This window comes from Polypterus senegalus, chromosome 10 (assembly GCF_016835505.1).
Source record: "Polypterus senegalus isolate Bchr_013 chromosome 10, ASM1683550v1, whole genome shotgun sequence".
Classification (NCBI taxonomy): domain Eukaryota; kingdom Metazoa; phylum Chordata; class Cladistia; order Polypteriformes; family Polypteridae; genus Polypterus; species Polypterus senegalus.
In genome coordinates, this window is record NC_053163.1 from 33,186,371 (window position 1) to 33,330,549 (window position 144,179).

Below are 144,179 nucleotides of genomic sequence, written 5' to 3' on the forward strand. Positions count from 1 at the left end.
ATATCATTATAAAATGTAACAGTCAACACTTTATTATACACAATCCTTGAGCCCCTTTAATGTCCCTTATGCAACTTGATTTCTTGGCCCCTTTTGTTATGGCGTTCAGATGTAAGCTAAGGGAAAACGTGATAAGGCAGACTCATGTGTGGAATGCTCAGACCTTGAGTCTTTTGCACAAATATTTTTCTGTTTGCTAAAGCAAAGCATGCTATTACATGGTTTTGTAAAGCTTACTTCTCAGACATGAATTAGTACAAGGGAACGAAGAGAACATTCGTCTTTCACAGGCTCAATGTGTGTGCTTCAACGTTTGATGAATAGTTCAATGGGGTGAAGCAAATCAAACTTAAATGCTGACATACAAATGTATTCATCGTGTTTTTTTCATCCATTTCTCATATAGGCAATGCAAGCGTTGCATATTCACCATGGTAATAACTGGTGTGATAATAATACGATAAAGACATCTTCAAGATTTGGGACAGCCACCCATATATTGTTTTTCCCAGCTGCAAAAGTTTAAGTTTTCTAAGCGCTATGTACATAGAACAGAGTCCACAACAGAACTGATTACAATAGCCCAAGATGGAGGCCTGTAGAGGAAGTGATGTCATCAAAAGGGCTGGAACCTGAAGTGACGTCAGTAAAGGGGCCGGCTTCGGAAGTGATGTCAGCAAAGGGGCTGGCTACAGAAGTGACATCATCAAAGGGGCCGGGTTTGGAAGTTGAAGTCAGCAAAGGGGCCGGGTCCAAAAGTGACATCAGCAAAGGGGACGGCTCCAGAAATTATGTCTTCTGATGCGCCAGAACCTTGCAGGAAAGGTCTGTAGGGAACTGAAAAAGACAGTAAGCGCAATCCGCTGCCCCCTGGTTGGATGTTTTATTATAATTACTCAGACCCTTTAGCTGCCTCCTACTTGCACGTGTGTGACCCTGGATACATTTAAACTTCTCACATACCATCATCTGTGTCACTCTTTGTTACTTTTTCTTTTTTTTTGCACCTCCGCAACAGCATCAGAATGCAAAGTATTTTTATCTTTAAAATCTTTCTTCCCACAACTCAAAACACAGCAAAAAATGCTGCCTGGCATGATGTCACCTGATGGAATCCTCCAGATTTACTTGAAGTACATCCTCAAGTAGCAGCAGTGTCCTCAAGCACACACGTCACGTAGTGTTAAGCATATGGGTATGCCAACCCTTACAGGTCTTTATGAAGCTCTATGAATTTAACAATAGTTAGGACACTTACAGAAAGTTCTCAAAGTAAGTTACAAGGTAACAGCTAGTCATATATCTACAGACATGTGGTGTCCCCTTTGAATCTTAGGTCAAGAACTCCTAATAGGTGGAATTCCGTTCATGACACCCATTACAATAACATCCATTAACCATACCCACAATCATCTACTATCTTGACTGATGTCGGATTACAGGCACTAGGCTATCAACACAGATAAGTTCTGCTTGTCCATGTGGACAGATAACCGCTATATTCACACATGAAGACAACCTGGACATTACTGTAAAATCTATTCAGCCACGTGTTTGATCCAATTTGTGGTCATATGTAGTTGGAGCCAAGTGTGGCAACATCATATTCAGGGCAATAAACAACACCGCATGGGGGGCATCCATTCATTACTGGGCACACTCACTTATAGTAATGACTTTTAAATGTGCATTATGTTGGGATAACAGATGACATTAAAAAAAAGACACTTTATTAAAGTGACCAACAAATTCTAATCTCTAGATATGGAAAAGGAGCCTAGGTAGACCCTTTATGCCGTGCCCATGTCTGTGCCAGTTTTGGTACTGTTACTTTAGTTCCCTGTCAGTATCTCAAAGGCATATTTTAAATTGATTTGCCTGGTGTCAGTGTGGATGTGCATGTGAGCATAAGTATGTCGTATGTTGGACTGGTGTCCAATCTATGAACTGGACTGCACAGTAAAAAAAAATCCAGTAAAAAAATATTATGTCAGCCATATAGTTCCACAGTAATTAAGCTGTAATACAATAAACATTTCTAAATAAGGATATTAAAAATATAACATTTCTATTTAATTAGTGTGTATGAATAATTGTAGCATTGGTGCAAGCTCACAATGGTACAGAATTCCAAATTTGCATACAGTTTGAATATTTGCATAAGGTAACGCCCCCTTTATAGCAAAGCCGCAAAGTCTTCCATATTAGCCCCATATATTTACACTGTGAAAGACTAACATTTAGTAAGTTAGCAAAATAATCTTTCAGTGTGTTCTGAATGGTTTTTGTGTGGTTATGGAAGCTTATTTATGCCGAGTTATTCTTAAAATACTGTCAAAACTGAAGTGCACCCTATATCAGAAAAGCAACATTTCCTTCACCTGTGGATAACATGCATTGTCTTCTCTAAATATGCAATTACAATCAAATGACTGAAGTTGCTTTGTGGGTTGTAATTTGTACTTTTAGTTTAAAACAAAGAAACCGTCCATTGACTTTTTTTTATATTTTAATATTGCTGTTAAACTTATACAGATACAAGAAATGTGTATTATACGTATACTATAATCTAAAAATGGCATTGTTGAACTATTTAACAACATTTATTTATATAGCACATTTTCATACAAAAAGTTGCTCAAAGTGCTTTACATAATGAAGAATAGAAAAATAAAAGACACAGTAAGAAAATAAAATAAGTCAACATTAATTAACATAGAATAAGAGTAAGGTCCAATGGCCTTTATTTATTTAGCATGAGTTGTTTCGATTCGACACAATTGTAATTGTAAGATGGAATTTAAAAACAGTTTAAGTTAACATTAATGATTATAATTGTTGACTCCATTATGTTTACTGAGACAAACTGTTGTGACCTGATGGGGGCGCTCCAGCTGCCGAAACTTGTCACAAGCAGAAACCAGGCACAACTTTAGTACACAGCGCACGTGTTATTTCATGGGGAAGCTCTTATGTTTGGCTCCCCACAGCAGCACAGTACAAAGCAAAAATGCAGCACAATCAAGCACAGTACTTTGTCTTCTTTCTCCCTCTTTCTCTCTCCTCTTCACCTCTACTCCTCCTCCCAACTTTGGCTCCCAGGGATGTAACACCTGGCTCCTTTTATTTAAGTACCTGTGAGTACTTCTGGTGTCCTGACATTATAGTCCGGAAGCACTAGTGGGTAAGGTGGAAGCCCAACGAAGTATGGCTCTGCAGCCTTTGGAGGCTCCCCCAGAACCCAACAGGGCTGTCCCAAATTCCAACTCCCATGAATTCCTGCAGCAATCTGTGTCACCGCAACAACCCACAGGGAAAGCTACACTTTTTCCCCTGGTTCTTCCACAATAAATGCATCCTGGCAGGACAAGTATCCACGACAGTCAGGGACGTGCAGGCAGGGGAGGCAGGGAAGGCAGAGCCTCACCTGTCATCGTGAAGAGTAAAAAAACTAATATCAAAGCTAATATAAATGATAACATAAAATAAACTTGTCCACTGGTCTGTACTATAAATTTGTTTTCTATATGGTTCCAATAATTTTGATAATTTTAATAGTCATAATCACTGAATTTGTGCATTTCCTGTTCAAATAGCGAAGAGAAATGCAAGGTGTGGTAGCGACGAGCCTCACCTCACCTCGGACTGCGCTCTCCCTCACACACTGGGTTGATGCCTGCAATTGGCGCGTGCCTGTTGCCGTCTCTGTATGTCGCCAATATAAGGTTTGCAGACACATTTATTATACACCCTGACTTTCCACAGTCTGGCTAATATCTTTAATGAATGTGTGTGACATATTCAGTGTTGCTGATTGGACATAAAACCGCAGTGAAAAGACACAAGGTAAGGCAGACAGTACTGTGCCGCACTGAAGGGGGCGCATGTGAGCATAACAGGTGCTTGTTGCTGTTTTCTTCTACGCACAGGCGCCAATAAGTTAGCAATATCAGAAAGTCAAGTGCACTGTTTTGTTCTGACTGACTGCCAAAATGGAAGAATAAGACAAACTAAAGGAAACTGATGAGGACTTTTAAAAGAAAGTGATGGAGATTTTCGTGTAGAAGGATAAGTGCATGGACATCATTTAGAAATAAAGGTAAGACCATAAATGGTTTTCAATAAAAAAAAAAAAAAGGATCGGATTAAGAAAAAAAAATCCAATATTTAAAAACAAAATTTGTCCTTAAATAAAATATTCTTTTGTTTTTCTTGTTATAATGTTGTTGAACAGTCGCTATTAAAATTGCTTAAAGCATCAGAAAAAAAAACAGAATATTTCAATTAAGGCCAAATTGAAATCTTTTTTTCTCATACACCTCTCTATACTTTCATTTGTATTGAATGAGTATGAATTGTGGAACTGCAACGGCAAATTTAGAACACATGGAGGGTGAGGAGCAAATGCGCTGTCTCCGCACTTTCTCGCCACTATGAATGTAATGTTCTTTCTAAGCCAAATATGTACCTTACCTATGTGTGTGTAAAGAACGCTGATGAGATATGAAACATAACCAGTAGTCAATGTGCCAGTTGAGTAATGAATGAGCTACTCTTTAGGGTTCATATATTTGTAAACCTGACTCGTGCCTCACTAGCTATGAACCTCATCACACATCACTGACGACAGTGTACACTGGTCTAGGCTCCTGAAATTTGTTTGATGGTTAAGTGATTGGAAGCTCAGCAGTTATATGACAGCCAGATTTATTTTATTTATTTTTTTTTTACAGTGTGGCTTAGTAATGGTGGGATGGATGGAAATACAAGAAAGAAGCCAAACATTGGCAGTGGAAATATCTCTGCTGTATTGCATGGTCTAATGGCACCTCATGTTTATTTATAAATACATTTTTAAAACACACACACAATAAAACACATTACATGAAGTTATACATATATATGTAAGTATGGGGCAGTATGATGGTACAATAATTAGTGCTGCTTCCTTATGGCTCCAAAGTAGGGGGTACAAACTCCAGAATGCTCATTGAAATAGGCTGACACTGTCCACGTGTCCCAGGACACTGAAATGAATTAAAAAAAAAAAAAATCAGATGTATATGTACACATTTGTAACTGTGATCTTGTCCACTTTTAGTACCTGACACAGTTTGTTGCCAACTTAAATGAAACTCAGGCCCAATGTTGGAACCTGCTAGCTCTGAAATGCAATCAGCCATAACTTCATAGCAGACATGCCAGCCAAAAGCAGACAGAGATGAACAAGCAGCCAAATGGTACATAAAGAAGTACACCCTGAGCTATCTATAATCAGGGGGCTCCATTTCTATTAGTGAAACCAATTTGAATAGGGGTCAGGCTTTTATAGAATGGAAGCTGAGAATGGTACTGTCTGTGTGAACGGTAACAGACATTGTAAAGGCTGATTTAGGCCCAATCTTTTGTGAATAAACATTTTAGAAGGGTTGTATGATTCCAGCTCATGAAACAGGATGGGTGCAGGATTCCTGCCAGAGTCTGGAAATAATCGAGGACAAGGTGTCCTGTAGTTTGTACTGTTATTGAGCAAAGTGGGGGTGCAGGCTAAATCACTATGCCTGTGTTCATTTAAACTTCAGATGCATGTGGAGAAAGTGGCATGGCTTTTAAAATTTGTTGCACAGGTCTCAAGCAGTACAGCACATTATGACTGTATATGATAAGAGTGTGAGGCAATGCCTTGCTGTATATGCATCCAGTTATCAATCACACGGGACAATAAAGATTTTTGCTTAATGAATGATTTTGACCGTATCTTGTGCATTTTGGCCTATTGATCAAAAAAAAAAAGAAGAAAAACAAAACTTGCATTACCATTTTACAACAATCACCTAATCTTGTGATTTCCTCTCATATTGTAAGTACACATACTGTACACTGTACAGGAGCTACAACTAAAGGGTCTGTGCTGAACTAAAAGCAGTTGAGTGGCACCACTACTAGGAATTCAGCTAAGATATATCCAGTGATTTGCGAATGAGATGGTCGTGCTAAAGAGTCTTATTAAATAAAAAAAACAACTGTCAGCTCTGTTTCTCTGGGCAGAAACGTGTTCACATAAGCCACTCATCGACCCAGCACAGATGTATTTGCCTCCTCTTGATATAAAACTTAAACTGATGACACATTTTGTGAAAGCAATTGTTGTGGGGTACAAAATCTATGCATTTTGGTTTATATTTCCATTATATTTTGTTCAAGACAAGACAACAGATGAACTACATTCAGGACAAATCAAAGCATGCCTTCTTCCCAGTTATATCTCACTTTTAAAACAGCTGTTCCAACAAAGAAAAGAAGACATGCTGGTGGCTCAATTACTTTATAACCTGAGAAGGATGGACATCTAATTATTTTACAGCCTGGGAAAGGAAGATCTGCCGATACCTCAGAGAACAAAAAAGTTTTATTGTTTGGGAAAATGGACAGTGAATTCATCCATCATATTGACAGGCAGCCAATCAGGTGCATGCAACAATTATGTATTGTGAAACCACGGCATGAAATTTTATAATAAATATGTCTCATTTGAAAGCAACGTCAGAAGAGAAATAGCGACGACGGAAAACCGACATCAGAGAAGAAAACAAAGACACATATGACCAGTTTTCATCCGATCGTCAGTTAACAGCATTTTCATGAACATCAATTGCTAAATCATATGCTTCCCTGGGACATTCATCCTTGTCATTTCTAATTTTTTCATAAGCTTTTCATAAAGACTATAGATAGATAGATAGATAGATAGATAGATAGATAGATAGATAGATAGATAGATAGATATCCAAACTTTTCTATCAGTCTTATTGTCTATTATTCTTTGTTCCAGTGGTATTATTATTATTCCTGTAATAAATACCATACTGCTTTTAACTTTCTATGTTTTGTCTTAATGTCTTGAGTGATTGAAGTAATAACTGGTGCAGCCAGAGATTTGCCATTACCTCTGTGCTACGAGGTTTATTAAGGCTGCGAGTGAGAGCTCCACTCAATACTATGTAGCAGTATGTAAAGTAAGGTATGCTTGGCTGATAAATGGCCTATAGTCAAGAGTGCTGAGCCTTTGCATGTTTAAATGTATTCTTGTAGACCAAAAGTAACATTTAGGTCAGGTATCATTAAAACATCATATGTTGTTCGTGCAGATAATAAGTAAGTCTCTTGAAGTGCTGAGAGAGTGAAAGGCTGTGTTATTCCTAAGATACTTGTGTGGTTTAAAGTGCTAAATGTTAATCAGCGTGTGTGTGTCATTCATGGGGCACTGTTGTGGTTAGGGTCTGTGTATATGCGTATAGCTATGTATGTGTGTGTTCATCATAAAGTGCAACAATAGACCAACCCGATAACGAACTTGACAAGTACACTTACCCTTGAGAAAACAGGTAAAGGGTAAGTAGAGGGAAAGACAACGCTAATACAGCGATGAACAAGAACAGTAAAGGGTATATTTGAGACAGATTCCACTAATAACTGATGCCAAGGTCAAGGAAAGCATTTTTGCTGGTCCATAATTGGGACCCATCAATCAATGACAAGCGATCAGAGGATTTGCCAGAGGAGCCTGGAGATACCATACATCTTCTTTCGGCTGCTGCCATCAGGGGTTGCCACAGCAGATCATCTTCTTCCATATCTTTCTGTCCTCGTCATCTTGCTCTGTCACACCCATCACCTGCATATCCTCTCTCTCTACATCCATAAACCTTCTCTTAGGCTTTCCTCTTTCCCTCTTCCCTGGCAGCTCTATCTTTAGCATCTTTCTTCCAATATACTCAGCATCTCTCCTCTGCACATGTCCAAACCAACACAATCTCGCCTCTCTGACTTTGTCTCTCAACCGTACAACATGACCCGACCCTGTAATGTACTCATTTCTAATTGTATCCATCCTTGTCACACCCAGTGCAAATCTTAGCATCTTTAACTCTGCTACCTCCAGCTCTGTCTCCTGCTTTCTGGTCAGTGCCACCGTCTCCAGACCATATAGCATAACTGGTCTCACTACTGTCCTGTAGACCTTCCCTTTCACTCTTGCTGATACCTGCTTGTCACAAATTACTCCTGACACTCTTCTCCACCCATTCTACCCTGCCTGCACTCTTTTCTTCACCTCTCTTCCACAATCCCATTACTCTGTACTGTTGATCCCAAGTATCACCACCTCTACTCCCTGCATCCTCACCATTCCACTGACCTCCCTCTAATTTCACACACATGTATTCTGTCTTGTTCCTCATTCCTCTCCTCTCCAGATCAATTCTCCACCTCTCCAGGGTCTCTTCAACTCACTCCCTACTATCACTACAAATCACAATGTCATCAGCAAACATCATAGTCCAATGGACTCCTGTCTAATCTCATCTGTCAACCTGTCCATCACCATTGCAAATAAGAAGAGAAGGGTCTGGCTGCAGACCGTGCACTCTCAGCCACATGCACACTCAGCCACTACGGAAAGTGCAACTGGGAAGTCGTTTCCTGATTGCTAAGTTGGTACGTTTGCTAGTTATAGTCTTACCATTTATGAACAATATGGAATATTCTTAATCATGTTAACATGTGCATATTCACGTTGTTTGGCTAGCCTGTGTTGGTTTATTAACATGTTTATCATTTTAACAGATCAAGTTAACCAAGGTAAATGCTTGCCTGTTATTGTAATTACTAGCATCATGGCCATGGTAGCATAGCGAGAGCACTGATGTTTAGAGCGTGCTAGTTTAGTGTTCCTGCTGTTATCCCAAGGAAAAAAATAATTATGCAACCATCATAACTTGCTAACATTATTTACATTTAATGTATACAGCATTTACGTGGTAGAGTAATGGTGTGCTCCACCTGGTAGGCCTCTTAATACCAAATAAGCATTATTTATAATAATAATAATAATAATAATACATTTTATTTGTATTGCACTTTATATTTTAGCAATCAGGTAATGAGGGTGGGCATTCCAAAGCTTTGGCGCCACAAATGAAAAAGCCCTATCACCCATGCTGCTGAGTTTAGTTCTGGAGACTTGAAAGGTGTTTATGTGTACAGAGCGGAGGATATGTGAGGAAGTATAAGGAGTGAGAAGTTCCTGTAGGTAAAGAGGGGCATGTACATAAATGCACTGATGGGTGAGAAGGGTGACATTGTAGTCTATTCTGAGCTGGACAGGGAGCCAATGAAGAGTTTTCAGGATGGGGGTGATGTGATCGTGCTTTCGCACCCTCATCAGGATCCTTGCAGCTCTTTTCTGAATATACTGAAGTCTCTGGATACTCTTACCGGGAATCCCGATGAGGAGCACATTACAGTAATCCAGCCTGGAAGAGACAAAGGCATGGACGAGCTTCTCTGCATCTACCAGGGTGAGTGTTGGGCGTAGTTTGGTGATGTTCTTGAGGTGGTAAAAAGATGACTTACAGAGGTGTTTGATGTGGGTGTCAAAGGTGAGTTGTGAGTCCATTTTAGCACCCAAACTGGTAACAGATGTGTAAAAAGGGATATTTTGACCAGAGAAAGTAATACTGGTGATAGTAGAAGAACGAAGATGGTGCGGTGTACCAACTAAGATGGCTTCTGTTTTTGATCTGTTCAGTTGAAGGAAGCTGAGCCTCATCCAAGCCTCTATCTCCTCCAGACAGGTAGTCAGTGTAGATATTGGTGGAGGAGCAATAGAGGAGTTTGAGCGACATGACTTGCCAAAACATTGTCACATATGTAATATGGCCCCAGTTGACCCTTTATACCTGTAAAAGGGATACTTCCAGAAGCAAACAATGCATCATCTCAAAGTATTTTCACAAACAGGACAGGATCGTCAGTTAAGTCTAAAGCCCAGAGTGCTGAACTGAAGACATCATCTTTGGGATGAAGTCGATTCAGTGATTTTCAGCATGAATGTACAGTTTGAGGGGGAAAAAAAATATCGGGAAGTGTGTGATGGTGTCAAGTAACCATGGACATACTGTAAATCTGGAAAGAATGTTCCCAACAACTTGTTGAGTCCATGCCTTGAAAATTTTAGACTAATCTGAAGGGAAAAGCAAATCATCCATGTATTTGATAGATGGACCTAAGTGAGTATCCACTGAGCTTAAATATGTACAGTATGTACTAAAAATAAATTTCTTACAAACATTAAAGGTTCCACATACACAAGAAATAAACTGGCCTGTCGTGTGGTAGAGAGGAGGACCTTAGGGACTTTCAAAACCCAACCTAAAAGTTATTTTGGAAAAACTGGGTCAAAAGAACTGGTCAGCTTTGTTGGGTTGAATGGCCTCCTCTTGTCAATTTGTCTAGTATTACATACATATAATTCCCCCATACACTATATTTACTTAGAGCCACATGGCACAGATGTAAACACGTTTATTTCAAGTACATATATAAATTGCCTGAGGTGTAGAAGAACAGTAATGCATAAAATAAAGTCCAATGTTCTGTAGGCAGGTTTGGCAACAGCGGCCCACCGAATGACCTACATTCTCCAACTCAAATGCTGTCTTCAGGACTATTTTTAACACTGTGAATTATGGGTATTATTTCTCTTGGTTTATTATCAACAATGATATCAGCATACCAAAATGACAAGCAATAATACAGTAAGATAGTTACACACAACAAACCACAAGCATACCCAAGATCTCCATCGTTGATCTCTGTGTGTCTTGAGACAGGCTGCTTAACAATTTGAGCCTCTGGACCTCTTCAGTATTGTTTAAGCAGGACATGACCACCGATTTCTTGTAGCTTGAGTGCTTGGTTGTAATTTAATTGTCTTAGGTAGATCGTCAAGCTAATCGTTCTTAGAACTCCTCGTGCCTTGCCCCTGTCAGCTACTAGTTTGCTCTAGAGTTCAGCTCTGCTGTGTTTGAAGTGTTTCCAGTTTACTGTCTTCAAAGTATCCTCACTCATTTGTTTAAGGGGTTAGTACTTCAGTGTTTGTCTCAATTTAGCAGAACAAAACTTTGACCAACTTTGTTCTACTTCATCCATACATGTCACATGCAGTATGCCATTGGCAAAGTGGGCTTCACACGTCTTGCTAGGCTTTAAAAGGTCACACAAGGCCTGTAAGACAGGGATACAGAAATTCAGCCGTACCTGCCGCTGCATTCCAGAGTGAACATTTAAAGTGAAGGGCTGAACTGCAGCCCACGATTTACACCTTTATTATTAGATGAAGTACAGAGCTGACCAGAGTTCTCTCTGCCGAGACTCCTTCATTCAAAAAGGCAGACAAAAGTAAAGTAATTTTAGTCTTGTAACCGCCAACAAAACTTTGGCTGAATGCGATTAACAAAGTAACGCACCTATCCACCGGTACTGGATCTGGAAGTGGAAAGGACCTCAATCCAAGCACCAGAGGTTACACCTTCTTTCAAAATGAAATGCATTCATCTCTTCTGGCTCAGTTGAGGAGCTCTTTGTTATTTGTAAGCTGATAATCCATTCTTTGGAGCGACAAACCACCTGAGGTCTGTGGAACATTAAGCTCGCCAGACTTTCTTTGGCCTGGGAGTTGGATGCCCTGAATTAGCTCCATTCTGTCAAGCCATGCGGTGTGCCAGTGACTGAGCCCACCATTACTTCAAGGAGTGCCTACACATCTATTCCAAACAGGGTAACATTTTCTTTATGAAGTGACATAGAGTAAATCATGGAGCAAGGGAACATCAGACCACATCACGAACAAAGGACAAAGTAGCAAAAACCAAGAGCACACTTCATCTTAAGAAGAGTCCTCCACCTGAATCCAAAGAAACAAAAAAAGCAGCCCCATACATCAGACATCATCCTTGAAGGATTGGTATCGTAAAAGTGTTTCTGTGCCATGATAAATTACAGCTCCGAGTAGCCATTACAGAGCCAGCCTCTTCGCGGTCATGCTTGCCTCATCTGTCTTGCATGCTGTCTTCTATGATGATATATGCAGTGTGAACTGGGACCCGGACACAGGCAGACGGACATCGTAAGTTCCACCACACACTATTTATTTACAATATTTACAATTAGAACATGCACAAACCCCAGTGCCTCTTTCACGCTTCCCCAAAGTCCAGGCCACACTCTCAGTCACTGTGCCTCTCTCTCGACCGCCTCCCGTCCTCTCTCCAGCTCTGTCCTCTTCCACCCGAACTCCACTAATGACTGGAGGGAGGCGGCCCTTATATGGGAACCGGATGGGCTCCAGCTGCTTCCTGGCACTCCCTCTTGGACACACCCTGTGTGGCGGAAGTGCCGGCTGTGCACCCGGAAGCCGTCCGGGTGTCTCCTGTCTTCTTCCCCCCAGCACTTCCTGGTGTGGCGGAAGTGCTGGGCTCCAGGGTTCCTCAGGCACCTGGGCGCCGCCTGGCGGTGGCCACGGGCCCCTACAGGGTTGGGCTTCCAAGCCCTGTACCCGAGGCCCCCACATAACCAGGACGGACGCCCCCTCGCGGTCTGTAGGAGGCACAAGCCTTCCTCTGGTCCTCCTGGGCATCCCAGCCGGGCTCCAGCCCGGCCGGGACCACACGGGATATTCCGGCATTGGGGCGCGCCACGGTCGCTACAGGGCTGGGCTTCCAAGCCCTGTACCCGAGGCCCCAACATAACCAGGACGGATGCCCCTCGCGGTCTGGAGGAAGCACGAGCCCGGCCGGGACCACAGCAGTTACCATATGACTGTAATCCTAGTGTCTTATTCTTTAGTAAAACTAGGGGGCTTGCTAGCCACTTCGTGTCTCTGCCGCTCGCCTATGTGGATTTCACTTTCACAAAAAAACAAATATTTTAATTCTCGTGGGTAGGTCTCTTCATTGGGGAAAAAAAACACTACTTTTCCCTGATGGCAAACACGAATTAAATGATCTACAAGTCTCCGACTTAAAGTTTAAATCTGCATACTTTCTGTCATATCACCTAAAGTACGTCCATATATTCAATCTCTTTTCACTGTGCAGTTATTTTACCGAGTAATAATTTCCATTTCTTTGTGCAAATGCAATCTTTACTATCAGTTTTTTGAGATTTTCCAAGTTTAGTACTCTCACTATCTCTAACCTGCTCTGCATGTGTATCGAGCCAACATTTTTGAACCTCTTTACGAAGTTCCCCTTTGTCTTCTACTCTTTATCTTTTATTTCCAATGCTGCTTGGAACTGAGAGTGCACACATTGTGTCAACACACAAATGAGAAGTGATTGGACCATGGGCGTAGTTGTAAATGTTTGAGAGGAGGGCGGGACTTGTCAAAATCTCTTGGCAAAAAGTCTTGTCTCGCGAGACCTGAAATTATCTCTCGCAGGAGTTGAAATTATCTCAGAGAACGTCTCGTCTCAGGATTTCCTTTTATAATAGAGTGATGAGTGGGCTTTAGTTACTCTGATATAACCCTGACTACTGGAAACCCCCTCCTAGAGAAAAGGACAAGGAAAATAAAAATGGGAACCTTACCAAATTATTTAATTACTGACACTGCCAAAGGTAAAACTGAAACGCCATTCAGTTCCTCTCACCTCATACACATTTCCTTCATTGTATTCTTTCAGTGGTAGCGCTGCTGCCTCGCAGTTAGGAGACCTGGGTTCGCTCCCGCTCCTCCTGCATGGAGTTTGCATGTTCTCCCCGTTTCTGCGTGGGTTTTCTCCCACAGTCCAAAAACATGCAGGTTAGGTGCATTGGCGATACTAAATTGTCCCTAGTTTGTGCTTGGTGTGTGTGTGTGTGTGTGTACCCTGTGGTGGGCTGGCACCCTGCCTGGGATTAGTTCCTGCCTTACGCCCTGTGTTGGCTGGGATTGGCTCCAGCAGGCTCCTGTGACCCTGTGTTAGGATATATAGCGCGTTGGGGAATGACTGACTGACTGGCTATTCTTTCAGAACTACATAGGAGAGTGCAGTCATTCGCTGCTTCCCTCTGTGAAGTCTTGAGAGAGAGCTAGAGTGCGGAGTTCTAAATTAAAGATTTTTCCATGACTTGTATTTTATCATTTTCATTACATTAACCTAAACTTATTTGGTCTTTAATTGTTTCTAAACATTATTTCTGCTTGTAGGCCAAAGTCACTGTGTCAACATAAACACGTAAATCCCTGCCAAAATTCACTTCACTGTACTCTCTATATACAAAACCTCCTTTCCCACTACAGGTTAAGTAGCACTAATGTGAAATTGCAAAATCCAGAATTTTGAAGGCCGACATGATCCTAGATGTAGAAAATTGTCCACCAGTGCTCTCTTTTATAAAGCTTTACTTGGACTCAAGCATGGAAATGTGTACACCAAAAGGTGGATGTGAAGAATAAACTATGTGCAGATTCAAAATGGATTTATTCTTTCAGACTTAGGGGGAGTCCCCCCCACCCCAACTCCATGAAGTCATTTCACCACATTGACCACTGTGAGGAAACAACACATGATCATTATTTTTTTTGGGGGGGAAATACCCCATGAATAATCAAGCACTGCTGCACAACAAAACAGTCAACCCTGCATAGCAGTTCAAAAGTGCAGCACGGCACCATTAAAACGGCAGATGACTTGTGTATTAATGCACTATCACTGCTTACAGTTAACAAAATCAGCTTCTTTCTCACAAGGTGCCCTTATTGTAAGAGAAGTGCAGTAAATTGTTCCAATTATGCTACAAAAAGCAAAAAGACACAGCTGGAAATTGCCTTTGTATGCCAGCAAAAACAAGTTATGTTTTATGTATGTACAACCACGCCATACAAAAACTGAATGGAGCACCTTGGTCGGTTAATGACTTCCAGCACAACGAGCACGAAGGAGTAGATAGATAGATACTTTATTAATCCCAAGGGGAAATTCACATATTCCAGCAGCAGTATACTGATAAAGAACAATATTAAATTAAAGAATGATAACAATGAAGGCATAACAGACAGACAATAACTTTGTATAATATTAACGTTTACCCCTCCGGGTGGAACTGAAGAGTCGCATAGTGTGGAGGAGGAACAATCTCCTCAGTCTGTCAGTGGAGCAGGACAGTGACAGCAGTCTGTCTCTGAAGCTGCTCCTCTGTCTGGAGATGATGCTGTTCAGTGGATTTTCCATGATTGGCAGGAGCCTGCTCAGTGCCCGTCGCTCTGCCACAGATGTCAAACTGTCCAGCTCCATGTCTACAATAGAGCCTGCCTTCCTTACCAATTTGTCCAGGCGTGAGACATCCTCTTCTTTATGCTGCCTCCCCAGCACACCACCGCATAGAAGAGGGCACTCATCACAACCGTCTGATAGAACATCTGCAGCATCTTGTTGCAGATGTTGAAGGACGCCATCCTTCTAAGGAAGTATAGTTGGCTCTGTCCATCAGTATTGGCAGTCCAGTCCAATTTATCATCTAGCTGCACTCCCAGGTATCTATAAGTCTGCACTCTCTGCACACAGTCACCTTTGATGATCACGGGGTCCATGAGGGGCCTGGGCCTCCTAAAATCCACCACCAGCTTCTTGGTTTTTCTGGTGTTCAGTTGTAGGTGGTTTGAGTCGCACCATTTAACAAAGTCCATGATTAGGTTCCTATACTCCTCCTCCTGCCCACTCCTGATGCAGCCCACGATAGCAGTGTCATCTGCAAACTTTTGCACGTGGTAGGACTCCGAGTTGTATTGGAAGTCTGATGTATATAGGCTGAACAGGACCGTAGAAAGTGCAGACCCCTGCGGCGCTCCTGTGTTGCTGACCACAATGTCAGACCTGCAGCTCCCGAGACGCACATACTGAGGTCTGTCTGTAAGATAGTCCACGATCCATGCCACCAGGTATAAATCTACTCCAATCTCTGTCAGCTTGTCCCCAAGGAGCAGAGGTTGGATGGTGTTGAAGGCACTAGAGAAGTCCAGAAACATAATTCTTACAGCACCACTGCCTCTGTCCAAGTGGGAGAGGGATTGGTGTAGCATGTAGATGATGGCATCCTCCGCTCCCACCTTCTCCTGGTATGCGAACTGCAGAGGGTCGAGGGCGTGGTGGACCTATGGCCTCAGGTGGTGAAGCAGCAGCTGCTCCATGGTCTTCATCACATGCGACGTCAGAGCAACAGGCCGCAAGTCGTTTAGCTCACTAGGACATGATACCTTTGAGACTGGGGTGATGCAAGATGTTTTCCAAAGCCTCGGGACTCTCCCCTGTTCCAGGCTCAGGTTGAAGTTGCACTGTAGAGGACTCCCCAGCTCCAATGCACAGGCCTTCAACAGTCGTGGCAATACTCCATCTGGACCCACTGCTTTGCTGGCACAAAGTCTCCTCAATTCTCTGCTCACCTGGGCTGCTGTAATTGTGGGTGGGGATGTCTCTCCTATGCTGGTATCAGCAGAAGGATGGGTGAAGGGTACAGTACTCCGAGGTGAGAGTGGTTTAGGGTGGTCAAACCTGTTGAAGAAGTTGTTCATCTGGTTTGCTCTCTCCACGTCTCTTTCAATGGTGGTACCCCGCTTTGGGCTGCAGCTAGTGATGATCTTCATCCCATCCCACACTTCCTTCATGCTGTTTTCTTTCTCCTGTACTGCTCTTCAAAACTCTCTGGCCAAGTAATAGGGACGCAAACGCAGCCAACAGTTCGATGTCCTTGAAGCAAGTGGCGATTTTAACGTTTACATGTCCTGAGTTGCTCCACTTTGTATTGACATAGAGAGAGACTCCCCCTCATTTCTGCTTCCCGCAGGTACTTGCGTCTCTGTCTGCTTTAACTGTGCTAAACCCGGGTAGCTCCACGTTAGCATCTGGGATGTTAGTTTTTAGCCACATTTCACTAAAATACAGCAAACTGCATTCTCTGCAAGTCCTGACATTTTTCACCAGCGCAGCCAGTTTGTCGTTCTTATTTGGTAGTGAGTTCACATTTCCCAGGATCACAGAAGGCACCGAAGGTTTGTAGCGCCACTTTCTCGCTAGATGCTTGGCTTTTATCTTAGTGCCGGCTCTACTGTCCCGATACCGCCTTCTTACCTCGTCAGGTAAATAGGGAACCCCACCGGCACGGCCATTTGTTCTCAGTGCTTGAAGTTGACTACATGAATAGATGAGTCTCGGCGTGTAAAATCCATGTCCAAGTAGTAAAAGTAGTAAAAAGTGTCCAGGGAAAGAGTCCACATAAAGAAAGTGGTAGGAGTGATCAGTGAAATAGAGAAAAATAGAGAAAAAAGGTAAAAAGATAGTCATACACGGAACTGCTGGAATGGCTGCCACTCATGGTGGCTCCAGATATGATATGGCTGGCCGAGATATTCCTCACCTGTTAGCCAGTTTCCTCAGAAGTGATAACTGCTACAAACTAACAAAAAACTGAGTGCAAATATGCAGCACTGACCCTCTTAAAAGTGAACCAAAACAGTTTGTACATCATATTCATCATTTTGAGAGATTATGTTTGTCACATCACTACACCTAAGAACTCAGTCTTCTTTTTCTTTCGGCTGCTCCCCACAGCGGATCATCTTCTTCCAGATCTTTCTGTCCTCTGCATCTTGTTCTGTTACACCCATCACCTGCATGTCCTCTCTCACCACATCCATAAACCTTCTTTTAGGCCTTCCTCTTTTCCTCTTCCCTGGCAGCTCTATCCTTAAGAGCTCAGTAATATGAATTATTTTATGCATGAGTCGTCGTTTACTTGATCTGGGGTGTCCCCAAGATCTCTCATGTAAATGTAAATATTTCAAAATCTGAAATACTTCTGGTCCCAGGCAGTTTAGATTAAGGATACTCAATCTGTCTTGTGTGGTTTTGATCAGCATATGCAAAAAAGATTTTTCTGTCCTGTACAGGCACCAATATTGACCTAATCATTAGAATGGGCAGCAGCCCTAACACTGAAACTAAAAAAGACTCCACAGTATCCCATATCTGAATTCTATTTATGAACACATTTTCCTGCCGCTTGAGCATCATTCTCTGCAATTTTACACAGTAGGGTCTAAGGGTCCTTGAGCATATGATGCCACTCAGAAGTAGCCACAATTTACACCCACAACTTATAACTCATGGGAAATGTGGCACCATCAGGGGCTGGTAGCATTTAAGAAGCTAGTCAATCTGTATGAGAATGAGGCAGAGCCAGCTAGCATTCATCATGTATGCCTCATCATACTTACTATATAGACCATATATACAGGGGTGGGCAAAAGTAGGTTTATACTTGTTCATAAGGAGAAAGACATGCAGGTTATGATTCCTGCAATATCTTTATTAACTCCAAAGAATGTCACAATGGCACAGTGCTCTTAGGTACAATCTCATAAGTGCTCAAATTACCTAAAAGATAAACATTTCTCGTACACACAGCTGTAAATCTACTGTATATATACACTCACCGGCCACTTTATTAGATACACCTGTTCAACTGCTTGTTAACACAAATATTTAATGAGCCAATCACATGGCAGCAGCTCAATGCATTTCAGACATTGTCATGATGACCCACTGCAGTTCAAGCTGAGCATCAGAATGGGAAAGAAAAGTGATTTAAGTGACTTTGAATGTGGCATAGTTATGGGTGCCAGACGGGCTGGTCTGAGTATTTCAGAAACTGCTGATCAGCTGGGACTTCCATGGACAGCCATCTCTAGGGTTTACAGAGAATGGTCTAAAAAGGGAAGATATCCAGTGAGTAGCAGTTCTCTGGACAAAAATGCCTTGTTGATGACAAAGGTCAGAGCAGAATGACCAGACTGGTTCAAGTCTATAGAAAGGAAGCAGTAACTCAAATAACCACTCGTTACAACAGAGGAATGCAGAAGTGCATCTGTGAACACACAACACGTTGAACCTTGAAGCAGATGGGCTACAGCAGCAGGAAACAACACAGAATGCCACTCCTGCCAGCTAAAAACGGGCAAATGAGACTACAATTCACCAAAATTGGACAGTTGAATATTGGACAAATGTGGCCTGGTCTGCTGAGTCTCAATTTCTGCTGTGCTATTCAGAGGGCAGGGTCAGAATTTCACATCCACATCATGAAAAGCATGGATCCATCCTGCCTTGTATCAACAGTTTCAGGCTGATGGTGGTGGTGTAATGGTGTGGGGGATATTTTCTTGTCACTCTTTGTGCCCCTTAGTATCAACTGAGCACCATTTAAATGACTCAGCCCACCTGAGTATTGTTGCTGACCATGTCCATCTCTTTATAACCACAGTGTACTCATCTTCTGATGGCTCCTTCCAGCAGGATAACGCGCCACGTCACAAAGCTCAGATCATCTCAAACTGGTTTCTTTTCACAGTCAGCAGATTTCAATCCACCTTTAGGATGTTGTGGAACGGGAGATTCGCATCATGGATGTGCAGCTGACAAATCTGCAGCAACTGTGTGATGTCATCATGTCAATATGAATCAAAATCCCAGTGGAATGTTTCTAGCACCTTGTTAAATCTACACCATGTAGAATTACAACAGTTGTGAAGGCAAAGGGGGTCAAACTGCATACTCAAAAGGTGTACCCAATAAAGTGGCCAGAGAGTGTATACATATACATTTTTTTAATCCAAACCTTGACATTGTTAAACCTCCATAATGCACTCTTGGGTTCACATGGAGCCAGTATTGTTCAGCAGCAAAGCACAAACCCATCACAAGGCACCTTCACACACACAAAACTGGAAAGGTGCATCATGTTGGGGTTATTGGTAGAACATTTAATAAAACACTGTTTCAGTAATCAAAGTGTCCCACTAGCTATAATCCTTTAACATGAAAGGGCCTGAGTGAAGTCAACACAAACACACACTCACTTAGGGACAATTTAGAGTCTTTGGGTGGGAGACGAACTGTCATCTGAAGCATCATTGCTAACTGCTGCACCACCATGACACTCCTAGAAGAGCTTACAAACACTTTCATCTTTTCATGCAATTTCTTGCAGCTCAACACCTTTAAGCTTTTATTTATACAACATTCTTGTCACCATTCCCTTGCGTCACACTGCACTTTTCTGTACGACTCACTGAAATATCTGCCTTATCCTTACGGGACATTATGCTTAAGCACTAAGGGATGGCATTTTATTTGTATGCACTCTGAGATCCATTTGTATTGAGCAAATTCTGGAATCACAGTCATGGCACTATGCAGCACATGCCAGTTGACTGGTTCATAGCCGCAGACTGCACACTCCACCTTGCAGTTCCCATTTTTCTGGTTAAGGGTATATAAAAGTATCACTACAGATTCATAGGTCTTTTATATGTATGTACAGACACCAGCAAAGCACAAGGGGCCATGTATATTCCATTTAATCTTATCTGATTGCCGGAAGTGGGAACACCACAGGTCCTTGTCTGTCCCATGCCAAACATTCCAGGTGTAAAGGCTCAGTGTTTTTGCTTTTCTCTTGATGTAGATTACCAGGTTTTTCAATAAAGGTACTCTGAAACTACACTTGTGTCTACAACTTAAAAGCTGTGATTTGGAACCACTAAAGCTATTTTATTTCCCAAATACTCACAGATGTGAATGACAGGCAGACCCATGCCTGTGTGCAACCAGACCAGACAACATTCTAGTCCAACTACGGCCAGTGCCTGCTTTGCACCTGATAGCAAGAAAATTAGTGCCCCCTCAACCTCTTATTCAAAACTAGCCGTTCCCAGCCCTGCCCACGTAGTTTGGAACTTATGCTCCAAAACGTGGCCAGAGGTAGACCGACTCCCCATTCCCGATGTCACGATTCCTCCTCTCCTTGGCCCTCAGCATCTGTCTCGGATTAGCGCAAATATAATTGTTCCTGCAAGCGAACTATGACTGTTAGCACGATAACAGATGTCACGGGATCAACGGAATATACAAGCAAATTCTAGAAGAAAAAAACCCTGATCTAAATCCCTTAAGTAGTTATCTTGTTCGCTAGCTAAGCGGATGTAAGATATGCCCCAAGGCCCCGCCGCTCTCCCCTTGGCCTGCTGCGCTCTCTCAGATTCACGCAAATGAATCGGTACAAGCGAACTATGATACTTAGAGAGGTTACAAAATCAACGAATGATCAAGCAAACTTATAGAAAAAACCTGATCTAGCTCTGTTAAGTAGTTCTCTTGTGAAAAGCGGACAGACAGACAGGCTTCGGATTTTCTATATATCAGGGGTGTCGAAATCCAGGTCTAGAGGGCGCAGTGGCTGCAGGTTTTCATTCCAACCCTTTTCCTAATCAGTGAGTAATTTTCACTGCTAATTAACTTCTTTACCCTTCATTGTATTAGCCCTGTTTTTAAGGATTTAGTCCTTTGAATTGATTCTTTTCTTTATTAAAAGGACAGCCAAACAGAAATGAGGAGTGAAATGAGTCAATAGCTGACCAGTTAAATTGAGTTTCATACTACAGCCAATCACTATCTTAATGAGAAGCCGATTCTTGCTGTTCATTAATTTTGCGGCTTGTTGTGTGCTGTGGCAGAATGAGAGCAGCATTTCCAAAACTGTTGCTTTTCTGTTTTCTAAGATCACTAATTAAAATATTTTGGTGACCTGAGAGATCCGAGACCACCTTCACCTTTCTTTAATTTTCAGATATATGACATTGGAGATCAAGAAGAGGAAGAGAGTGAAGGCAGAGCCAAGGATCAAATGGTGGAAGTTGAAAAAAAAAGACTGCAAGGTTGGGTTTAGGGAGGAGGTGAAACAGGCACTGGGTGGCAGTGAAGAGTTACCAGACAGCTGGGAAAATAGAACAGATATAGTAAGGGTGACAGCAAGAAGGGTGTTTGGCGTGACATCTGGAAAGAGGAAACCTGGTGGTGGAATGGGGAAGTACAGGAGAGAATACAGAGGAAGAGGATGGCAAAGAAGAAGTGTGATAGTCAGAGAGATGCAAAAGTGGACAAGAGTACAAGGAGGTAAGGCAAGGTGAAGGGAGAGGTGGCGAAGGCTAAAGAAAAGTAGTATGATGAGTTGTATGAGAGGCTGGACACTAAGGAGGGAGAAAAGGACCTGTACCGATTGGCTAGACAAAGGGACCGACTGGGAAAGATGTGCAGCAGGTTAGGGTGATAAAGGATAAAGATGGAAACGTACTCACAAGCGAGTGTGTTGAGCAGATGGAAAGAGTATTTTGAGAGGCTGATGAATGAAGAGAACGAGAGAGAGAGAGGTTGGATGATGTGGAGATAGTGAATCAGGAAATGCAACGGATTAGCAATGAGGAAGTAAGGACAGCTATGAAGAGGATGGAAATGGAAAGGCTTTTGGTCCAGATGACATACCTATGGAAGCATGGAGGTGTTTAGGAGAGATGGTAGTGGAGTTTAACCAGATTGTTTAATGGAAAGTGAGAGGATGCCTGAGGTGTGGAGAAGAAGTTTACTGGTGCTGATATTTAAGAATAAGGGGATATGCAGGACTGCAGTAACTACAGGGGATAAAATTGATGAGCCACAGCATGAAGTTATGGGAAAGAGTAGTGGAAGCTCGGTTAAGAAGTGAGGTGATGATTAGTGAGCAGCAGTATGGTTTCATGCCAAGAAAGAGCACCACAGATGCAATGTTTGCTCTGAGGATGTTGATGGAGAAGTTTAAGAAGGCCAGAAGGAGTTGCATTGTGTCTTTGTGGACCTGGAGAAAGCATATGACAGGGTGCCTTGAGAGGAGTTGTGGTATTGTATGAGGAATTCGGGAGTGGCAGAGAAGTATGTAAGAGAATACAGGATATGTACGAGGGAAGTGTGACGTGGTGAGGTCTGTGGTAGGAGCAATGGATGCATTCAACGTGGAGGGGGATTACATCAGGGATCGGCCCTGAGCCCTTTTTATTTGCAATGGTGATGGACAGGTTGACAGACGAGATTAGACAGGAGTCCCTGTGGACTATGATGTTTGCTGATGACATTGTGATCTGTTGCATAGTAGGGAGCAGGTTGAGGAGACCCTGCAGAGGTGGAGATATGCTCTAGAGTGGAGAGGAATGAAGGTCAGTAACAAGACAGAATACATGTATGTAAATGAGAGGGAGGTCAGTGGAATGGTGAGGATGCAGGGAGTAGAGTTGGTGAAGGTGGATGAGTTTAAATACTTGGGATCAACAGTACAGAGTAACAGGGATTGTGGAAGAGAGGTGAAAAAGAGAGTGCAGGCAGGGTGGAATGGGTGGAGAAGAGTGTCAGGAGTGATTTGTGACAGATGGCTATCAGCAAGAGTGAAAGGGAAGGTCTACAGGACGGTAGTGAGACCAGCTATGTTATATGGGTTGGAGACGGTGGCACTGACCAGAAAGCAGGAGACAGAGCTGGAGGTAGCAGAGTTAAAGATGCTAAGATATGCTTTGGTGTGACAAGGATGACAGGATTAGAAATGAGTACATTAGAGGGTCAGCTCAAGTTGGACAGTTGGGAGACAAAGTCAGAGAGGCGAGATTGCGTTGGTTTGGACATATGCAGAGGAGAGATGCTGGGTATATTGGGAGAAGGATGCTAAGGATAGAGCTGCCAGGGAAGAGGAAAAGAGGAAGGCCTAAGAGAAGGTTTATGGATGTGGTGAGAGAGGACATGCAGGTGATGAGTGTAACAGAACAAGATGCAGAGGACAGGAAAGATATGGAAGAAGATGATCCACTGTGGTGACCCCTAACGGGAGCAGCCAAAGAAGGAGAAGAAGATGACATGTGGTAGGCACAGGTGAGGTGGTCATGTGGTGGTTTGTTTTGTGTCTCATTATTATATGGATGCTAATTAAGGAAAAAGAAACAACAAAGGGGCCCGAGTCTAGTTAGTTAAAATTAAGGCAAAGGAAGTTAATTAGCAGCAAAAATTGGTCACTAATTATGAAGATGGTTACAATGAAAACCTGCAGCCACTGCGGCCCTCCATCACCAGAGTTCGACACCCGTGCTATATATATAGAGAGGTTTAAGGACATTTATATAAAATCCAAATGGCAGGGTGGGTGTCCTCCAGATTAGGTGTCACCAACTCCGGTCCTGGAGGTCCACCATGGCTGCAGGTTTTCATTTTAACCCTTTTTCTAAGGAGTGCCCTGTTTGTGCTGCTAATTAACTTCTTGTAAATTCATTTTAATTGAGTTGCTTTTTTAAGATTTGTTCCCCTGAATTTTTTCATCATTTCTCTAAATTGCTTCATTTCTTTCCTTAAATGGCACCCAAAGAGAAATGAAATGTGAAGTGAGGGAGCCAATAGAAGACCAACAACAAGTCAGGGCCTCAAACCCCAACCAATTTCACTCTAACCAGTTGCTTAATGAGGCGCCGATTCTTGTCGTTAATTAAACCTTCTTTAATTCTCATTGTGCAATAGCAGACATTTCTGCAATTGTTGATTTTCTCTGTTCTGTTCAAATGTTTTGTGGACCTGAGCAGATGAGTATTCCTGAGATGTTCATCTTTCTTTATTTTCAGATATTGTATGATACACACCAGTTGTTTTGGCTCATTTTGTATCTCATTATTGTTCGGCTGCTAATTAAGGACAAAAGAAACAACTGAGGGGTCTGAGTCCATCCATCCATTATCGAACCTGCTATATCCTAACTATGGGGTAATGGGGGTCTGCTGGAGCCAATCCCAGCCAACACCGGGTGCAAGGCAGGAAACAAACCCCAGGCAGGGCGCCAAGCCACCGCAGGGCAGGGTCTTCAAGAGTAAATCAATGAAAATTTGTTCAAAAGAAGTTAATTAGCATCACAAATAGGTCACTCATTAACAAAACGGTTAGGATGAAAACCTGCAGCCATGGTGGTCCTCCAAGACCAGAGCTGGTGACCCCTGCTCCAGATGCTTTGATTTCATTCCATACTCCCATGTCATGGAGGTTAGATGAACTGGTGTTACTTAACTGGTCCTAATTTGCGTGTTTGTTTATTCAAGTTGGATATGCTTGAATATATTTCAGCTACCTCTGGACCCTACCCAGGCTAGGAGGGTTAGAAAGAGAGATGGTGTTCGATCGAGACCCCTACCCTACTACTCTTCAAATCAGCACTTATTTTACCCACTCTCAGTTTTTAGAGGACTGTAAGCAAGATGTTTTTAGGGTAGCATTTCTTTCATACAACTACTAATTCCAGTGTAGCTCATCCCTGTGCTGGAGCCCCTCAGGTGAGTGGCCTCTTACATAAAGCCACAATCACGCATGTGGGAGTTTTGTTGAGTGAAGGCTTTGTGTACATGCCTTTTTTCCTCTGCATAAATTGAAGCAAATTGCCTCTCTTTTCTTGCTCGTCATTCCAGTTAAAAAGGAGCATCTTACCATCAGAATTTGAAAAATGGGGGGCATTGTGGGCTAGGAGCTACCGTTTTGGTTTTTACATTTTGTGTAAAAAAATCTGATCAATGCTCTAACCTTGAGGTCATGTTTTAAGGGGAGAACAGGAGGATCATGCATGACCTCCTTCCAATAAAAAAAATACAGATGCAGTTTTCTTTCTCTGGTGCAATGCAGCACTTTTTGTCCTTGGAGACAAAATGAAGAAATGCAGTAGGAATCCCAGGATATTCAATTTGTAGATATTATATATATATATAATATATATATATAAGGGAGAGTTTGGATCCGAGAGACTGTTTGTGGAGGAATTGAGAGTTAAGGCGGGTGGGGGAATCACGTGATCATCTCCCCTTCCATTCACATCATTTCATTTACTTCTTTTCGCTCTGAGCTGAGCTCCGCGGCTGACGCGGACTTGCCGTTCTTTTTCCTTAGGGTTTAGTCCTTTCTCCTTTACTAATTTACTGTTTAGTACACGCGGTACTTACACAGTCACTCATAAAAGGGGAGAAGACTCCGTGCAAGAAATGGGTATTGAAACTACCTTGCAATCAACGAGGTCATTAAACGGATCTCAAGAGAGGTCTTCTAGGTTGGAAAAAAACCGCTTGGCTGCCAAAACCAGGCGATTAAACGAATCTCAACAAGAAACGACTTCTACGTTAGAAAAAAAAAGCGATTCGCTGCCAAAATCAGGCGATTAAACGAATCTAAAGACGACAGGATTTCTAGATTTGGAAAAGGACGATTGGCTGCCAAAACCAGGCAGTTAAAAGAATCTGAAAAACACAGGACGTCTAGATTGGAAAAGCCACGATCCGCTGCCAAAACTAAACGGTTAAACGCGCAGCGAAGCGCGTCAGGTCTGCTAGTAGTAAATACAATAATCCCTTGTACTATACAGACATAGCAGAGAGCAGAGGACTAGAGCTGTCCGTTTCAGTTGAGAACTCTTTAAGAGGCCCCATAACATAAGGCACAATGTGCAAAATAAAATCCTAAAACCTGCTTCCTCAAATTCGGAGTACAAGAGCGAAACCAACCCGAGCTAGTGCACCACTCCATGGCAGGTACCACTCCCAAATGCACACATATATACACACACACATGCCCAAAGCAAATTTGGGGAAAAAAATCACCAGTTACCTTCACTTACATGATTTTTGATCTCTGAAATCCTAGAACAATTGAACAAGGGCCAAGAAAGGATTAGAGGTTAGGAGCACACGCTGATACAGCACATTGTCACACCCACCACATGACAAACCAACCCAGGATCCCAGATAAGGACCCAAGTGCAGCCATGCAACGGGTGACACCTCAGCACCACACTAGTTCAGATGGAATGGAACCAATGTGAGGATTTTTTATGGTGGCTGGAGTGCCAATTCTGCCACCAACCCCCAGTACGGCAGATCTACAGCCTACAAGTGAATTCTCGCGTAACAAACTAGAGATTCAAAACAGGAGATGAACACCAAAAAATGAGTTAGGAGCTAGAGCTCATGTTCGAGATCCGCCACCTAAAAACTACTACTGGGCATGGCCTAACATCACCAGCACCGATGATGAGACCTTGCATTGAGCACATGCATGTGACAGGTGGCTGAATAACTTCCGTATAAAAGAAAAATTGAGCAAGACGAGACTGTAGCAAGAAAACAAAGTCTGGAATTTGAGGAGCTGCCACTGTAAAAGTGGTTAGGAGCACACACTGATACAGCACATTGCCGTACCCACCACATGACAAGTCAACTCAGGATATCAAATTAGGACCCTAGTGCAGCCATGCAACGGGTAACACCTCAGCACCACACTAGTTCAGATGGAATGGAACCAATGTGAGGATTTTTTATGGTGGCTGGAGTGCCAATTCTGCCACCAACCACCAGGATGTTGGAGGGCCTACATCAGAGGTCCCCAACTCCAGTTCTGGAAGGCCCCAGCGGCTGCAGATTTTCATTCGAGCCCTTTTCTTAATGGGTGGCCTGTTTTTGCTGCTAATTAATGTCTTTTGAATTGACTTGTTTAAGATTTCTTTCCCTGAATGTCTTCATCGTTCCTCTGAATAGCTTCATTTCTTTCCTTAAAATTGCACCCACACAGAAATAAATTGTGAAGTGTGTGAGCCAACAGAAGATCAACTAAGTCAGGGCAGTAAAATCCAACCAATTTCACTCCAGCCAAGTGTTTAATTAGGTGCAGATTCTTGTCATTAATTAAACCCGCTCTTTAATTCCATGGCTTGTTGCTACTCTCATTGTGTAGACATTTCCGAATTGTCGATTTTCGCTTTTCTAAGCGAGCTGTTAAAATGGTTTGGGGACCTGAGCAGATCAGCATTCCTGAGACCTTCACCTTTACTTTATTTTCAGATATTGTATGATGGTCATAGTTTGCTGGTCACATGTTGGCTTATTTTGTATTTCATCATTGTTTGACTGCTAATTAAGGAAAAGAAACAAGGGGTCCGAGTCTTCAAAAGCGAGTCAATTAAAATTAATTCAAAACAAGTTAATTAACAGAAAAAACAGGGCACTAATTAAGAAAAAGGTAAGAATGAAAACCTGCAGCCACTGGGGTCCTCCAGGGCCGGAAGTTGGGGACCCCTGGCCTACATGCAGGGCTGGATGCAGATTAACGTCATATGCAGGACGGAGCAATTTCAGGTTAACAGAGTAGAGCCACTGCGGGCATTTAAGGGATTCGAACCGGAAACCTTGTGATTGCCATTGCAAATCCATAGCCTCAGAGCCACCACTCCACCCAGCATTAGAACCATTTATTTTTTTTTAATTGTTGATTTTTATTGAAATCATACAAATAGATCAATTTTACAAAAAATAGGATTGAACACAAATCAACCCCCACCCCAAGAACCATTTTTAAAACCTGTCACTCATGCTTCTCTTCTATTGAGCCCAAATTCTTTATGTTCTGCAGGTACCTTCCCTAAACTTTGATGCCACTGGACCTTTCTTGGTCCACAATCTTAAAAACACAGCAGCCCCACACTACCACATCAAACTTGAACAGGGAGGCTGAACCAAGAATACAAAGCTCAACCTGTCCAGTTGTACTTTTACAGTACTACTGCTGTTTTAGAAAGCTGCAGGTATATGGCTGGTACAACAAATCCTCCATCTACAATTCGAACAAGCACTTCGTCTTCCCTTCTGCTTCCATGTTATTCAGAGAAGTAATTTAAAAATGCAAAGAGTTATCCTTAGGCCACTGCATGGAGAAGAGTGACAGGAGTGATTTATGATAAAAGAGTAACTGCACGAGTTGAAGGGAAGGTCTATTAAACAGTAGTGAGACCTATGATGTTGTATGGCTTGAAGACGGTCACACTGATGAAAAGATAGGAGGCAGAGTTGAAGATGCTACAGTTTTCACTGGAGTAATGGGTGGGTGTAGACAGGATAACAAATAAGTATATTAGTGGGACAACACCCATACGAGAGTTTGGTGACCAAGTGAGAGAGGAGAGATGAGGGGAAAAGAATGTCGAGAATGGAGCCGCACCAGAGGAAGGCCAAAGAGGAGGTTTATGGATGTGGCGATGGAGTACATGAATGCATCTGGTGTGGCAAAAAACAATTTGAAAGAAAGGGTTAGATGGAGACAGATCTGCTCTGGCGACCCCTAAATGGGAGAAGATAGATTTATCCTTTGGCCAGACAAAATGGGAGCCAGTCATAGTTTTTGTTGCCAGATTGGACAACTGCATTCGCTAATTTTAGAACAGATGTTCTAAAAAGTAGGCAACCATTTACCACCCTAAGCCAAAGTGGATCTTAACCAGGGCTTGAAGTATCCCATTTGTCAATGAGGAGTACCAGCTTCTTCCACATGGGCCGATCCAATGTATATATACTGTATCAAGCTGGCTGAAAGTCAGAGGGGTAGCCCTCAAGTATGAAAGCGGGCAAAAACTGAAATTCATCAGGACCACCACCAAGAAGCCACCAAAAGTTTTGGTACGTGTGTGCTTCTTCAGGCACTGACCATGTCAAGAGGAAGAGAAGCCCGTTAAGTTTTTTCAACATTTTTGTTTCTTGAAAATTTTTGGCAGTTCTTGTCCAATAGACACCTTCAGGCCAAAACATTTCAGTTCAGCTATATCACAAAGGAACTGGGAAATGTGAAAGGAACCTTTTGAATTTAGTATGTTCAATTGCTTAATTAATAATATTTTCTTGTACTCCACCTCTGATACTGCACATGTCAGCGTCCAACACTAGTCTGTCACCATCAATGAATTCCACTTGCCCACATACCACTTTCACAGTGAGTGAGTGAAACCTCGCACCAATTTAGTCACAGATGAGCAAGATTAAGAGGAAGTCCAAATGTGAATGGAATAAAAAAAAAAAATTAATCTTTAGCAACATGTTGCATTTCATGATTTTGTTGAAGCATACTGCCTACCAGCTGGACAGAGTTTGGTGAGCTGTAGTTGCCAAGATCATTCAACAACCTTGAGTGCCTTCCATACAATTTCAGCAGGCCCCACCACTAGCAGACCTTCAGAAGCTCTCCATCCTTGGCACTGTCCCCTGTTTTTTCCTTTTGGACAGACATATTTCATCTACCGTCCAAGTATTCCTTTGTTACCTCAAATCTTTCTTCTTTAAGACATTTCTAGGCTTCTACTTAAACTCTCTGAATGCAAGTTATTCTATCCGAGTAACCTGGCAGCCAAACTAATTATTGACTGTGACTGGAAGATACCAGAATGTGTCACTCTCAACAGCTGGCAGTCCACCTTCTACAACTTAATACATTTAGAGTTATCCGCAGCGGGCTTAATGGTGCTTCCAGTAATGCAATTGAACCCTGGTCTGCTGCAGCTCAATTGTGTAAATCTCTGCTTATCTATATATATAAAATTCACTAAGGCAAGACGACCATGGAAAGCACGCCGGAAGGGGCGTGGATTCACTAAGCCGCCGACAAGTTAGACACCTATGGCGCACGCAGGAAGGAGCCACGCCCACCAACTCCAAGACCATTGGATATGACGACAACTTGCAGAGCCACGCCCACCAACTCAGAAAAAATGGCATCATTTATATTCGTCTGTCGTAGAGGCAACATGCAGCTCCGACCCACGCTGACTGTTAATAGAGGCATGTTTCTCGCGGAGGTGAATCGCCATATGCAGCGTGTAAAACGGTTTGCGAGGGGTATCCCATGGGATCCTTAAAACATTCCTTTACAACTGAGGTAAAACACAAAACACAATAAAGTAAGCAGTCTTTAAAAAACGAGTTTTCGGTTACGACGCACGACCGCGTGCACCCTGGCAAACTGTTTTACACGCTACATACAGCAATTCGCATCCGCGACAAAGACGCGTCTTCTTAGATGCTCCTGCACTTTGTACACACCCCCCTCCCACCTCGCTACTACCGTGGTCGGGTGTCTTGGTGGATTATATATTAGAAAGGCAGCCAAAACCGCACAGAGCAATGAAAAGTCTACGTGAGTCACAGGTGCATCTGGACTGTACAAAGACAACGACTCGAGTGACGAGTTGGAGGTGGGCACATGAGCAAGCAGTGTATACTGAACGAGAAATCAGCAGACTAGCATGACGGAGGGAGCGGAGTGGATGTCCTTCTCCTCTCCTCCCGTTCCACCCTGAGCGCCGCACGGACGATGGTGTGTTGGTTTGTTCCGTGCATTGGTTAAAACCCAATGAAGGAAGCAGTCTTTAAAAACCATTAAGCCCTGTGCCTCTGTTTCATTACCGTCTCACCTGCTTCACCAATGCAGGCCCTGCAACAGGGCAGCCAACCGGGTAACCAAAGTCTTTGGGTTCAGGGAGGAGTATGGTTACAAAGCTGAAACTTAAAGGAATTGACGGAAGGGCACCACCAGGTGTGAAGCCTTTCGCTTCATTTGACTCAACACAGGAAACCTCACCCGGCCCGGACACGGAGAGGATTGACAGCTCTTTCTCGATTCTGTGGGTGGTGGTGCATGGCAGTTCTTCGTTGGTGGAGCGATTTGGCTGGTTATATCCGAAAACGAACGAGACTCCCACCTGCCAAATAGTTACACAACCCAACAGCGGTCGGCATCCAAATTCTTAGACGGACAAGTGGCTTTCAGCCACGTGAGATTGAGCATTAACAGGTCTGTGATGCACTTGCATGTCCGGTACTGCACGCGCACTACACTGAATGGATCAACGTGTGTCAACCTGGCGCAGGGAGCCGTGCATAAGCCGTTGAACCCCATTCGTGATGGAGACCGTGGCTTGCAATTGTTCCCCACGAACGAGAAATTCCCAGTACGTGCGGGTCATACGCTCGCACTGATTACGTCCCTACCCTTTGTAAAATGGTCGGGTGACTTGGTGGATTATATATAAAAAAGCAGCTGGAACCGCAAAGAACAATGAAAAATCAACGTGGAAACCGACTGAGGCGGTGTTTGGAAAATGAACAGTCAACGTGACTCACAGGTGCGTGTGGACTGTACACAGACGAAAGCGACTCAGGTAGGGAGTTGGGGCGGGCACATAAGCGGGCAGTGCGTACTGAGCGGCGCCGTTCAACCCGTCCTTCGCTTTGGAAGGAGAAGTCGCGGCGGCGCTCCTCCGGTTTTCAGTCACGGGCAATTGTATGTTGGTTTGTAGCATGCATTGTTACTTTTCTTGGTGGTTTATTAAATTACGGATTTTTCAAATGTTTATTTTTTCCTCTGTGCTTAAAAATCATTTAAACAGCAGCCTGATTATGCGGTGAATGCTACGCCGCGGGTTGGCTAGTATGTATTGCTTTTTCTAAATATCCCTTGGCTCAGGTGAGGTGGGAGAGGGATGGTTTGGTTACTTTGTATGCTAAGGCTGTTGAATTATAGATCCTGTGAATTTGTCTTAATAAAAAGTTGAAGAAAAAAAAAATCACCACACAGAGAGTTCCTCAATAAGCTTTACCAGGCCCTGTTTGACACCACACTAGTTTGTAAGGGAAAAAAAATCTTGGGAAAGACAATTGAGCCCCCCAGGCCTCATTTATAATTCACACACGCAACATGGCTGCCATGCGTTCTTTTGATGCATCCTCTGAGCACATGCTCAGAAATTAATGCGAGGCGTGCGCAAGGTGCAGTACCAGAAAAAAGTTGGGGGGTGCAGTGTGATAAAAGTCGGAACAGGACGTCAGAGTCTCGGTTTACTATCTGCATGTGACAGAAAGCCGCTTTGAGGATCCTCCGGGATCGATGTGCGTGCTTTGTTGTTTGATGAATGGTTATGTGGTGAAGCAAAATGCAGACATACAGATGCATTCGTGGTGCATTTATATTCAAGCGTTGCATATTCTCCATCATCATGACACGATACATTTTAAGTCTCACATAGTATCTTCTGTGCGGCGTCTTTTTTTTTTGCACCTTCACAACAGCAACAGAATGCACAGCGCTGTATTTCAGCCACGGGGTTGGAATTTAAGGACACTGTGAAAAGGTGTGTTTGGCGATTAAAGTGGAAATTGCAGCTTTAATTTCGTAGTTTACTTTATCATTAAGTAAATGTCATCTTAAAACCAACCCAGTTAATCGCTATGTGCTTCTGGGGCTTCCTCCTGGACTGACAGCAGCAGCATTGCCACACAGAACACATTAAATGTAAGATATTCCAACTCTCTGCACATTTAAAATCCTTAGATTTATACTTGATATCACGTTCATGATGAAATGCATTAAAATATATATATATATATTTTTTTTTTAATATATATAGTTAATTTCATTTAAATACTGTTGTTAATTACACACATGGGGTGACATGGTAGCACTGCTGTCTCACAGGGAGTCGCGTCCCTGCTATTCCCTGGCTGGAGTTCACATGTTTTCCTGCTGTGTTTCCACACAGTGCGCCAGTTTCCTTCCTAAGATATGGAGATTTGGTGATGCTAATTTATCGTGATGAGCTGATGCCCCGTCCAGGAATATTTCTGCCTTGTGCCCAATGCTAGCTTGATGGATTTAATCCATAAACATCCTTTTCAGAGATACTGGGGCAAAGTGTCCAATGAAATTTAATGGGTATTTCAGCCAATGCACAACACAGTGAAGCCGAACCTGTTGTCACTGCGATACCTTGCGCTGCCACATGGTGGAATCTTCCAGATTTACATAAAGTACGTGTGTGAGTATGAACACTACAACACTTGCGTAGCAGTAGATATGAGGAAGTCACAAAAATTGAGTTGGAGACCCCAGCTTTAGAGAATACAGGCCCCTAATGCTGGACAATGGTGTATCTAGTGCAGGGGTCTCCAATTCCAGTGCTGGAGAGCTACTGTGGCTGCAGGTTTTCATTCTAACCCTTTTCTTAATTAGTGAGCAGATTTTACTGCCAATTAACTTTTGCCTTAACTTTAATTGATGCACAACTTAAGACTCTAGCCCTGTAGCTGCCTTTTTCCAAAATTCCCAAAGTTCAACAGCTTCAAGTAAAAAAATGGGGTTCAACAAAAGCCTGACACGCAGAAATGATTCCACAGACAAAATAACTAAACTTTAAAAAAATGAAGATAAGTTTTAAAGTAAAACAATTCAGACAAAAAAGGAAAATTAAAATAGCAAAATTTAATGTTAAGAAAAATTCAATTCGAAGCTTAATCTTGTTACATCTCAAATGGAATTAAATTACGGGTTTAAATAGCAATGAGAATTGGCTTCAAATTAAGAAACTGAATGAAGGGAAGTCTGTTGTATTTTGAGGCCCCAACATAGTTGCTCATCTGTTAGCTCACTTCACATCAGATTTGTTTAGATGCCGTTTAAGGAACAAATCAATTCAGTGGTCAGAGTCTAAAGAAAAAGTTGATTAAATTAAAGGGAAATAGTTAATGAGTGACCAGTTTTGCTGCCAATTAAGAAGAGAGAGAATGAAAACTTGCAGCCACAGTAGCTCTCCAGGACTGGAGATGGAGACCTCTGCTCTAAGTAAAAGAACAAAACTTCTTTTTAATCCTGGAGGTGGAGAATGGACACTTTGATTAGTCAGCATTTAACAGACTATTTGGATACAGATCATACAGAAGAAGCATATCAGTCAAAATGAAAATCACCAAGGCCCAACACAAGCCTGACCTATGGTGCACATCCCCACTTTACTGAGCTTTTCAAAACAGTCAATCGTTATCATGGCAGAAGATGTTCATAAGATGGGTCAGGTCCATTGTGAAGTTTTAAGGACCAACAACTGGAAACAAGTGAACAATCACCATTTATGAAAAATGACTGTTAGAAAACAATGAATTAAATTTTGATGAAAACAGTAATTAACATTCATTTATAATTAGAGTAATATGTTGTGAATTCCATCTTTTCAAAAAGGAATCATTTGGAACATTACTGGGTGAGAGCAAAAAAGTGGTAAAATGGAAAGCTAGTAGAACCGGAGGAGAGAAAGATTAAGTTGAGCACTCGACAGACTAATTCCACAAGCATTCTTTAATACAATTAAGTGGTTCCACTTGTCCTTCAATGGTACTGCACCACCTTGCTTAAAGGCAAGAACGGTTTATTTGAAAGAGGAAAGGAATATATTTAATCTCCTTAAAGTCTCTGGTTTACTGTTCTGTTCCAGGCCTCAAAAGGATAACAAGTCTATCAATCAGACAAGACATTAGGCCTGCATGAGCCCCAAGTACATCCACAATAAGCAACACAAAATGGCAAGCAAAATAGTGATGCTATCTGAGAATTGGGGTAATGAGAAGTCAAGCAAAAATGACCCCTTTTATTGGCCAACTAAAAAAATTACAATATGCAATGTGGTCCCCCGGCCGGGACGCCCAGGAGGACCAGATGAGGGCTTGTGCCTCCTCCAGACCGCGAGGGGGTGTCCGTCCTGGTTATGTTGGGGGCCTCAGGTACAGGGCTTGGAAGCCCAGCCCTGTAGGGACCCGTGGCCACCGCCAGGTGGCGCCCTGGTGCCGGAATATCCCGTGTGGTCCCCGGCCGGGACGCCCTGGAGGACCATAGGAGGACTTGTGCCTCCTCCAGACCGCGAGGGGGCGATCGCCCTGGTTGTATTGGAGGCAACGGGTAGAGGGCTTGGAAGCCCATCCCTGTAGGGGCCCGTAGCCACCGCCAGGCGGCACCCAGGTGCTTGAGGAACCCTGGAGCCCAGCACTTCCGCCACACCAGGAAGTGCTGGGGGGAAGACGACAGGGGACACCCGGACGGCTTCCGGGTGCGCAGCCGGCACTTCCGACACGCTGGGGTGTGGCTAGGACTGATTGCCGGGAAGCAGCTGGAGCCCATCCGGGTTCCCATTTAAGGGGCCGCCTCCCTCCAGTCAGGAGTGAGGGTTGGGTGGAAGAGGTAGGAGCTGGAGAGAGGACGGGAGGTGGCCAGGAGAAAGGCATTGGACTTGAGGCCTGGACAGTTGGGGGAACGGTGCGAGAGGCACTGGGGGTGCACGTGAGCACAATTTGTAAATATTCTTATAAATAAACAAGGGTGTGGTGGAACCAACGATGTCTGTCTGCCTGTGTCCGGGTTCAAGTTCACAGCAAGTTTTAGAGGCAATTCAGACCCTTCAGGCAAGATGTAATCTGTAGTTTGTTTAAAGTACTATGGTGTTGTGCTGTGCTAACCATTGTGAATATAGTGTGAAGTCAAGCAAAATGACAACTTTTATTGGCTAACTAAAAATATTACACTATGCAAGCTTTCAAAGCAGCACATGCCCCTTCTTTACCATGGACTGATGCACCATGCAAAGCAAACATTCAGCTTATAGCTGCCTTTATCAAAATAAGCCACAACTATCCCCCCTTACACACTATATAATTAAAGATAAATAAATGGGCAGTAAACTTAGACAGAATTAATGCCAAAGACCTTAAAATTAAAAAGCAATTGGGCAAAGAAGGATTCAGAAGAAGCTTTTTCCTTACTCTAGGTAAGATATTTATCCATTTTAGGATATCGGCATGTTGGCAACTATCCTAGACACATGGGGTGCAAGTCATAAAACTACAAACAAGGTGCTAGCATAATGGAGAGGAGACCCAAAACAGACCCACGCTAGCCCAGATAACAAGGAGAAAACCTGGAGTGCAGGTGTAGAGACAGCACCAGAGCACAGACCAGGATTACAGAGCTGGGACGCTGCAGTATTTAAGGGAACCTGGTAACTTATTATAATTAGAAAATGAGGTATGTTTCACTTTTCCATATCTCATTACTCCAATAAATCCTTAACATCCATGCGAAAATAGTTTCACACCTCCTAAATTTATTACAAGGTTTTGGATTTAGAAAAATTTCCCCAGGGTCCTACTGGTTCAATTGCTTTCAAGTTTTCCTACATTGAACATATTCAAAAAATTGATTTTGCATAAATGTGCAAATATTACTTCCAGTAGTTGCAAGCATTTGCAACCACCAACCTGATTGAAGTAGAAGTGTGAAACATTCTAGTTTTATACACCTTTACCTTGCCAAAACGTTTTCGCCCCCTTGAAAGTTCACACATTGTTCTACAACATTGAATCACAGAAGAAATTATTTTTGACCTAATCAGCAGAAATTGACTTTTATATCTATTTCCACTTTGACATTAAACAAAATATTGATGGCTTAAATGACACACCTAAACCTGCGACACAGGCAGTTTTATTTTTTTTTTAAATGTTAGTTCAATTGGAATCACCACTTTGAATTGATAGTAATATAAAAATGCACCTTTATCTGGAAAGCCCAACTTGGAGTCAGTATCCCAACTCCTGGCATTCTAATCTACACAATGAAGACAAGGGAACATTCCAAGCAACTTCATGAAGAGGTGATTGAAAAGCCCATGTCACTGAATATCCCTGCATAGTCCAGTTAAATGAACCATTAAGCAATGGAAAAAAGTAAATCCGCCTAGCATGCCATCCTCTAAGTGTGCATGCAAGACAACTAGTAAGGGAGACCACCTAATGACCTAGAAGAATAAAAGGAGTTACAAGCTCCAATGGCAGAGATTGGGGTGACTGTGCAGGCAACTGTAACCAAGTGCTTCACCACTTGCAGCTTTATGGGAGAGCAGCAAAAATTTAAAAAAAAAAAAAAGACAAAAAAGTCAAAGTGAACTTTGTCATCTCAACCATATACAAGTATACAGATAGACAAAATTGCGAAGCTCAGGGTCCACAGTGTAACAACATGATATGCAAATTTAAAAATAAATCTACTTTTTTTCTTATACTAGTTGACAAAGACGAACAAAGATTAACACCACGAACTCGGGAGCTCTGTAAGCCGCAGAACATAAATGCACACGACATCACATTGGAAGACACGGATGTAAGCTGGAAAAAGGTTCTATGGTTTGAGAAGACCAAAAAAAATTACCTTTTTGGGCCCATAGTAAACGCAATGTTTGGACATTGCTCATGGTGCGACTCGAACCACTTACATCTCAACACCAGCAAAACCAAGGAGCTGGTGGTGGATTTTAGGAGGCCCAGGCCCCTTCATGGACCCCGTGATCATCAGAGGTGACTGTGCAGAGGGTGCAGACCTATAAATACCTGGGAGTGCAGCTGGATGACAAATTGGACTGGACTGCTAATACTGATGCTCTAAGTAAGAAAGGTCAGAGCCGACTATACTTTCTGAGAAGGTTGGCATCCTTCAACATCTGCAATAAGATGCTGCAGATGTTCTACCAGACGGTTGTGGCGAATGCCCTCTTCTACGCGGTGGTGTGCTGGGGTGGCAGCATAAAGATGAAAGACGCCTCACGCCTGGATAAACTTGTTAAGAAGGCAGGCTCTATTGTAGGATTAAAGTTGGACAGTTTAACATCTGTGGCAGAGCGACGGGCACTAAGCAAACTCCTGTCAATCATGAAGAATCCACTGCATCCACTGAACAGTGTCATCTCCAGACAGAGGAGCAGGTTCAGTGACAGACTTAGGAGATTGTTCCTCCCCCACACTATGCGACACTTCAATTCCACCCGGAGGAGTAAATGCTAACATTAAAGTTATTGTCTGCTTTTTTTTTTTCATTTTTTATTACTATTTAATTTAATATTGTTTCTTTGTATCAGTATATTATACAATTATGGATTATGTGAATTTTCCCTTGGGATTAATAAAGTACCTATGTGGAAAGAGATCTCCGAGGAAGACAGGAGTAGTTCAATCAAATCAGTCTTTATTCAGGCACCAGCGAGTATACAGGATTTATGTGTTGCAAGGCAGAAGAGCAAAGTTCCCGTTTCAAATCTGCTTTTAATATCTTTCCTCCCTCCCTTCCTTTACTTATCAATAAGCATTTCATCTTACATTGCATGAATCGGCTAACCGCTTCTATTTTGTGTACATTGCAGATGGAGCCCTAAAGAAGGAAAAGTCATCTTTCCTGCGTCTAATGGACAAGTTCCAAAAAAAAAAAAAACAAAACAAAAAAAAACAAATTGTGCTTGGTCAGCTTACTGCACCATCTCATGACAGATGCCTGTATGAATAACCTGCCATTCTCGCAAATCAGCTTTGTTCTTTTTTATCCCTTGGTAACTTGCCAGAAGTTAGATTTGTTTTTTTTTCTTTTACACTCATCAAAAATACACAATCCCAACTGTGAAGCATGGAGGTGGCAGCGTCACACTATGGAGATGCTTCTCTGCAACAGACCCTGAAAGGCTTGTGATGGCAGAGGGGGAAAACATTACAGGGACATCTTGAAATGAGAATTTTCTCCAGCAAGCTAAAGATACATTTGGCTTAAGTCCTGGAGTAGTGGAGTCGGAGTCCAGATCTTATTCCAATTCAGAACATGTGGATTGACTCGAAAAAGGCTGCACTCTCATGATCTCCATGCAATTCGACAGAGCCGGAGCAGGTAAACCTTGACTTGAAGCTGAAGGAGAGCCGAGTACGCAGCCTCGAGACTGTCACGGCTGCAAAGGTGAATCTACTAAAAACAGAGGGAGGATATTTGTTTCGAATTTTGGGTTTTAATTTTTCCATGAATTTAGACCACCTTAGAGAGATTTTCACTTTGGAAAAAACTACATTGTGGATGCACTGGTGGCAAGCATGCAATAACCACGTATGATCTTGGCCAAGATTAAGACACCACTGTGGTCCCACAGTCATGAGTCTGTAGAAGTAAGGAAGACAGGAATTGTTCAATCAATCAGTCTTTATTCAGTCAAGGAGGAGTATATGGATTCATGCTTTGTAAAAAAACGGGTCAAGTTTTCCGGTTTCAAATCGGCTTTCAATATTAATTTTCCTCCATCCCCCTTACTTAGGAAACGGCATCTAAGCATTTCATCAATTCGGCCAACCGTTTCTTTTTTGTGTACATGTCAAAAGGGACCCCAAAAGGAGGAAGAGTCATCTTTTCTGTGTCTAACAGATGCAGTAAGCAGATATAAGACAACTTCCTTTTTTTAGGAACGCAACCTGTCTTATGACAGACGCCTGCATGAATAACCTACCCATTATAGCAAAACTTTTAACACTTAATAGCTTGCAAGCAGTTACATTTTTCTTTCACAAGTCTTCATATTAAGAGGCCAAATATCAATTCAGTCCATGCTACATGGCTTAGCTGTGGTTCCTCATAACCCTAAACCATATCAGCAGAATGGTGGGGTAAGGTTTGCTATCCAAGTGTGCAGTAAGGCCACAAGACTTCAACTATGGCGGAATGGCCAATCAAGTGTTCACTTGTAGAAAAGTTGAAAAATGCAGCTCAAAATATGCGGTTTTGGGAAAACAGGAAGAACTCTGATCAAATGTTAAATCCAATAGTACCATTATTTAAGCACAAATGCAGAGGGTGGGATTAAAAAAATGAGCACAAAATGAATAAAGTAGGGCCAACAACTGCCAAACAAAAAAGGGACAAATCAACAGCTTCCTTTGTCAAGTATGGTCGATGAGGAGTTAAGAATAAAGAAACATACTAGTCAACTTTACCGCTTTTATTTATCTGGAAGATTCAGAACTTCGTTACTCGGGTAGGCGTCTGAGGAATCAGTCTGTTGCTGTGGAAACAGAGGATGTGAAACGGCGGCCTTTCTCCTCTTGCAATGCCAGATCCCTCCTGCTGCCACAGAGAGGACGAGGAACAATATTGACACAGAACAGATTGCAGAGAGGGAGTAGTATGACAGCAGAGTGGGCACCGAATCTGGGGAGCAGGCAAAGTAGAGTTAAGGGAATGGTCCTGTTTTCCGCAGCGAACAGTCGAACACAGTAACTTGTGCTGGGCCTGACCTGACAAATTAAAAATTCTCCCCTTTCAGTCCCACCAAGTTAAAATGGCTCAGAAGCAGACTTGTAGTACCTACCGAATGGCCTAGAGGACCAGGTGTTTGGGTTGGGTATTGATGTCTCATTGTTCACCAAAATGACTGGACCCAGGGAAACGAGGGCAGTCCGCAGATCCAAATCAATGCCTCTTCTGAACCGCTCACTTTCTGCAGCTTTTGGATCTAAAAACAAGGAGGGCAGTGAGAAGTAATGTGAAGCACACCTGAAGAATCCATTAGCAGACGTGAATGTGTCAAGCATGTACTGTCAATCTGCACATTAAATCCTCTTTTCACCATTAGTGCTTGGTGGAAATTGTACAAAAAAGTATTGAGCATACAAAAAAAAAAATGTTAAAAATCGTAAACAATTCAATGCCCACAAAGATGGGCTCAATGCAAAGAAACACAGCAACGTGATCTAAACAGACTGAAAAAGCACACAAAACCTATTCTACAGAGGAGTAGCAGGAGCAACATCATAAACAAGACAGCCAGATTTTATACCCACCAGTCTCCTCAGGTGATAGAAATGTAAATGAATCCCCTATTCGCTAATCTACAATACAAGTGATCTAATTCTTTTGTAATTTCAAGTGTCAGGATACACTTTTAGAAGGGTCCTGAAAGCAATCCTCTGCTCTGGAGAGCATTTGACATACAAACAAAATCCAGCATACAGGTACTCCAAACTCCATTGACAAGGATCCATTAACCCATTTTTACTGCTTATTAAACAGAAACCATCCTGGCAACAACGGAGAAAGGAATGGCTACCAGTCCACCATAGTGCAGCAAACCAGGCAGATTTCAGAAATGGTCAGTTTCTACCTTCGTTAGGCGTACAAAAAAAGTGCAATGTTAGCCAAGTAGTACACAGGAGGGTGGAGCAGGGGATATGGAGCTTTAAAGACGAGCAACTGGCATACAGAGTGCAACCCATGTCACTTCTCAAAAGTATCTGCTTGCATTTCCCTCCATGTCCCCACCCTGGAAGAACCCTCAAGTGTTTGCCGTTAATTTTCTAGCTACACTCCATGTTTAACTGCTCGACTCTCACTGCCCTCTTGGGCCATTTCTAACCACACAGGCAAAAATAAAAAAAAAATTAAAAAAATCGCATTTAACAGCAGGAAGAACCTACTGAGAACATTGGCTGCAAAACCAGTCTTGCATTATTTGAGTCAGGGCTGAAGTAAATGAAAATGGACAGCCTTTTCCAGAGTTCATTTAAAATATTACGTCAGTTCCACCGCGTACTCCGCTCCTCATTAAACCGCCAGCATGAAAACCAAATTTATGAACAGCTACATGCCAGACTAGAGTTTCCCCTCAAGGTTTGTCTCAAGAGTGATCGAATTAGTGCTTACCTCAGAAAGGCGTTATACAAGACAAATATTAAGTTACATCAAAGATGATCAGTTCCATGCCTCATTAGCAAGAGACATTTGTCTCTCCCTTTTTATTGCGGTTTAAGCTCTTAACTTCAGTGATCCCATTTACTCTGCTCTGTCTGGCTAACCCTCTACCATTTTTCTTAGCTATAATTTAAACTGGGTAATTCAAGCCACATTAACCATCTACAGAAACAATCATACACAGCACAAAATTAGACTCTTGCATTACTCCACTTTCACATTAACTTTTGGAAGATTTGGGTACTAAATAATGAAATGCAAAACCTACTGCATGTCAACTCTAGAGTACTGAATGCAAACTTACATGGTGACTGCAAGCATTTTGGAACGCAGTCTGGAGAGCCAGCATAACAAATCTCCACCCAGCAGTAGAAATACATCTAAGAGAAAGAAAAGAAATTATTGGAACGTGGGAATTCATTTCCAGGCTCTAACAGCACAAATTTTAAGAAGTCAATTGTTTTAACCACTACCTACGCTTGTGCAAAACGTAAAGATGTGTCAATACTTTGTGAATCACTTTATGCATTAAACATTAAATCTATAACACACAGACCAATCTACACTCAGTAGCCCATGATGACAACAAAAATGTTTCCAGAGGTTGGCAAATTCATTAAAAATCAAAGTGAAATCTTTCAGTCATACAGGTATTCAGATCCTCAATTCAGTTTTGTATTTGCTGCCAGAGGGGCTTCTACAGGTTTGCGCCTTCTTGCACAAGTCTATTCAAGCTCTCCACATCTGGATTTGGGGCTCCGGACAGATCCTCTCAAGCTGCATTAGACTGGATACAAAAACTACCATCTCCAAGTCTTTCCACAGATGCTCTATGGGGTCTAAGAACGGGCTTTGGTGGGGTCACTTGGATAGTCTGACTTATTCTGTAGTCAGTCTAGTATTGTTCTAGCTGTATGCATTGGGTCATTCTCATAGTGAAAAAGTGAACCACCACAGGCTCAAGCAAGTTTTCTTCAAGGGCTTCTCTGCATTAATCTTTCCCTCAAGACTGGTCAGTCTTCAGCCACGGAGAAGCTCCTCCACAGCATGATGCTTGTAGCAGTGGCGAGGTAGTCGCTTCCACTGTATTAAAAATATTTTGGCTGGTACTCCGCCTCGACTCTGCTTGCATGTTTCAGGACCTTATATATAAATGTAGTGCTCAAAAAAAAAAAAAAAATTAAAGGAACACTTTGATCCAAGTATAGCATCAAGTCAATGACACTTCTGGGCTATTGATCTGATTAGGTAAGTAGCAGAGGGGCTTGTTAATCAATTTCAGTTGCTTTGGTGTTAATGAAATTATGAACAGGGACACTAGAGGGGCAAAAATGAGATGACCCCCAAAACAGGAATGGTTTAACAGGTGAAGGGAGGCCACTAACATTTTTCCCCTAGTTTTGTATTTGGCTACGGTCAGGGTCACTACTGGTAGCATGAGGACCCTACAGAGGTAACACAGGTAGTCTAACTTCTCCAGGATGGCAAATCAATACATCCCATTGCCAGGAAGTTTGCTGTGTCTCCCAGCACAATCTCAAGGGCATGGAGGAGCTTCCAGGGAACATGCAGTTACTCTAGGAGAGCTGGACAAGACCATAGAAGGTCCTTAATCCATCAGCAGGACACACCGGTATATGCTCTTTTGGGCAAGGAGGAACAGGATGAAGCACTACCAGAGCCTACAAAATGACCTCCAGCAGGCAGCCCACTGGTGTGAAGGTCTCTGATGAAACAGACATCATGAGGGTGGTCCGAGGGCCCAACGTCCTCTACTGGGTCCTGTGCTCACTGCCTGGCACTGTGGAGCTCGAAAGGCATTTGCCATAGAATACCAGAACTGGCAGGTCCACCACTGACACCCTGTGCTTTTCACAGATGACAGCAGGTTCACCCTCAGCACATATGACAGACATGAAAAGGTCTGGAGAAGCTGTGGAGAACATTATGCGGCCTGTAACATCGTTCAGCATGACCGGTTTGGTGGTGGGTCAGTGATGGTCTGGGAAGACATATCCATGGAGGGATGCACAGACCTCTACAAGCTAGACAACGGCACATTGACAAAGGGTCCAAGGATTTCATCCTGACACCTAATGGTGGTCAGACCCTATGCTGGTGCAGTGGGTCCTGGGTTCCTCCTGGTGCATAACAATGACCGGCCTCATGTGGCGAGAGTATGTAGGCAGTTCCTGGAGGATGAGGGAATGGATATCATTGACTGGCCCCCACACTTGTCTGACCTAAATCCAATAGGACACCTCTGGGTGTGACATTATGTTGGTCCATCCGACGCCACCAGATTGTACCTCAGTCTTTCCTGGAGCTTAATGATGTCCTGGTCCAGATCTGAGAGGAGATCCAACAGGACACCATCCATCATCTCATTAGGTGCATGTCCCCCAGACGTTGTCTGTCATGCATACAAGGTCATGGGGGCCATACAAAACTACCGAGTACGATTTGGAGTTGCTGCTCGGCAAAATGGAATAGCCTGTCGCATCATTTTTTCACTTCGATTTTCGGGTTGTCTTTGAATTCAACCCCTCTATTGGTTGATAATTTATTTTCATCAAATGATGCGGCATCCTTTTTATTCCTAACATTACCATATCAGTCCATAGCAGTAGAGATATCCAGCATGATCTCTTCCCAAAAGAGATCTGTTCTTTAAATTGGCTCTGTTAATTTTTTGAGCAGTTTATATTTAATAGACATACAAATCAAAATATATTTAAACAGATAAAGGGAGGGTATGGTCAGAACTAAGATGAGATGCCAAGTGAAGAGTCTCATGAATGTTATGATGTTTTGCCCTACCGTGATCCAGTTGTTGTATGAAGAGGTGTAGAACTTGGGAACACTCCCCAGACATACATTTCCTACTGTTGACAAAATCCCACAAACAATCAGGCAAAGACCAGGACAAATTTAGGGAATACTAAAATCTAATGGGTGAATGTAATTGTAATCCAGTTGAATACTGCGGCAACAAAATTCACAAGAGGACTGCCTATGGCTTACTTTTAAATGCAGCGCATTATCAAATTTCTTCCCAGCAACCCCTGTATATCCAAAACTCCTCAATGGCACAACTCAGAGTTGCTGGGAATTGTAGTTTAAGGAGTACTGCTATGCATTTCTACCACCACTCTTTCACCATAGTTATGGCAGGTGATAAGCAGTACCTCCTGTTCTGACCAAAGAGTTCAAGGTTTCTCACACCTAAGGCTTGGAGTCCTTGAATAGCTGTCATATGCCTTTAATGCAAGGGTGACTCCTATCTAGCCACCTGGTTGATGGAGTGCTATGGAGATGGTTGCGATTCCAACAGGCTCTCTAATCTCAGCAGGGATCTCCTGAAGCTCTGTTAAAGTGACTATTGGGTTCTTTGTCACATCCCTGATGGAGGTCCTTCTGCCCATTTACTCAGTTTGGGCAGGTGGCAAACACTAGAATCCTGGTGGCTCCCAACTTCTTTGATGTCACAACAGAGTCCACTGTGCTCCTGGAAACACTAAGCTTTAGGAACGGTTTTATACTCTTGGCCTGATCAATGCCTCACCACCATGTTATCAGGTGTCTATTCTTAAATTCCATGGCTTGGGTTTTGTCCTGACATACAGCATGAATTATGGGACCTTCAATACACAGGTATGCACCTTTCCAATCAATCAATTCAGTTTGCCACAGGTGGACTCCAATGGAGTTCAAAATACATCAATGATAATACAAGCAAAACAGGGCCAGACAACCACAGCTGAGTGCCAGAGCAAAGGGATTTTTGTCTTTTCTCTCCAAATAAAAATTCACAAACCCTTCTGAAAACATGTTTACATTTAACCACTAAGGCGTTCCTGAATGTAAACTGATGGGCAAAAATGTAAAATTCATTAAAAATTAATTCTACCTCACAACTGAAGGGAGTTTGAATAAACTATTGGTAAAAATGCAGGCCAGCAGCTACAGCATTCATAAAAAAAAAAAAAACACTGCTTGGTTGCGAAGTGCGGGTGGTATTCCACTTTAAGGCTACCCCAACCATCTTTCACAAAGGCAGCTCATGATAGTTCTGTAAAGTCTCATACAATACAGGCTGTAAAATATTTATTAAAAACTGCATATTCTAGATAATCACACACACAGTTTCCGCTTATTACACTCCAAGAGTGTTAAGACCAGAATTTCACTCGGTCCATGTGATAATGCTATTACACACTGTAGTAATTAAAGTGTCACAAACAAATTACCACTGGGGAAGAAACACCTCAGACCTGCTTAACTCATGGCGCTGCAGAGCTGGAGTCTATCCTTCAAGTACCAACTCTAGACAGAAGAACTGTCCATTGCAGGGCTCACACGTGCATGTGGTGCCAATTCAGAATCCCCATTTTACCCTGGCAAGCACAACTTTGATCTGGGAACAAACAAAAGAACTCTACAAAAACCAAACGTTCCATCAACTGCAAAAGCAGTGGCATCTCTAAATTTGGGGACAAGTAGAGCACTGTACCACACAGCATTCAACAGATAGCAATATTTTACAAAATACACATGATATATTGTACTCATTAGTCTTAAGCTGGGTTTGCCATTTCCATGACATGCTCAATGCAGTTCCCGATCTAGAAATATTAGAGTTTGAGAAATTGTGCCTGAAACTGCTAGCCTGTTTATGGGAGGGTGGACTTGGACAGGTCCTTTGACCCCTATGTGTTTGCCATGCAGGAGTCTCACCTTTTCAGTTACTCCTTGGGGCATAAGGCATAGAGCCTTGACAGGTTAACATCATTTGTATTTCCTGTGATGCAATTTAAGCCAGCGGCATATTACAAGGCAACTGCTTTGGTGAACTCTTCAAAATGAGCATGTTAGATTAGGACTCCTCAGGAACTTTCTAGCACAGTTTTGTATTTCCAAATATCAGGCACTCATCCATTTTTCTGACAGTCAATAAATGTTCTTCCTTACCTGATGTACAGGGAAAGCATTTGTAAGGCACAGGCTCCGACTAGTCCAGACCCCCGGCCATCCCCACCTTTTACCATTCAGTCATGGCTCATAAAACTCTAGACATCACACAAAGGAGTCTTCTGTTTGAGGTGCAGTGCACCATTGTTTTTGGGCTGCATTAAATGCACTGACCTTTCATCCAAGTTCTCTAGGGGTTCCCATCTCTTGGGACACAAAAGCTCTTCCTTACTACTCGAGAAAATCCAAACCATTCATTTATTTATTTAGCAGGGCGAGTCACTGAGGATGTCAGTTAAAAATTGGAAAAAATCAGCCTGAAGAATTATTCTGTTCTTGAACTGAAATTATATATGGATCGAGGGTTAGTTGTTTATAGTAGATTAATTTGCATTTCTGCTTTCAGTGTTGGTTCGAGCAGTTCTACTGAATGACAAAATATTCATTTTGAGGAATTTAAGGCATTATTCTGTCCACATTTCACAACCACTAATGGTAGGCCCTCAAGTCTTATAGCACATTCAGTGCAGCTCTAATGATCCGTCTTGTCCATAGCCTGCATATTAAGTCTGCCAGCTCCACCTCACACTGTCACACCAACAGTACACGCTTTCCAGCTCAAATTCAAGTCTGCAGAAGAATCTTGGATTAGATCGGCTTGTGGTGTTATAGGTCCTCAGCTTGCTGAGCAAAGGCTATTTAAATAAATAATCACCACGCTCGTGGCTTTGTGAGGGGGCGTAGTAGTCGTAGAAAGCCGCGGGGCGATCTGCGGTGTGGGCGTTTCTCACCTAGTGCACAGGTGAGCGACTGCCCACATCCGTGATTGCTCCCGTGGCTAATGTGCTGCAGCTGCTATGGCCCCTCGCAATATAAAAGAAGCGCAAGTCGGTTGGCAGGGAGAGAAACAAAAAGGATCAGAGGAAAAAATGAAACGAAAAGGACGGAGGTTACAGGGAGCGAGAGAGGAAGCAGGTCAGTGCTAGAGAGACACACACGGAGTGTGTATTGAGCGAGCAAACAAGCGCTCGTGGGCAGCTGCGAGGAAGTTGAGTGTTAGGCCGACACCCAGGCGTTAGAGTTGATGCGACTCCCGCTGAGCAATCAGGTAGCGGGAGTGACCAGGGAAAGACGACTGACTGTAGAAGACCGGAAAGGCAGCGGGAGTCGCGAGGCTTGGAGCTGCAGTCCTTGGTATGGGCGTCCTGGAGACCAAGGAGTCCAAGTCTCTGGTCTGGGATGAGTGCCAGACCGAAGCCAGGATTGGGAGGTCTCCAGACCTGTGTATGTGTGCATGAGAAAAGGGCAGCTGCTGAGAGTCTCTCGCCTACTGCATAGCCCTAGCGGGAGAAGCAGGGGAGAAGTTAACAGAAAAGATGCACCGAGTTTGTTGTTGATTTTTAAAGACTGCTTCCGTAAGAACATTTTAACCTCGATTTTAAAGGATTGGTTTTTTTGTAAGTTTTTAAACCTCCACACGTCTTTTAATGGATTATTTATTGAACTTTGAAGCACTGCACTTTATTGAACACTCCGTTTTTGATTGTTTTCTTTTTAATAAAAGCACTTGTGCACATTTGTACCATGCCCTTGCTCAATTGCTATGTTATTGCCTCAACTGTCTAGCTCATCTGACATTACCGACGGTGTTGGGATCAAGGGCTTCTGAACAGTGATGGGAGCGTGGTGCCAAACCCGCATCGTCACACGGCTGCCATGCACCAGATTTAGTGGATTTAAGCAGAGGTACAGAGATTGATTGACTAAATGCTTGATCATAGCCTTGTCAATTCATTCTCAAAACACACCCACTTTACAACTCTATGGCCAGCTACTTGGGACATTCTGCACCTTGTGGGTCTGCCAACATTAGGCCCCACCACAATTTCCATGCTAAAGACACTATTGGAACACAATATGAACAATTCCATACAGAAAGAGTAATGGATTTGACTTGATTCACTCATATGCACAAAGCAAAGGTGATATTCAACATGCTGCAAATTCACCTTTATTCTACCATCAGTTACCTGGGTGTCATGTCTCAGATGTTTGAATAGAATTTAAGGCAGAGTCAGATATGCATTATAAGGTTTTTGGAAGTGATCAGGTCTTTGGGACTCTTCAAATGCTCTCTCCTGCATTAGTTTCTCATTCAGCTCAGAAACCATCTTAATTGTAGCATCCACCACAACTCCTATAAAAAACACACCAGCACTCCCAGAGAATAGCACTACTTTATAGAACATTCAAGCATCCATAGCTCATGAAATCAAGAGGGAAAAAAATGGCAGAAGCTAAAGTCATTCCAGACAAAATGTTTGCCTTCAACGTTGAAGCTTCTCTGGTCCAAACTAATTTTAGGGCCAACTACCTGCATTTTTGTCTGGCTGTTACCTGCTCAAAAACTTCCCTGCTTTATTGCATCCCTTTCTTACAAGACAATCTAACATTTACTACAGAATAAAGCAAGACTCAACAGAAAAAGAAAATCTCACCAGACTTACATTGGTTACCTGTGTCATTTAGACTTGACTTTGATCTCTCCCAGTCCTATATCTTGGAATGTCTGTCCCCTTAACCTCCAAGTCATAACCTCAGGTCTTCAATTGAAGGTCTGCTTGTAATTCTAAGAGCCAACCTAAAAAAGTGATGACGGCCTTTTTGCTGTTGTGCACATAAAATCTGGAATAACTTTACCAATAGAAACTCGCCACTCTAATATTGCAGAGCATTTTCAAAATATGTTACCCCTCATCATTTTAATATAGCTTTTTTGTAGCTACATTTAAGTTGCCTATTCCTAGTTCTCTATTAGTCTATATGGGCATTGAATTATTTTCCTTTGGGTTCTTTATTTCCTTACTAATCTTTACTATTCTCTGCTTTTTTTCCTGGTTCTTCTGTGGTGGCAATCTGAACCACCACCACCTGATCAAGGTACCATGCTGCCCCCTGTGTATGTCCACATGACCACCAAAAATTCTGCCATGTGATGCCTGAAAACCACAAGGACTGATACAGAACATCTGTTATGACAGAATGCCCAGTGGGGGCCAGGGCAATCTTTTGGCATTGGACCCTTGCAGATTGCTATTTTCTGCCCTCCTGGCCATCCAACCTTCCCTTTTTTTTTTTCTCTCTTTCATACTATATATATTATTGCGGAATCGTGTTTTATATTAACTTCCTTTTTATTTCATCCTGTAAAGCACTTGGAGCTACATTGTATGAAAACATGATAGTTGTTGAAAGAGTAGGATATTCCCTTAGGATTATATTCATCTTCAAGTGTTGCGGTTTTGAAACATCCCAGCAGTGCAAATGCAATCTCATTGCAGTAATAAATATTCATTCTGAACATCAGACTCCTTAACATGCAGCAGTTTTGATACATCTAGACTCCATTTACTTGATTATGCACATTTCCTGGAGGATGTCGCATATTACAGATTGGATTCACACTTGGGACCAAATCCTAACCGTCAGTGGCCTGCTTTGGTCTGGCACACAAGTGACCTGGTGATCTGAACTATGCAACAGCTTCATGATCTGGGTCCTTATTCTACTAACAGTGAATCACATCTTAGAGGGAAGGGGATGCACTACTTCTTGCAACGGGATCATGGGAAACTGGACTAATGCCATCAAGATTTTGAAAAGGAATCCAACTTTATTTTCAGTTAATAAAAACTTGTCATGTTTGTTTTTGTTGAGTTGCTGTTCTGATGCTGCATCATGATTAACGTAATAGGGTGAAATATAAAAAGTCGCACATCAGACATGTCATTAGAGTTCACCGATACTCAACCTTAATGCATGCATTACTTTTGCTATTCTGACTTTCAGGTTCTTGACTTTTACTTCAATTTTCTTGGCTATAATTTCTTGATTAACAACTTGACTTAGAAGATGGGACTGCCTTTCTGGTTTCAATTCAGTGTTACTTTCTTTCCTTGTTATCCCCTTACATTTAGTAGTCTTTCATGCAAGGCTTTAAGTATATGGGAGAGATTTGGACAAATGTTGCCATCAGCTGTCTAGGCATTAGTTGTATGGATTGAATGGTCTCTCAATTTAAAAAAAACAGGCTTACCTATTCAGAACTGTTAAAATACCATTTAAATTACATTTTCAGAACATGAATGGAAGCAGGCCCTTAAATTCCCTGCTCAGTTTGTGTGAATCGTGTTCTAGTTTAACAAGTGCACATATTCCTCAGACTGTCCAGAACACATTCAGGTCAACACACTACATTTCACTTTCCTTGGGTTACAAGTCTTGGGCAGTCCTTCCCCCGCCCCCCAGACCTTCGTGACATACAGGTAGTCCCCAGTTACAGACATCCAACTTACAACTTATGAACGAGGACACAGCTGCAATGCATACATCTCAGTAACTGATGCTCCGTCATCTTCAGCCTGGAGATGCTGCAAGTGGTGGCTGGAGTGGGGCGATTTCTCTGCTTGCGCACTGTAGTGTCACTCGGGTGGCTCCCATTGGCAAATGGTGACCCCGTGGTTCATAGTCACCGGAGCCACAGCTATCGCTCGTGTGCAGGACGATCGTTCGCTGCCCGCCCACTTCTACTGCTCCTGACTGGACGCAGGTTGGATGGAGTGGAGCAGGGCATTTCACTGCCTGCCCAGCACACAAGGCTGTTAGTGTGGCAAGCAGTGACCCGGTAGTGGCTGAACAGAGGCCAGAGGGTGAACGGGGCAGCGGGGGTAGCATTGTTGTGTGCCTCGGATGACTGCCTGTTGAATTGGGGTTGGGCGTTTCACTACCTGCCTTTGGCCGCATCATGCTCGTTTTCAGTGGGCGGACACTCCGGGCAGCATATTGTAGTGGAGGTGACTGTGTGGTGGGCGAGTGATGAACCCCCCCCCTCGCCACCCCCAGTCAGTCATTCTCAATAGCAATCCTGCTTGTACTGTTACGCACATAGCAGGAAGTTGTCTCTTGTCAGTACATCAGACGTGTTGATGACGGGTGCCTTCCTGCTGTGATAGCATGGACAGTGCTGTGCAGAAGAGCTCATCTTAACCTTTTGTGTTCACCCTTCAAGAATTTCTCTGAAACACAAATCTGATGCAAGTGCTGGTGATATAGTAAAGAGGAGAAAAACCATTCCCATTGAAAATAAAGTAGAAATAATTTAAAAAGTCAGAGAGGTGAAACTCTATCATTCATTGTCAGAACACTTGGTTACAGTCAGTCAATAATAGCATTTATTAAAATAATGTACCTGTTCTAACTTACATACAAATTCAACTTAAGTACAAACCTACATTCCCTAACTCGTACGTAACCCGGGGACTGCCTGTATATGAATTAGGCGGGGTGTTAGAGATTGTGAACCCAAGACTAGCAGCTCGGTTGGTGATTAAATGGGAGGAAACATCACTGCGTAATGAACAATCCATTGCTTCAACTTGCACTGTACTGCTAGCACGTCACTTTAGTGCTACTCTACCATGACCAAATAGTGCAAAAGGATCTCATTCTAATTAAAAGTGAATAAAGCCTTACAATAATCAGAGTCTAAAAGTTATAATATGGCAGACAGCGTTGTCCTCCATTAACCAAGCATGCCAAAAATCAGAGTTGATCTTTGAGATGCGATTGTATTGGAGTGATTCTCTTCTATTTAATCTTTGTCTAGATCAAGGGTGTTGGGGCGTGTGTCATCTGAACTGAAGAAGACGAAGACCTGCAGTACTACACTATTTGTACCATAATGCAGTGCATTAAAAAGGTTTCTACACAATAGTTTAAAACTACCATTCAATACTTGGTATTAATTTCTTGGTTACATTTATAAAAAACAAAAAATTTACCTTCAGTTCTTGCCATTTTATTTTTTTAACCTAGCCTGGACAGACCCCAGTGAAGAGGCGGGAATGATGCAAAAATTATACTTAACAGATTGAGTGAGAGCACACACAAACAAAGTTTGATCTTGCTTATCTCTTAGTGCAGATAAAAGCAATACCAGCCCCATAATGCATGCTGCTACACAGCACAAACGTGCACAGGTTCAGGATGCACCAGAGAGACAAATCACTCAAATTCAAGGAATTGTTTTCTATCAAACTATGTGGTCTGTTTTCTTAGACAGACAGGACATGTGTCAATGCTAATTTATATAGCACATTAAAAAACATAGGAATGCTGTGGCCAAAGTGCTTTACAATAGAATAAAGGAAAACAAATCGAAATATATGAACACAAATAAAATAAGTAATGTTATATAATTGCAATGAGGAAACCATCAGTATTACTGAAGGTCACAGGATGCAAGTGAATAGAAATGAGTCTTTAATCTCGTTTTGAACAGTTCTATTGTAGACGACTCCTTTACGTGACGAGCAGCAGCTGTAAAAGCCCTGTCTGTCCCCCTTAGTTTTACACTTGGTACGAGGGACAACAAGAGACAACTGACTAGAAGATCTAAGCACTCTGGATGGCTGGTGTAAAGCACACAATTCAGATAAACAGGCAGGAGCAAGCCCATGTAAAGATTTAAAAACTAGCAACAAGATTTTAAAATCAATTCGAAAACCTGACAGGGAGCCAGTGTAAAGAAGCAAAAATTGAAGAAACAGAATCCGACTTTCTTGCCCCAACCAGAAAGCAAGCGACAGCATTCTGGACCAACTGTAACCTGCGCATCAGGGAGTTGCTAATCCCAGAATACAGCGAGTTGCAGTAATCAAGGCGAGAAAAAAATAAAAGCACGAGTAGCTTTCTCAAGATCCCTAGAAGATAAAGGCTTGGTGCTGCTCCTTTATGTGCAGTAATCAATGTACTATTCCACAATGGCACACAACATAGTTTATCCAAATTTGTATGCAAAGTTGCTTTGAGAATATTATACTACAGAGGATTCCATGTTACCATTAATCTGAACAGAGATATATATTTGACTAAGAGGATGAAGTTCAAGCCCCCGACAAGCCTAAAACTGGATAAGGTGGGTTTGAGAAAGCATGAACATGTGTAGGTTTTACTATATGAAACACGGCAAGCACCAGTGCCCACAGTCTCACTATAGTGAGGGTATCTAATGCTCTACCTCAGCTACGCAGCCAACTCTCCCAACAATGGAAGGGTGCCTCAGCTTCACTTCAAATTGCTATCCATATCCTTGTAGGCTTTTAATGCAACAAATCATTGATCAATCAATATATTCAAAGATAGACTTCAGCTGCAACAAAGCATTAATTTACAGTGCTACACACAGACTTTAAAAAAGGAAAATTACCTCCTCTTCCAGGGGCTCACCAGTTTCCTGGTCCACAAAGGCAAATGTTTTCACGTCAAATCTTCGGTAATGGGAGGGGAGGCCAGTCAGATCACCATCCAAGATTGTGCTGTGATGGTCTTCGTCCAAGAGGTTTGGACACCTAGATGAAATAAATGGCAAAATCCACATTAGTAGACTAAGAGACTACACTTTCATAGTTTTGACTTCTTCACCAAATCACTTTTCTATATAGTCCACGTACATAGTGTAACATTCTAGAACCTAGAACCCAATAATTCAGCCATTACTCTGGTCTTTGTGTAAAGAGCTTGGGATGGCACTCATTGAAACCTGGATGAACAAACACTTTAAACTGTCATAATGAGACCTTAAAACACAAGGTAGCCCCCTAACAGCTCAGGAAGGCTGGATTCAAATACCAATAGTGTTGCACGTTCAAGATAATGTGGGTTTTTCACCTGACAGACACACCTCAGTTTTTCAATACCACAAAGACATACATGCTTCATACTAAATCTCTCTCTCTCTATATATCTATATCTATCTATATATATATATATATATATATATATCTATATATCTATCTATATATATCTATATATCTATCTATATATATCTATATATCTATCTATATCTATCTATATCTATATGTATATCTGTATGTATATCTATATCTATATCTATATCTATATCTATATCTATATAGATATATATATATATATATATATATATATATATATATATATATATATATATACATACTATTGGCGTAGCCTGTTAAGACTTTTTAATGTCACGGGGTGAACATGCTGAATAACACATACATATCATTGCTATTTTATTAAAATGGCAATGATATGTATGTGTTATTCAGGAGGCTTACCCCTTGGTCATTAAAAAAAATCTTAATAGGCTACGCCAAAAGGTAGACTTCCACATCTGTCGAGATTTTGCCACACCCAAAACTTGCCTACATGTTTGACACTACACAATTGATGACCAGAATTGCCTACAGCAGATTAAGCGAATTAAATGAGGCGTTAACACTTTCAATGTTCCCCAAAACTTAAAACCAAGCCATATTTACAATTTATACTTTCAATATTCCATGCCGTTATGAGGAGACCTAAGCCTGTGAAATCAAGCCTTTTACTTCCCTATCTGCAGGCTCCACAGGACTTGCCTCATCACTTTAGCCCTAGGATTGTTTGAGGTTCAACATCCCAGATGGGCTTTTCTCAGACCACAAGACACACTAATGGAAAACCCCGACTCAAAACCACCCTTAACCCTTTAATAACTCAAAAGCGTAGAGGACACCATGAAAACCACAGATTCAAAAATGATACAAAAAGGAGTTTGACACAGCTTTTCATTACAAAATTTTAAAATTACCACAAAAGCTAAAAATTAGCAAAATGTGCCTTTAAAGGCAACCCTGATGAAAACAATGGACATAAAGATCATAGAAAATGAAACTACGCTTAAGCCGGGGTCCATGCATTTTGGCCTAAACTTTGCTTTAGAAAGCACAAAGCAACTGTGCCCATAAATCACAGGTAAATTTATCCTGGGCAAATTCAGATATTTGTTGATCCTTGGTTCCAATTCTTGCTTCCATTAATCCTCATAGCTTGCAATTTATTGGTTTCATTGGACTCTCACCTTAAACTCCTCATTTCTTGGTTGTGTGCACTTAACAGTTTCGTCATAAACCAAGCTCATGTATTTAAAAATACAGCTAGGTTAGATTAGGTTGGGGAGTATGCACTGACACAGCATGTTACTACACCCATATCAAAAAGAAACATGAGTTCCCAGTTGGCAATTCCCCCATCCCTCAGGCAGATACATGGTCTAGCCCCACCTCCTGGAAATACCCATCTGCCACATTGGTGTCCCCTTGGCCTGTACCTGCCACCCGAGTCCTCAAAAATGAGCATCATCCAAGTCAGATCAACCTCTGGGAATCTTACCACATGGCTGTAATACTGTAACTGACGCTCCCTCACAATGCAGGTAATGTACCTCATTCGGGACTCCATGAGGAACACAAAGTCAAACCGGCGGTACCCAAGGATTTTCTGAAGAGACACAGTACTGAAGGAGTCCATCTCTCAACTATAAAGCAAAACAGGAAGCACCAGGACTCAAGACTTGAACCTTTGTCCTTTAGCAAAGGGATAACCACACACCCCTTTCCAGTGACCTCAAGACCCCACATCCTCTCCCAATCCATCTATTAACTTCACAGGAAGGATCACCAGAGACATGAATGAAGTAAACCTCTCGACGAGGTTGACACTCTCTGCAGACAGACACTGCTGATGGCTGTGCCCTATTCCATTAAAGGCATTTAAAAAATGAATACATTAACAGTGTTGGAGAGTGGCAGTGTGTTGGACATACAAGCAAGAACTTCACTATACTCGGCATGTGTGACAATACTAACCCTACAATATGCTATACAATTAAGAGATTAAAAACCATTTGTAATGTGCCGAGCCAGAAGATGCATTAAGGCAGCAGTAGGCACTGGTCAGCAATTTGCAGAGGAGGGGACAAGGAAAGCAAATATTACCGGTTATTTAACTTTTGAATATGGAAGTACATTTGTCATCATTTAACAACCCCGTTTAAGATGAACTATTATATACACTTTTATTCAGCTCAGTCTTCAGGAGGCAACAGGCACAAAGCACAAGTGCCAGTTCACCCCTGCTCACAGTGGGTCAGTGTGTTGTTGCCCATTAATCTTGCCAGAGCAGTTTAAGATGTTTTTGGGTTGGGTAACACTGGAAGAATATCCAAACTCCAATTTTACCTGCCTGTAGTCTGTGGATGTGATGCAGCAAGGCTATAATCCCATAGCCAACTGATTTTAGACACAGATTTCAAGATAGGAAGACAAACCCCTTCTGCGATTCTGCATTAAAATTCATATTTTGATTAGTGTTTGATTTGTGTCAACCAATTCAGTCAAGACGCACTTCAATCCTGAGCAGAACAGCTCACCTATGGAATTATAAAAAAAAAAACAAAAAAAAACACAACAGCTTTTGAAGTTTTCTGCAGTATCATGTGCCATTCTAACTCGCCCACACAGATGCCACTGAAGCACCCGAAGTCTTCATTATTCCTGGCAGCCTAGTTTGCATTCTGATATAAATTAAGGTTAGAATTCAGATAGTCCATTTTAACATACTGCCTGTCAGTCTACATATTAGCATGACTCATGTTTGCCAATTTGTACATTTTAAAATGGGCAGAGGACCTCTTGTGGGGGTGCAGTGGCAGAGTTCCAAAACAGAACCAAAATGGTAATAGTGTTGTATACCTTAAAGGCCTTCTAGAGATACATTGGAATGGAAATTTTTTTGCAGCATGCTAGGCATACGGATTTCATTCTCTGATGCCAAGATCTTAAGCCAGCATTTCCCAAAAAAAAACAAAAAAAAAAAACGCATGAAACTAGCATTTACCTATTACGTGAGGTTACATCAGCTAAAATATTTAATAATGAATGCTAAAGCCCAACCTCTTCATCCTTACTTTGTCTGAAACAAATTTTAATTCCAGAAGCAGCTTCTACAATGTCTGTTTTCGTGGTACGTTACTCATTGAGGTCAGGAACTTCCACAGCTGAGATGACAAGTGGAAATTTCACATTTGTGAATTTGTAGATAAGATTTGTTGTTTGTCCGCCAGAGTCTTGTTGCACTTCTGTTTAAAGTCTGACCATCCATCACTGAGTTCCAATTATAATTTTTGATTATTCAGGCAAGAACAGGCCACTCAAACCAGTAAAGGCCCACTCTATAACTGATGGGAAATGTCACATGAACGCCAAGTGGTCTCCACTATTCCTCTACAAGTTACTTGAATTACTAGATCAGTGATGCAGCACTGACCACTCATTAAACCAAAAGTAACTGGCATGTGTGGGTTGTAATGTAACGGGAACAATGAAAACTTGAATTCTGACGAGAGCAGGCAATTCAGCCTAACAAGTTCACTAACCATTCATCTAGATCAGGGGTTCTTAACCCGAGGTCTGCCCATCCTAGGGATCCATGGATGGGTTTCAGGGGATCCGGGAGGGTCAGATAAAAAATAACATTTATATTCACTATACAGCCCGGTACTGTTGACTTTGAATAGATGTAGTAGTAATGGTAGTAGAAAATGTAGTAGATCTGTTTTAATTTGCACAAGAGGATTGTCTATTATAAAAAAATCATGGGAAGAGACGAGGCTTCTTAGCCTGTGATGAGACGTGACTTTTACAAAGAGATACTTTCAACTCCTGCAAGATGACATTGTGTCAATAGGTTTAACAACACCCGGAGCCAGTAATAAAAAGACAAAGTAGATGACAAACGTCATAAAGTATTCAAAAACCATGATGCAATACACATGCAGAGCATGTCAGAGATTAAAGTACTAAAATTCAAAGTCTCAAAAAAAAATTAAGTAGTAAATGCAGTAATAGGACTACTATTCCCATAATGCTTTACGGTATGCCCAGGATGTTGGAGGGTAGGGAACTTCCTGCTTCTTGTTGAATAAACGTATTTCTAAGGTTGCGACTCTGAGTCCCGCGTCATTATACATGGTGTCAGAAGCTACGAACTGTAAGTCTCCAGTCTGTTTTAAAAGTTCGGAAGATGTTATTACCGTCGCAGGACAGATGAGAGGCTGTGTGCACGGCTGTATCAGGAAGAGTCAGCTGGTGTGAGGAGAGTCGCTGCGAGGCACATGCAGGCGGAGGGAGACGTGCAGCAGGACGACACATTTGAAAGTTTGGATCCTGAACGCGAGGGGAACAGGGATTTACCAACCAGGATGGTGACAACTGTGCAAATAACTCCCCCCAGACCCGTTCGACTTTTCCTGTCCCACAGACTGGCCGAAGTGGATCAGACGATTCGAAAGGTTCAGAATTGCAACAGCTCTTAATGAAAAAACGGAGGAATATCAGGTGAATTTGCTCTTATATGCCATGGGAGACGCAGCTGATGATGTTTTGGCGGTTTTACCTCTGTCTGATGCAGATAAAAAGAAATATGACTGTTAAATCAGCATTATGTGGGAAAACACAATTTTTGAAAGAGCACAGTTTAACTCAAGACGGCAACAAGGGGAGAGTGCAGAGTCCTTCATCACAGCTGTACATAAGTTGTCAGAGAACTGTGGTTTTGGAGTGCTTAAGGAGGAACTTATAAAAAAGATAGAATTGTGGTTGGCATTAAAGACAAAAAGTTGTCAGAACAGCTACAACTGGACTCAGATTTAACACTTTCTAAAGCCATACTTAAGGTCAGACAGAGCAAAACTGTGAGGAAACAACAAACAATATTGCTCAGCAGTGTACAAGAGGAAAAAACTTCCAACATGGACGCCATACGGACAAACATGAAGAAAGCAAAGCCACAAACGTGGCAACAGACAAAGAAAAGGCAAGGACCAGACAAGCCAAATGTTAAAGAGTGTGGCCACTGTGGGCGTAAAAATACACACTCATGGAAAGACTGTCCCGCTAGAGACGTTGAATATAGTAAGTATCATAAAAAGGGACATTTTGCCGTAGTTTGTCGCAATAAGGAAGTTGCAAGCTTACGTGAGGTTGTAGAATGTCAAGATAACAGCGAAGATTGTGTTTTTGGGAGAAGTAGGGACTGAGAGATCCAAACCACGGGTAGAAAAAGTCCTAATGAATGGGGAAAATGTTGAGTTTAAGTTAGACACTGGGGCAGACGTTACGTCCATTCCTGAGAAGTGGTACATACCAGAACGAGATGGAGCACTGCAGAAACCCCAAAAGACTCTTTTAGGGCCTGGTGGATACCCACTTAACATGAAGGTCTGCTATAAAGCACAAATAATAGCAAAAGGCCGCAGTACATCAGGATATTTACCTGGTTTCAGGGCTAGCTCAGCCACTATTAAGCAGACCAGCATGTGAAGCTTTGGGTTTGGTGTACAGAGTACACACAGTTATGAAGTCTGATGTAGATTTCAGAGCTGCTTATCCAGATGTTTTTCAGGGTTTAGGCAAGCTACAAGAGTCTTACCACATTCAGCTAGAACAGGGAGCTACACCGGTGGCTCTGTCTGCCCCCAGCAGGGTCCCCCTCAGAGATGCAGTGCTACACAGAATGGAAGGAATGGGAGTTATTTCTAAGGTTACTGAGCCAACAGCATGGTGTCCAGGCACTAAACTACCTGCCACCAAACTAGGGGGGGAAGCCACCTAGGATGTGTGTAGATCTCGCACCTTTAAACACAGTAGCAAAAAGAGAACGTCATATCCTTCCAGCAGTAGACCAAACACTAGCGATGTTGAAAGATGCTAGGGTGTTTACAAAACTGGACACTCAATCTGGATTTTGGCAAATCCCTCTTACTCCACAGTCAAGGCCCCTCAACTTTCATCACTCCTTTTGGGAGATGATATTTCAACTGCCTCCCATTTGGAATATCATCGGCACCAGAGCATTTTCAGAGGAGGATGTCTCAAATGCTCGAGGTAGTCATCTGCCATGCCGATGATGTGCTTGTCTATCTATGGCAGGGACAAACAAGAACATGACCAAAGATTTCACCGTGTGCTCCAAAAGTTTCAAAAAGAAGGACCCACTTTAAATGAAAAATGGGAGAGTTTGCCAAGACTGAAATTATGTTTGGGAGTCACAAGGTTTCCATAAAACGGCATTGAGCCCGACCCAAACAAAGTCAAGGCGATACAACAGCTGCCGCAACCCACATGTGTGGCAGATGTGCGACGTCTCATGGGCATGGCCAACTACCTTGCAAAGTTTGTGCCACAGCTCGCCACAATAACTATGCCATTAAAGGATCTGCAAAAAGGAGAGAAATGAATGGAGTTGGGCAGAGCCCCAAGAAACAGCTTTTCAAGGACTGAAAGGGTTACTAAGCTCTCCAGAAGTACTTGCTCAGTACTCTAACATGGCAGACACAAGAGTGGCAGCGGACGCATCGTCATATGGGATTGGAGCCGTTCTTGCACAAAAGCAGCAAGACTGTTCATGGCGACCCATTACATACATTTCAAGAGGACTAACAGACACCGAGAGGCGCTACGCCCAAATTGAAAAGGAAGCATTAGCTGTCACATGGGCATGTCAAAGACTGTCATCATACTTAATGGGTCTACATTTCACTTTAAATGACAGACCATAAACCTCTGGTCCCTCTGCTCAGCACTAGGGGCTTGGACGATCTTCCTCCGAGGGTCTTGAGGTTTCGTTTAAGACTGCTATGCTTTACCTTTAACATCATTCATGTGCCAGGAAAGAACCTCGTCACAGCTGATGCCCTGTCTAGAGCACCGCTACCTGGTCCGCCCTCTGCAGGTGAGCTGCAGTTTGAAAAAGAGGTGGAAGTTTTTGTTGACAGTCTGGTGATCAGTCTCCTAGCCTCAGACAGGAAGCTGGAGACTGTAAAGGCACAAAAGAAGATTATGTGTGTAGAAAAGTGATTGAGCACTGTACCACTGGATGGCCAGAGAAATGCCAGCTTGACCCAGACATTAAGCCCTTTTGGCAGCATAGAATGGACTTTCATCTTGCAAACAATCTTCTGATGAAAGGACAGAGATTGGTAATACCACATATCCTCAGAGCAAACATTCTAGAGCGTCTGCATGAAGGCCATCAGGGGATTTCCAAGTGCAGAGCCAGAGCTCGAGTGTCTTGTGCGGTGGCCAGGCATCTCCACAGAGATTGACATATCTCGCAGCTATCCACCATGTGACCAAAAACACAGGGTACAGTCTCACGAACCACAGATACCAACTCAGGTCCCAGACCGCACATGGCAAAAGGTCGGTATGGATCTTTTTGAATGGTCCAAGAGACAATACCTTCTCTTAATAGACTTTTCTCAAGATATATTGAGGTAGTTGAGCTTAAGTGCACTTTGGCTGAAGTCACCGTTAAAGCTATCAAGGAGATCTTTGCAAGACATGGAACCGCAGAGACTGTGGTTTCTGATAACGGGCCACAGTTTTCCTCAGACCTATTCAAAATGTTTGCAATGGAGTATCAGTTCACACATGGTCCTGATCATAGCAGAGCACTACTGGCATACAGAGCCACTCCACTGGAATATGGGTTCTCGCCAGCCCAACTGCTAATGGGGAGAAACCTGCGTACGTCCCTACCCCAACCAACAGCTAAAATGGATCTTCAGTGGCCGGACCTGCTTGCTTTTCGAAAGATGAAGAGGGACGGCGTCAGCAGGCAAAAATATTACAACAGGAGACACAGGTCCAGACCTCTGTCACAACTCACACCTGGACAGAAGGTTTGGATCACTACAGAAGGAACTAGTGGTGCAGTTGTCAGGTCTGCCAGTACTCCCAGATCATATGTGGTAGAAACAGATAGGGGTACTTTCAGGTGAAATAGAAGCCATCTTTGACCCACAGGAACTATTACGAGGTCTGGTCGAATGGTGAAAGCGCCTGACAGAATGGATTTGTGAACTATCAGAGAAAATAACATCGCACAAGTGTTCTAAATCTAAGTGGTTGCATAGGTTTTGCTGTGTGAAAGAAAGCAAAAAAAAAAAAAAAGTGTTCATTATGTGTTGTGAAACGACAACTGTTGTGAAGACGACTAAAGCTTAAAAGGAGGAAGTGTAGTAATAGGACTACTATTCCCATGATGCTTTACAGTATGCCCAGGATGTTGGAGGGTAGGGAACTTCCTGCTTCTTGTTGAATAAACGTATTTCTAAAGTTGCGACTCCGAGTCTCACGTCCTCATTATACAGTAAAGATCGCATTAGCACAAACAAATGGAAATTACTTTGAAAATACAGAACAGCGAAGAGAGGCTGAATATATTATTCCTGTCTAAACTTTAAGTCGGAGACTTGTGGATCGTCTAATTCGTGTTGCCATCAGGGAAAAAGTAGTGTTTCATCCCAATGAAGAGGCGTATCTGCGAGAATTAAGATTTGTTGTTTGGTGAAAGTGAAATCCACATACGCGAGCGGCAGAGACACAAAGTGGCTGGCGCATAGCACAGGTTGCTGGGCTTGGCGAGCAAATCAGGCAAGGCCTAATATTTCAGAATTAAAATGAGTGGCCATTTTGCACAAAAAAAAAAAGGAAGGTTTTTTTTAAATTATTTAAAAGTTTACCATTTTGTGTATGTCATACATGTTAAGACAATCAAATCTTGATAAAGTACATTATATTCATTTCCTGCAAAGTTGTGTTTATGTGAACATTTCTGGGGAAGGGGGTCCATTGCTTTCATTAGGTTCTTAAAGGGGTCCGTGACTCCCAAAAAAAAAAAAGTTAAGAATCACCGATTTAGATTCTGCAAAACGTCATCAAGTTGATAGAAGGTCCCTAAAGTCCCACATTCTCATACTCTTACTTGGCAATTTATTCAATGCACCTATGGTTCTTTGTGTGAAGACAATGGGAGACATTTACTTTTCTAACAGTTCTTGAACTGTTCTTGAAGAGTTCATTCTAAACAGCCTGGACCCACTGCACTAATCCTGCTCACAATCATGTCATTTATTCTCCACTTGCTTAAACTGACAAGACTCAATTCCATGAATATTGGCACACAACTCAACATGCCGTACAATTAACACAATGAGGTTTCTTTCAACTAAATGATTAAGGCTAATTTTTGTGCACGTTACGTAGGGGGAAAAAAAAATGAATTTACAGTCTATTATGAAAGATCTTTTACATTTTAACACAATGTGGAAAGGAGAACTGTCTCAGGTGGTAACTCTGAAAATTGAGTGCCACAAATTTTTCTGTTGTCGGAAGCAAGAGCCAATTCTAGCAGCAAGGCAAGAAATCAACTTGAGGGGCAGCAAATCCATCTAACTGAAAACAGATGCACAAACCCCACACATTTAGTCAAGTAAATAAAAGATTTTACATAACTAGTTCACTGCAAGAATAAAGCTTGTGATCCCTTTATCCTGGGGGGAATATTAAAACAGACATTAAGATTCTTTTTTTTAAAGAAATGAAGGCAATCTGTTTTAATCTTTGCTTTGGCTAAAGTTACTTTTGTCATAGCTCAACACCAGCCTAAACAAATACCAAGTGTTTTTTATAAACAAAAAACTATTGTGGGAATTTGGGATTGACCCATATTAAAATTCCCTCGGACGTTAAAAATCATAAATTATTCACCCATTTGAATATTTTTCACATTGCCCTACAACATTGAATCACAGATTTCATTGAATTCTTTTGACACTGATCAGTCAAAGTGAAAGCAGGTCTCTGAAATCTGACCTAAATCTATAACCTCAAGTACAAAATGATTGTGCAAGTGTTCACCCCCTTCAAGTCAGCATATAGTAGAGGCGGCCAGCTTTGCTGCCAAGGGTGCAAGTCTGTGTGCACAGGTCTCTCCCAGCTTTGCAAGGTGCGGGCTTCTTCCATAATGCATCAGATTCCCTCCCCAGGATTTTCACGCACTGTGGAAGGCTTTTGAAGGTAAAATGAGAGAGAGGGGAATCCTTTGAACAGGACACTACCATCACCACGGTACCCATGGTGGGTATGGTGTGCAGTGTTGGGCTTATGCCAACCTTACCCTGCTGAATTCATAATTTCTATTGTGCCTTCTAGTAAATGCTAGCCATGATGGCATTTTTGGTTTAAATAATTTCCAGTCTATTGCTCCCCATAAATCTGCAGGTGGTAAAGCCCCCACCCTTGTTCTTTGCACAGTCTAAAAATCTGCTGTAGCGTGTCACTTTTAGGTGACAGTGGTCACAGAGGTGACCTCTTGCCCGATTGCTTAGTTTTTTTTGGAGGCCCTGCTCTTGGCAGCTGTTCCATACTCTTTCAGATTCTTAATGAAAGATTTAACTGGACTCCAACTTGGATATTTGTGTCCATCTGACTTTGGCTTTTCCCCCCAGACATGCTTGGAGTATTCTTTTGTCTTCATTTTATAAGTTAGGACCTTTCAGATAAGCTGCATTTATACTGTTCTAGGGTTGCCAGTCGTCCCTTATATACGGGACATGTCCCATATTTGATCATTTTGCCCTGTCCAGTACTGACCTTTCAGGGACATGCAAATGTCTCATATTTAGTTCATTTTCAAATTTCGTAATACAAATATATTGGTACTACCTTCTTACGGTACTTAGTTGTAACTTTATAAGTAATTATACTTTGTTTCAGATTCTCTTGATGAAAATAACCAAATGTAAACGAGGACACAAGTGTTTGCAGCCTGTTTGCAGCTTGTTCAGTTGCTCTGGTTGGCGGAGGGCAGCGACACTCACTGTTTTGCTCTCTAGCCACGCTTGCTGTGCAGTTCTGGATCAGCATTGCAACATACGGTGACTGTCAACAAAAGGTGTTACTACTTGACACGGCCCACTTTTTTTTGGGATCCGAGAGACTGCGTTTGTGTGTTTGTGGAGGGATGGAGAGTTAAGGCAGGTGGGGGAGTCATGTGATCATCTCCCCTCCCATTCACCTCATTTCATTCACTTAATTTCGCTCAGAGCTGAGCTCCACAGCTGACGCGGTCCTGCCGTTTTTTCCTTAGTGTTTAGTCCTCTCTCCTTTACTGATTTACTGTTTATTAGATGCAGTACTTCCTGAATAGTATTTTTTCATTTAGTGTTTCTACTTAGTGTTTGCCATTTTTCCCCCCGTTTCTATTTTTTATGTAACATGTTCACGAATTAGTCAGAGAGAAAAATGTATATATTTTGGCTCCAGGAGGACAACCCAAAAATGGTTGTATATAAAGAAGCTCTATAAGTCGCATGTAGATACATAATTATTCCAACTACAGTTTCTGCAGCAAAGTGCATGTGGTCTGCTAGTAATACACTCACCTAAAGGATTATTAGAACACCATACTAATACGGTGGTTGACTCCCTTTCGCCTTCAGAACTGCCTTAATTCTACGTGGCATTGATTCAACAAGGTGCTGAAAGCATTCTTTAGAAATGTTGGCCCATATTGATAGGATAGCGTCTTGCAGTTGGAGATTTGTGGGATGCACATCCAGGGCACGAAGCTCCCGTTCCACCACATCCCAAAGATGCTCCATTGGGTTGAGATCTGGTGACTGTGGGGGCCATTTTAGTACAGTGAACTCATTGTCATGTTCAAGAAACCAATTTGAAATGATTCAAGCTTTGTGACATGGTGCATTATCCTGCTGGAAGTAGCCATCAGAGGATGGGTACATGGTGGTCATGAAGGGATGGACATGGTCAGAAACAATGCTCAGGTAGCCCGTGACATTTAAACGATGCCCAATTGGCACTAAGGGGCCTAAAGTGTGCCAAGAAAACATCCCCCACACCATTACACCACCACCACCAGCCTGCACAGTGGTAACAAGGCATGATGGATCCATGTTCTCATTCTGTTTACGCCAAATTCTGACTACCATTTGAATGTCTCAACAGAAATCGAGACTCATCAGAACAGGCAACATTTTTCCAGTCTTCAACTGTCCAATTTTGGTGAGCTTGTGCAAATTGTAGCCTCTTTTTCCTATTTGTAGTGGAGATGAGTGGTACCCGGTGGGGTCTTCTGCTGTTGTAGCCCATCCGCCTCAAGGTTGTGCGTGTTGTGGCTTCACAAATGCTTTGCTGCATACCTCGGTTGTAACGAGTGGTTATTTCAGTCAAAGTTGCTCTTCTATCAGCTTGAATCAGTCAGCCCATTCTCCTCTGACCTCTAGCATCAACAAGGCATTTTCGCCCACAGGACTGCCGCATACTGGATGTTTTTCCCTTTTCACACCATTCTTTGTAAACCCTAGAAATGGTTGTGCGTGAAAATCCCAGTAACTGAGCAGATTGTGAAATACTCAGACCGGCCCGTCTGGCACCAACAACCATGCCACGCTCAAAATTGCTTAAATCACCTTTCTTTCCCATTCTGACATTCAGTTTGGAGTTCAGGAGATTGTCTTGACCAGGACCACACCCCTGAATGCATTGAAGCAACTGCCATGTGATTGGTTGATTAGATAATTGCATTAATGAGAAATTGAACAGGTGATCCTAATAATCCTTTAGATGAGTATTTCTCAATTGTCTGTATTAAATAATTTTCAAATGATTTCACTTTTACAGAATTGTTTTCAGCTTGTATTAAATTTTCAAATTTTATTTTTGTTTTACTCATAACCCATTAAAATCCTTGCTACATACACACATATGATTTTAAGAGAGTGTCCCATATTTCGAATCTGGCAACACTAGACTAATCAACTGAAACCCCAGACATGGGATCTCCATTTAACTACTTATGAGACTTCTGAAACCAATGGACTACACCACTGATGAGTTTGGTGTGAAAACTTGACAATTGATTGCATTGTTCCAACTACTTGGACGACTTTACAGAGATCTGTTTATGTTGATATTTGAGTGGACAATTTCCAAAAAGCCAAATTAAATCTACTGTGGTTCAGTGTTGCACAACAAAATGTTGAAACTCCCAAGGGATTTAATACTTTATAGACACTGTCTATTTGCCTTGATCGTCTAGAGCCTTTTCAATATACACTCACACACACAACTTTCTAGCTGGCTCACTCTCTCCATTTTGAAGTCAATGATAACTTGTCAGTCCCAGATTGGTTATTGTCTGGATAGTCTCGAGAACAGGAATGAGTGAGCATAAACTGATGAATGGATAGGACAGTAGCACAGAAGTTAGACTGCTCCCTCATGGCTCCAAAGATCCGATCCGAGTTCAAATGTTCATGTCTAAAGTGTCCCCCACCCCACAAGTACTCCCATTCACCGCACATATTCTAGAGACAGGTTAACTGGTAAATCTATAGCAAGCTGGTGTGTGTGTGTGCGCCCTGTGACCAATGGACCTCCCATCCAGGGTTGAGATGGGACCCTTGTCTTAACCAGGGATTACAAAACTTTGGTAAACCACTAAACAATCCACACACAAAAAGCACCAACCACACAAACCAAATTTGTACCCCCAACTTAAGAGAATCAAATTGCAGAAACTGGTCTCCAGTAATCAATATCCACTTATCTATTCCTTTCAAAAGGCATACTTGGTATGTTAAATTTTATTAACAAATCACAAAAAAAAAAAAAAAAAATGTGGGCTGAATTTAGCCACCAGAAACCATCTGTATGCGGACTATCTGGGATGGGCAATGCCAGTCCTGGAAGGCTGCAGGGTCTCTTTCCAACCCAATTGCTTAATTAGAAACCAATCCTTGCCAGTCTCAGACCTTATTTCTTTTTATCACTAGTCTGCAATGTCAGAATTCCCCACCCTAGGTTATCATCCAAATGATTTTTATTAAACCAAATAGTGCATGATGAATCCAAACTGGTGTAAATGGAAACAAGTTAATGAGTGAGATTTTAAGTATAAAAGTAAGAATGTCACAGAATCAAAACTTTTCAGAAAGTATTTACACTGCTCTCGCGATCCAAACGGTGCACATTGCTCTACCCAGTCCGGTCTCCTGTCCTGTCCACTTGTTTCTACGTACACAACACTTGCAGGGTTAAATGTGCTCAAACAGCCGTGATCTTTTGCTTTAGTTCTCTCTCATCATCCTGAGTTACAAATTCATGTGTCCTGCGCCAAAATAATTTGGATTAAAGCAACTTGCATTTTTTGGTTTGCATCTATTTAACAATTTCAATTTTATGCAAGCTAGGCACATTCATGATACATTGTTATTGATTCGGATCTTCAGAGTCTATCTGAGCAGTCATGGGAACACAAACCCTAAGACTTGCACCTCTACCTCTTATTGCAGGGTTAGTGTCCATAAATTCTGCACTATGCCACTGCATACAAGACTAAACCAAAAAGTGTTGCATATATTTAACCTGCAAGACTAAATTCCTTAGTGACGTATCTGGACTTTATCCATAGTCTTGTTCTTAAAAATGACCAACTAGTAGTCTCCAAGATCAACATTTGATAAAACAGTAATGCGTGGAAGATATGAACAACTTTCATTATTGAACCCATTTAAATCAATTCCATCCATCCATTTGCTGAAGCTGATCAGCTTCAAGTTGGGTTGTAAAGAATCCCAGCATGGTTCAAGTACCCTGGATGAGGCAGAAGACCAAGCACATCCCAACATCCATAATGGCAAACTGAAATGTCATGGAGCCTAATCTGTATGTATTAGGGATGCAGATAGAAACAGTATTCAGAAGCTTTCTGAAAGTCAAGATAATTTAAGTCACGAGAAGCTTGTTATTAAATGAATTGAGAGTTCAAAGCATGGTGCATGCATGGGTGCAAAGCAGGCTGAAAAACCAACAGAACCATAGGGTTGTGTTAAGGAATTCTTTTCCAAATTAGGCGATTGTAGAAATGGTGTCGTTTAGTGATCAGTGCTGGGGCCACTGCTCATCTATATACCAATAAACCAGGAAAAATAGGAACCAAAACAGAACAGAGACTTGGGCAGATGTGGCAGACAGGCCCACCTTGAGGAGGTCATTTAGTTGTGCTAATGAGCCATGCTGTTCCTTGTTGGGTTTTGTGGACATCACACCATATCCCAGACCCCCAGTATTTTCTTCATGAATACACATCTACTATACAACAAAGGTCTGCATGTGCCCAGTTCCTGCAAGCAATCTGATTTGTCAGTTTGGATTTGGTGATGCAATCTAAAGAGAGAAGTGCAAATGTGAGACGCACATGGAATAAAGCCATAGGAGCCACACAATTACCTTCAAAGTCAGGAAGTAAAAAAGCAGTCAGGAGGTGGGCAAGGCACCTTGAATGTGCTCCATCTTAAAATGTTCATGTAAGCCTTGCTTATTTTCAAGAGGTTTAGATTTGTAAGGAATCAAAAGGCACTGAAGGTACACAAAGGGCAAAACAGAATTTAAAAAATTTCATATTATCCGTCTGACAGGTTAACATGGCTAGTAGAAAAGAGATTTGAATACACACAGTTTGAAAGTACACAATGAAAGCTACCGAGAATGCTAGGAGACTTCAGTCTACATCAAGGAAGTGCACAGAAGCAAGCAAGAGACTGGTAGGACAATGTGCCTAAATTAATCACACACTAATGAGGCCTCACCTCGAGTACCATGTTCAGTTTTGGGGTCTACATTACAAAACAAAGCAGTGTTAGAGGAAGTCTAGAGGAGAGCAACTAGTCCGATTCAGGAACTGAGAGGTATGAGCGATTGGCAATGAAGGTGTTCAACCTTATAAGTTCAGTCATGTCGCCTTGTAATATCCATTTCCATAAAGTGTTTAAAATCATGGAAGGAATTTAGCATTAACATTTACTTATTTGACTGTTAGCATTTATCCAAGGAGACTTACATTTGATACAATTGGTTCCATTTCTTTTAGTTTTCCAGTTGGAGCGCAGTCAGGTCATGCGACTTACTCATGGTCATAGTGTCAGTAACGTTACTTGAATCCACAAACTCAAGGTTTGAGGTCCAAAGCCTTAACCAGGACACCACACCGCAAGGGATTACAGCTGTTACTTTAAAACCAACTCTTAAAATGAGGACACACGCAGAGTTTGTGCAAAACAAACATTGGATAGGGAACCACCGACGTAAAAAGTTAGAGTGCATTTAGAAAGGACTTTGGGTGGGGCCTTCAAATCTGAATTTAATGTTATTTTCAGCATTTGTGAGCTAGAGCTGAATGACCTGTCCTTGTCCAGGCTTTTCCAATGTTCTAAAAATGATACCCAAGGAAAACTCAAGGACAATGAAATAACCAAGAGGCTGGATGGTCTTACCAAGAGACCATAGCCATCTCTCAAAGCCTTAGTGCTGTCCAACAACTCTACAGTAAGGATACAAAAGCAAAAGTAGCACAGATGTGTAAACCTTTAAGACTGTTGCAAAGATATCCAAAATAGCTTCATGACAAAAGTTCCATGGTGTGTACCAACCTAACATCCAGCTCGCTAATATTAGCCTTATGCTTTACCATGCAAGTTAAATTCCCACTCCAACTCAGTAGATGAACACATGCAATCAGTTTACTTGCATATTCCGACATTCGAAAGCAAGGCAGGCTTACGTTATTACTCTCAAGTGCATTGGCAGGGCGTTACATAAAACGCTACTGAAGTCCATTGTGCATTGAAAAGTCATCATGCAGCACAAGGTCTCTAAAGCGGCTACTAAGTCAGCTGGCAGACTGAAATCAATACATCACAGATCAATCTCATCAGTGCCATCCAGACTTGGCAAAAAAAAAATTTAACTGTTCATCCCATTTTGTGAATTCACTTCAGTACATATACAATGCAATTTACATAGAAATGAGGGCCAATAAAGCAAATGGTATAATATATAACATGACCTTACCCATTAAACAGCAGAATCCATAGGCTTTCCTTTGTCCTGGGGTAGGCAAAACAGTCCCTCACAACCAATGACAGGCTTGGATCCACAGGTTCAACCAGGCGTACCTCAACAAAAATGGGCTCCCGTAGATGCTGGTGGATGGGAAGGTCATTGGTTTCAAAGAACTCCTGGAATGTGGCATCTAAGAGGAAATGACATAACATGTCAGATGCATAATCTCTGCTTAAAGTGATTCTTGCTACATTCATCCATTTGTTGCACTTTTAACAGAGGACTGCATTGTTGCACCGTAGTTAATGATGCTGCCTAACCACCCCAGAGTCACCATGTGTAGTTGAACCGTTTGAGCACCTGCAGGGGCTTTTCTCCAAGTACTTCAGCATTCTTTTTACATCCCAAGTTATGCAAAATGTGAACAATGAATTGGCACAGTAGGAGTGGATGTGCCCCACCCAGAGATTGCTCACACTCCAGCCAAAGACTGCCAGGATTAGATAGAGCTCTCCTGATGCTGAACTGCAGTAAACATTATGGAGACCTACACTAGACACATTATGGAGACCGGAATAAGCCAGAGCACCTTGTGCTGTGGAGGAGATTCCAGTCCAAAGCAAAGCATACTTTTCAGATCTACGTCACTAAAAGTTTCTATGCTCTGCCCGAGTACACAAGGCCTTCCTTCAACTACTGGTCTACATTTTCACGTCATGACAAGTCCAGGGGCCTAATGCATAAACTGTGCGTATGTACAGAAATGATGCGTAAGAACGTATCCACGTTCAAATCGCAATGTATAAAACCTACACTTGGCGTAAAGCCACGCACTTTTCCACGGTACCTCATGCCTTGTCGTACGCAAGTTCTCCGCTCGGTTTTGCAGACTGGGGGCACCCAGCGTCAAAGCAATGCTACCGTTACTGTGTGGTCATCCTTTAATTTTCCTGACGTGCCTTTATAAGTACACTGAAATTAATCGAATATTGTTTTAGTAAAATGCATCTGATTGTAATTAACCTGTAACAATACAATGGTCCAGGGAATAGCCACAGTATTCCAAATACCATAACTGCTTTACCGTTGTTACTCTCACTGCACCTTTTTTTATTTCTTCTTCGTGCTGCTCCCATTAAGGGTTGCCACAGCGGATCATCTTTTTCCATATTACTCTCACTGCCCCACTAGGAGTATTTATATCATTGTATCTGAGTGGGGAAATCACAGCAGCAGCTGATCGGAAAGAGAAATATCAGTATACAGCATCAAGCCCACCCTGCCTCGGTCACAGCAAAACGTTTCAAAGCCTTTCCTGTACGGACCTCACTGTTCAGAAACAGTTTCTTCCCAAGAACTTTAAACATTCCATCAGTCCATCAAGTGCTCCTTGTAGAACTGTTTGTACTTATAAGTACTATAACCCCACTGTAAACTTGCACTACAGTTATAATATCTCGCAACCTGCGCCACTTTATAAAGCGCGTATTTACATATGATGACGATATCATTTAAGATGAAATGCAGCAAAATATGTTGATTATATAGATAAAACTAACTTCATTTAAATAATCTGTATTGTTAATTAAAACATGGAGGAGGCACGGTTCCGCAGCGCTAGCTAGTTCACGGATTGATCCTATCTCGTGCTGTATTCTTTTTGGGGCTGACGCGACACTGGAAGGATAGATGGACAGAATAATTGAACTTGTACTACAAAGATATTTCAATGTTCCTTAAAAGTTTAAAGAATCGTCGTTGTAAGCTTACAGATGGCTTAACGTCTATTACAGAGCTGATTGTGTGGCGATTGGGTATGTGGAGAAAGAAATTAGAGATTAGTACGTTTTGAAAGAGACAGGACTGCTACAATAATTTCATCGAAGGTCGCGCACAATCACGTACCGCATTCCCATGTTTAATAACATGCTTTAACTCCTATCATGAAAAAGATATCACGTATGCATCTCAGTATTTTAATTATTCAGAGAGCTGTAATATCACAATAGTAATGGATTCTGTGTCCTGCCGGAGAAAGAGAAAGCACGTAGTGATTCACACACAGAGCACATGAAAGATCAAATACAAAACAAAGCATTTAACGTGCTACTTTAGTTACGATCTGATTTGAGAAACTGGTTAAACGATTTTAAGATGAAGTTTATGATGTTCTACTTTAATGACAAAATAAACTACGTAATTAAAGTGAAAATTTCGAGATTGAAGTTGACATTTCGTGCCTTTTTCCTACTGTGTGCCTTTTTTTTCTCTGTACCCTAATAAGCTTTCATATGACACTCAGACGGTGGGCTACAACTCGCCTTTTCACGGCAACTTTGATATGCAACAACTTTCTTTTTTATTTTGGGCACTGTGCGACTATGTCAGGCGATCAGCTTCATTTTATTGTTTATACCACGGTTTAAAACAGCAAACAGTACGTTTTTTCTTTGCCTCCACTTGGTATTCACTGAAATTCTTCCATTTTCCCTCTTGCTTTTGTCATGGTCTTTTCACAGGAGGCTGAGCTTAAGGGTTATTTATATTGATTTGCATATTCAAAGATGCGTAATTCTGGGAGGAGTTGGGGGCGGGACAGAAGGCACGGGCACGAGTGTTACTTTTCACACTGACCGGGATTTATGGAGTGGAAGAACGTGGAAGTTGCAGGAATCTGTGCGTACTGCATCTAGATTTTTCTGTGTGTAAGCACATTTTGGCTTTTGTGCTTACGTCATGTTATAGTGCGAATTCTGCGCACGGCGTTATGCATGAGGCCCCAGGACTCCCAGCAGCAGATGTAACCACTAACACTACAATGTGGCTTATTTGAGAATATTCTCAGACTCTCTCCATGTAGTTCACAGTTGTAGTAGAGTGCATCTTAGCATCATTTAATATAAAGGCAGACACACACTTATCTGGGTTAGTGGATTAATAATTCTCACCTGACCCCATATGTTTGGGATGTGGGAGAGAAAACCAGAGAGGAGAAAAAAAAAAAAAAAATACTGGGAAAGACATACAAACTGCAAATGGGCAACTGTGTGAGATTTAAGCTATAAATGATGAGGTCTCTGAGGTACCAGTAACAAATGTAACCACTGTGTTACAGGATTTACATTTTAAAACAAAAACCATGAATCATTGAGAACACTAAAATAATGATGACAGAAGGTATGAGACAAGAACAGTCTCTTCTACAAAGGCTTAGATTTCAGGAGAACTACTATAGTTGGGTTTTGACCTCCAAGTCGAACAAATCACTAACCAGTGGTTCCCAAACTCGGTCCTGGGGACCCACTGTGGCTGCAGGTTTTGGTTCAAACCAACTCCCATTGTTCATTGGACTCCGCCTAATTAGGCGAGTCATTATGCAGTTTGTGTTTTGGAGTCAATGTAGAAATTACAAACTAAGTTTGGTAGATTTTTATTAAAATGTAATAAGCAGTTATATGGGGAATATGTAGGTTGCTTTTTTTGTTCAAGTCGTTCTCAGTATTTTCAACCAAATTTTCATTTTGCTTTTCAAGGTGTTCGGGTTAGTTAATTGATTATTTACTAATTAGCGAGTCTGACACTGAAGTCGTTGCTGCTTTCATCATCCCGGGTGTCTGCTGTGCTGGTTGTTAAATGTCACTATTAGGGTTAAATGAAGGGATAAAACTACACAGGAAAAGGGGAAAATAGGAAAAGAAAAGTTAAACATTTATAGCTTTAGAAAAAAAATATTTCTAAGTGTCTTAATTTAAAAACCATACTGTTGTGTTTTTTCTGAATGCAGAAGGTGATTAAAAAAGACCAGCTAATTAAAGGAGATCAGTTATCATCATCACCGATTGTGAATCTGGTTGGAACAAAAACCTGCAGCCTCAGCGGGTCCCCAGGACCAAGTTTGGGAACCACTGCACTAAACCATCACACACACACACCTCTCCATTATAATAAAAAAAAAAAAAATCTTGGAAAGAGAGATAAGACGTGACTCTCAGAGACACACTTTCACTTTCCACGAGACAAGACTTTGTGCCAAGAGATTTAACCATGCCCAGGGCCAAAAATGAGTAGATAAAGTACTCTCTAGCTGCAGAGAAAGATCCCCTCAGCAGGTTACTACCATTATGGTGGGGAAGATCGAAAATTCAAAAGTCTCAAAAAAAATTATAGTAAAGATCGTATTAGCGCAAACAAACCAAAATTACTCCGCGAAATAACGGAACAGCGAAAAAGAGATTGAATATATTGTTCGGATTTAAACTTGAAGTCTGAGACTTGTAGATCGTCTAATTTGTGTTGCCATCAGGGAAAAAGTTTCTTCCCAATGAAGAGACATAGCCGTAAGAATTAAAAAAGTTTTGTTGTTTGGTGAAAGTGAAATCCAAATACATGAGCGGCAGAGACGCAGGCAAGGGGCTTGGGCGAGCGAATAGAGCAGGGGCCGAAGCCCCCTAGTCTAAAATAAAGGTTTATTTACCAGCAAGAGAACATGCCTTTTCTCAACGCACAAGTTTCTTGCAGACTGCATCCCTCCAGGATTCCCCTGCATTTTGCTTCAATCCTTTGACCCTGTACCCTTTCTCAAGCCTCCTATTTGCCAGCTGCAGAGAAAGATCCCCTCAGCAGGATACTACCACCATGCATTATGGTGGGGAAGGTGCATTTTTGATAATGTGCAGCATTATTTTTACACCACATATAGCTGAAGTGCAGCCATTCTGTCCTTACCTTTCGAGATCCTCATCTCTACAGCAATGTTTGCAAAATCTGCTACTGTCCGTGGAGAGGGGAAAGCCATGGCTGAGAGCTCCAAATTTGTAACATGCTTCCGAGAATAGGAGCATTCCACCTGCAGGCTGAGGTTGAGGAGAATAAAAATGAAAAAATCTTTTAAGTCAACATTTCATAGAATATTAGTTTTAGGGTTCAGATGTTAGTTAGCACTGGTTTGACCAAAACGTTCTGTATAGTTTATTATGAGCAAATCAAGGAGTAGACTGGACAGAGCAGAGGTCACTTCAAAGAACTGAAGAAAACCACAACCAAATGAACTACACAAATTCAAAGCAGCCTAAACAAAGTCAGAAAACCTCAAGATGTTGCTAGGGAAAACTAGTTCTTTCAAGCTAAACAAGGATTCCCTTTGAACCAAATTTCAAATAACGATTAAGCATGCAGCTCTCTTAAATACAGCCGCACTGACATTGCACATGCTTACGCACATGTAGGACACACCCCTAGCAACACATGGCAGGATAGCAACCAAAACCCAAAATATCAAAGAACTGAATAGGAACATGTGACACGAGCAGGACAAAACAATCTGATAGTGTCAGGGGGCCACTGTCACAGGTACAGAAGAATGCTAGAATTGAGCTAAATTGTCAGATGTCCCCCATTCGAAAATAGTGGGCCAGACCGATTAGAAATTGCATGCCACACAGATTTAATAAATAAGCAAGGTCTTGTTTGTGCAAAATTTCAAAACGGAAAGGAAACAATCCTCAAAACGGAGGCTTTTAGTCGATTGCTAAAGCCAATAAAACACATACCCCTCTGAATTCTTTCAAATAGAAGACCCCTTATGTAAAGAATTTGGTTGTTTCTGTTATAACAATGAAATATGAAGCAACAATCAAAACTTGCCACACAAGCGGCTGCTGAGAACTCCCATATAAATGGATGTACAGACAGACTGGCTCTGTTAAAGCCTTGTCTTGATTATTCTAACTGCTCTAAAAAAAAAAAAATCAGTAGTAATGGGCTAGAGAGACTAGGGGGGAGAAAAAAAAAAAAAGTTACCTGAAACTGAACTGAAGAGGCATTTGAGGAAGTCAGAAGGGTTAAACTGCTTACTGTTAGAGGATTTAATGAATATTCCTTCAAAATGTCCTTTAGTAGGCAAGAAAAGTCGAATATGAATGTGGAAAATAGGGGCACAACACGGCATACGAACAGGAAAGAATTTGTGGTCTGATCAGAACAAATTGGAATTTGTCGGCATACATTATGGCCTAAAGTAACATTCTAACCTCATCTGTACTATAAAGCTTACGGGTGAGAACAATTGTTTTGGAAACAGTCATACAGCAGTTGCAACTGCGAGGCTTGTGAGGATTGTATGGGCACATCCTCCATAGCAGTTGGAGAAATCCCAAAATGGAGAGCTTCTGCAGAACGTCTATTTATTAAGCATTGCAGTGAATGAAAACTGTCGTAACTGGCTCAGAGATCTCAGGGACACAAATATGGCCTTACTCTTAGGAGTTAAAGCATTTTCAGTTTTTTTTCTCCCAACATCACCAGGATTAGTAAAGCTTCTGAATGTTCTGACTCACTAGGAATTACCAGAAGTTGGTGTCCAGGCAAAGATATGCATGCACATTCCAAGAAAGGCTGAACATTTTGGAAACTCTGAACAATGAACTCAAAGAAATGAGAGATGGAATACTACTCTTAAACCTTGCATGTCATGTGATCATTCCATCTGTGTGGACATAAGCCATATGTTGTCAGCCAAAATTAAAAAGTTTGGTTGGTTGTGATGCACAGAATGCTACCACTTCTTAAATTTTGCACCAAACGTAGAACTCACAAGGCAGATTTATATTTCCTTACGACTCCATGGGAGGCAAAGTGAAAGCAAGCTGAATTCATGAAAGTCTGTAGGCACACAGAGATCATTTGCCCTAGTGTGGGCAAGCATGCATATGTGTAATTGCCAGCAATATCACGGTTACATTCACATTACAAAATCCTCATTGCTCGATTCAGATTTTCTGCTCAGAGCAGTCTCTTGACAGTTCACATTATCAGATGCAGGTGACTTGTATTTATGAATGTAATCACGTTTCACCAACAACAAAATCTTGGTGTTAAGACAAAATGAATGCACCAGCAGCTTGTTTATGCATTGCACTGCACTTCGATCTACAGGATGGCAAATAGTTTGTCAGCTGTAAATTATTAGGTTGAGAGAGCAAAAAAAAAAAATTCTAACAGCTAGTTTTTACCATTTTAACCACTGCTGTTGGCGCCATTACACCAAGAGATGTGTGGGTTCAAGAAAGGAGCCAACAATGGTGAAACCACAACTGTTGTCAAAGCTGCAGCTCAACATTTTGCCATATTGTCAGTACTAGCGGATGACAGCAGCACTCAGCACATGCATATCTTTATTACCAAAAAAAAAAAAATCTTGGAAGGAGAGGAGATGGGATTTTCTCGGAGAGACACTTGTACATCCCGCAAGAATGTTGGCGTGGTATGCATACAGAGCAGGTTAGAAATAAAGTATATGGATTCAAAAGTCTCAAAAATAAGGATAGTAAAGATTTAATTAGTGCAAACGGAAATAACTCAGTGAAATACCGAAACAGCCAAAAGAGATCGAATATAATTGTTCAGATTTAAACTAAGTTGGAGACTTGTAGATCATTTAATTCATGTTCCCAGCGAGAATTAAGATTCCAAAAACGTTGACGTAGACTTTTAACATGACTCTGTCAAGTCACGCCCTACTTACAACTATTTTCAAACAAGACCATGGTCATCTAACCTCAGTCGTGTGAATGCTTTTGTCAGACACATTTCCTGCTCTCTCAGCTCTTATAAATTTTTAATCAGGACAATAATTTTATACGTTCAAGATGACACGTCAACGACAAAGTGAAGGAGAGAGAATGGACAAACATTCGAAAAAGTAGTTTTATTAGAGAGAAAGAAACGATATTCACTCACAGGCAGTTATATGTTGCATTCTCACAATGCAAGTCCAAACATGGAATCAAATTCAATGCGATCTTGAAGAAAAATGCAAGCTATACTGTAGTAGCCAGCATATTACCCTGAAGATCTGCAGAGCTTGATAGGGAAACCGACTACAAAATGTCAGAAACACTGAACTCGGAAACATTCCTGTTAACAGTGTACAGGCCTAGGAAGATTCAAAGCAGAAGGCAGACACTCCTAGGGTTTTCAATAAACAGAACTCGGCAGAGGCCAAGGGAGATCACACACAGTGGGAAGAGCAGGACAGTCGAAGACTATGGCCAATGGAAGAGCAACGCTTCTTCAGAAACCATACAAAATATTTGGCTAGTTTCAGAAACTTACTTTGAGGCATTTCCCATGGCCAGAACAGTGAAAAGATGGTTCTTGTAAACATAAGAGGTGAGGAGCATGCACTGATCTAGCGCATTGCCGCACCCACCACATGACAAACCAACTCAGGATTCAAGATTAGGACCCGAGTGCAGCCATGCAATGGGTGAAACCTCAGCACCACTAGTTCAGATGGAGTGGAACAGTGTGAGGCTTTATGGTGGCTGGAGTGCCAATTCTGCCACCAACCCCCAAGTTTTTCCCTGCTGGTTGGAGGGCTGGATGCAGAATAATGTCATACCCAGGTTAAGGGCCTTGCTCAAGGGCCCAAACCAAGGAGTCACTTTTGGCGATTATGGGATTCAAACTGGCAACCTTCAGATTACCAGGGCAGATGCCTATCCTCAGAGCCTCCACTCTGCCCAACCAGAAGGTTGTAAATCTTTTCTTGCATACCTGGCTTTACTCTCATTCTGTGCGTGGGCCTCAGTCTATTTTGGTGCTTGTTACAGTATTGTTCATATGGCTACCACACTAGGCTTCTTGTTTAAAAGTAGCAGAACAAGGATAAAAAGATCCACACCTTTGTGGTTTAGCATTTAAAAACCAAACTACAGTATCATGGGCTTCCAAGGAAACTTCAAAATGACTCCATAAGTGCCATGTTGCAGCACAGGGTGTCAATCATGGCATCATTCTCAAACATTTACTCACACTCCTAACTGGGAAGCGAGTTTAGGATATTTTGTTAATAGTTTGAATCAAAATAACCAATAGTAAGAATTAGACTGGACCATCCAGTGTTATTTGGAAAGAATGATAAGGTATCCCTCCTATGCCAACTTGGCAGACACTCAAAGTATTGCTGAAAATACTGACAACTCAAGAGGGTGTGAAGATTTGTACAAGTAATGATTAGTTTTTGTATTTAAAATTTCTTTAAACACATTCAAGAATGCTTATTTACACTAAGATTTGAACAATATTGTTGAAGTAGATAACACTCTTACTACAAAACGGTTTTAAACCGGTTTGGATTGTGGTCGGCAACCAGGAGGTACATCCACACATGCTTGAAGAACATGTGAACTCCACACATGATGACCAAAGACATTCAGGTTAGGTTGAGACAACCCTGGTTTAGTGTGAGCACACCATGCGTTGGACTGGCACATCATTCAAAGCTGGTATGTACTTGGCAAGGATAGGATACGACTCCTACAATAGTTCTGTACCCGATGCTTTCAAGGTAGATTAATGTCCCAGTAACCCTCAATTAAAATAAGCAGATATGGCAATGGACAGATGACAGACTCCCCTGCCCACATATTATAAGGTTCAGGGTGAGTCAGAGCCTCTTCAAGCAGTAAAGTGGAAGCCAACACTGCAGTCTAAGGGAGACGTAGACCCTCATACCAGGGTAATTCTCTGGCTAGTCTGGTATCTACTGCATACTGGGGAAAAACTCCATGGGAACACAGAAAGAACACTACATAATTTGCCTAATGCCCCAGGACTCTGAACTGGAGTAAGCAGTTTAGGATTTTTAAACTGAGGAGTGTGAAATATGCTCAAGGCTGACATTTTCTTATGTATAAACTTGGGTAATAAGTCTGTGGTGGAGACCAAACTCTGCTTTGCCAGTTCTAGTAAAATTCCTCATTAAGTAGGTCTGCTGCCTGCAAAACTACTTTTCATTCATTACCCTAGAGCGGGAATATTTAATGGGGCAATATAAAGCAAGCATTTTATGGGGAAAAAAAAAAAAAAAACACATTTAACAGAAACTCTGGGGGAATCCATTTCATCTGAAGGAGGAAATAAAGGTTTTCAAAAGGAAGGGGGTTTGAGGGAGATTGGTACTCACCGCAGCCAGCTGTCTCTGGATATGGGCCCATACCCAACATCACTGATCTCTGGCTCTGCCACAATCACGGCCACATACTTCACCTCATGGACATTTGCCTGTCACAAGAAAAAACACATCTAGGGAAAGAATCACAGGCAGCAGTCAAGATTCAGATTGCCAAGGCAAAGCAGCCAAGTCAAATAATGTATTTGGTGAACACTTTTGATGCCTTTGGGGAGATCAGAAGCAGTTAACATGTTCGCCATCAGAGAGCAGCCCATTTTTCCATCCCATATCTATCCCCACTTAGCACATGTAGGCACTTCTAGGATCCTTATGGCACTACCCAACACCGCTCATTAGTGTGTAGTTAAGCCTCATTCTGTGGCTTCTTACAAGAACACAAGAAGCCACAAAACTGCTGTAAACTTATGTAGCCTTTGATACCCAGAGTGCCAGAAAAGTAATTCAGCTTGATTATAAACAGAACATGAGAGCAAGGGTCTTTTTGATAGAGTACAAAACAAGCCAGTGACAGTTTAAATGTAAACCTTTCCCAATGACTAGCCTTACAAAACCAATCATTCAGTACCCATCAACATTCTTATGATAGTCACTGGCATTCTGGAAACCTAAAGAGAAGGGACAGGACACACAATCTAATCCCTCAAGAAGCCATTTTTACTGTGAATATCAAGGAAACATGGGGGTTATGGGAGAACCACACATCTTCGAGGTCAGCTAAAAGTCATAGAAAATTTATATTATATATTTATCAATGTATATGAAAACTGGAAGCACAGAGGCACAGTGGTTAGTGGCCTATTTTGACTCTGTTCAAGATATCTTTGAGTGTTGTTTATAAGCTGTGCGCGTCACAGATTCAAGTTTAAAGGCAGTCTGTCCAAACAACGTTCTAAAATAACTGCCGAGTTTCTTTAAATTTCTCAACAGCAATGAATTAGTAACGGTCAGCTGAAACAAAGAATAAGCTTGAATACAAATTCACTAGACAATCCTCAATGTAAGCATCCTGGGACATTTAAAATTGTTTTAGGCATGACTAACTGCTCATTCAGCTATCCTGTTCACAGTGCAAGATTTTCAAATTTCTTGCTGTTCAGGTCAGGTTGGGGAACATGCACTGGTACAGCACATTGCCGCACTCACCAGATGCCAAAACAGCTTGGGATCCTGGTTGGCAACCATAGCAGACATGTGGTCCCAGTCCTACCCTCCAGAAATGACCATCTATCTGCTGCAGCCACATGTTACATAGGCATCCCCTTGGCTTGGTCCGGTCTTCAATGGAGGATCCCGAGACCCGTTTCACCATTGGGGGAATTGTGCTACATGGCCATAGTGCCACACCTGACGCTCCCTCACAATGCAGGTAATGTGCCTCATTCGGGACCCTGTGAGCAAAGGATCATTTAACACAAAGTCAAACCAATGGTACCCAAGGATTTTCTTAAGGGACACAGTACCAAAGGAGTCCAGTCTTCGTCTCAGGTCACTGGATAGCGTCCATGTCTCAACCATATAGCAAGACAGGAAGCACCAGGACTTGGACCTTCATCCTTTTGCATAGATATCAGTAGCACCACAGAGTCCTTTCCAGTGACCTCATGACCACCCATTCTCTCCCAATCCATCTACTAGCTTCAAAGGAAGAGTCACCAGAGACATGAATGTCGCTGCAGAGGTAAGTAAACCTCTCGACAAGGTCAACACTCTCTCCACACACAGACATACTGCTGATGACTGTGCCCAAGAGGTCATTAAAGGCCTGGGTTTTTTTTATCCAGGACTCAAGTTCAGACACTCCGACTCCTTCCTTGCTCAGTCTCTTGAGAGCTCTGATCACAGCCTGCATTGACTCTGAACAGATCACAGCATTATCAGCAAACTCAAGATCAGTGAATCTCTCTTCACTAACTGTCTCCACTCTGCACAGCACTCACAGTATCTGTACAGGCTGGCCATGATATCCAGCAACCTTGAGGGGATCCCACGGTCTAAAGATGTCCCACAGGGAAGCTCAATCAACACGTCAAGTCAAACACTTTATGAAAATCAACAAAGGCTGTAAAGAAACCGATATTCACATTCGTGCTCCATGAGAACCCTCAGTGCCAGGATGTGGTCAATGGTAGACTTCTTAGGTGCAAGACCAGACTGCTCCAGTCGCTAGTAGGTGAGCAAGTGATCATGGATCCTATTGAGGATGACCCCAGCAAGGACCTTACCCAGCACCAAGAGCAGTGTTATCCCCCTGCAGTTACCTCAATCTAGATGATCACCCATCCCTTTCCAGATAGGGGTGACAAGTCCCGTTTTACAATCAGTTGGGATGACGACACCGGTCTCCAAAATATTAGCAAAGATTGCTTGCAATGCCAGGAGGACAGCCTTACCACCAGCCTGGAGAAGTTCACCCCAGATACCACAGATCCCAGCAGCCTTCCCTGCCCTTAGTTGGTTCACCACCTGTGCAATCTCAGTGAGATTGGGTGGTTCACATCTATTTGGAGGATCAGCCTCAAGAACCGTGGACCTAGAGATATCCAACGTCCCAGGCGGAGGACCAGGTTTAAACAGCTGCTCAAAGTAGCCAGCCTAGCGGGTCACAACTGCAGTGTCGACTGTAAGGATTGTTCTATCAGCTGCCCTGACTGCAGCACTCAGAGGAACAGATTCAAATGTGCTTAATGCTTCGATTCCTCTGTAAGCAGGACATGGGTCACTAGACCATAGATTGTGTGTCAGTTACTCACAGATTTCCCTAACAAATGCCTCGTTATCTACCCTCAGAGCCCTTGCAGCCATCCTTCTCAATTCCTGGTACAGACTGGATTTGCCATCAAGCCGTGCGCGGAGACTCCTCTCAATGATATCCAGAGTGTTTGCTTTTGTACATTAGAAAATTGACAAGACTAGGGTATTCAGTCCAAAACATGCCTGTCCGTTATTTTCATCGAGATATTCCAAAATAAAACCAAGAGTAGATTTGAAGGTCTGTTAATTCTTGCCCTCCACCACACTCCCTGGCTCTTTGGGGGGTGGGGGTTTAAAAAAAAACAAAAAACAATTGTAAGAAACTTGTGATCAAGTTTCCTGCCATGCCCAGTGTTTTTGAATTTTAAAGTAAATGGGATCTGCTGGACTAAATTCCTTACAGAGTTTTGAACACTTCAAAATCAGGTCATCTTTTAATCTCCATTTGCTTAAACTGAAGTGTCCTTCAGTCCTGTCAAAAGCTTACACTTCAGTCCTGTAAGCAGGCTAGTCTCTCTATTCTAGACTTCTGCAAGCTGCTGCTGTGTTTTCTTTGTAGTACGGAGACAAACTGAACACATTACTCCAGTGCATTATGTAACATGCGCAAACTCCTTTGACTTCTAGTCTACAAATCACAATGTAGAACCAAAAATCCCATTGGCTTTCTTTATCGCTTGTATACACTGCCTGAATGTAGACAGTGATGAGTCCACTATGAGTCCTAGGTCCTTCTAATAAAGGTATACTTTCATATTGCAGACGTCCGATTGTGTATTCAAATCTAATAAATCTCCTTCCTACATGCAACACTTCAAATTTAATCAAATGTAATCTACCACAAATCTGCCCAAGCTCCTCTGGCTAGATAATGTAGAATCTGCCATACTGTTTCAACCACCTAGTTTGGGGTCTATAAACTTAACCAGCTTACGGATTATATTCTTGTCTAGATAGTTCTACCTAGCTAACACATGTAACCACCAACATGTTCTATTCAGAACAAACAATCTGACCAGTCAGAAGGGCTACGGTTGAGAAGCTCATACTGGCTTATCTTAAATTAACCACTCAAAAACATGAAAAAACATCCAAGACCGATTAAGTCAGCTTTTCAAAAAATAGAAAGAACCTTAACAGTCTGCTTGTTTAAGTTATAGTACAGCGATTTGGCAGAGTCTGTGGTTTGACTATGCAAGATTAAGTACCCTGGAGACCACATCACAACCTGTACAATGTGAGAAAGTGGTGTATGTTATTGACCGGTTTATTAGAGGATGCATTTAAATAACGGCTTTTTAAAAAAAAAAAATAAATAAAAAAAAAAAAGGTGAAAACCCCAAAATACAATCCATCAATCCCCACCTCACCCATTCCTTCCACCAGAGATGAACCCCCACTTTCACAGCAGTTAGCACCTCACCTAGTTGTGAGTAGGAGTCAAGAACATGGCAAAAAGGGTGCAATGCCTCCAAAAGGTAGCACAAAAATCAGGATAGGAGCTTCACTGGCCAGTCCAGAAGGAGCTCACCCTAACCCAGCCAGACCCAAACTGCTAACAGAGTCTAGGCCCAGGTTTTTTTAAATTTTATATTTATATAAATACACTGCAGGCAAGTATAAAGACATAAGACCATACACAATTACAGTAAAACAAAACTAAGACAAAAGAAGAAAGAAAAACTTTCTGCAGCACATAAGGCTACAATCACTTCCTCAGCATAAACATGTGGTGTCCCAGAATAACACACAGATCTCAGACTGAAAACTCAGAAACACGGAAAGGTCAGCGAGTAGTACCAATGCAGGCGTCACCTTTCAGAAGGCACAAGTCTCACCAGCTTTAGAGACAACCTTCAACAGTATTTGGAGAACAGTATAGGCTTATAGTGAAGGAAGTGGAAAGCTAGTTTGGAAATATGGCAGGTAATCAGAGCAAGGAAGCTCACAGGGGTCTGAGAACATCTGGTGTTTCTCAGTCTTTGGCCATGAATTGTTGGCCAAATCATTTGGAGAAAACGAGACTGTCACTTTAACTGGTGACAAGAAGTGTTAAATGTATGTGATGTTGAGGATGTATAAAAGGAATGGAGTTTGCTAAAAGTTCTGATTAAATCTTACTGACCAAAAAAAAAAAAAAGTACAGATTTCCAGAATATTCTACATCTTGAGATACTGGTTCTGCCTATTTCAGCAGCTTAGCGTGAACATGGCTTTTCAGCAGAGAGAAAGAATAAAGTCAAAAATGCTAAACTCACTCCATGTCTCAACTTTGGGAGGATTTAGTCAGGATCAGCCCAGAAGGCCCATCACTTGATCAGTCCCCATCATGAGTGAAGCTCTGGCTCATTACAAACAAGAGCAAGACAAAAATTACACCAGATGGCCCTCCGACACAGATTGTCGGTGACAGACTCCGTAAACTACAGTTCTTAATGACTATACAGAGTTTGAAAGTCAAGAGAGACAAAAGCACAAAAGGAAGGGTGCATTGCACAGGAGGAGGAAAAGAATTAAACATACATAGAGCTTAGAAAGGTGGCAGACTGAAAGATTAATATTTTACACATTTCATTATTTGGCACCTAAAAGTGATTAGCTCCTAATTTTTCTTTTAGGAGCCACAAGCTGCTTGAGGTGAATTTATGTCTGGAGCGCTGTACAGAATAGCTGCCTGTTTGAATACACAATGGGCAGTTGGAAAAATCGAGAGTACACCTTATGAGAAGGATTTGGGAGTCATTGTGGACTCTAAGCAATCAACTTCCCGACAGTGTTCAGAAGCCATTAAGGCGGCTAACAGAATGTCAGGTTATATAGCACCCTGATGTGTGGAGTACAAGCCACAGGAGGTTATGGTCAAGCTTTATAACACTCTAGTGAGGCCTCATCTGGAGTCCTGTATGCAGTTTTGGTCTCCAGGCTACAAAAAGGACATAACAGCACTAAAAAAGGTCTAGAGAAGAGCAACTAGGCCGAGTCCAGGGCGATCAATCGATCGATACTTTAAGTATAAGAAGATTAAATGGCGACATGATTGAAGTGTTTAAAATTATGAAGGCAGTTAGTACAGTGGATCGAGACTTGTATTTTAAAATGAGTTCATCAAGAACACGGGGACACAGTTAGAAACTTAAGGCAACGTTTCTCAACTTTCATGTATTTACGACCCGAGTTTTCAAAACAGTTTTAAAATCGCGCCTCCCCTAACGTTTGAGCCCACTAATACCAATTTGTTCTTTTTTAATTAATGATATATCATAGATGCATATCATACCTACTTAACTTTTATCGACATTTATCTAACTCTATATTTATTTTTCTAGTATCAGAATGTAGTTTAAGTGAATTTGTTTTGGTTTCAATAGATGTATATTTCATATTTTTGATTCTTTTCTTTTTCCACATCTTCGCTCAAGGGGGCCCGCACCACAGGTGAAGAACCACTGTTTTAAGGGTAAATTTCACACAAACATTAGGAAGTTCTTCTTTACCCAAAGAACGACAGACACTTGGAATAAGCTACCAAGTAGTGTGGTAGATAGTAAGACGTTAGGGACTTTCAAAACTTGATGTTTAAGAATTAAGTGGACAGGACTGGCGAGTTTTGTTGGGCTGAATGGCCTGTTCTCGTCTAGTGTGTTCTGTCATTTTGTGATTCCAGCAGTAAACCACCATTATAAAACTGGAGTTAAAGTAGAAATCTGTGCCCAGGTAATAATTCATAAAATCCTTCAATTATCCAAACCATGCAATAGACCTACTTAGGTTTTTATTTCCACTGGTTAATGTTTACATGACTGCCCTGGTAGTCATTTAAAAAACTCCTTGGAGTTTTAACTTCAGTGAAAGGATCCATTAATCCTGAATTTACAACCTTTCAGAGCGGTTTGCGCATGAATCAAAATGGATAATTCTCATGACAAATATGTTTTACAAAAATTGAAAAAGATTAAATCATTGGACATTTCCTGGTGCTTTCACAAGGGGCACATAAGTTAAATTATCCTCAAATCAGGAAGAAATTTAAGCGTTACACAATCTCCTCTTCTCCATCTCCCTGTGAAAAATCACATTTTGTATCTGCACTCTGAAGAGCACTAAACAAAAATACGCTAAATGCAATCATGTGGACCAAGACATACAGGGGCCCAACCATAACAGCATGCAGAGGAGGCCTCTTCTCATTTCTTTTTCAAGTTTACCCAGAATTCCCTACACAGGGATGCTGTGATCAACAAGAAAATAGGCTTTACTCTGTTTAGGCCATGAAAAGAGAATGAACAAAGAATACTGAAGGCAGATAATGAGAACCGGAGACAAAGGGGAACAGTTGAATCCAGGATGCTGCCGAGAAAGGCTCGGGAATAAAAGGTAACCATGTGCCGCTGCTTTGTTCTCCTTTTATAATAATGTGTTTGTTTGTGATTTAATGCACATTTAAGAAAAAGTGAACAGCATTGAGGAACACATAGGAGGCAATAGTCCCAATGCAGGAATAACTGAAGAAAAACTAGTCATTTAACAAGCAGCTTAACGCCAAGAAAAAACATAAAAAGGCATTTTCTGTCGCAGAATGGTAAAGACAACTGTAAACCAGTAGGGAAAAATGATGCTCCGGTTTACGAAAGTCCAAAACTCTTTAAATCCAGCAAGCACACTTTGCCAAATTGCCGCCTTATAATTGGTAGGGCTGAGGAGTTCTAAAGTTGGTGACATGATGTGGATGAAAAAGTACACTTTAGGGAGAAACCTCCCAACATTTAGGTTAAACCTCCCAAGAGCAAAGTCAAACAAGACCTCTTGAAAATTGAACAGCAGCTTTATTTTACCAGTATAAAAAGAGTGAAAACTGCAATAGAACCAGAACAAGGAGAGAGACTTTCCTCCCTTGGCTGGAAAAAAAGGATTTTAGGGAAAATAAGAGCAGATTAGAAGTTACAAATGTTGTATTTACTTACATAGGAGTGCGACAAACTACAAATCAGTGATACTATTACAGGAGCATTGACAAGAAAAAGTTTCATTACTCACCCATTAAGAACTGGAACCAACTTATAGGTCTTCTTAGTGGAATATCTATTTTTAGTTGGACATGGATATAAGGTTATTTGGCAACTCGTAAAAGTAGCTCCACAGGTATGTGCTCTCCCATGGGCTGGCACCTTATACACAATTTCTTCTTGTCATGTGCCTGATGCTGTCTGGACAGCCTTCAGCACCCTGCCACCCTAAACTGGACTGAGCACATTTCAATGGATGGATAGAAACTCCACAACACAATTGGGATGAGAATGGAGGGGATTCTTTAAATACAGTAACCAACAGTAAAAAGGTAAATTAAAAAAAAAAAAAAGGTGAAACTGACTAGAGATGAGCAAAATCGGCAAGTTTTAAATTTAAAACAGTTTCTCAAAACAGACACTAAAATGTAGTTAATCTGGATAAATGTGAAACTCATTAAAGGAGTTTAACAGTGCCTGGAGTGGAGAACAAGGAATGTGGCATCCTAAAACATTAAGTACACTTAACGCTGTACTTTCCAGTGGCTACATGAAGATTTAATATGTAACACACCAGTAAATCAATTCCATTTACGACTTGTTCACATCACTGCAGGGGAAAGCAGCAAGTATATCACATTTACTAAAAAAAAAAAACAAACTTTATATTGTCCACAGGAAGACTAACACACAACATGGATTACATTCTCTGAGGGAAAAAAAAAAAACTCTGCAAACTGAAAGCCACCATTGCTAAAACCCTCCCCAGGTCCCCACCATTCTCTAGCAGCCACCTTATCCTAGTTGAGGATAGGCACACTTATGGGGATTCGAGATCTTTAGGCAAAATACATTTGGAATTAGGTATTTAATTGCTCATTTTAATGCATTTTCTTTTTGTGGGAATGGCATGAAAATAACTGGAAATCAATGCTAATTTTGTACACTTTTTCTTGCAAAGCGAAAACATTGCACTATGCTGCTGCATATATAATTTCACAGGAATCATTTCACTCCTACTTGTTCATTAGTATCTACAGCAGCTTTCAGACCTCAGTATGGGTACCAAAGCAGGTCCAAAGTGAATAATGGATCACTCCCAACAACCCCACTCTCTTCCCCTTTAATCTCAGGCACTTGGGTGGGCCACACTATGCAGTTTTCCTCTTGACAGAATGAAGACACGAAGTGTGCATAGAGTAGAGGGTGGGTTCAGGTTTAGGCAATAAGAATGTGGCCGATATTTACATCCAGTACCAAAAAATTCAGAAATGCCGATATTCGTTTTTTCAGTACTTTTCTAGTACTAGTATACCACATAACCCAAACGGATCATCAGCAAAACAAAATAAAAATGATTATGTTCAATAAAATGCCAGGTCCCTAAAAAAAAAATATCCTTCCCTCTTTTCACACGTCTGCCTCTGAACAGGTTCCACCTTTAAAGGTGGACACACAAGTCTGGATGTTGTGGCAACACATCCCAGATCAGTTTAGAAAAGCGGTCAATCTCCATTACACCTCAAAAGCAGACATGTTGATCCACGCCAAAACTTAAGAGAATCGCTGCTTGTGGAAGAGGAGCTGCGCTACTTGAGAAAGCTCATTCTCCTATTGCAATCTGTGGGCCCATTTAGATCTCCTCAAATTTTAAAGTAAAAACCATTACACAGCACGATATTGCAGAATTGTAAAAGACATGTAGGTTAGGTGACGGACACCAAACTGGAGGGGTTTGCAAGGGGGATGTTCACCCTGCAACAGACTTTATGCCCCATCCAGGGATTGTTCCTGCCTTGTGCCATATACTTGCTGGAATAGGCTGCAGCTCCTCCACAGCCCTGGTCAGGATAGTTTTAGAAAATGGATGGATGCTCATGGATTTGTAGTGATGGATCATAAATATGGAAACAGACCCTCTGTGCACTACCACTATCATTACTGTTGCAGCCATTTCAGCATGCAATATAGACTACACTCGCATGATGCACAGCTCCTTACATTCCTGCGTGTGTATAGTTCGTTGTAGGTCTGGTTGCTCACCCAAGATTAAATAAAAGGACCCTTTGTTCCTGGACATAAAAGTTGACAAAAATAAAAAAAAAATTTAAAAAAATCCAGGAACATCACAGCAATAGAAATTAAGATTGGAGTTGTGAAGTAGAAGCAGCACACAACACTGTTGCCCAGAGTCCTGACCACACGTGCAGCTTGCATGTTCTCTGAAGGTTTTCCTTCTGCTTGACTGACAAGGATTAGGTTACTGGTTGACTGAACCAATAGGTATTTTGAACCGATTCAAATCTTAAAATGTTCAAGGATCAGTGTAAAAGTCTAATGCATACTGTAGATTAATGCATCTCTTATTTACGAGGTGTGATCAAAAATTATAGCAAATATTAAATAAATTACAGTAAAGTACATTATTGCCATTAATCTCCTCACTTTCGAACACACCTACCCCATCGTTCTTGCCACTTTCTGAAGCAGATTTGAAAGTCCTCTTTTTGTGAATGCCTTGAGTTGAGCGGTTGTGCCTGCCTTGATGTCCTGCACGTCAATCAAGATCCAACATCAGGGTGAAGATGACTGGGTTTTTTGACCTTGATGGAATTGTGCGAGCAGAGTCTGTACCCAGGGACACTAAGGTGAACTCTGAATATTCCAAGGGCTTACAGCATTAAAGAAATATGCATAGAAAATAACCTGAGAAATGGGCAAATGTTTCACCCACCATCATGACAATGCTCCATGTCACACATCGTTTCTGGTATGGCAATTTCGGTCAAATGCCAGAGACCTCATGTATAAACGATGCATACACACAGAAATGTTGCGTAAGAAATTTTCCACGTTCAAATCGCGATGTATAAAACCTACACTTGGCGTAAAGCCACGCACTTTTCCACGGTACCTCATACCTTGTCGTACGCAAGTTCTCCGCTCGGTTTTGCAGACTGGCAGCACCCAGCTTCAAAGCAGTGCTACTGTTCCTGTGTGGTTACACCTTATTTTCCTGACGCGGCTTTATAAATACACTGAAACTAACCGCATATTGTGTTTTAGTGTAATGCATCCATCCATTCATTTTCCAACCCACTGAATCCGAACACAGGGTCACGGGGGTCTGCTGGAGCCAATCTCAGCCAACACAGGGCACAAGGCAGGAACCAATCCTGGGCAGGGTGCCAACCCACTGCAGGACACACACACACACACACTAGCATCTGATTGTAATTAACTTGTAATATAATGGTCCAGGCAATAGCCATAGTATTCCAAATACCATAACTGCTTTAGTGTTGTTACTCTCACTGCACCTTCTTTCAGCTGCTCCCGTTAGGAGTTGCCACAGCGGATCATCTTTTTCCATATTACTCTCACTGCACCACTCTGAGTATTTATATCACTGTATCTGAGTGTGAATCACAGCAGCAGCTGATCGGAAAGAGAATTATCGGGATACAGACTCAAGCACACGCTGTCTCAGCCACGGCAAAACGTTTCAAAGCCTTTCCTGTACGGACCTCGCGGTTCAGAAACAGTTTCATCCCAAGAACTTTAAATGCACTCAATCAATTGCTCCTTGTAGAACTGTTTGTACTTATAAGTACAATTACCTCACTGTATGCTTGCACTACAGTTATAATATCTCACAACCTGAGCCACTTTATAAAGTGCGTATTTACATATGACGATATCATTTTTAAGATGAAATGCAGCCAAATACGTTTATTATATTATGCAGGTAAAACTAACTTCATTTAAATAATCCATATTCTTCACTGGGACTGGCGTGAAGGATAGAATAATTAAACATGTACTACGAAGATAGTTCAATGTTCCTTAAACGTTTTGAAGAATCAGCACTCTAAGCTTACAGATGGCTTAACGTCTATTACAGAGCTGATTGTGTGGTGATCGGTTACTTGGAGAAAGAAAAGCAAGGACTGCAGGGTCGGCCACGCCAATACATATTGAATATAAAACAGAAAGAGAAAATAACGACACAGCTAAAAATGCAGGGGCAAATTCCAAAAAAAGTTAAACGCTTGTCATGAGCACGAGGCGGCTATGCAGTGTCCGCAACGGACGTGGCCACCCGCCGTGCAGAAGATACCTTATTGACATTGGCGGGCGAAGGGGCCACCGATTCTCTCTCTGCCTAGAGCAGCCCACGAGTACTGCTGCAATAAATTTCATCGAAGGTCGCACACAATCACTGCGCCATGTTCACATGTTTAATAACGTGCTTTAACTCCTATCATCATGAAAATATCATCACATATACATCTCAGTATTTTAGTTATTCAGAGAGCTGTAATATCATGAATGTAATGGATTCGGTCTCCTGTCAGAGGAAGAGAGCCGGTTTAAAAAGCAAGTAGTGATTCACACACAGAGCACATATAAGATCACATACAAAACAAAGCACCTAACGTGCTACTTTAATTACAATGTGATTTGAGAAACTGGTTAAACAAACTATTTTAAGATGTTTATGACGTTCTACTTTAATGACAAAATAAACTACGTGATTAAAGTGGAAATGTCGAGATTGAAGTTGACATTTCATGCTTTTCCCCCCCCACTGTGTGCCTATTTTTTTTTTCTCTGTACCCTAATAAACTTTCATATGACACTCAGACGGTGGGGTACGACTCGCCTTTTCACGGCGACTTTGATGTGACTTCTTTTTTATTTCTGGCACTGTGCGATTTTGTGAACGTGAGCTTTCAAGTTTCTCCAACACGCTATGTCACTCGATCAACTTCCTCTTGTTGATTATACCATGGTTTAATTAAACAAATAGTATTTTTTCCTTTGCCTCCACTTAGTATTCGCTGAAATTCTTATTCCCCGTGTTTTTCCCATTGTCTTTTCACAGAAGGCTGAGCTTAAGGGCGATTTATATTGATTTGCATATTCAAATAGACGTAATTCTGGGAGGAGTTGGGGCGTTACATAAAGCGCGTGCACGAGCGTTAGTTTTCACGCTGATCGGGATTTATGTAGCAGAAGAACATGGAAGTTGGAGTACACACAGATTCCTGCATTTGGATTTTTCTGTGTGTAAGCACATTTCGGCTTTTGTGCTTACGCCATGTTATAGCGCGAATTCTACGCACGGTGTTATACATGAGGCCCCAGATCTGGCACCATGCAACTTCTAATTCTTCCCTAAGGACTAAACGACAATGAAAAATAAACGTTTCCTCAATGTCTTCCATTCAGGACATCAAGGCAGCCAAACAGTACAGCGGAAGACACTCGCAAAAGAGGGACTTCCAGAATGGCTTCAGAAAGTGGCAAGAATGATGGAATAAGTGTGTTTGAAGCAAGGGGGAGTAATGGCAAGGTGTCTAATAGAGGTTTTTTTTTTATTTAAACATTCATATTTTTCTGATCACACCTTGTATATTTGGTCCCAAAGAACATTGAGATTCTTGTAAACCTGGGTGAAGTAGATCATCACGTCTGTTTTGAGGCATAAATTGGCTGAGTATAAGCTTCCTGGGCACCTAAATTTAGATAGGATTAGGACAATAGACGGCAGCCTTTAATGAAGTGGCATTGCTTTAAAAGTATGTTGGGCTGGGCTTTGGAGGGGTAGTTTGGCTTGTATTCGTTTCTTGCTACTGATCTATCCACCTCTCTTAACTAATGAAGTAGTTTCCCTTTGAAGGTTTATCATCTTTCATTATTTTCCCTTTGAGGCCACAGTACTTTAAAATGTATTACAAAGTTTCCCATTCAGATTTGCATGAAAGAGGCCGTAGATCTTCCAAAATAAATTCAAAACAGACTTGAGCACCCCGAGCTAGAAGCTGCACCAGGCAGGCTAAGCTACAATACCCCTAGAGGTTTAAAAAGGCAGTCCGTTTTCAAACAAATCAAAAAGTAAAAGCAATTTGAAATTACATAGTAACTGCAACAAAAAGAAGCTGACATAGTGCAACACATTCAAGATGGCTTATGGGTAGTTCAAACGCACAGCACTCTGCCGTTAGTCTAAAACGGGGGTCCTCTATCACAGTCCTAGAGGGCCGCAGGTTTTTGCTCCAACCCAGTTGCTTAAGAAGCACTTATTGCTAAACGCTTCTGCTTCACTTTAGTGGTCTCGCTCATTAAGATTGAGCCCTTATTGCTTATTTTTGTCTTAAACAGCTATATTTTCGGATTTTAAAAATTGCGCCTTATTAGCAAGAATATGAAAATGACAAAAGAGCAGCATTTCTCCATTTAGCTTGTTTCCATTTACACCTGTCTGTCTGTCTGCACTATTGGGTCTAATTAAATACTTGGAAGGAAAGTGAAGAAAAAAAAAAGTGAAGGACTGAGAATTACTCATCCATTTTAGCCTTCAAATCATTTGCATGATAGAAAGGGAAAGAAAATCTAGGATATGAGAATGGCCTGACATAGCAGAGTTAAAGCACTAACGAGCCATGAAATTATTGGCAAGAACTGCTTTCTAATTAAGCAACCAGGTTATAACAAAAACCTGCAGTCACTGCGGCCCTCCAGGACTGGGATTGAGGACTCCTGGTCTAGAAGAAACCAAGGTCAAATGAATATGGATGCTCTGCTGCAGGATTGCACCATTGTCCAAAAACCTCACTACAGTGTGTTCAAAGGGGGGAACCTGCGAAAATTTAAGCAATGCTGGCTCAGTACAGAAGTGAAAACCGCAGAACTGAACCATAAAAAAAAAATGAATGAGTAGACAAATAGAGGGAAGGACAAGTGTAACCAATGAAGCTCGATCTGGTCAACCAACACAGCACACACAAGCCTACAGCAACACGGTGAATGCCTTCATTAGAGGAGGCTGAGGGATCACAATGGCTGCTCTTGCTACACATTTGGATATCAATAGATCTGCACATCCCACAGTGCATGATGACTTGGGGTACCATAAAGTTTGTGCAAGATGTGCACGCAAACCGCTTACTGATTTTCACATGCATCATGAAACATTACGATCCAGGAGTTTTGGAACAGATTGTCACCAAATATGAAAGATATGTCCACCCTGTGAGCAAAAGGCAAGAGACAAAGCATGCAGCAGAAACTCATCTCCATGAAAAGACAGGAGACAGCCCTTTACCAAGAAAATCAATACCTATTGGGACATGAAGGGTCCTATTATGAAGCATTTTCTGGAATATGGACAAACAGTAAGCAGCGTAATGCTAAGATAAACTGAAACCTACAATACACAGCAAAGAGAAGGAAAAATGCAGTCAAAAACAGTCTACATGATTGCACATTCACCTCTGATGAGCTGAAGGTGACAGTGCAGACCTGGATTTGGAAGCAAACAAAAAGCTACTTCGATGGAAAGAAGAAATTATTGGAGCAATACCAGAAGCACATCGACCTGCAGGGAGACCATGTGGAGAAGTGATAACTTCTGCTCACAGCTACTGGTATTAAAGGGTAAGGCCTTTGTTTCTCACTTGTATAAATCACTTTTACAAGTGAACATTAACTCAAAAGTGATTTACAAAGGCAATGTAGGAGGTAGAAAGGCATAAAGAACCTTAATTCTTCTAAACACAAAGTCACATGAAGGTGTCCCGGCAGTGTATGTGTGTGCTTGTGTTCACCTTGCGATGAGCTGATGCCCCATCCAGGGATTGTGTTGGTCTTGCGCTGATCCTGCAGGAATGGGCGCATCCCCGAAATGATGGATGTAATCATTAAACATACTTTTCAGAGATATTGTGGCAATGCATCCTCAGAATTTAATGGATGTTTTGGGCACACGCATCGCATCACGTGAAGTATAAACCTGGCCTTAGGCGCTTTACTTTTCAGCAGACGATCTCGACTAGGGCTTATTTTCAGAGAAACACGGTAGTTATCACAATGCTAACTCTTTTTTCTACCTAAACCCGTTTTAAGAACGGTTTGTTACAGTACTGTATGAACATACTTTTATTACAGAACTGTACAATACTGTAGTAAGTTAAGATTTTTAATTTGGAAGTGTTTTATATACACAGCATTGTAAAATACTAGACTGAGGCAAACATTTGACTAAGTGACATTTAATAAGAACCATATGTACATGTTCCAGCTTGCATAAAAATTCAACTTAAGGGCAGAAAAAACAAACCACTGATCTCGTTCTTAACTTTGGGACTGCCTGGAATAAAGTAGACACAGGGTACACCTTGCAGGGGGAGATGCCACTTTTTGTTACAAGGTCAAGGGGAGATAATCCTACTATGCTGCTCTCTATTAGGAGCAACATATCCTTGGTGAATAAACTCCATTGCCAAAGGTGGCAAACTTAGGTTACTCAGACCCAGGATCATCAGCCCAGAAGGACTACATTATATCTATGTGTCTTGTTCATGCTAACAATACGAAGTGTCTATGTAGAGTATAGACAAGTGACAGGCACCACTCACAATCAGCGCTTAAGTGGCTGTCAAGCGCAGGGTACAAGAATATGCCAATCCATAACTAACTTGGTGATCGTCACTCACCCCAAGACAATGCTATAATATTGACCCCAAAATAGAATTAAGGCAGCTCAGGAAACAAATGGGTAGGTAGAATAAATGGAGGCAATGCATTAGTCCCATGACACATTCCCTTATTTAACAACCTCAAGTCAATAACGCCCTATTTGACTACACACTTATTTGCTTAATCCAGACTTTGGGTTGGGAGTGGAGCCTATTCCGGTAGCACTAAACACAAGGTTCACTCATGATCAGACCCAATATGGAATTGCCAGCTAACCAAACATGTAGGTCCGGGATCATTTGATGGTGAATATGCAAAATCTTGGCCCTCTAAATTTATACATGAAATTTAAATCCTGGATACTGGATGCACAACACACTGCCATGCCCCTCAATTAATTTATGTACTGCACACACACACACCACAGTCAGACTGTCTCATGGCAATATTGCCTACTACAGTGCTTTAGTGCATCATGTATGCATCTCTTGTTCAACCAATGCAACTCGCCTTGAATGCCAATGTAAAGGCTGGGGCTTTCTTCAATACATTTCAGGGCTTAGACTGCACTTTCTAGGTTCAAAAAGCAGCTGGTGACCATTGAGGGAACATTGGCTACAAGGCAGAAATCAACCTTCAACTGGACCCCAGACCAAAGGGCTCATCTACAATGTTGGCCCAATATAGCAGGCCTCATGCTGCCTTCTGAACATCTTTGACCACCAGCTGCTTGAAAAGCATCAAGGACAAGAGGTACAACAAAAAATTAGTACACATCTGGCAACCATAGAATCTCTGCACTCATGCTTACCATTTTCTGCACGCCACACTCCTCCACTGAAAATTTAAAGACAGCCACCTCTTCTGTTATGATTACTGGCACGCAGGAGCCATGACCTTGGACTTTTAAACTTTTAAGCTGTAATGCTGGACGGGTGGCCTCCTGTTGAATGGCAAACACAAAATGCCCATCGCTGGAGCACTCTGGTGGGGGAAAAAAAAAAAAAGTTCAGATTGAGAGCTTCAATTTTAAATACCATGGACCCCAGCCAAAATGCTAATCTCTCTGGAGGCTTTGAGAATTTAAAATTGGATAGTCATTGCTTCCAGTTATTCTAGGCTGAACAACCCTGTGAAGTTTAAAATAGGATTTATAAAGCACTTGCCAAAGCACAGACTGGAGACTGGCGTTGCTTAGAACAGAAAACAAGGAGGCAAAGGCAAGCAACACTCCAGGGATGCCATAATGCAACTTCAAGGATTTCAACACTCACCATCCATTTTGTAGTAGCACTCTCCTGTCTGTCGGCTGTAACAGCACCCCAGATTGAGGCAGGCAGCCACAGAAGCACCTCGGGTTCCACATGCCACTCGCAAGCTGGATGGGATAAGACAGTCATGCTCCATATCTGGGAGAAAAAGGTCGACACACTCCATTGTACAGAAAACTAAAATTATGGTTATGCATCTCACACCAAACACCAATTCAAAAATACATACAAGTTGCACTTCACTAACATAATATCCTTTTTAAAAGTACATAAAAATGTCATCCAGAGTGTAGTAGTGATATTAGTTCTATGGCCTCACAGCTCCAGAGTCCTGGGTTCAAATCCAGGCCCTGATACCACTCAAAGTCCACACAGATTTTCCTAATTTTTGCCCCATGTTTTTCCTCACACAGAAAAGATTAAGTTAATAGGAAAATCTAAATGGCCCACAAGCAAGTGTGCACTGCAGTGAACCAGTGCCTCACCCATTGTTGTTTCCTGTCTTGTGCCAGATACTGCCAGGAGAGGCTTCTGCAACACTGATTTGGCATAAGAAGTTTTGCAGTAGAATGGAAGTCTTTAACCTAAATTAGTTAGCTGTGTTGAGTCAAAGCTTCAATACTAAGCTTGTGCTGTGTGTTCCTATACAAGGTTAGGATACAGCAGATATTTATACACTCCAGAGGCACATTGGTTAGCATTGCTGCCTCACAGATACAAATGCCAGGTCTTAACATCACTAATATGGCAGGTGGCAGGACTGGCACTACTTACGGCTGCTCCAGTTAGAGTTTGCCATAGTGGATCATTTCTTTCCATAGCTGTCCTTACTTCCTCCTTGCTAATCCATTGCACTTATTCATCTCCACAACCCCTCTCTCTCAAAGTACTCTTTCCATCTGCTCAACACTCACCTTGCTTGCGAGTACGTTTCCATCTTTATCCTTTATCACCCTAACCTGCTGCACATCTTTTCCACCTCAGTCCCTCTGTCTAGCCAATTGGTACAGGTCCTTTTCTCCCTCCTTACTGTCCAACCTCTCATACAACTCATCATACCCCTTTTCTTTAGCCTTCGCCACCTCTCTTCACCTTGCGCCTTATCTCCTGGTACTCTTGTCTACTTTCTGCATCTCTCCGACTATCCCACTTCTTTGCCATCCTCTTCCTCTGTATACTCTCCTGTACTACCCCATTCCACCACCAGGTTTCCTTTTCCTCCTTTGTCCAGATGTCACGCCAAGCACCCTTCCTGCTGTCACCCTTACAACATCTGCTGTAGTTTCCCCAACTGTCTGGTAATTCTTCATTACCACCCAGTGCCTGTCTCACCTTTTCCCTAAACCCAACCTTACAGCCTTTTTCAACTTTCACCATTTAATCCTTGGCTCTGCCCACACTCTCTCTTCTTGATCTCCAATGTCATCCTACAGATTACCATCCTATGCAACTTAACTACACCTTCTCCTACCACCACTTTGCAGTCTTCAATCTCCTTCAGATCAACTCTTCTGCATAGAATGTAATCCACCTGTGTGCATCTTCCTCCACTCTTGTATGTCACTCTATGCTCCTCCCTCTTAAAATATGTATTCACCACAGCCATGTCCATCCTTTTGGCAATATGCACTATCCTTGGACCTTCATTCCTCTTCTTGACACCATACCTACCCATTAACTCCTCATCTCCTCTGTACCCTTCACCAACATGTCCATTGAAATCTGCTCCAATCACCATTTTCTGTCCCTTGGGTATACTGTTCATCACTTCATCTAACTCACTCCAGAAATCTCTCTCTCTCTCTCATCCATTGCACACCAAACTTGCGGGGCATATGCACTAACAACATTCATCATCACACCTCCAATTTCCAGCTTCATAATCATTACTCTGCCTGACACTCTTTTTCACCTCCAAAACACTCTTGACATGCTGTTCAGAATAACGCCTACACCATTTCTCCTTCCATCCACACCATGATAAAACAGTTTAAATCCACCTCTGATCCACCTGCCCTAACTCCCCTTCCATTTAGTCTCTTGTACAAACAATATAATCAACCTTCCTTCTCTCCATTATATCAGCCAACTCTCTCCAGGACTGGCACTCCAGCCACCAAATAAACCTCACTGTTCCGTTCCATTCCATTCAAACTAGTGTGGTGCGGAGGTATTAGATGGCTGCACTTCAGTCCTAATCTGGAATCCCGAGGCGGTTCGTCGTGTGGTGGGTGCAGCCATGTACAGTATCAGTGCATGTGCCCAACCTGAACCTGTAGCAGAGTAACTTTTCACTTCCTCTGCCATTCCTCCCAAACCCCTTAGACCAAGGGCATTAAATGTAAATTGTACGGAGGGCCAAAACCAATGCAGGACGGAATATTTCAACTACCACCACCACATTTTCTTTATAAGATGCACAGGTACATTCCTCATCACAATCTTATGTTTTGCAGAGTCTCTTCATTTCTCAGACACTATGGTACTGTGGCCGCTGTTCTGTTTAAACTGCCAAAGTCAACATGGAGTGAAAAAATTACATTGGTGCATCAAGTCAAGGGCAATGGGCAATGCAAGCAAAAGTCAATTTGTAATCTGAATTAGCATACATCATGATTGGAATGTACTTAACTATATTAAAAAGTGTATAAATGTTTTGGATCACACAAATGACAGTGATAAATTTGACACAAATAGGATTTCTACACACAATCAAGGAGGTAAAGGATTGTGAAAGGACCATTACAACAGGCAGGTCAGCCCTGACACCGCTCATTGTCTAAAGTTGCACAGGAATGGCATCAGCAGAGTTTATCAGCCTGTGAGAAAGTCACACCTTTGATGTCACACAAACACTTAAGTTCGTTATCACAGTGTGGCATGTCAAACACTTTTCATTTTCTACTTGGGTCAATATGAAGAGCCATTGGGGGGGATGATAGCCTCTTAGAGTTTTTTCTCAAATATGTAAAAGCTTTGCATTTTTGGCTTGGAAAAAACTACTAAATCTCATCTTTACTATAAAAAGTGCAAAACACTAAAAGTACAAAGCCAGAAGTGTAGAAAATATAAGGATATAAATAATGAATATGAACAGCCCACAGCACGTGTGCGAGTATCATTTACAGATTCCCAGAAACACTTTGTTTCAAATTAATCGCCTTAGATAAATTTGTTTTGTCATCATAGCTGATAAGAGGCATTTCATACGAGACGCCATTATAAGGCTTGGAAAAGACAAGTCTACAACATTTCCCAGGTAACACTTGGGCCTGACACTTGCGCAAGACATGCTTATACCATCACCCAAGTAATGCTTGGTACCAACACTGTTGCCACTTTTACATACCCCCGAGAGTAAACCTGGGGTCTTACAAAAGACATGTCTATACAGTTGCTCAAGTGACACTTTGGACAAACACTTAGACCTAGGCATCACTTTGACTGTAAAAACAGTGCTAACGATAAGAAGGTTAAATGGCAGACGTAAACTTAAATCACTATATACGGAAGCAATCTACATATGAAACAAGTAAAAAGGTCTGAGAAAACTGAACATGGGCTTGTGTAATATGTTTTCACTATTTATGAAGTACGTTGCTTTAACAAAAGGTCCAAGTGCCAAGTCCAGCCCACAGGCCTAGAGCTCGATTCTCCTGCCTTAAACATTCAGTATGCTGGTTAAATTGGCATCTCTAAATAAACTAAATACGAGAGTGTCAGCAAGTTCACCCAGTGATGGATTGTCATCCCATTTTGCAAGGTTGACACTAGTGCACTCATTAACCCTGAGCCGGACAGGCACATGATGGCAGAAAACCTTTTAGTGCCTTGGATGGGCATATTGGATATTAAACAAGTGAGGTTAATGAACTGAACGGTCTCTCGTTTGTCAAATAGGTTCTAAAACACACAATTTAGACATCCACGTATGCATTAACTGTGCACAGCCATGTGTATGTAAATGCATATACACACACACTTGAAAATATGAATACATTGAGAGTTCGACTAAGTATTACATCTATTGAAATATAGGCCAGGGGTATAGATTGATAAAAATCTGTTGCAGTATACTCAACTTGTACATTAATTAACTTCGAGATGTTAAATTTTAAAAGCAGCTTACAACCTCCAGAGACACTCCCGAACAAACCTGTACTTTCCTTTAAAGGCCTTGGACAAGAGATTTGGATCCGCATTGGAGGTCCTCCAGTCAACAAGCGCACTTCCAGAATCACAACGTAAGAATCTTCCTGGAACAGAATTGGCACTGTATTAGTCAATTACTAAATAAAAATGATACATAAACACTCCTACAGTATCCGTATCTCAGCCCTGTGGCTGCAGGTAGAATTTTCAAACTTTCCCCAATCCCAAATAAATCAAATGAGACCAAGAAGTGGTTCCAAAATGTAATTTATTCAAGGAAAAAAAAAAGAAAGGAATTGTTACTTGTTAACAAGACAAGCCGACTTGCCAGAGTCCCTTACTCACTTTTCCTCAATCAATCAGATGGGGGGCATAAAGCACTTTCCCCACCTATAATGTATATAACTCTGTTCTCACTATTCAAACTGCTTTTCATTGTGAGTGAGGAGCCACTATGCTCACCACACGAACTATTCGGTGAAGTGAGAGATTTAGAGGGGGTTGGGGGAGCAGAACAGCTAGGCCACGGAGTTCAATTGAGCCTGGACATTAGGATATACCCTGCTCTTGACAAAGGAAACCAGAGATAGGACCGCTCTTTTACATCTCATCCAAAGGACTACAACATTATTACAGCAAAGTGGTACCATCACAGCACTGGGGCATTGTGAATCTGCATTCAGACCACAGGTTAAGCGCCCCCTATTGGATTAGCCAACACTTCATCTTAGCAGAGCTTGGGTTTTCTGCTGGAAGGTCTCCTCTATCCACCACTATCACGGGTCTCTCTCCACACCCCAAACACCTGTTCAGATTTATTCTCAAAACCAGATACAGTGGCTGGAATGGCATTTTAAGGACACGTGCTTAGGAGCACTTCCAGTCCCCTTAAAAGTACCTGCAGATCAGGGGCTGTCCATTTGCACCAGACTAGAGGGCCACCAATTGGCTCTTTGTGTTCCTGCAACCACAGGCCTAATCGCCCTTCAAGCACCAGACAATGTCATTCCTTGCCTTACAGGATTACAGATTGTCACAACATTAGAACAAACTAGATGAGAACAGGCCATTCAGCTCAATAAAGCTCACCAGTCCAGTCCAATCAATTCTAAAAAAAAAAAAAACATTGTTGAAGTCTTACTGTCTACCACACTTCTTGGTAGCTTATTCCAAATGTCTATCGTTATTTGTGTGAAATTTACCCTGAAGTTTCCAACTGTGTCTACGTGTTCTTGATGAACTCATTTTATAGTGACAGTCTCGATCCACTGGAGGAATTCCCTTCCTAATTTTAAACTCTCCAGTCGTGTCACCACTTAATCTCCTTTTGCTTAAACTGTATAGGCTCAGCTCTTTTAATCTTTCCTCATAACACACTAGAAAAGGTCCAGAGAAGAGCGACTAGGCTGATTCCAGGGCTACAGGGGATGAGTTATGTCCTTTTTGTAGCCTTGATACCATGAATATACTACGTGAATATTGCTAGTGTACTTGGTACTGCTTATAGCTGGGTCTTCTACCCTGTAATGACAAATTTCTTCCATCTCTCACCATGGTCTACTTCACATCAAGACCTGCGTGTTATCCTAGCGGCTATTTACACAGTTCAAGTGTGGGCCTTGTGATGGGCTGATAATACAGAAGTGGTCTCTGTCTTGTGTCCAGTGTTGTCAGGATATACTCTAATCTCCAAAGCACTACACAAGGGTTCAACAAATGGACTATCAAGAGGTACTCTGGCACCCAGTGCAGGGTAAGTTGCTGCCTTGCTCTCAATGATACTACAAAAAGCTCCAAACCCCACAAGGCTGAATCAAGCAGGTTTGACAAAAGGATAGAACATTAAACCTGTCAATAGGTGGTGCTTCATAACTGGGTACTTTTCCCTTTTCTCTTAATTCAGGACAAATTTGACAAGCAGTGCTTTTGCCAACCCCCAGTAGGATTTTCAGTTATGCCAAGAAACGGCAGGTAATTTGCATAAACAGATTTGCTTCCTGAATCTTGTCCCTGATATTATGCATCGTTAATGCAGTTTGTAAAAATCAGAAATACTTTCAGTACAAGTAGTTCAAAAGGGTTGGTATCCACAATAGTGCCAGCAAATGCCATATGTTCATTTAAAAAAAAAAATGGACAACATTAAAAGACAGACAGCACCACATTGGGCACATATCCAAATGCAGATTGCATCTTCTGCGGCATACACCTTAAAAAGCCATTTCTGTCCGATTACTTGTTTGATGAAGTTGCTCACCAGTTAGAAATTTAATTTGATTCCTCGCAACAGGAGGATATCACCAACCATTTTACTTAGCTATGCAAGCATTTCTTGAAATCCATGTAAATTTTACACATAAACTACTTTTCCCTCACCTTATGACATAATATGTACACAATCTGCCAAAGCTTCTAATTTGAGACACTTCTCTGGCAAGTTCTGTGCCTATAGCAGGTGGCATTAGAACTTTGCTTGCAATTAAATGGGTGTGGGGGAGAGAACAGTGGTTTTGTGCTACTAATTTCTTAATTACAATCTTCATCAAGACTGCAAAGCTAAACTACTGTACTTAGTTTTTTTTAATGTTTAAAAGAGAAACAATTGCGAGAAAAGAGATTGGAGAATCCATATTTATACAGCTGGGAACAGAGGTGGGCCAACAGGCATTTAAAAATGATGGCAGAAGTTCACACAGAAGACACGTTTAGAGGGAAGGCAGCTTAGGTCTAAGAAATGGATCTCCTTCATACAGTGGGGATTAGCTGCCTTAGGAGTTTAACATCATGAAAGTACACATGATGAATCTTTTAAAAAGCTAAGTACTTGTATGTAAATCAGATCACAACAGATTTTTCTTTTAAAACTAAGGCCAAGTCAAACCCCATACCAGTCCACTTTACTGGCCTTTATGGTAACCCAGTAATCAGTATTGTTGCAATCAGACAATCCAAAAAATGTGCTACATGTTCCCAGATTGTTTCCTCCTACATTCAGTATACTTCCTATCATTATAAAATACAGTATGGGCACATATTTGCTCTTGAACAGTTTAGTAGTTTGCCCTAAAGTTATCCTGTCCAGGTCATTTTTGGCCTTGTGCTTCAGTAATGCGAGCTGAATAAGAACATTCAAAGGCACCGAATTATTTTCATTGGGACACTATAGTGCTTACATTGCTATTTCAGAGCTTACAGCCTGGTCACCGTGAGCACCTCCACGTGTATCTGGAGATTACAGTCATCCCTCAAATCTCAATGTCATAATACCAGGTACCCAAGATCAGGGCCAGCACATGAAATAAGGTGAGCGGGAGATTGCATCAGGCAGCATTTTAAGGGTGGCATTTTTTTGTGTAATGTATAACATTACAAAATGACAATACAAAAAGTGTGAAACTTAGGAATTCCATATACAGTACAAACTTTCTTTTTAAAAAGTTTCAAATTTCTCATAACAGTGTGCTATGTTTTAGCACAATGGGAAAATCCAAAATTCAAAATGGAGCATGTGCATTTCAACACCACATATCAATCCATGGGATTGTAGTTTCTCACGGTGTTTTTAACTAGGGGGCTCTGACCCCTGCTCACCAACCCCTGTGTACCAGCCACTTTGCGTCTCTGCCACTCGCATATGTGGATTTCACTTTCAAACAATAAATCATTTAATTCTCACAGATACGCCTCTTCATCGGCAACCCTGATGGCAACACAAATTAGATGATCTACAAGACTCTGACTTGAAGTTTAAATCCGAACAATATCTACATACTTCTGTCATATCACCCATGTCCATATATTCAATCTTTTCGCTGTTCCGTTATTTTAGAGTAATACATTTCAGTTTGTTAGCACTAATCCAATCTTTACTACCAGTTTGAGACTTTCGAATTTTAGTACTTTCATAATCTCTAACTTGCTCTGCATGTGTATCGCACCAATGTTTTTGAACCTCTTTACAACATTCAACTTTGTCATCTACTCGGTCTTTTATTTCCGACCCCACTTGCAGCTGAGAGCGCAGGAACTGGGTCTGACAATAGCATTCACACGAATGAAAAGTGATTGGACCGTGGACGTGGTTGTAAATGTTTGAGAGGAGGGCAGGACTTCTCAAAATCTCTTGGCAAAAAAAGTCTTGCCTCACGCAACCTGAAATCCTCTCGCAGGAATTTAAATGATCTGCGAGAATGTCTCATCTCAGGGATGTCCTTTTATAATAGAGAGAGAGAGAGGCATATCATAGGTGCAGCCTTGATTTGAATGGGGGTTCAAGGGATCCTAGAGCAATGCTACAAAAAATGGCAATAGTAAAAATGACTTAAAATCCATACCTCCTGCTTTGGACTCTAAAACCAACTGTGGCTCCATTTAGTCTGCATCTCAATTCCATTTTGAGAGCGATTCAAAACCAATATAACTGTACTTCTCCTTCCTGAATTTGCAAAATAAAAATACAAAGACAACCTAATAAACGGGAATATCAGCAGCATGACTTCAAATTCTTTAATATGCAGGATCTCTGAAGAAGTCAGCACACAGTGACAGGTGCTTAAAGATGCTCCGAGTGGAATCATCACTGCCGAATCAAAAACGCACATTGAGGCAGAACATTGGAGAAAAACAAACTAGGGCAAAATGGACTGGATCGGTAGTCTTTTTGCATTTGACATTTTATGATAAGATGAAATCTGTGTGACAACAAATAGTCTAATTTAAATAAATTAGAATTTTAAATGATTTTTAGTCTAGTTTAGTATTTAATCCACCGGACCGCTGAGTATTTTTATAATTATACAGCCCTATAAGGTTGGTTGGGTGCGCACACTGATGGCACACTACTGTACCCACCACGTGACAAAACCACCTCCACTGGGACCCAAGTGCTATAACCATATACATATTTAGACCCTGGAACTAATCTGAATAGTGCAATTACAAAATTTATTGAAACTGAAGCATAATTTTTTTTTTTTACTGAACATTTTGATCCCATAGATTAGATTATGTGTGCAAGTTAGTTAATATCACCATCCAATGGATGAATGCTCTGCGTCGTCTTACAGCTAAGGAGGAGTTTAGTGTGCCAGGAGATGGAAATGTCAAGTTTTTGATGATGATGATGGACAGAAGATGGGATTTGAGGAGTCGTAACCCATTAGCAATTTTACACAATGGCATAATCGCTAATTTCTGGAATTTGTTTAAGGTGCCAGTCACAATGTCTCGTTACGTTTACGCTATGCACATTCAGTTAAAACGACAGGTGTCTTCAAGCTTACAGGACAATTTAAAAGAGCCGAGGTGTCTGAGGGGTGCAAAAATCAGACAGTGCTCATTCAGTCTCACATCTAGCTTCATTGCTTAAAATCCCTATTGTGGACTTGGTTTTAAAGCTAATCTTAATAAGTCTGTATAGAAATATGCATCGTATGTCAATAGTGTGTGAAGGGGGTCCAGTGGTGTTGGGTGTGGAGGGGCAGCAAAAATGCATCTCTCCTCAGACAGCATATCATAATGTGCCAGAACTGCCCAAAATGACCCACCGTTAGCCAACTGTGCTGTGTGATGAAGTGTACCAAGCCAATAAGATGCCAGGTCTTGTTGCCAGGATAGGCTCCCACTCCCTCAAGGATGGATCTTTCAGAAGAATTTACAATGTCGAACATTCATTCCCACCTTGAAATCAGCGCACTCCACACAAAAGACTTTGCATTAACACAGTTGAGTTTCATCTTGCCACCTTGAAAACTTATATCACTTAGTTTAAATTTGAAATTCAATTGGAGACAAGTAAACGGATACCTCAGCATGGACATAGCAGCCATCATAAGCACTAGAGAAAGTCACCAAACCAGATGCCTCACTGCTTGCTACAGTTTTGCAATGACTTGAAGTGGTTGGCACCTTGATGGCCACACCAGCGAGATCTGAAACGACAAAAGCATGCAGTGGGGAGAAAACTTAAGACATCTTTTAAATGGTAAAAACAGTCCGTAAATATTAGAGAGAGGACATTAACCTGCAAGAAGGAAAGTAAGCAAACCTTATTCACTCTAGCATTTTGTTGCTTTTGCTTATTTACAAGTTCAGCCCACTGTCTGCGAGTTTGAATTCAACCCACTTTCTCAAGTCAACTCTTACTTTTAGCTGACCTCATTGTATGGTTAGCCATTCTGATAAAAAAAAAAAACCCACACACCCCTCCAGATTCAGAACAGCATAATAAAATTTGTTTAAAAGGAATCCAGAACTGTGTAGTAGTCATCCATTACTTTAAATGCTAGCATTTATTACTTTGATTTACCCTTTTCTGTGACGTCTGCTCCTTTAAATTGCTTTCAAATGCTACCAATTAGAAGTGCAGACACTGCTCCAAAATGACATTAAATGCTGACGGGAAGCAGTTACTTCCATGTCACACTCCGTTGTGTGCTCATTAGTAAGAGAACAATTATAACCAGAATATACAAAGGGGCAAAAATCTTAAAGTAAGAAAACTAATTCAAATTTACCACTTTCATTTCTAGATTGACAATCAAAAAGCTGGTAAATAACTTACTTGATGAACAGGCAGATGCCCAGTTTGTGACAGAAGTTGGAGGATGAAAACCAGCAGCCCACACTGAATGTAAAGGTATAATGCACCCAAAACTGACATTTTATGCATTACAACTTTGTATTTTGTGGATATGGCTGAAAATCGGATATCGTGTTTTCACGCAGAAACAGGGAGAGAGAGGTTTGACAAAATAGAATTCAGCGGCAGCCAGTGCTGAACAAGAGCAAACAAAGGGGGAAAAAAGAAGCCATTAAAGAAAAGTCACGTTACCGTCATCACAATCCACACATCTTATTCCAGTCACTTGCTTAAAATGTGCAAAATGGATGCTCTTAACTAAAATAGTTACTTCTAGAATGATCAGCACTTCCATAATAGTAAAGCCAACACTTCACGGGAGTGACTTTGATTCAGAGACCCACCTCTCCCAATCATTCATTAATCAAGAGTCCAGTGATCAATTCAAAAAAAGTCACTCCTGTTTATGTATCTGTCTCTCTCCATTATATAAAAAAATCCTGCAATGAGAGGAGACTTATTGGAAGATTCCCCAACCCCAAGTCCCGCAAGGCGAGACTTTGACCATGAGATTTCTTTCAAGTCACGCCCTCCTCTCAACCATTTTCAAACACGCACACTGTACTCTCACCTCTCAATCGTGTGAATACTTTTGTCAGACCGTTCCTGCTCTCAGCTTTCATGAATTTTAACGTTTTCTTCACTTTAAGTTCCCAATTAAAAAAGACATATGTCCAAATCTTATTGAAGAATTTCATCACAAAGGTTTATCAACAGAAAAATGAGTACACGGGCAATCCTAGCACCAAGAAACAAAGTCAAACGAATTAACACCAAAAATGTTGATCGGTTACACAGCAAATTGGTTAAACATTACACAACAAGGAGATCTTGATATGCCATTCGTATTACAATGTGTATACAGTTTCCCGTTAGAATAGCTTTTGCAAAGACAATTAAATCTCAGAGCCAAACTTTCTAAAAAGTAATTTAATAGAGAGAAAAATTAAATTCACTCAAGGGCAGTTATATGTTGCATTGTCATGATGAATGTCCAAACACAGAATCAAAATTCAATGGGATATTGACAAAAATTCAACTAAGTTTTTTTAAAAATTATAAAACTGAAGTTTTACAGTAAAACTAAGTTTATAAAGTATTTGTGTGTTAATTTCAAAGCCAAACAGAACAAAAATCGTATTACTCAACGAATACCAACTGCCTGAACTGCGCGTTTTACTGGCAAATGTTATTGAATGAATTAGTGAAACTGGTGTTCTGCAGCTTTTAATCCTTCCTACATGGCAGTTAAACCAATAAAACATCTGCATAGATACATTTTAATCATGGATGGACAAAATCGACTGGTGAGTGGGGTGGTACATGGGGGTTTCTGAGGGGTGCTTCATTACTAACACAGGACAACACACCATGGTAACCATATTTGGTATTATAAGATTCAAAGGCAATTTGTTCAAAGCTGAATTTAAACTTGCTACAAATCACAGCTCTGTGTTGGCATTAAATCCAATATTTAGAAAGGCTACCTCATAAAATGGATTTGAAGAAAGGTCTACTTTACCGTCAAACAGTAAAAGGCACAAAAACCATTTCATTCACATAAACTCGGACCATTGCCGTTTCTGTCATAAGCGGCACGAGAACTCTGCATGCGCTATTAAAAGCCAAGCTTCATTCCATCTCATCAGGATTGAGCTCTATAGCATAACCGGACGTCTATTGCATTCCCTCTGTATTTTAGCGCACACCATAAGCCACTTAAAGCATAGCACAGATAGTGGTTATCGTTTTGGTGACCTTAGCAACATTACATATTTGTCACGTATACAAAGCACAAATTTCCATTTGCACACACAGCCAGCACTGGCCTCACTACCACTGACCTTACCTGGTGGCCGAATTTCACTTTGTAAGTTATGTAAAATGTAACATCACAATCATAACCTGTAATGAGCAAAACAGACGAGAATCCCTTCATATACAGTTTTGCCAAATTGACACTAGAATTAGCTATCCTAAGCATTTCTTGTACCAAGATTTTGTTGGTCAGATGTGATAAAAAAAAAAAAAAATCATGGGGCACCCATTTAAAAAAAAAATAAAATAAAATGCATAGATTCATTAGAGTGAAATTTCTAACTAAAAAAAAAAAAACATATAAAAAGTTAAAGAATGTAGGATAATGGCTATAATTAGAGAAATTCTCAAATTGTAAGAATTTTTCGAATCTTTAAGGAATCTATGCACTTGAATTAAATTGTTATGGGCACTGCACAATTTTAATTTTTAGTCACATATGACCAAAACAAATGTATTGCATTCTTGAATTAAATTGTGTCCCTTTAATACATTTATAGCCACCCTAATGCCACACATGCTTGGCACATTACAAAAACCTTGACTTGGGTGGGGAGGCGATTTGACTGAAAGGACATTAGCGACAGAGTGGAATCAAACCTACGATCGTAAAGAGAAATGCGACATTCATTCATGTACATTATTAATTTCATAAAATCCTAACAATGGTGAAATCTTACATGTGTGAAGTACAGGAAATGTGCATTTGTCTATTGGAGAATTGAACCTTCAGTCTCTTAGAAAAGCCCAACACTTTATTCACTGAGCCAGTAACGCCAAATCACTGGAGTATTTTACAAAATTTGTATATAAATTGGTAAAGTTTTAAAAAATAGTTTGTGTGCATTGGTCTTGAAGCCCCAACCATTTGATTAAATCTCCAACACACACTAAACACTTTGCCAATGTTGCTTAATTTTCATAAATAATTATGACAATTTTTTTTTTTTTTTAAATAAAGATTTCCCTACATTGATCTTGAACCTTTGTTTGATCGAACATCCAACACCGATGAACCTTGACCAAAACTGCTAAATTCATTATACACACACGCACACAAAATACAGCACTATATGTGTAATCTCTAAAAGTAATGAGAAATTTAAATGACATAACTAACATACAAATCCCATATCAAAACTGATGAAATATTGCATTGTCACTGGAGGTCAGCATGCATGCAAAGTCTGAAGGAAATCAGTCCCATAAAGTTGAGCAAAAAAAAAAAAAAACTGTAAAATTTGAAGCAGACAGATGGTAAATAAAATTGTAGTCAAATTTAAAAAAAAACAAAAAACCTGTAGCCGCAGTCATCATATTATATATGAGAGATATCTATATATATGTATGAGAGAGAGAGAGAGAGAGAGAGAGAGAGAGAGAGAGAGAGAGAGAGAGAGAGAGAGATCTATATATTATACATACATACATACATACATACATGTTCCGGTTACAAAATTAGAATATCATGACAAAGTTGATTTATTTCAGTAATTCCATTCAAAAAGTGAAACTTGTATATTAGATTCATTCATTACACACAGACTGATGTATTTCAAATGTTTATTTCTTTTAATTTTGATGATTATAACTGACAACTAATGAAAGTCCCAAATTCAGTATCTCGGAAAATTAGAATATTGTGAAAAGGTTCAATATTGAAGACACCTGGTGCCACACTCTAATCAGCTAATTAACTCAAAACACCTATAAAGCCTTTAAATGGTCTCTCAGTCGAGTTCTGTAGGTTACACAATCATGGGGAAGACTGCGGACTTGACAGTTGTCCAAAAGACGACCATTGACACCTTGCACAAGGAGGGCAAGACACCAAAGGTCATTGCTAAAGAGGCTGGCTGTCACAGAGCTCTGTGTCCAAGCACATTAATAGAGAGGTGAAGGGAAGGACAAGATGTGGTAGAAAAAAGTGTACAAGCAATAGGGATAACCACACCCTGGAGAGGATTGTGAAACAAAACTGTGGGGGAGATGCACAAAGAGTGGACTGCAGCTGGAGTCAGTGCTTCAAGAACCACCACACGCAGACGTATGCAAGACATGGGTTTCAGCTGTCGCATTCCTTGTGTCAAGCCACTCTTGAACAAGAGGCAGCGTCAGAAGCGTCTCACCTGGGCTAAAGACAAAAAGGATAGGACTGCTGCTGAGTGGTCCAAAGTTATGTTCTCTGATGAAAGTAAATTTTGCATTTCCTTTGGAAATCAAGGTCCCAGAGTCTGGAGGAAGAGAGGAGAGGCACAGAATCCACGTTACTTGAGGTCCAGTGTAAAGTTTCCACAGTCAGTAAAGGTTTGAGGTAAATGGTCATGAAAATAAAGAACACATTGAACGAGGAGGTGTGTCCAAACTTTTGGCCTGTACCATCCATATATATATCTCCCTCTTTCTGGTTCGTCCTGCTTCCACTTCAAACCCAGTCTCCCCCAACACGGCATTTCTCGGTTCCTACTCCTCCTCTTCCAAACCCTTCCCCACACTGCCGGCAGCCTCCCATACACCGCCACGCTGCTTTTCTTGATTCCTATTCCTCCTTCAGACTACTGCATTCCCCGCTCTTCTCTCATGACCCCATTGGTGTCATGTCACCGACCTATATTTAGCCTGACTGCGTGACCTTTCACTTCGGCCATGTGTGCGCCTCAGAGTCTTTTCCGTAGCCTGCTACAGGAAGGTACTCTCTTGACCATCGGCATTGGTTCAGCTCCTTGCTATTTTCGTTATACTGCGACGGTTGTTTCCTAAGCCTGTGTTATAAAATGAACGACACTCTCTTTGTCAATGGGTTTTTGTACAACGTCATCTGTATTCCAGGATCCAGCAACTGCCAGTTCCTATTAGTGGGTTATTTCTGGACACAAACCGTTGAAGGCAATGCACTCTCGCTACGACATAGGACAGTAGATTTCGTTGCATCACATTGGGACAAATTTGGAGACGTTCTTGCTGGTTTTCTTTCCAACGCAGGTCGAGTTATCACAACAACAAGTCAGGAGTACTATCAATACATGGCAACATCTGGAGTTTATGGTGGTGAAGCTGAAATTCAAGTTCTTTCCGAGATTAGATCTTTCGACTCATTATCTGTCCTCTCCAGCAAAACACCTATTAACAACTGCATCTTCCAGGAACTATTTCTTTCTTCTTGATTTCTGAATTCCTTTCTCACCGTTTTCCGTTCCTGTTCTTACACCGCCTTATGCTATGGCAGGTGTCGGCTTGCCCTATATAATCTGAGCGCAGCACGAGGATATGGTCTCCTCCCATCGGCCTCAGCGCAGTTCTTAAACCCGCCTGATGGGAATTGTGGTCTCCGCTGCAATATGGAGGCGAGGTTTCAGGTTCAAAAACAGAAAGGGAAAAAACTTTAATACCGTATATACTATAACACCATTCTAACTAGGTCGATGATGGAAATCGCCGTTGTATCACTTTTGTATATAAAAGAAAAACTAATTGGAGTTTCCCCGGCTTGTCAATAATTATAAGCTAAACGTAGCCGGCGGTGCAACACTTCCTTCCGCGGTTTATGTTTCAAATTATTAGACGGTACTCGTGTGTTAAAACCCCGCCACAGGCAAAAGAAAAACATCTCTTACATTCGTCTACAAAATAAAATGTAAAATTAGTTTTTTTTTTATACTTTTAACCATTACTTCTGTCGCGATGTTTCCAATATTGTTAAGATTGACATCGAAACGGTCATCGCCATTGGAGGTTCAACGTATGAGTGAATAGGGATGCGCTATCAGGGTTGAGTGGCGGTGTTACAACACACGATTGACTACAAGGAAACCAACAACCAAGTAGATGATTTCATGGAGTGGCTTATGTTCAATGCAAAACAATTTGAAGAAACCTGTATTGTGATGATGGCTGAGGAATATGGTTCACCTAGTTTTCGTCATTGTTCGCTCACGGCGCTATTTGAAAAGAGCAAAGTGCTGTAGTTGGGATTATTTAAATCACGCCACTGCCGCAGACTTACCCACTACTTTGATCCTGGATCGCAAGCCTCGGCGAAATGTCACGCGAACCCCGTGCTCCGTACACAACACGCTGGGGGTCATGGGGTCTGCCGAACGCAGAAACATTTTGGCAGCTGCAGTGTTGTCATCGGGGGACACTGCATAGCAAGGCATAGAAGTGAGCAAAATGCAAACGATCACTAGAAGGAAAGATGCAGCGTGGTTTCCAAACATGTTGCCTGCTAATTTTTGTTAGTAATAAGTCTGATGCAATGCACTGTTTGGTTCAAATGTAGATTCACCAAATTGCAGACACCGGCTTTAGCGATGGAGTTTCGCTCTTTTTATAACTTTGAATGTCCCCTAATGTCAGACAATGCGTGCGTTATTTAATAATGATTTCAATAAACTGTCACGTCAAACAAACGCCATAAATGGTGCAGACCCTCATGACGATTACGAATAAATTAAAAGAGGCGCCCTATCCTGTTTTTTCGCTTCACATGTTAGGAAAGCGGCAATCTACGATTAATCAATTAAATGTTAAATGGTGGCGCAGTAACACCGCCCACGAAGATTAATGGAATAATACTAATTGAGAGCAAATGAAGCGCCGCCGATGCTCTCTATTTTAAAAGCTCACTTCTGAGTGGTTATTGTGGTTGTTTTTTTTTTAGTGCTCATATATCGTTTTAAGAGCATCTTGGCGACGCTTAGATTAGGGTTATAGTTAGTTTCACAAAGCCATCCATCTATAATTAAGCAATCTTAATTCAGTTCCTTTTCACTGGTAGCAGGAGCAGGTCCTATTAATAGGGGGAGGCAAGGCACGACACAACATCTTGCGTCCACTCATCAGTTTAGACTTTAGAGGAACAGCTCGACCCTTGTGATATGGCGAGAAAACGGCAGACAGATTCTACATAGAGGCTAAATGGCCCAGCATTTAAACCCAGAGGTTTGTTGACTGCCGCGTCACTGTGCAGGTCTCGTTTAATATATACATTTGCCCTTATACTGGGAAATTAACGGATGCTTGCCAGAAAAGGCGGTCCCGGCTCCAGCCCAATAAAATAAGGAGGGCATTTGAAATGCCGGGGTGTGGAGTATCAAGTCTTTAAAATTCAGTTTGTAGCAGTATACCTGCAGGGTTGAAGTGTTAAATGAAACGAAAGCCTGCAACAGTTAGGAGACAGGAATTGAGTGTTGCCGCTGGTGAGCGCGCCGGTCACAGTATTCACCCCAACCTCCATATATTCATATTTGTAATGAGATAATGTACTTAATTGACATATAATGCGTATTTGCTGTAAAGGCTTTGCTAAACTCTGCATTCTCTCACGTCGGACAGAATATAATCTGGGAAAACTAAATAATAAAAAATGATTAGCTTTAAATAACAAAACATACACAATTTATTAAAAACAATACGATGTATAATTCGAAATTGAATGAAAAACGAAACTCCGCCCTACCACTCTTTCTGCTCAATTATATCCTCAATTTGGGACCCAAGTGCAGTGGGTGAAATCTCAGCACCACACTTTACCAGTGTGAGTTTTTTTTTTTATGGTGACTAGAGCGCCAGTCCTGCCACCAAACCCTGTTTTCTCTGTAAACTGGAGGACCGGCTTGCAGGGCTGAATGAAAATTAACGTCATACCAGGACGAAGCAATTGCAGGTTAAGGGTCTGGTTCAGGGTAAAAAAAAACTCTTACCATCTAAGCACGCGCCGTGTGAACTTTAAACTCTTTTATCCGTCTTTGTGACTGATTTCAGAAATTAACCAAATTTGGCAGAATTACATAACCAGCATACTGTAGTACCCCTGGGTCCGGACCTGTGGAGCCCTCCCTCCTCCGAGTTGTTTCAGTACAATGCGATGTGCCTGCGGGGCACCGACATATCATATATACTATGAGAGCAAAAAAGAACAGGTTACAACCTAGATTAACTGGCACTGCGTAGAAGGCGCATACATAGCAAAGTAAAATTAAATGATCAACACACCATCAGTACTGCAACATATACTACTACAGATTTAATTCCAAGTATAAGCATCTGTCAAAAGGGCTTACATTAAACCTTATTTTAAAACTCTTTAAATGTAGTCCTGTGTTGTTTACAACCATCAATGACCTGATGATTATTCTCTTCGCATTTGTTATTTGCATGCATATTTACCATCATGACTTTTCTGTATAGCATCAGTCCACAAGGCATTGGGGGTGTATGTAATTCTTAGGGTTCACATTTAACATTTTTGTTTTATTATTTCATAATATGAAACAAAAAAGAGTTTATATTACAATATCGCTCTTACCAAATTGCAGCCTGTAGGCACTCACTGGTCATTTTGGGTTTGCGGTTTAGCCTGGCTAAATGACCTCCTCCAGCACACATGTAATAATTATGGTCAGGGTGGCACGATGGCGCAGTGATGTTCTCACAATACAGAGCCCCTGAATTCATGCACATGACACTCCCTGCATGGAGTTTGCATATTCTCCCCGTATTCCACCCAGAAGACATGCAGGTTAGGTGAACTGGCTTTGCTGAATTTGTCCCAGTGTGCCGCAGTCCAGGAAATACTACTGTCTTTCAATGAGAGGGTGACCCCAGCTGTCCAGCAACCCCACCCTGGACCTACTCGGATTGGTGGACTTCATTTCTTGAATGTTAAGCCTAAACAAGGGTGCCAAGTTAACATTGTTAGCACTGTTATACTGTGATGGGCCAGTGACACTGTGGTTCTTCCCTCCCTCTCTTGTTATTATAGTTTTCATCTACATCTGTCGCATTATTCTCTATGTTGTTTGTGTGGTCACTTTCTTCATCGGATGATGCATCTCAATCCGCCTCGTCACAATTTGCTCTTCTTCATACACCTTGTTATTGAAACTTATACAGGTGTAATGGTTGGTTGGCAAATAAGTATGTATGCCGAATCAAAGTCTTTCTCGCTCTTTCAGCCTGACAAACGTTTTACACATTTTCTGCACTTATGCGACATGATCTGTTTCCACAATTAACTTGTGTCCTTTTCAAACATCAAACCTGCATTCTGTAAGGTAACAGTTTGTATTTGCATATAGCAGAATGTTCTTAAATATAATTTTTTTTTTTTTTGGTCATGTTTGTGGGTCCCCCCATTAGGGGAGTGCCTCGGTTGAACACCCCTTTCCCTGCTGGCTCCAACACTGACCAGTAGTGTTTATCTCAGATTTATCCACCCATCCATTTCTTTATATCGCATATCCTAAAATCAGATGCCCAGGGATGACGGTGTGCATGAGAGTAGCGATGCAAGAGTTATCTCAAGGATAACGATAAAGGAGTTAAACAGGACCGAATCATCCAGTCTGGTGGCAGAACTATTTCTTTGAAAACTATTGAGACCCATTTCTGCAGCTCAGGTCAGCCTGCGCATGAGCAGTACTAGCCATAGTGCCACCTATTTATAGTATGCCCTTTCATTTTGGTAATTGAACAGTAGCGATTGTGCTGGGTATATATAGTCCTCTTTACCATCGTAATTTGTTGTTAGGTGCTCCAGAAGTTCGAAGCCTCATTTATTAGTATTTTCAAATCAGTTCTAAAAGACACTGATAAGACTGGTGAGATGTGCTCAGATTTTCTTTTTCCGGTTAAGATTCTTGCTGCCTCATTTTGAATTAACTATAACCAATTGATGTCTTTCTTAGGTTGTCCAGTTATTAGTGCATTATAGTAAACAAAGACTTGAATTAATTTCTCTGCATCTTACAACGTTATAAGGGATCTAAAGTTTGCACCTGAAGAAAATTAACTGTAATTCTAAGCTTCCTACAGCATAATTTGTATTGTATTATTTTTTAATTATGTATTTTCTAGCTCCTCCGATGTATTTGCATTTAAAGTATCAGTCAAAAGTGTCTACACACTGTAAATACCAAATAAATTGACCTCCTGCAAGTGTTGGGGAAAGTGTCCCATATAATGTCCAATGGTCAAAATGAAAATGAACAGTAGGTTCAAAATAAGACTTTCGACACAGATATCTGAAACAGTTGGGTATTTATAGAGAAAACAAAATAAGCAAGATTGCCACAGGAAGTGACACAACAGGTAGTGGTGTCATCATGGCGGGACCGGCAGTTGCGTCATCGAGAGGGAGACAGAAGTGACAGTGTGAATCGGCCATGATCATTTCTGGAACGGTGTAGGGTGTGTTTATTTTCCACCTTTACTTCTGAAGAGAGAGATAGAGAGAGAGGTTAGTACTCTTTCATAACCCCTTATCTCGCGAGTATTCACTCACCTTAGGGTTTGTTGGCTGCCTCCTACTCATGTGTGCATGACAACACCTGGTTAAATATACAGGGTCTGTCCAGAAAGTATCCAGCCACGTAATATGAAAAATTAATCAATTTATTGAAACAGTTACAAGATACAGAAATCATTGTACATAGGACAATGACGCCTCAGTCCCCTTTAAAATAGGCACCTTGGGACCTCACACAGTTCTCCCAGCATCTCTTCCACTGTTCAAAACACTCTGCAAAATCCTTTGTTGGAATCACCATCAGATACCTCATTGTATTTTGCTGAATCTCATCGACATTCTGAAATCTCATACCTTTTTAAGGTGATTTTAGTTTTGATAAAAAGCCCAAAGTCACAGGGTGCCAAATCTGGGCTGTAGGGGGGCTCGCCACTCATTGCATTGTCCCCAAAAGCCTTCTGAATCATCCAAATATTTTCCACAGATGAATGTTCAAGTTTAACACAAAATTTGATGCAAATTCGATGCTCTATTTACTCAGTCATTTTAAATGAAACGGCCACTTAGTACACATGCTCACTCAACGGCGTTTAGCGGCCATCATTGTTCACGCATGCACATTCCAGTCCACTCTCATTGGCTGCCAGGTTACATCGATACCGCGCAAACAGCTCTCATTATATTAACAAATCTTGTATATTTTTTTAATAATCTTAAAGACATTTTGATCTAAAGGTTATTGAAAGATAATTCTGACACAAATTTAAGTGTTGGTTCATTTTCCGTGCTCACTCTTCTATTTTATAAAAGGAAGTTTACTTAGAGATACAAAAACAAAGGGTTTCAGCTATGGCTTTCACTTTCTGGGGCTTAGCCCTTACCGTATAGTGTAGAGTTCCTTCTCAAGGTGGTCTTCTGGGTTAAAGTGATGCCACTTCCTCTGTGCGGTTGGAATATATAGGTATTGGCAATGGATGGGGCTAAACAAGTAGGGCGGAAGTCAGTTCAGGCTTCAGTTCTCTCTGTTCTGTAGGAATAAGGAAGTGACAGTTAGCAACAGAGCCCCCTCTTTCCATCGGGTGGTAGTACTCACCTTGACAGAGCCCCAAAGGTGTCCCTGAGGCCCGGGTGCATGACAAGGCTTATGCTTAAATACCTGAAATTAGTTTCTAGGACAAATATAACTTCATGCCTACAGTGTAAGTATGAGTTGGAGTGTGTGGAGTATGTATGGGTATGTGGCAGTGTCCAGATGTGCCAAGCTGATCAGGAGTGAGACCTGTGCCTCTACTAAATACTGACTTGAGGATGGTTAATACTTACGTAGTGATTATTTTCTGCTTTGTACTAATTTTGACCACTTGGCACTCTGTTTTCAGTTTGATATTAATGAGTTATTTTCTGTTGATCGGTGTCAAAATGAAATCTACTTTCAATGTAGTATAACAATAACATGTAAAAATGTCTAAGGCAGTACATACCTTTTATAGGCACTTTATAAATTATAAATTCATCCCAGAAATATATATATATATATATATATATATATATATATATATATATATATATATATATATATATACACAGTCATATAAAAAAGTTTGGGAACCCCTCTCAGCTAGCATAATAATTTACTCTACTTTCAACAAAAAGATAACAGTGGTATGTCTTTCATTTCCTAGGAACATCTGAGTACTGGGATGTTTTCTGAACAAAGATTTTTAGTGAAGGAGTATTTAGTTGTATCAAATTAAATCAAATGTGAAAAACTGGCTGTGCAAAAATTTGATTCCCCTTGTAATTTTGCTGGTTTGAATACATGTCACTGCTCAATATGATTACTTGCAACACCAAATTGGTTGGATTAGCTTGTTAAGCCTTGAACCTCATAGACAGGTGTGTCCAATCATGAGAAAATGTTTTTAAGGTGGTCAATTGAAAGTTGTGCTTCCCTTTGACTCTCCGCTGAAGAGTGACAGCATGGGATCCTCAAAGCAACTCTTAAAAGATCTGAAAATAAAGATTGTTCAGTATCATGGTTTAGGGGAAGGCTACAAAAAGCTATCTCAGAGGTTTAAACTGTCAGTTTCAACTGTAAGGAATTGAATCAGGAAATGGAAGGCCACAGGCACAGTTGCTGTTAAACCAACCCAGGTCTGGCAAGCCTAGAAAAATACAGGAGCAGCATATACGCAGGATTGTGAGAATGGTTACAGACAACCCACAGATCACCTCCAAAGACCTGCAAGAACATCTCGCTGCAGATGGTGTACATCGTTCTACAATTCAGCGCAATTTGCACGAAGAACACCTGTATGGCAGGATGATGAGAAAGAAGCCCTTTCTGCACTCATGCCACAAACAGAGTCGCTTGTTGTATGCAAATGCTTATTTAGACGAGCCAGATTCATTTTGGAACAAAGTGCTTTGGACTGATGTGACAAAAATTGAGTTATTTGGCCATAACAAAAAGCGCTTTGCATTGTGGAAAAAGAACACTGTATTTCAAGAAAAACACCTGCTACCTACTGTCAAATTTGGTGGAGGTTCCATCATGCTGTGGGGCTGTGTGGCTAGTTCAGGTACTCGGGCCCTCGTTAAATCAATCAATCAATCAATCAAATCAAAATCTTTATTGTCATTGTAGCAATGAGACATTGTACAACGAAATTTTTAGGTGAAATTTTCCAGTGCAAAACTAAATAAAATAAAAACAAAACACAATTATTCAAGTTACAAGTAAAATAAGAGAATAAAATAATTATCCGAAATTGTTCATAACGCCAGAACAATGTTTTTCACTCATACATACATACATACATTATATTGCACTTGTCCCTTATCTAATGTTAACTTAGAATGAAGGTGCACTCGGTCAGATTGACCACTTGGCAGCATTCAGCATGGTGATGGCTGAAGGGCAGAAACTGTTTCTCAGTCTATTTGTCTTAAGTCTTTATGGATCTGAAATGTCTGCCTGAAGGTGTCCTGAGTGTGATGGGTCCAGAAGCATTTTCTTGACGTTCCTGAGACAACAGGAACTATGTAGTTCTTCTAGTGAGGGGAGAGGACAGCCGACTATCCGCTGGGTGACCTTAAAAACCCCTTGGAGCTCTTTCTTCTGTGCTAATGTGTAGCTGGAGAACCACACACAGAGACAGTAGACCAGGATGCTCTCTACTGTGCAGTGGTATTAAAGTCAAGGGGCGGATGAATTCAACCCAATATCAACAAATTCTTCAGGATAATGTTCAGGCATCAGTCACAAAGTTGAAGTTACGCAGGGGTTGGATATTCCAACAAAACAACGACCCAAAACACAGTTCGAAATCTACAAAGGCATTCATGCAGAGGGCTAAGTACAATGTTCTGGAATGGCTGTCACAGTCCCCTGACTTGAATATCACCGCAAATCTATGGGATGATTTGAAGCAGGTTGTCCATGCTTGGCAGCCATCAAATTGAACTGAGCTGGAGAGATTTTGTATGGGAGAAAATACCTCCATCCTGAATTCAGACACTCATCTAAGACTATAAAAAGCGTCTAAAGGCTGTTAGATTTGCAAAAGGAGGCTCAACTAAGTATTGATGTAATATCCCTGTTGGGGTGCCCAAATTTATGCACCTGTCTAATTTTGTTATGATGCATATTGCATATTTTCTGTTAATCCAATAAACTTAATGTCACTGCTGAAGTACCACTGTTTCCATAAGGCATGTCATATATTAAAAGGAAGTTGACTTTAAAATTCTGCTTATGGTTTATAAAGCCTTAAATAATCTCGCCCCATCTTATATATCGGAATGTCTGACACATTATATTCCAAATCGTAACCTCAGATCCTCAAATGAGGGTCTCCTTAGAATTCCAAGAACAAAACTTAAAAGAAGTGGTGAGGCGGCCTTCTGCTGCTATGCATCTGGAATAGCCTGCCAATAGGAATTCGCCAGGCTGATACAGTAGAGCACTTTAAAACACTGCTGAAAACACATTACTTTAACATGGCCTTTTTATAACTTCATTTTAATCTTAATTTAACTTAATCCTGATACTCTGTATGTTCAATTTCCTCAAAATAACTATTCATGGTGGCTCTAAAATCGGTACTGACCCTCACTCTCTTTTCTGTTTCTTTTCCGGTTTCTTTGTGGTGGTGGCCTGCGCCACCTCCACCTACTCAAAGCTTCATGATGCTCCAACAATGATGGACGGATTAAAAGGCAGAAGTCTACGTGACCATCATCATCATCAAGCCCTTCCGTGAGAACCCTAAATCCAAAGAGGACTGTTTCATTTATGTTAGGTAGAATGCCCAGAGGGGACTGGGCGGTCTCATGATCTGGAATCCCTACAGATTTAATTTTTTCTCCAGCCGTCTGGAGTTTTTTTGTTTTTTCTGTCCCCCCTGGCCATTGAACCTTACTCTTATTCGATGTTAATTAATGTTGATTTATTTTGTTTTATAATTGTGTCTTTCATTTTTCTATTCTTTAATATGTAAAGCACTTTGAGCTACTGTTTGTATGAAAATGTGCTATATAAATAAATGTTGTTGTTGTTGTTGCTACTTTGAAAGCTCAGCCAATGATAAACAAATATCCAAAGAATTAAGAGGGGTTCCCAAACTTTTTCATATGACTGTATATATAGCTTTCCAGTTCTTATGTAGCATTGGACACCCACTTGAGTGTAGCCATTCAACTGTTTTTCAGTATTTAAGATGCTGCTATTTTATGAGGAAGAATCATGACACTTTATTCTAATGTGCTTTATTTTATGACTTCCAGAAAGCTTTTGATAAGCTTCCCCTAGAGAGCCTAGTTCTCAGAAGCAAGAATTATGGGAAACAATGATTGCGAAATGGCTTAAACATGGAAAAACAGATGACTAGTAAGTATCAAATTACTAATGAATTAATGTTATTATTATCCTTTTCTAACTACTACATTTACTTTGTTTTACGAATTGGAGCACAGACAGTTAAAGTGACATGCTGATAGTCCCACAGTGTCAGTCGTGGAATTTGAACCCACAACACCCCAGTTTAAAGTGTGAGGCCTACGACACACTGCACTGACTAACATGTACTGGTTACAGACAGCAAGCACTGCTGGGATTCAAACCCAGGATCTCCTGTTTACTAGTGAGCTGCTTTAGCTAACTAAGCCCTGACGCCTTCAGTTTATGTGTTTTATTGTTTTGGGGTTTTTTTTTTTGTCATTTGTGAATTATTACTTCTCATATTTTAAGTAATTATGTTTTTAACTATGTACTTCCATTCAGTGTTCTTGGTGGGTGGCTCCTCAACCGGCAGGGCCGTCCTGTTGTCTATGATCCCAAGTCATCCTTCTGGCTTATTTAAAGGAATATCCATCCAAAATGGTATTTTTTTATATGTTACTTATTACGTGTACTAAAGCCTCATGGGAGTCAGTTTTTGAGTTTTAGACTGGACTCTTGACAAATGAATGAGGGGGCAAGGGGGGTCTTCAATTCAAAAAGTCCATCCCATGAGGCTTTAGTTTACCTGTTTATGATGTACACTGATTATTGAGGACATGGACCCGCAGCATAGAAAATGGCACTGGCCATCAGATAATTTTAGAAGATGTCACTACTCGTATTAAAGTAACACGGTCTCCTAAGGAAAAAAGGGCCTGCTCTGACCTCTAATATATCATTTCTATGTGTATCGAGACTGGGCCCACCTGTCATTAATGTGGACCCCAAGTATTTGTAAGAGTGGACCACCTCTACATCCACACTCTGAATAGTGACCTGACATGGAGGCTTTTGGTGTGGTAAAAGTCAATAAGCAGTTCCTTGGTTGTGCTGATGGTAAGTTGCAGATAATTCTTTTTGAGGCATGAAACAACTCCTATAATCTGGCACATCCACTTTGTCAATACACCTAATAAGTTCAAAATCATCTGAGATTTTCTACATGTGACATGACGTGCTGTTATATTTATTGCCTGAGGTGTACCGAGTGAGGAGAAGAGGAGACAGGCCTGTTCCTTGTGGTGCTCCAGTGTTGAGTCTCACAAACTATAGTCTGCCCAACAATATCTAGGACATCATAGGCTCATTGACCTGCATATCGCTGAGGTGACCCCATAACAGGGATGGCTGGATGGTATCGAAGACGCTGGAGAAAACTCAAAACATAATCCTTACAGTGCTGCCCATAATGTGTTAATGGAACATGTAAATTAACATGTGAGGACTATAGTAGGGATTTGTTAAGGTTTACATAGTAAACAGTATAAAGGGGAGAATAATGTTACTCTAGGACCCTACCCCAACAAAGCACATTTTTTTATACATTCTTTCTTTTTGTTTTTATTATGCTGTATCAATGCGTAAGAAAGCACTTTTGTGCTCTTCAAAGAGAAGCACAAAGAAGTATCTTTGTTCCTAAAGATTTTTATTATTTGGGTGGAGCTAAACACTGATTAGTTACCATATACAGTGGTGCTTGAAAGTGTGTGAACCCTTTAGAATTTTTAATATTTCTGCATAGATATGACCTAAAACATCATCAGATTTTCACTCAAGTCCTAAAAGTAGATAAAGAGAAACCAGTTTAACAAATGAGACAAAAATATTATACTTGGTCATTTATTAAGGAAAATGATCGAATATTACATATTTGTGAGAGGCAAAAGTATGTGAACCTTTGCTTTTAGTATCTGGTGTGACCCCCCTTTGCAGCAATAACTGCAAGTAAACGTTTTCTGTAACTTTTGATCATTCCTGCACACCGGCTTGGAGGAATTTGAGCCCATTCCTCCGTACAGAACAGCTTAAACTCTGGGATGTTGGTGGGTTTCCTCCCATTAACTGCTCGCTTCCGGTCCTTCCACAACATTTCGATTGGATTAAGGTCAGGACTTTGACTTGGCCATTCCAAAACATTAACTTTATTCTTCTTTAACCATTCTTTGGTAGAACGACTTGTGTGCTTAGGGTCGTTGTCTTGCTGCATGACCCACCTTCTCTTGAGATTCAGTTCATGGACAGATGTCCTGACATTTTCCTTTAGAATTCTCTGATATAATTCAGAATTCATTGTTCCATCAATGAAGGCAAGCCGTCCACGCCCAGATGCAGCAAAACAGGCCCAAACCATGATACTACCACCACCATGTTTCACAGATGGGATAAGGTTCTTATGCTGGAATGCAGTGTTTTCCTTTCTCCAAACATAACGCTTTTCATTTAAACCAAAAAGTTCTATTTTGGTCTCATCTGTCCACAAAACATTCTTCCAATAGCCTTCTGGTTTGTCCACGTGATCTTTAGCAAACTGCAAATGAGCAGCAATGTTTGTTTTGGAGAGCAGTGGCTTTCTCCTTGCAACCCTGCCATGCACACCATTGTTGTTCAGTGTACTCCTGATGGTGGACTCATGAACATTAGCCAATGTGAGAGAGGCCTTCACTTGCTTAGAAGTTACCCTGGGGTCCTTTGTGACCTCGCTGACTATTACACACCTTGCTCTTGGAGTGATCTTTGTTGGTTGACCACTCCTGGGGAGGGTAACAGTGGTCTTGAATTTCCTCCATTTGTACACAATCTGTCTGACTGTGGATTGGTGGAGTCCATACTCTTTAGAGATGGTTTTGTAACCTTTTCCAGCCTGATGAGCATCAACAGCTCTTTTTCTGAGCTCCTCAGAAATCTTCTTTGTTCGTGCCATGATACACTTCCACAAACATGTGTTGTGAAGAGCAGACTTTGATAGATCCTTGTTCTTTAAATAACACAGGGTGCCCACTCACACCTGATTGTCATCCCATTGATTGAAAACACCCGACTCGAATTTCACCTTCAAACTAACTGCTAATCCTAGAGGTTCACATACTTTTGCCACTCATAATAATGTAATATTCGATCATTTTCCTTAATAAATAAATGACCAAGTGTAATATTTGTGTCTCATTTGTTTAACTGGTTTCTCTTTATCTACTTTTAGGACTTAAGTGAAAATCTGATGATGTTTTAGGTCATATTTATGCAGAAATATAGAAAATTCTAAAGGGTTCACAAACTTTCAAGCACCACTGTATATACTCACGTATAAGTCAAAATCGATCATAAAATCAAACCCCGACTTATATATGCCCATTCAAAAATGCAACACTTAATTTTTTATTTTTTTTACATCTTCTTGCCTCCTCCAATCTCACATCAGTTTCTCAAACGCGTCAAATTATGTTGCAGCAACGCAGTTACCAATTTCTTTCACTACTTCATCTATGTTTAGTTTAAAACCAGCATCATATTTTCTTCTGATTGAACACTCCATCGTAGTTAAGAGATGCTCTTACGATAAAGGTGTATGCGGGTGTGAGATACAAAAAACACAAACCAGTGCTAATGTTGCATCGGAATAGTTTGGGCATTATTGAGTGGTCACGTAGGCTCAATACATAGAAAAAAAAGGCAGTGTGCTCCATGGTTACTCTCTCAGGTGGGCGTTAGCATATCATAATCTCTTGGACCAATAGCGTGAGTTTTCCGCATTCGACTTATATGACCGACATTATAAAATACTAGAAATTATATGGTAAAATGAAGCCTCAACTTATACGTGGGAGAACTTATTCACAAGTATATACTGTAAATGCCAAAACAGTATTATTGTTAAGTTATGAAAAAGTATTACCACACGCTGACGATGTGAACCTCACAGCCACTCGGACACACCCAGTCAAAACAGCAGCCAGCTGAGTGAGACCACTTCAGCTAAGAGAGAGAGTGGAAGAGAACGTCCGGACCACTACAGCAACATTCATTGTGCCGATATTCAATGGGGGATTCCTGGCACAGCCTATTGTGGATTGTGTTGAACGATTCTTTTATTATAACCTAAGTTTGCTCTCATTGTGGTTAATTTGTCACTTTGAAGCGGCACTGTTAGTGTAATGCCCCACCACCAGGGCACTCTCTTTCATGCACCACTTCTTGTTCTTATCTGACCAATTGCTGTCTGTGACAATTTTTTCTTTTCTGTTCTGTGTCTATGACATAACAAATTTGTGAGAGGCACCAGTATAAGTTAGAACACAGACAATTTTATTATATAATCCTAAGATATTTCTGTAGACATCGAGGCCTTATATGCATTTGATGTTTGGCTGTGGGTCGTTCAGGAGCTGCCCCTGTCCTCATTTAGCATCCATACCTTCTTGCCAATTTCTGAACTCATCTGGTATAGTGAAGTACCTTCTGATGAGAGCTCCACAGCATGACACTCTTTTTTCATCCTCTTCATCTGCAGGCGCTTAGCTTAAGGAACTCCATGCCAGTGGGGTGAATTGAGAGTCACTGAAGCAGGTTTCCTCCTTGTGTACTTGTGCTACCAGATGTTACAACACTTGAGTTTGTAACAAAAGGTTAAAAATACTGTACTTAATGTTTAATGTAAATGAAGAACAGAAACACATGTTGCCTTTGCTGGAAAGAAGAAAGAAGGATCCTACTAGTTCATTACAAAACTAAAAATGAGGAGATTTGAATGCAGTAAGCCTGCTGTTGTCTTCCATGCCTCAATGAGCTGAGCTGTCTGACGTGGGTAAAGCACCGAGGTGCAGATTTCATTTAATTTTATATCTAATTCGTATTAACTTTAATGATTCTTTAGTTTGATAGACCTCTATCACATTTACTGATCTTTACGATTTCCAATCCTTGCTATTAACTGTGAGTAAATTACAGAGAACGTGGAAGATAATAAGGATGAAAAGCAAACTGCTGACTAATGATTTTTAAGGGTATTTTAGTGAAATCAAGAAAAATACAAATGTATACAAGACATTAACACATTTGTGTTATAACATTTCCATTCTCATTCACAGAAAAGTTAAATAATGCATCTTCTATATATAATCTTCATTTGGATCTTGATCTTTGTTTGTCCGTGAATGAATTAGAAGAAGAAGCACTAGATGGCAGTAGAGAGACAGCTAAAACATAGGCATTGCATTAAGAATCTCCTCCAGGCTTATACTACTGAAGACTGTAGTACGCCAGTCACACCTCAAAACACAGACATTCAAACTAAACAAATTGTTGTGCTTTAAATTAACTAAAGAGATCTTCATTTAGATCTTGATCTTTGTTTGTCCGCGAATTTCACACATGCGTAGACCACTTTCCAGTTTAGTACGTTGTTGTTACTCACGGATGACAAAAATGTGCCGGAATAACGAAAGGGGTGGTGGACAGTGTTACGCTGGTTAGCTCCTGAGGACTGGTTAAAGAATGAGATTGCCGAAGATAAAAGGTACGTGCCTACGTAACATATGAATGAAAGAAAGACAGTTGGTAAAATGAATGACAACGTAACAGCACGTTCTGCAAATTATTATTGTTACGTTGTAGCTGGCAAGTGCTGCGTGTCTCACAATTGTACCGTGCCTTGCTCACATGTCAGTGAAGTGATCCCTATTTATGCTTTAAAGAGCCTGGATACCTATGTGTCCCCCTTTTATAACCATTGTTTCGTTTATATTGCCTTACTCTTTGGATTGCCACAAAGCAACCTGCGAGATTGGAGAAAGGTTGAGAAGAGATCATGAGAGGAAACGACAGCGTCGTGAAAACGAGACGGACTGTGAACAGACAGAAACAGAAATGCTCCTACACCACCGCATAATTACGATTCGGACAGTGATTCCGAGTAGGCCGTTCCTATCGAATCAATATCCAAGGGTTTTCTTTTGTAATTTTGTTTCCCTTATAAAAAAATCATAATGCTGTGCGACGAAGGGCCCAGTTCACGACTGGCAGCCAAGTTTAAACAGGGAGCCCTTCACAGACAACTTTAACACGCGCAACGTAGTTGGGCTCACATGGCTAGTATAATATACTCCCTTTGTATATTTTAGAGAATACTATAGCCAAGTGTAAGATTATCTGCTTGTAATAGCAGACCCTTCCATATATTTTCAAAATGGATTAATCCAGTTGTAGGGTCCTATGGGCTGGGAGTGAACCTCAGAAACATTGGACAGGAAGTAACTGTGTACATATACACGGGGCAATTTGAGCTGATGTCACATTACACAACTTCAAGCAGGAGGGGATGCAAATTTGATAACTCCAGTTGCTGATCTCATTGCAGGAGGATATCAGATTACACAAGTGGAAATCACATGGTATGTCACATTACATGATTGTCCATTGATTTTCTGTCACCAACATCATTTACATAGTCTTAGAAAGTCAGAGGCAGCCTCGATGAGCGCCCATGCTTGCAGTTGTGTAGTCTAACATACCCTTTGACTCAGTCCAACTGATTTATAACCGGTTTGATCTTGTCTTAAAGGGGAGGCTCTGTGGATGTGGGACCTGACACCCAAGGATCATTCAGGTGAAAGTTCATTGCATATAAGGCAGCATACAAGAAATACAGAACACACGTGTTTTGGACCTGACAAATAGAAGGCAGGCTAATCTGCCTGTTGTCTTGTGTTTTAAATACTGTGACAGAATGGAAAAAAGGGCTGAGATTGCAGCTGAATTCCCCATACCTGGAAAGCATTTTTACAGAACATTATTACTAGAAAAAGGGGTAAGCTCATGATACTTTGGAAATATGAAACTTTGCTGGAAAGTCATCATGGAGTAGTATAGTTTGTCATGCTCTGCAACTGCTAGTCAAATAATGTGACATCTCTTTAGGAGATTGCAGTCATCATGTACATAATTTTAGCATGAACCGTGCTGGAAAGTCATTTCAAAATTGTGCAGTTTGTCACTCTTCATGATTTCAAGTCATATAATCTTCATTCTTCAATGACGAAGTCGGTAACTCAGTCGTCAAGTACGACATACCTTCTGACTTGAAGTTGTTTAATGTGTAACTGGCTTAAGACAAAAGTGTAGTTACAGAAGAATGGACTAACTCTGCACAGTGTGGGCTGTAAGGGGCACTCCAGCTCCCCAAACACCCAACACAAAGGCTCGGACACAAGTGTATACAATAAACAAGAAGATTTATTGTGTTAAACCATTCCCCAGGAAACGTTTCCCACAGAGCAAGCAGACATCCAAAGCACAAGCACGGAGCAATTCTTTTTCTTTGTCTTCTTTCTTCCTCTTTCTCTCTATGTCCTGGTCACTTCCCTGCTTCCTCCACCCGAGTCTGGCTCTCTGAATGAAGGCTGCTGGTTTCTTTACTTCTGTACCCGGAAGCACTTCTGGGTGAGGCAGACACCTCGGTACCCCCTGGTGGCACAAGGCTGATCAACCAGGCTCTAACTCCCAGCGTGCCCTGTGGGAATCCAAGTCACCACTGAAACCTGGGTATGGGGAGTGTCATCTAGCGATCAGGGGGAGATTAAGCCCTGTGCTTGCTCTCTCCCATGGTCATTACACTATGGAGGCATACTGGCAGATAAGGATGCCAGCCATCCCTCACAACAGACAATAGCAGTACTGGGTTTTAAAGCCATCCTTTTGTACCTGTGAGGTTCTGCCCATGCTAGCAAAACCATAAAACAAGATTTTTTCACATAAAGCACATTTTACTCATTTTGCTGTACTCTTTTACTCCCATCGGGTCATTTATTTCCTTAAGAGTTTCTCCACTTTTTTAATTTCACATTTAAATTCTTGATATAATACAGTGGGTTCAGAAAATATTAAGACCCCTTCATTTTCTACACACTTTATTGTGTGGTAGATTTTATTTAAAATGATAAATTTGCCATTTTTGCCTATTACTCTACAAATAATAATCCATAATAAAATAATAAATCCATTAAAATAAAAAACTGATATCTCTCATTCTTAAACATTCAGAACCTATGCTGTGGCACTCCAGATTATGGTCAGCTGCCTCCTGTCTGCGTTAGCTCTCCTTAAGATGTGTCTAGAACTTGATTGGAGTCCATCTGTGGCAGACTGAATTGTTTGGACATTTATAATGAAATTGTGGCGATGAATAGATCAGGGCAAGTCTATAAAACGGTTTCTAAAACTTTGTGCTTGAAACGGAGGAAGTTTGGAACCACCAGGACTTTTCCTAGAGCTGCTCATCTGGCCAAACTGTGTTAACCCTGGCAAGGGAGTGACCAAGAACCCAATGGTCACTCAAACAAAGCTACAGAAATCCACCACTGAGGTGGGAGAACCTGTTCGTAAGAACAACCGTCGCAGCAGCACTTAGTCAACCAGTTGTTTATGGTAGAGTGGCTAGATGGAAGCCTCTCTTGAGTATGACAGGTTTTAAATGAGAGCATGTAGACAAGCATTCTTTGAGAAGAACATCTCAGCAATATGTTTGGCTTAGACCAGGCACTGCTTATCACATGCTTAATACAATCTCTATGGTGAAGCATGTTGGGGGCAGCAGAGACTAGGAGACTATTCAGAATTAGAGAAGTATGAATGCAGCCAAATACAAAGAGGTCCTTGAAGAACATCTGCTTCAGAGTGTATGCTGCCTCAGACTGGGGTGACAGTCCACCTTTCAGCATGACAATGATCCAAAACATACAGCCAAGACAATGCTAGAGTGGTATTAGAAAAAGTCTTTGAGTGGCCCAGCTACCCTAAATGTCATAAAACATCTGCAGAGAGACCTGAAGATGGCAGTTTATAGACGCTCCCTGTCCAATCTAATGGAGCTTGAGAGAATCTGCCAGGAAGAAAGGGATAAATGGCCTCAATCCAGGTGTGCAAAGTATGTACAGTAGATACTTACTCAAGAAGACTCAAAACTGTAATTGATGCAAGCGAGGCTTCTACAAAACACCAAATTAAGGGTCTGAATACTTACACAAAAGTAAATGAGGCTACATCTGAACAACCATTTTTAACTTTGGCCTGCATAGCACAAAAAAAAAATGAAGCAGTATTATAGAAAATCCAGAAAAGAGGTCATAATTCTAGGTCTGCGGTTTTCAAGCTGCAAAAGAAATATTTTAATGACTTGAATCTTTTCCAGTTGAACAAATTTAGATTTAAGGAGTGTCATGATGAAGGTATTTATATAATTAGGGTTGAATACTAATACATTTTAATAATAGTAAATGTGAGCTTTTAGTTTAAGATCAGTTCTTCAACAACAAGTGGACATGATGGATGTTGCCTCTTAAGAAGAAACTGGACACAAATTTCAGAAGTTTTTATGTACACATATGACTGTAGGTACATGGAACAAACTACTAGGTATAGGTGACATTGAATCCTTCAAGAATTTGATATCCGTAATCCGTGATATTTTAGAAACAAGCAATGACTAGGAAATGATGAAGGTTGTTGCCCTTAATGGGCTGTTCTGATCAAAATTTTCATTTCTTGGTAACTCCCTAGAATTGACAGTATACCACGGCCTGTCCTGTTTTAGGTGATCGCTCAGCTCAGATGGTGTTTTTTCTCAGATTTTGATGTGATTTCTTTTCTGGTTTCTTCCTAGTTTCTATCCATCTCTTATATATATTTCTCTTCTGGTTCGTCCTGCTTCCTCATCAAACCTGGTCCTGTCCACGCGCAGCCCACACGGCATTTCTCGATTCCTGTTCCTCCTCTTCAAAACGCTTCCCTACACTGCCTGCGACCTCCCATACACCCCCACGCGGCTTTTCTCGATTCCTATTCTTCCTTCGGACTACTGTGTTCCCCGCTCCTCTCTTTTGACCCATTGGTGTCACGTCACCGCCCTATATCTAGCCTGACCGCGTGACCTTTCACTTCAGCCATGTGTTGCACCTCAGAGTCTTTTCCATAGCCTGCTACAAGAAGGTATTCTCTCGACCATTGGCATTGGTTTCACTCCTTGCTATTTTCATTATACTGCAACGGTTGTTTCCTAAGCCTTTGTTATAAAATGAACGACAGAATCTTTTCTGTCGATGGGTTTTTGTACAACGTCATCTTTATTCCAGGATCCAGCAATTGCCTGTTGCTATCAGTGGGTTATTTCTTGACACAAACGGTTGATGAAGGCAATGCACTCTCACTACGACATAGTGCAGTAGATTTTGTTGCATCACATTGGGACAAATTTGGAGACGTTCTTCCTGTTGTTCTTTCCAACGCAAGTCGAGTTATTGTAACAAGTCAGGAGTACTATCAATACATAGCAACATCTGGAGTTTATGGTGGTGAAGCAGAAATTCAAGTTCTTTCCAAGATTAGATCTTTCGATTAATTATCTGTCATTTCCAGCAAAACACCTATTTACAACTGTATCTTTCATGAAGTATTTCTTTCTTCTTGATTTCTGAATTCTTTCTCACCATTTTCCGTTCCTATTCTTACATCCCCATATGCTATGGAGGGCGTCGGCTAGCTTATAATATTTTTCTTACCGTACTCACCGGTTTGACAGATAAAAATGTATTGGGATTTTACTTGCTCTTACCCTGCTGCTTGCTGTTAGTGGAATTATGCAAAATGCAGATTGATTGTTATACATGAATTATTAAATGAAGAAATATTACATGTGTACCAGCAACTAGTGCTTGGACTACAGAAGAGTGACATTGTGTTAAAACAGAGCAAGGAAGCTGACTGTGGTGTCTGTAGGTTTTATTAGACCTATTGCTCTAAAGTGGACTCTCTGGTGCAAATGGTGTCTTGTTTATCACCAAGTCCGTGTATGCAGAGCAGACACACAGTGTAAAATACAGCAGCGTATATTGCTGGTGTGACTTATAGCCCATAAGAGTGCACTCACTCTGATTTGTGTTTGCATTGACATTTTCCTAAATGGCCCTTTTAAAAGCAAGCAATTTGCAGCATGAGGAACATTCATCAGAGAAGCAAAGCTTATTTCAAAGGTGTACTCGAAATGCATATGAAGGCTGCAAAAACAGGTCAATAATTAATGTAATTAGGCAAGGTGTACAAAGAAATTTAAAATATAATTAAAAAGCTGCATCACTCCAGGACAAAGGTTGCTTACCAAGGCACTAAGAACATCAAGGTCCCGCTGTGCTTCTAGTTCATTATGACCCTGGCAAGGATTAAAATGTTCTTTCTAATGTACGAACAAAAACACAGATAGCCTTAGGAGCCCAAAATGTGCATAGGGAAAAGGGCATTGAGCGGCAAGTTTTCATGTTCAGGATATCTATGCACTCTGAGAGATCTAATTCAAAGTGGCCCGGTTTGAGGAAGTCAAAATTTGCATGAAGCTCCGCCCCAAGCCACTCCCATTACTGGCAATTAACCCTTGGCCCCTCCTACCAGTGTCCATTGAACTATGACTCTGCTATAATATGGTAGTTGTTTAATTATTCATAGTGTCGTTTCTTTGTTCAGGTGGAATTCAGCTTGTTCTAAGGTGGTCACACAAGCTGTCATCTGCTCAGACGCTGGGTTAATTAGGTATTGCTGATTCACATGACAGTTTATTTTAGAATGAAATCAGAAAGTAGAGTACTCGCAGGAAAGAGGTGGGAATAGACAAAATGTTCCTAGAACATCAAGCACATTTTCTTTACTTAATGCTTTTCTCATCGATATATGGGTTACGATTCCAAGGGGATTGCAAAAGTAATATTATTATTAGTCATTATACACAGACAAACACAGAAAAAAATACTTTTTTAAAGTTAACTCTTTTTCTTAAACAATTTCAAATACAAAACTAACCCCTGAATACAATTGTTTAAACTGTTAAATCATTTTCTGTGTTTCTTCATGCTTTAAAATTAGTAAGACAGAAATGTTACAGATATCGTATTTAAATTTCAAGATGTAAGTGGTTACCATAAATGTGTAGGACCCATCAGGTGCTGTCCCCCTTTACGAGGTGTGTTTGCATAGAATGGGAAAAGCACCTGCTGAGATTGCCATGTCTGTCTACATGAAACAACTCGGCTCCCAGTGGACCAGTTTTGTTGAAATCTGGCACATTCATTTAAAACATGATATCTCAAATAGAGTGTGCTGTACAATGTCTTAAAATTTCAAAATCTCCTATTTTGGCAGATTTGTGAATATGTCAATCCTAAAACAGAGAAAGATTCTGTGCAACTTTAATTATGAGATACTTTACTGTTTCAGATTTACCTTGTGAACAAACACTTCAGCTTGCAAATTTTGTATATTTTCCGTATATTTTCCTCTTTTTCTCATCTAACAGACGCGCCTGATGGCATAACTGATACCCACAACAAGTTAGTCAGACTCTGGCAGAGACGTGTGTGCAGCTTACTTTTCCTGATGGTTGAGGTAAGTTAACCGTTGTAAAAGAATGAGTCTCAACACACTGGAAAGGTTTGGGACAGCTACCTGTACATTGTCCCTGGGTGCAAAAAGAGTTTTGAAACAAGCACTGATGTGGATGGGTTGAGTTCCAGACTGAACTGATCTGGTGGTGGAGAAGATGGTGGTTTTAAAGTGTGAGAGTCGAAACTGAAAGTGACATAATTTTTGCTACCAGAACCGGAAGTGACGTCATTCTTGGTGTCAGAACCGGAAGTGATGTCATTCTTGGCGTCAGATCCGGAAGTGGCGTCTTCCTTGGCACCGGAACCGGAAGTGACATTGTTATTGTTAAATCAAGCAGGTTTTCCCGTATTTCGCCTGCAGAGATAACAGAATAAGGTTTAGCGCACCCCGTCACCCCCTAGCCTGGCAGATAATTACCTCCACTTGGTCCTGTTAGCTTCCTCCTAATCACACATGCGTGACAACGTAAAATTAAAAATATTAAAAGAAAGCAAAATGTCACATATCTAAAAATGAACAGAGGATTAAAGGAATTCTGCACATTTTCCTCGGTAAGCACAAAGTGAACAAATATGTCAGTGTTTATGTTACACTAAAAACAAAATCATGGCCATTATTTGTAGATTATAATGATTCAATGCAACAATTTTATCGGAAAAGATCAAGAGCAGCTCTTGATTATGGATGGAAATTTTACCGTGAAATTTGTACAAAGATTTTGACTCACTCAACTAGTCCTCGACTCACCCTATAGGGGTGGGCTCTGTGTGCTGGACAGCCGACAACCAATGAACGCTTATCCAGCAGTACAATGCAAATAATACACAGATGAGAAATAAGAAACACAGGTGTGTTGGACCTCATAAACAGAAGAGAAGCTCGTCTGACTGATGTCTCATGTTTTATGTGCCACAACACAATAGAAAAAAGGACCAAGATTGCGTCTGAACTCTCTGTACCTGTTAACCCTTCATACAGCTCTGGCTCTGTCAGCCAGCACACTATTAATTTTCAGAGTCTTAATAGTGTTAATTGTCAAGTCTGGCATACCCTGTAATTAGAAATAACGTACAGTGACATTGGCTTTAGTCACAGAAATGCCAGAACCATCTCATGACAACATAACATCAGTCAATGCCATTTTTACATCACCTGAATTGGATTTTGCGATCTGTTAAAGCTACTGAGCCACTGCACGCTTATTTGAGTTAAATTTTTTAACTACATGAGTTCAAAATCGTGTATTTAATGTAGTGTACTAAAACATGTAATTCTTTCTGTTATTGCTGCTATTTCTGATTAAGACTCACTGTTACAAAAACATCTGATAAATAAAAATGTGATGACTGGCCCTGTGATAAAGTAACTAAAAAATGTAAAATACTTTAAATTTCAAATCAGTTAAATGTCGTCGAAGGCACCAGAGATTATGTCATGGGTACATTTCCTAAATTGTTTTATGTAGTGCCTTCCCCAGCACATATCAAGGCAATTTAAGCACATAGTACAATCATTTCAGGTAAGGATATTTGTGCAGCTTGCACACACAAGTTGTGTTATGAACAAGAGAGGTCCAGAAAAATGTACAAAATGGCCGCTATTGAGAAGGGGAGGGTGAACACCAACTAGCCAAAAAAAAATAGAGCATTCAAGAGTCTTCATTTATAAAAGGATTTATAATAAAATATGCTAAGAAACAAGAGGCTTTAAGGAGCACAAAAAAGCACACACACAGAAGAAAATCCCAAAGTCCTAATACAAATGGTTTAAAAACAGAACAAGAATGGTCCGAAAAATCCAGCAAAACAGAAACAAATCAGAAGAGAAATTGACATTAGAAGTCTCACCACACACTTACTGCATTCAGTGAATCACAAGGAACTGAGGGTTTTCCTACACTGTCATAGGGCGGAGGGCAGTCTCTTCTGGTGATGGGTAGGTGGCCCCGCCTCTTACCGAACCATTCACAAAACACAAAGAACATAGCAGAAGATGTTAAAAATTTGGAAGTGAGCATCAGTAGGCTTTGAGCCCTAGGAACCAAGTTACCCGAACTACTCAATTACATTTCAGTAATTATTTACCGCTCTGATGTTGACCTTTCTGATCATAAAATAGGTCATTACAATAGCAATTGATGAGAAGAATTCATAATTAATTGCAGAATTATAGTATTTGCCCTAATTCTTAAGAAATTATCAAAATTTCTTTTGAGGGTTCCTCTAGAGTTGCACGATTTGACTCAAAAACTAATCAGCATCTCGTCATTTCATGACAGGCTTAAGTTTCGAGATTGGTATTTTATCCGTCCAGCCATTTTAGCTCTGGACCATCCTGAAGAAACTGTGCCACACAGACACACACCCATCATTGAGATGTCATTGTTTTCAGTATCAGGGGACCTTAAAACGTCGAGATCCATCGGAAATCGAAATATTTGACAAATCTAAAGTCTTAGCCCCCATAGACAATAGGTTATGGTGGGGGAGGGCAAAAAACAAAAATGAATGTAATAAACGTAAAAGAGACATTTGAACCGAAAAGCGAGCAGATTTAGTCTCATCAAGTGTTGGTAGATTAATATCAAGAGGAAAGAACTTGTGATTCCTCAGGAATGAAGTTTCTTGAAAAGATAGTGCAACAAATAATGCCAAAAGACATGGTAACGGTTTGGGGCAGCCACCCATATATTGTATCCTGGCTGCTAATATTGTATTAATTAAACAGAGATATTCATACGACTGAGTCCAAAATAGAACTGATCAAAGACAATCAAGATGGTGGCTTTAAAGGCCCATTCGGGCAGTGACGTCATCTCAGGGGCCGGAACCGGAAGTGGTGTTGTTGAGGGGTGCTGGAACCTGGTGGGATTTCCTGGGAATGGTCTGAAAGTAACTGAGAAAGACAGTTAGCACACCCCGCCACACCCTGGTCGGTGGTGGAATTACCATTACTCAGGTCCTTTAGCTGCTTCCTACTCACACGTGTGTGACAACAGGAATACTATCATAGTAAAGTAGTGTTGTAAAAGGCTGGTAGCATCAAGCACAAAGTAGGAAGCAACCACAGACAGGACACCAGTCAACCACAGGCCCACTCGCGCAGGGTCTTTGTAGAACTGACTGTTAGCCTAACACACCCACCTTTAGGAGGTGGCAGGAAAACCCATACAGCCACTGGGAGATCATGCCAGCTGTGCACAGACAGCAACAGAGAATGGGATTTGGCCCTGGAATGCTGGATGAATGAGGTGGCAATGCAAATCCTTGTAGGCTTCTTAAAAAGACATTACTTTAACATAATGTTTGGATAAATAAAACCCTTGAGCTTCTGGCAGTACATTACAATTGTAAATGACGGAACACTTAGTATCAGCTCTGAAGGTTGTACAGCAGCCGTACAGAGCTGGTCAGTAAAATACACCACGTCAACTGTTACAAACTGTTGTTAAGAGTCTGGAATTAATTGACTTAAAAGAAAATTATGGCTTCAAACACAGCATTACTGTGGCTAATGTAAAAGCAGACACTGAACAAATTCTACTTTGAATAAAGGTCAATTAACTGAAGTGTTTATGTGACGCCATAGAGGTACTTGTTGGAAATGTTTTGGTCTCTATTGGTCCATACAAATTCTCTTCTAAGCAGACTGCCGTGAAGAAGCACTTATTTTTAATTCACCACCTGGAGACTCAGCTTGTGGAGTGGCCAAAACCTCGTTAAAATGCTGAAAATGTAGCAGGACTTGGATTGAAGATAACCTTCTCCATATGGGATGGCAAGTAGAAGCCTGGCATTGATGAAAGATTGGAGTTGACCATCAAAGATAACATTTTAGATACTTAAGTTGGGCTGTGTGGTAGTTGAGGAGATGAAGGGTGCGGGTTCTGATTCCTCATTTAGTAAATCAAAGTAAACCTTTCCTTGTTGTCATTGCACAATGTTTTCTGCCCCTTTAAAATGTGTAAAAATGGAATTTATCAAGTAGGATATAGCTGGGGCGGCATGGTGGCACAGTGGGTAGCACTGTTGCCACGCAGTGAGGAGACCCGGGTTTGCTTCCTGGGTTTTCCTGCATGGAGTTTGCATGTTTTCCCCGTGTCTATGTGGGTTTCCTCCTGGCACTCCTGTTTCTTCCCACAGTCCAAAGACATGCAGGTTAGGTGCATTGGCGATTCTAAATTGTCCCTAGTGTGTGCTTGGTGCGTGTGCCCTGTGGTTGGCTGGCACCCTGCCCGGGGTTTGTTTCCTGCCTTGCACCCTGTGTTGGCTGGGATTGGCTCCAGCAGACCCCCATGATCCGGTAGTTAGGATATTGCGGGTTGGATAATGGATGGATGGATATAGCTATCTTCATTGGGATTAAGTGGTTGCAAATATGGAAGAGTGGCTTTTCTGGTAGAGGGTCTTCAGGTTTAGGAACAGAACACTTGAACTTTGAGCACAAGGATGTGAATGCTTTACCTGCTAAATGTTTAATGTGTCGACTGAAATGGCACTTGTTTGACTTAGGATTAGGGACCTGCTTGATGCTGCACACTGGTGTTTCCAGATATCACTTAGAATTCCTCACCTATATAACCGCCAATTTCATTTTGTTTCATAGTTCTGTTTTTCTGTATTTTGCCACATACTTCTTCTAAATATACGGGGTGGCTACGCCAGACCTTTTTCTCTCTTTTGTGCTCTCTTTTAACACCACAAATGACCTGACAGCTCTTAGATACATTTTTTTTATTAATTTTAATTAAAAGCAAAATCAAACTTAACAAAACCAAAATTCAACCCCCACCCAAAAGAAAGAAAGAGAGGAGAGTCAGCCAACAAAGCAACAACTGACATGGCAGCTTTATGATACGTCTACTCACAGCATGGCAGTGTGTTGCATGTTCTTTAGCACAGACAAGTAAGAACTTCATTGTACTCTGCATAGGACACAATACTGACCCAATAAACCTATAAATGTTATACTACGTAACTTTATTGCAGTTCCAACATTCATACAAAAGTCACCTACTAAATGGCTATTCCTAAAAGGAAAAAAAGGCACTCCGCATGCCTGGCTTAAATGTTATCTCTCTGATTTTACAGTTTGTACAGTTCAAAAATTCCTGATCACAAGTCTGCCCAGTTGTTAGTGGTGTTCCGCGGGGCTCTGTCTTGGGCCCCCTTCTATTTATTATTTACCAGTAGTACTATGTCAGGGACCTTCTGTCAAACTGTCAATCAAAGATGATTGATGACCTTAAGTCCCGCCCCTTTTTGATTTACCTGTTTGCCCCCCTCCTTCGTCCCACCCCATCCACCTGTTTGGTCCTCCTTTCTGTCAAGGGCATTTTGATGGATATCCGCCCCCTCCTTGAACCACAGGTGCAGGAGCGGGGCACATCATTCAAATCCACCAATTAGGTGGAAGGGGCGGGACATCCAGTCATAAATCAAAAGGGGCGGAATTTAACATCATCAATCATCTTTGATTGACAGTTTGACAGAAGGTCCCTGACATAGTACTACTTTTACCTTCTGCCCCTTGATATTCACTTTCACTGTTAAGCTGCTGACACCCAGCTCTGTCTGTCTGCTAAGCCTGATTCCATTCTTTCACCCTCTTCCCTTTCTGCCTGTCTGCAGGATGTCAAATCATGGCTGTCTGATACGTTTCTCAAAATAAACAGTGGTGAAACAAAGGTTCTGCTGGTAGGAACTGAAACTGTTTTGGCCAAATATGACAATATTTCTCTGACTATTGATAATTCTCTAATCTATTCTTCCTCTCAGGTTAAGAGTTTAGGTATCATTCTTGATAGTACCTTAAAATGTGAAGCACATATTAATATTATCAGTCGGTCTGCATATTTCCATCTACAGTATGTAATATTAGCCCATTCCTTACAGCTACCAGCACTGCTACTCTTGTTCATGCTCTGCTTATATCTCGTATTGATTGTTGTAATCCTGTCCTCTTTGGTCTTCCTCACAAACTCCTCCATAAACTCCACCTGGTTCAGAATGCTGCAGCTCGTATTATTACCAGAAGCCCTTCCATAGCACACAGGACTCCAGCCCTTCAGCAGCTTCACTGGCTCCCTGTTAAACACCACATTGATTTTAAGATTCTGCTTTTTACTTTCAAGACCCTCTATAATCTTTCACCAGCATATCTCTCTGATGTTCTTCATATCTCCACTCCTTCCCGTATTCTTAGATCCTCCTCCCCTATTAATCTTATTGTACCTCTTGCTCGTCTGATTACCGTGGGGTTTAGAGCTCTCATCTGAAAGGCCCCTCGCCTCTGGAATTCTCTCTCACAAGACATCCCTAACATTAACTCTCCTCCTAACCTTTAAATCTCATCTTAAAACACACTGATTAAGCTTGATAGTTTGCTCGATATGCATTTCAGTTGATTTATTTAATTTCATGTTATATTACTGTTGTATTAACCCTGGTTTTATTGTAACCGTAAAAGTTTATTTACTTTATACTGTGTCTGTTGCTATTACTGTGTTTTGTAAAGTGTCCTTGAGTGCCTTGAAATGTGCCTATAAATACAATAAAACACATTTACATTTAATATTTGTCTGATGTCTTTATCCAAGGTGACTTACAATATTTGAGGTACATTTGGTTTTATTTATTTTTGATTTTCCAATTGGAGCACAGGTAGGTCACATGACGTGCTCAAGGTCACATGGTGTCAGTAGTGGGATTTGAACTCACAACCACTACACCATACTACTAAAATAATACACCACCCAAAAATATTTTTCTTAAATGTTACCTACTCCATATCGATTGTAGTGGTTGCTGAGAAAAAAAAATCTATTTCATGTTTTTATAAAGAAATGAAATATTAAAAACCCAAAGTCAGCAGTATCAATAAGGGATCAACACTGGACACTGCCAAACAAAGTGAAAAACATCCATGGAAAAATAAAAAAATATGTCTCACTTCATTCGTATCACATAATCCACAGTCCGATATCCATTTGTATGCTCAAAACGTGCAAGATGTGTGAATTTTTTGATAAAATATTATTAATGGCTACTTCCTGAATGCTTCATACTAAATGTCAAAAATGAAAATGTCATTGCCACAGTTCTGTGGAACATGAGCGTGTT

At 41.2% G+C, this 144,179-nt stretch overlaps 1 protein-coding gene across 1 annotated transcript; it reads right to left on the minus strand.

Moving 5' to 3' along the window:
* Positions 1–40,161: 40,161 nt before the first annotated feature.
* Positions 40,162–115,967, minus strand: LOC120537050 (zona pellucida sperm-binding protein 4-like). Its single transcript, XM_039765660.1, has 12 exons — positions 115,617–115,967; positions 108,961–109,085; positions 103,160–103,259; positions 99,007–99,141; positions 98,544–98,716; positions 81,486–81,583; positions 76,244–76,371; positions 71,528–71,708; positions 54,163–54,304; positions 42,229–42,304; positions 40,546–40,689; positions 40,162–40,385 (listed from the first exon to the last, which is right to left on the minus strand). Exons 1-12 carry the CDS (start codon positions 115,828–115,830, stop codon positions 40,177–40,179), a joined length of 1,725 nt encoding a protein of 574 aa, XP_039621594.1. The 5' UTR covers positions 115,831–115,967; the 3' UTR covers positions 40,162–40,176.
* Between the last annotated feature and the right edge of the window lie 28,212 nt (positions 115,968–144,179).

Bases quoted from the DNA above. Each gene is read 5' to 3' on its own strand.
- LOC120537050 (XM_039765660.1), bottom strand. From the start codon at position 115,830: ATGTTTGGAAACCACGCTGCATCTTTCCTTCTAGTGATCGTTTGCATT. The intron at 109,086-115,616 runs GTAAGTCTGCGG...TTGTCGTTTCAG, and splicing joins ATCCAGGATCAAAGTAGTGG to ATCTCGCTGGTGTGGCCATC. The intron at 40,690-42,228 runs GTAAGTTTGCAT...CCTTGTTTTTAG, and splicing joins AAAATGCTTGCAGTCACCAT to ATCCAAAAGCTGCAGAAAGT.